A 144,179-nucleotide genomic window follows, 5' to 3' on the forward strand; every position below is an offset into this window, starting at 1 on the left:
GATGTCGGTGACCTTAGTTCTCTGGCGAATGTCCTCATTTCGGATTCTATCTGCCAGAGAAACCCCAAGCATCGCGCGTACACAAATTAGCTAAGATATTTTGTACAAAGTAAATTAATACACAGTTACAATTTTTTTTATCCTTAAAAATATTTCTGATACGTAGCTTAAACAAAAATGTGAAACAGTATCATTTTTAATACTCTTTTTTTACATTAACCCTGTAATTACAGTAACCTTAATGTACTAAGTAAATTAAACATTATATTTTGCTCAAAATTTAATAACAATTTTTTTTAAATTATAATTTCTTAGCCTACAATTGACCGCTCAACAATCAAATTAAGTACTCGACTGAACATCCTATAAGTATGATGCAGATCTTTGATTCAACATAAATCGACATAAAATGCTAACATTTAAAAAATATAATTACACGAACTAAATAAACAATTTTTATATTTATACTTAAATAGATTCGCGATTTTTATGTAATACAGGTAATATATACTGCACAATATGAAGGACGTAACACTTTTCAACCAGTCAACACTAAAGCCTAATCACTATGGGATGTAATAAACACTCTTAGAGGTATAAACTCCATTCGGTTGTGGAATTAAAAGTATTATTATCAAAATATATATACATATATATATTATTTTATTCAGCTGTAACCAATCCGGATTAAAATAATCTTCTTGCGGTTAATAGCCCATTTATTGAGAAAAAAGAAGAATAAGGAGACTATATAACATTCCGCTATAACTTACGGGGTATGCATCAAGCATTTATGATTAATTTAAGATGGCAAGTGATATTAATATATATTTCTAGGTATATCCTCATCATATCTATATCATAGTGAAAAATGGCTTTAAGCCTAATAACTCATAGGAGTCATAAAAGCAAACCAAATAAGACCCAACTGCCAGAGCTTACTATTAAAGGCTCCATTTCACCAGCCAGCTAAGTCATTATCTGCTTCATGCTACCGTATAATTTTGTCATCAGCTTGCAAAGTCATATATTTGCAAAGTTTCAAATTGATGCAACAGATATAAATCAAAATCAACTTTGTAGATTTGTTGACAAACTGACTTTATTGGGTTCAAGCAAATGAAGCTACTGTGAAGCGTGTGAAAATAAATGATATACAATAACAATTCCTGCTTAAATTCTTTCTTACCGTATTTATTATCGAATAGAAGTTATCATGAATAGAAAATGTACATATTTATTCTAAACAAATCATAAATTTCATTTTATATTTCTTACATAATAATATACATAACTAAACGTCGTTAACACGAAAATATACATATTTTTTTCATAATTTTGGTACGATAATCTGTATTTGCGACGTATTATTCCTATATGCAGGATTCCCGCACTCGCCTCAAGGCAGTAACGACCTCGTGCCTGGAGGCGGTGATGTCAACACCCCTCGCTGTCACGCCTCGGTTCACGAATGATATGTGCTGAAGTAATAATAGGGATTATTAATCTTTTATTTATTTTTTAAAGCACCTTACTTTATACACAGTGACACTCTTAGTATTTTTATTATTATAGTTTTAACAAATCAGTTTACACGACTTATATGTCAATAACAACTAAAACCCAACAAGCTTTAAGGTGGTAGCACAAACAATGTAATTACAGGCACAAGGAACATAATATCTTAGTTCCCAACGTTGGTGGCGCATTGGCGATGTAAGCGAGGGTTAACATTTCTTACAATGCCAATGTCTATGGGCGCTGGTGACCACTTACCATCAGGTGGCCCATATGCTCGTCCACCAACCTATTCTATAAAAAAAATACCATGAGTCTTTTTGATGTAAATTAAAACAATAATATAAAATACACAAAAGTTTTTTTTACAAACTTTCCCTACAAACCTAAAAACTCCATTAATTATTATTTTGATAAATTAAAATATTTAAGAAACTTCACGTTTACACATACATAACTATTGAAATGTATCGAACACTTCTAAACAATGCAGTATTCCTTTATATGATAATGCGTGGCACAGAGGAGACCGCAAATCATCACGGTTCCATCTATTAATCTGATGATAGGCCTTTGTGCGGACCCATCTGTCACCAATCTCAGAGAACATCTGTACTCTATATTCCTGTTATTAGGATAAACCAGTGCAATAATCAAGAGGTCTTCTTAGATTCCATTGATTATTGACAATACAAGGAGTAGTTCATATTTCTTTTTTTTTAATTTATAAATAAAAAGTTTTTATTATTGTACCAAGATGCAAAATTAAAAAAATCAATCATCGCTAATTGCTCGGAGTGCCATCTATGACATACTCTATATATATATATATAGAGTATATATATATAGAAATATCCTGCCATTACAACATATTACCTATTATTGCCGTCAGAAATATAACTATATAATTGAATTTAATAAAACTTCAAAACCATTTATCCATGACTTCCTTTTCTCTTATTTTATGTAAAATAGAAAGAGACAGAAATAAACAAAAAGAAAAGAGTAGGCATAACGCTTTTTCGTTATGTGACAATTTCTCTCATTGCACTATATTGTAAGCCGCGTTAAAGCATTTCGTCCAAAAAATATCGCAATGTCCTCACGGTAGATATTATGTTGACATTATTTACTCACCCCATTATTTGCGACGGCAATCGGTTGGTTAACTGTTTTGATATCCTCCGTTACCAGTTTTGATTTACAATATTCATCTATTGGTTTTTTATCTACAAGAAAAATAAGAATAAATTAAAAGATTAATGATTTGCATGTTTTATAACCAATATTTGTTTTCTAAGGTCGCACTACTATACCAATACCTAAAACATAAATATGAATAAATGTGTACTATATTTGGACAATTGCTATATAATCCATAAGTGATCTAGGAAATTTTGACTATCTCGTATCAATCGTAGTTGATAGCCCATATGGCATTTATAGAGCTTTTTTATAATAAATTAAAATATATTTTTTCATTAACTAATTCATCGTCATTCTTCAGATATAAATTTTTTATATACAAATCCCTTTATAAGTTTCAATAAAATAATCATAAAACAATTTTGTCGTTGTAACAGAAGTAAGTATTCGATTTATATTTCATACCCCTGTCCTAATCACATTAAATAGTTGCTTCGCGATACATTCATACAATTTAAAATATTAAGTCTCATATCTGTAATAAAAACTCCCAAGATTACAAACCGAAACACCCCTATAAAAATATTATTTGTTTTGTATCACGAGACTTACCAAATTGAACGGGTATTATGTCTGGATCATCATCCATTTCTGCGTCCATCTGCAGCTCGTATTGGCTGCTGTAATCGACTTTCGGGGAAGCGGTGTATGTTGGCAGATTATCTTTCTTTGGGAACGACTCCACACTATCGTCGGAGTATAAAGCATTCCTGTTTAAATAATGTTTATAATGTAATTATGACAGATTGCGAAGATGTATAAATTTTTGTTCAGATTATTTATTTCAATCATTTATGAGGTTAAGTTTTGTATAGTTACGTAAAATGTTTGTAATTTAGTGTAAAGACAATATAGGGCTAACATGTATGCATTTTCAAATACTGATTCTCTGAATCTGATTCAATGTATATAAAATAAGCCGCGTACATATTCATCGTGTCTAAAGTATGTATAAATAATCAATGAATAGGTTTGGGTATCACATTGTTCAGACTTACGTGGATGGAGGTTGCTTCACGTGTCGCCTGATAAACTGTCTACGATACAATGCTATGATAATAGCGCATGCCACAGCGCTGAGAAGCGCTAACATTGCTACAAGTGACGTGATCAACGGAGAAAAGTTAAACGGGTTGCTGGCTCCTGGGGAAGAAAATAAAATTTTAGACTTTTTACAGCCACTAAAGGATTTACTACTTGGAGTTAAAGTTTGGTGTCGTCGTAAGGCTCGCCAATATTTCTTTAACCTCAATGTAATTCTATTTTTATTTATAATTATTTTTTCCTATTTCATGTGTGTATTGTGCCTATCATACATATTATATTTTATTCCATTATATAAATTACCTGTATATTTATCTGGTGACTGGACTGCTATTGTATACAGGGCTACCACTTCGCTCCTACCCTTCGCATTCGCCGCATACAAATTGAGGGCATAACTCATGCCTTTGTCCAACCCTAACAGCTCGAAGCTGGGAGTGTTGTTTGAAGTTATGTTCGCATGAACCTACGGAATACATTTTTTCTAATAAAACATAAGATACCTAATTTACCAACGAAGACCTACCTAGTCTTCGTTAGTAAAATAAAAAGCCCAAGAAATTTTATTGTAGTTATGTTATCAAAACATGCTTATTAAAGATCAAATCCTTCACTTATATTCAATTCAATCAGTTATATTCAATTCAAAATATTTATGTTTAAAAAATTAGACTTTAATAAGCCTGTTACAAACTTACAAAAACTTAAAATTACCCAATTTCATAGTAATTGAGATGAACTTACAACCTGAGCACAAACCAAAAATTTTCATCAAAATCGGTTCATAAATTAAAAACTGAAAACCTCCTCATTTTTTAAGTCGGTTAAAATTCTAAAACTCCATCGTATTGCCTCATTTGGTTCGTTATTCACCCAGATAATCAGAATTACGATTGACCGCAGATATGTTAGAAACATACTTGCCATTACGCGCGTTCATGATTTGTAGAGTAAACACGCTAAACTAATTATTAACCACCATTTTCTGAAACGCTGATCAAAGTGAGATTAATTAATTTGACTTAAATCTGAATCATTGGTTGATAGTTAATGATCCAATAAACATTCAGACTGTTCAATGACTGTCAGATTAGTGAATCTGACGACAAATGTGTCGTGTTATTAAACTTAGTTATAACAGCCGAGATGCCTCAGTGGCGAGAACACATAAATATAGTAGATTGCAGGTTCAAATCCGGACAAGCACTACGGAGTTTTCATGTGCTTTATTTGTGTGTATAATTCATCTCGTGCTTGACGGTGAAAAAAACCATCGTGAGGAAACATGCGTGTCTAATTTCAGTGAAATTCTGCCACATATTCCACCAACCCGCATTAGAGCAGCATGGTGGAATAAGCTCCAAGCCTTCTCCTCAAATAAGGAGAGGCCTTAGTTCAGCAGTGGGACATACATATGCTGTTACTGTTCTGTTCTTTATGTATATAATGTACTAAACATTCTGCTAGTTTCTAAAAGAGATGATGGTGTTGATAAGCAACGGTCTTCGCATATATTCACATATACTCGTACATATGTATATAACATTATACATAATATCGGTTAAGATTAATTCATTCTAACCACTGGGCCATTTCGGCTTCATATTATACATATTATTAGAAAATATTTTTGTAACTTTAGTCATTTGAATAGAAATAAAAGTATATAATGAAAATTATGAAAATATTCTAACTTGAATCTCAATGCAGTGAAATGAAAAAAATTTGAATTTCATAGCATCAAATGGACGTTAAAGCAGTTTTTGAAATTCAACGCTTGTTCTTATTAAATTAAGAGAAAAGTTTTGCTTTTAAAGTATAAAGTAAGTTTATCACTTGCATTTTATAATAAGTTCAAGGAATAAGATAAGCAATATTGTCTTTACTTCGTTTGCAAAAACAATAATTTAAAATTGGGCTAAGACCTCATCTTTATTTTAAGGAGAAATTTTGGAGCTAACTCCAGCACGCTGCTTTAATGCACCACATGCAGTTTTCCTCACGGGGCTTACCTTCACCGCGGAACACGAGATGAATTATATACACAAATTAATCACATGAAAAATTAGTAGTGCTCGTTCGGGTTTGTACTTGGAATCACCGGTTAAGATTCTCGTCATCTAAACACTGAACCATGACGGTATAATATGGGAATATGTTTGAAATATAACAACATCACTAAAATACTCTTAGCATCGACATATATACACCAATTTCCTTAATTAATTCATAAAAAAAAAACTTAACGATCATTTTAATTTCAATTAATTACTTATTATTGCATTCTTTTTTGTTGGGTAAAGTATATAATGCAATGTGTAGTCTGATTTGTCCTTCCTATTTCAATGTTTAAGTTAAATGTCATTTACACTTTTTATGATATTCGTTTATATATTTATACTATGTAAATTACAGCTTAAAATATATATTTGTCGTCGATTACGAATAATTAGTAACTCATTTGATTTTATTGTATCGATAGGGTGTGAACGCCGTGACGTAATGAGTCACGTGATCGGAATCGTTTGGAGGGGCAACTGTCACATTTTAATGGTTAGAGAGCGATGAGTCGGAAGCTCAATTCATTACAGAGAGCGATACAGTTCGGACCTTCCAAACGGGACCGTTGGTTCACGCAACTCCGATAGTTATAATATACCTACTTTGTAATTTGTGATTGCTGATTACCTACATAAAATACAAGAATTATCATACTGTATCTTTGTGGTTAATTGCCTGAGACCCACGCCATGGACCCTGTACCAGAAGCACCTAGCAATGACGGGTGTGCCATTGATCTATCGCAGTCGCCGTCATATTTAATATTGTAAGTGATTTTAAATAAATGAGCTTAATGTAGAGGTTCTTGAAACGCAATTGAAAGGTCGGTGTGTCAATTTCCCCATCGCTATAGGAAAATCAAATTATAAACGTCTTCGTCACAACCTAACCTGATAGAAGTTCATTAAAATTCTCATTGTATTATTTAATGTGTAAAACTTTTAATTACATTTTTAATTTTATAATCTATGCATTTATTTTATATTAATTTGCTTGAGTACTTACTGTGGCACTGCTATTAATAAACAGGTGTATTTAAAAAAAAACGTTTTTATATGTGTGCTAGACACCACTGGTTCTTTGTGTATATAAGACACAGCAGTGCTATTCAAACAATATGATTTCGTACGTGTAAAATTCATACAACCTCTCGTTTCCCCCCTAGAAGTTGAAATTTCCAAAAATCATTTCTTTGTGAGCGTCTACGTCACAAACGTAGTAACTATGCTAATTATTAAGTCAACCGGGCCTGTTGTTTCGGAGAGCTAGTAATTAGCCACAAAATATTATAATGTGAAAGTAACTCTGTGTGTCTGTAACGCTTTCACTACTAAGCCACTGAACCGATTTTGATGAAACTCGATAAGAAGAAAGCTTTAACCCTGAGGAAGGACATAAGCTACATTTTATTCCTAACGCCAGCTCCTCCCACTTAACCCACGGGAAAAACTACGGACAAACTCTAGTATATATATATATATATATATATGTCCGTTGTTATATATATATATCAAGTTTTGTATTTGTTATATATATATATATATATAATGGAAACTAAACGTATAGTATTTAAATATCCATAAACATTTATCTATTTGTATGCAAAGTGTTACTTACAATTTTGGACGGTAGTTCAAGTACTTCAAGAATGAACACTTGTGGAAGTCCTCCGTCGAAGCCTTCTAAGCAATCCACTTGTAAACTATCTTCACTTTGATTTAACACACTACAATTCTGTAATGACGTAGGTCGACCTATGATACGAAATATTTATGAAATTTAAAGCAAAGTTTAATATTAATTAAATATATTTGCTTAAAATTCACGCATAAAAAAAATGTTTGTTATTAAAGTTACGTCTCTTTGTCTTATGTATGTAATAGTCCGATACAAATAAATAGAAAATAGATTATGACAAACAGACATGAAAGTGAATTAATTTTCCATTGGACATAAATAAAATATACTTTACCGGCAGCAACGAGGTTGTAAATACATGGTATCTCCTGCCTTCCTACAGAATTGGTGGCCACGCAGGATATCGTACCGAAATCTCTGTCTTCAACTGGAGTATAATTCAGCACAGATGTTTTACCTTTTATCCTATACAAGCTACGAAAAAAAAAGGATTTTATAGAATATATAGGTGAGCAAATGGACCCCCTGATGGTAAGTGGTTGCCACTGACCATGAACATTGGCCTTGGGAAATAAGATGTTATTTCCCTTGTGCCTATTTATACTGGCTCACTTGCCCTTCAACCCGTAACACAACAGTACTAAGTACCGCTTTTTAATTGTAAAATATCTGATAAGTGGATGGCTTACCCAGACGAGCTTGCACAAAGCCCTACTACCAAGTAAAATAGACATAATTATTAATTACTACAGTTAAATCAAAAATATCCAGTAAAAAAGAAATTCTGAAAATATTTTCTGTCTAATTTTGCTCTCGCATCACGCAGAAGACATTCGTTGCAAACACAGGCATGTGAAATCTATATTAACGCCTTATTATTGCCGCTTCTGTAAATTATTGCTGTTGAATTTTGTCTATATTGGAGTAAACACAAAATATATTGAAACATCAAATCTTCATATCCTATTTATATATTATACAGCAATTAGCATTAAAGAGCAAAGATGGGTTTCTTTACATGATGTCTTTACCTTCAAGCGGTAAATAAATTATAAATTTAGTCTTTATAATAGTAACTTTTTTTATAGAATTGGAAGGCGAACTAGCATTTGGGCCACCTGATGGTATGTGGTTACCAACGCCCATAGACATTGGCATTATAAGAAATGTTAACAATCGCTTACATCACCAGTGCGCCACCAACCTTGGGAACTAAGATGTTATGTCTCTTGCGCCTGTAATTACACTGGCTCACTCACCCTTCAAACCGAATAACACAACAATACCAAGTACTGCTGTTTTGCGGTAGAATATCTGATGAGTGGGTGGTACCTACCCAGACGAGCTTGTACAAGGCTCTACCACCAGACGTCCTTGCCCTGATTTGAATCGAAGATCTTAATTTAAAATCCATGTGTTCTATCTATTGGAATTTATTCCACATATATTTATTTACTTTCCCAATATTTTTTAATAATAATGGTAAATTATTAGCACTAATGTAAACTGTTGAATTTAAAAATGTAAGATTAAAAAAACTCACCTTGGAGGTATATCACTTTGGTCACCAGCTCTGCTGATAGTCCACTCAAAGTTAGAAGGTTCCGGGTTGGAGTCCACAATACAATATAACTGTATTAATTCAGTTTTTAGTGCTCCTAATACTTGACCGACTTCTGGTAATTTGCATGTAGGAACATCTGTGATACAAATTAAAGTAAATAAATTGATATCAAAAATATGTTGACAATCTAATACTCTAGACCTAGATATTAAAAATAGTTAAAATCACGAAAAGTAAAACCAATACTACAAATATGAAAATGACATTTCCATAGTTTCCATATAAATATGAAAAATAATAAGAACTATTTGCCTTTCCTAACTCTCAATAGGATGATATAAATAACCCTATTTATATTAGCTTATTTAGGAAAAGGATTAATATTTTAAGGATAAAACCATGTTATAGTTACTGTAATCCTAATACATAATGTTATCATATAATATACATAACAATAAAATATCTTTTGAAAATTAGGTGGTGCTTGACTGAATTTAAACTTTTTTCGATTAAGATTGATGTTTTTCATTCGCTGGTAAGCTTGCAAAATTTAATATTTGTGTATTAGCGATGTTCCTTTTACACTTAAAATTATCAAATCAAATCCATTATTATTAATTAAGATTTTTCCTTCGTTTTTGATACTTAGTTGTATCATACTCATAAAATTCCCATTATAAGTAAGTTTTGCAATCAGAATTCAGAGTTCAACGATCATTCGAAATCAATCAAACAACTTCAAACTCACATCTAACTTGTAAAGAGAAGGGGTTACTCGAAGCACTGCCTTCACTATTGTGTGCGAGACAGCTGTAATCGCCTGAAGCTGTTCTGTTCACGCTTTGCAGGACAAGGCTTTGATCGCTAAGAATGATTCCTGAACTGGCATTGTGTTGGATTTCTTGTGACTGGACAAATAACAACATCATTATTAAAAATAAATAGTAAATGCGATTTAAAAGAATCGTTCTGAATGTTTTGCGAGTCTCAAAAACATTAATGCCTATTTATTTTTAAAACTATCTTTGCTATTAAATGACGATAACATTTTTGGACGACTTTCTGATAAGTTTGTACAGACAATTAAAGTTGTTTTTTTACAGAATTACTAGTGAAAATTATCAATTTTAAAATAGTTATCATACTTATTACGACTGCCTGGATAGTCTAGTAGCTAGTTCAAAAGGTTGCAGAACTCAAAGCCAGGGATTAAACTCCTGGTTAGGTCAAAGTTATTGGATTTTCCAATTTAGTTCTAATTGTCAGTAACAGACCAGAATTTGGAAATCGGCAGATTTTAAAGTCCCATTTCTCGAAAAGCACGTAAAGGAATTAGTTGTATGCCTGGACTTGCCGTCGTACCAGATTACATGAGAGAAGGATTAGAAAGTGCACCTGTACTAACAGTATTGTCACTATAATATATATCTCTGAATGACCATCGTAATTAATTCGCTTGAGGATATAACAGCGGATAAAATAACATTTCGATAAATTCAACTAATAAAGATAAAAATATTTATAGTTATTTATTCCTTCGTCAGTAGTTTCATATTTTAAATGGGTTTTGGAAAGCACTTACGTCTTTATACCAAGCTAGTCTGTTCACTTTGGGGTTGGACTGCACGTTGCATTCAAAATAGACATCGTCTCCCTCCTTTATGTGATTAGGGTTTAAATTCGAACCCATTTTGAGCGTTGCTATTGGTACATCTGTAAATTTGATATCCTTTAACCAAAAAGATATTAAGCTTTTTTTAACTACAAATAAATGCCTAACTTTAATATTGAAATAATTCTATAAATTTACTTAAGCTTTACAAAAGAAGTCTGTAATAAATTTGATTTCTAATACTAAAATAATAGTATCTCTTATACAATAGAGAACTAAAGTAAATTTTAAGTAAAAAAATAAATTAGAGAATGGCTTTGAAGATATAAATGGGTAACAGTCTACAAATTTCATTACGGGGAAAGCCTTTTCACTCGTTCAGTAGACGAAGCCTTAAGCATGGTGCTCTACAAATCAACACATATAATTATGTCAAGATTTCTTATAAATACGCAGATTTTCTAAAGAAGTTTTCTTCTATTCCAACCACGAGATGAAACACAAACAAAACTCATTCATCTTCATTATAAATGCGTTCTAATAGATGATTAAAACTGCCTTTTAAATGAGAAAAAAAATACAATTAACCATTATATGAAACCTGACCCGGTACTGATAAGATAGAAGTGAGTGCCAAATTACTTTACCATTAATTCGAACCAGATAACGTCCCCTGTCATTATATTAATTAATAGAGATTAGTTGCGAGTGAATTGGAATAATAGAACCCTTGGAATGTTTCCTTTGATTACTTGCAGTGCTATTATTATCTTTGGATCGATTGAGAACTGAACGATTTAGCTGGGACAAAGACACCTTCGATTGACAACATTGTGTTCGAAAAATGTAACCGTTCTTAGAGACTGCAATTTGAAAATGCGACGTTGAGTACTTATAGATTAAGAAATAATATTTTTATCATAATTCAGGTATCAATTGAATGAGGCTCTTGGGTATGATAATAAAAATATGTATAAAATAAATTAAAGAAGAATAAAAGCCTGTAAATCTAACACTACTGGACTAAGCCACTTCTCTTTTTAAGTAGGTTTAAAGCACGTATGGTAGATTTTTATCAACGAGCACGAGATTAATTATACGCGTACAAAAATATGTACAAAATAGTTCCTTTAAAATCTTCGTAAACGAACTTGAGTATAACCTATTTAATAATAATTTTGCTTTCAAATCAATTTTCCTATAAAATAGCTTAAATACTTACAGTGTATATTTAATCGCCAACTATCTTCTATAATAGAATTGGCAACACGAGGGTTCTCAGCTCGGCAGATCAATTGATTGTCGTGATCTTCAGCTTCAGGCACAAATGTCAGAACGCTCGTTGTTGAATTAGTGTCAGAAAACTAAATGGAAAAAAACCAAAATCAATATTAGTTATCTGTTTGATGGCCTTTCAGTTGTGCTAATAAAATAACAAATACAACTATATACATATATTAGTATTATATCATCATCATCATCATATCAGTCCTTGGGGGAGGCTTTTGTCCACTGCTGGACAAAGACCTCCCCCAAGGATTTCCATATTGGCCGGTCTGACGCTGCCCGCATCCAACGGCTTACCGCGACTCTTTCTATGTCGTCGGTCCACCTTGTTGTGGGCCTACCCACACTGCGTCTTCCGGTTCGTGGTAGCCACTCGAGAACCTTTTCGCCCCAGCGGTCGTCAGTTCTGCGTGATATGCCCCGCCCACTGCCACTTCAATTTAGCAATTCTTTGAGCTATGTCCGTTACTTTGGTAATACATAAGAATAATTTTCTTTTAAGAAAGCATATGAGTGCATGTGATTATCATAGTTAGTACTGTAAGAAATGCCCTTTCCAACCATCAGTGTGCTGTCAGCAATGCGATAACGTTTTGTATATGCATGTAAAAATAGCCTACACGTCCTAGAAACCGGAATACAGATACAAGTATTGCTTCTTTTATAAAATATCAGATTGTAACTAATCGCACCGCCCATAAAAATTGACGCAGTCAGAAATAATAACCATTCCTCATATAGCGCGCACAGGCTATATGAGGAATGGTTATTATTTCATCAACCTTATACCTGTTGTTACACTGGCTCTAACACTCTTCAAACTGGAAATCAAAAATACTAATTATCGCGGTTTGATAGAATATCTGCTGAGTGGGTGGTACCTACCCAGACGGGCATGATCAAAATACTACCACCAAGGCCTGTTTGATGGTAAAAAGCAATAATACAGTCCTATTACAGGAAAAAAATAATAATAAAAAACAGCGCAATTCGATGATTTATAGATTACATACAGGAATATGTTGTGCTATTTTCTTTCCCTATTTTTTTTAATACAAAGTGAGTAATTCCAAAAATACGATAGGAATTGTAGGTCGAACATAAAAATTAACTTGACGTTTCAACGCTATTCTAACATTTGATTTATGATTTAAATTATCACATATAGTATAACAGTCTTATTGTAAAAGCAATAAAGGTGATAGTACCTTGAGATAATATTGTTAGTATGAGAATGTGCTCATTGTACAAACGCGGTTGGCAAGTTTGCAGCCTAGTTCTGCAAGTAATATTGCCAGCGTATCTAGTTTGCATACCATGTATGTAGGGATAAGGCATTGATTACACAGCGTGTTTAGGCACGGCATGCAGTATAAAGCTATCACGTCTAACTAACTAACTAAGCAACTGAATTTACTGCCCGTAGTTCATACTTTAATGTTGGAATAATTTATTTTTGTCGCAATAACCTCGATAAATTTACGGTTGTATTAATAAATGTTGTATAGCTGATGAATATTTAAACGCTAATCTCTCTCTTTCTGACGTCAGTAAATTTACGTTTAAAAGAAAACAAGGCATGATGATTATTTTTTTTTTATTTATAGAATAGGAAGGCGGACGAGCATATGGGCCACCTGATGGTAAGTGGTCACCAAACGCCCTTAGGCATTGGCATGTTGGATGTCAACCATCGTTTACATAGCCAATGCGCCACCAACCTTGGGAACTATGATTTTATGTCCCTTGTGCCTATAACCTAATTATGAATTAATTATGAAATGTACCTTTTTTTTTTTTTTTTTTTTTTTTTTTTTTTTTTTTTTTTTTTTTTTTTTTTTTTTTTTTGAGCATATGGGCCACCTGATGGTAAGTGGTCACCAACGCTCTTAGACATTAGCATTGTAAGAAATGTCAACCATCGCTTACATATCCAATGCGCCACCAACCTTGGGAACTAAGATTTTATGTCCCTTGTGCCTGTAATTACACTGGCTCACTCACCCTTCAAACCGGAACACAACAATACCAAGTATTGCTGTTTTGCGGTAGAATATCTGATGAGTGGGTGGTACCTACCCAGACGAGCTTGCACAAAGCCCTACCACCAGTAAAAAAAAACCTAATTATGAATTAGGTACATTTCTATTGATAAAAAAGCAATACGTTACGTTGCATCATATTTACGTCAGAACTTTTATATGATTATATTATTATATTTGACTTAAAATATAATAAGTAAAAAATGCCAAAATTGAATACTACTTTTATTTAGGCTGTATCCATGTTTTATATTTTTTTCTCTCTTTGTGGTATACAATAAAGTATAAAGTAAAGTAATATATATTTTTAAATAAAATATATTTTGATTGGTAAGCAACTTTATTCAAATATACAATTTGAATTATCGTTTTAAGTCAAATTAAATTATTCTTTATTCAAGTATACTTATATGTGTACTTTTGAATCGTCATACAGTATATCGTTACAGTATATAATTAAATGATATCAAGAACCAGCAAGAAACTCAGTAGTTTCTTTTTTTCATATTTTAATTACAGGCGCAATGAGATACAAATACATTTATAATATATAACCTGCTTGAAAATCAATACAATATACTAACTGCGCTTTTTTATCCTTTATATATATCTTGTGTTGTATTTTTTTTTTTTTTTTTATATCGCCGGGAGGGCAAATGACTCTACTCCACCTGATGGTAAGTGGTAGTAGAGTCCAAACGCGACGACGGCCAGTACAGACGGGAAAAACGTTCTGCACTAGCCGCCTTCGCCTTGCCGGCCCGCAAGATGCCTCTTCACGCCTCGTTTGAAGGAACCCGGGTTGTAAGAGGAGGGGAATACGTGAGCTGGTAAGGAATTCCATTTTTTGGAAGTGCGACAAAGAAAGGAGTTGCCAAATTTCTTTGTTCGCGATGGAATTATGGCGTATGCCTTATTTATTAAAGTTTTTTTGGCCTGAAATTTAAATTTATTGATAGGCAATGTTAGTATTTCAAATCATCACAATTTTGAGATGAACAATAAAAATTTAGAATTTTTAATAATAAAATTATTATTATTTTACTTATTTTACATAATAAAATTTCTTAGTTAACCTGCCTCTCGTCCTTAATTAACATGCGGACGAAACCGCGAGCGGAGACTAGTCCGAAATATATTTATAAAACATTCGAACTTTTCGGTAGTAATATAGAAAAATTAAATAAACAAAACACGGTTATTCTAAATGCAGCTGCAGTCACTGGGTATGTAATGAATAATAAAAGCTTGTTAAACACGTCAAGTTTGAAGGATTAATTAAACAAACAGGCCAGACATACAATATTTATAGAATGATTTTTTTTATATTTCATTCCCGTTTATTTACCTAATAAATGTATTGCTTGTGAGTGCTTAAATCAAATCAAAGATTTTGATGTCAATTTTTTTAATTTAGAAGTCAACCATCTGTAAACAGTAAACGTAATGTATAGGATTAAACACTTACATTCTTAGCCCTCTTCCTCATAGGTTTAAACCCTTTCCACCAAGTGACTTGGGCTTCTGGCCTTGATCCAGATGTTTTGCATTCTACTTCATAGCTTCTGTCTGCTGATAGTTGCCTATTCTTGTTCAATATTTGGACGGTGAGTGGCCTAACTGTAAAAAACTGGCTTTTATTATAAATTTGGAAATAGAACTTCTTTTTTTATGTTATATTTATTTCAATTTGTTTTTTTGAAAATTTCGAAATTTGAAAATCGTTTTGAGTATTCAATTTTATTAAATCTCGAGGATTCTAATTATGTTTTTTTTAACTATTAAGATTTTTATTCGGATCTCAGAGAAATTAAGTATTTTCCAGAACATGGAATTACAGAGAATTGCCTTTTAACTAAATAAATGTTTCGATCAAATATATAATGGAGCGTCATTCGAAGTGGATTATAAAAAACCTATATGTATATGTAAGCTGTATGTATATGTAAGAATTTCATAGCCTAAACAATATTAATAATCTTGACACTGGCGATTACTCACGATTTATATCCAATATTAGAAGTTTGGCTTGCGGCGGCGCTAGGTTAGTGTTCGATGCCTGACAGATGAGCCGCGCGTTGAGATGCTGCCGACCAATGCTCGGGAACGTTAGATTATTTACCGTAACGCCGTCATTTCGTTGTTCATACGAGTCATCAATTACTGTGTTCTCTAAGTACCATATCAAACTTGGCCGAGGATCACCTGTTGAATTAAGTAAATGTATTGCTTAAACAATTATTTTATAGGATGATAAATGCTATATGCCTATTTTATTATCTATTTTATTTAAAATGGACAGATCGATAAATGGCCACCTGGCGATATAGTGCTCACTCGTTATTTATGAAAAACTTATGAGATTTACACCAGCTGAGTGTCCTCACACACACACCATATGTAAATTTACCGCTAAAAAGCAATACACAAATTAAATTTTCTGATCTAAAGGGTTAGTGAGTCAGGTTATAATATTGTTAGGAGTCGAGAAGACTGGTAACACGCGGGCACCAGGGTATAAAAGAACCCCTCTCGCCATGATGGGCCTCCTTTTGCTCCTGAAGATCGGAACTCTAATAGTGGTAATAGTGGTATATTTCTTTATTAATGTTAAACAATCATTTTCCGTTACTAATTTAATTCCTTTGTTTTTTTTATTTAACTTGTTATTTACGTCATTTTTTAAAAATCCACTTCTGGTTCCTAAAAATATTATAACCAATAACCAGTGTCTATGGGTGAAAGTCACTTAGCATCAGGTTGCCAAGTTGCTCGTCTGTCTCACTAAAATAAATAAATGCGACTTTATTAAATGGATATATAATTCTATATATTTATAGTAATATATTTAGACAGGTTCTCGGGTATATATTTATCAAATAATTCTTTTCGGAGAATTTGACTTAAAAAAGGTGATTCTGTTTCTGTAATTCTAATTAATGTCTTTAATATAAATAATACCCGGCCTAAATGTGTTTCAGAGAAATGAAATAAACCTATGTATTTATAACGCCGACTAATAATCAGCAACGGATATAAATACTATTTTGATGATTTTAAATGTTAAATATAATTGAATTACTAATCGAATACGTAAATTTAAAAGGAGTAACCGCTGAGTTTCTTGCCGGTTCGGAACGTAAAACCGACAATAGCTTTACATCTTAGTCTCATAAAATGACGACTCAAAAGTGCTTAGCTTCTTGGGAATCTATTGGAATAAGTATATTTTGATTAAATAATTCCGTCATGAGCGTGTTTGTGTGGGGGTGTTAGGTGTGAATATTTATGATTGATTATTATTCTTTGTACGATCTTTTATTTATTTGCTGAGCCAGATATTGATTACGGAATTTTAAGACAGTTGTACTGATTAAAAAGAAATATCGCACACATTTTGAAATTAGTATATAACAAATGTAATTCGTCTTAGTTAAAATGTTATCCTAATAATTTAAATTTATTCGATTTTATACTAGAACCCTTTGATGATGGAAACAGTTGATAATAATAAAATATGTTTTAACTCAAGTAAATCGAAAATACAAAAGAGATGTAACAAAAAGTATTATAGCAGAAATTTACATTAAAATATATTTTAAAATTACATAAAGCAATAATTATATTTTCCACTGCAGTTAAAGATATTAATGCATTTTCAATACTTTCCATATTATTCCGGGAACGGCTGACAATATAGCGAGTAATAACGGTTCATCTTGTTAAAGAAATTAATGCTTTAATATAGTGGTGGCTGTTTACATTAACTCGGACCGTCACGTTTGTTGACAATGTACATTACAGTATTTTACGTGTCTTCATATTGTTATTTAATTGCAGCATCAAAATAAAAAAAAATGTATTGAGATTTTTTTTATCTTAGTGGTTCAGAATTCTTATAAGTTCATAATCTCCTTTGGTAATTACCCATTTATTAATTCCTGCCGTGTTCACCAGTCCCTACCGTGTCGTCAATGCCGTCGGTTTAGTATACGAAATACTTCGTGTGACTTATTGCGACTCATTATTTTTACACTTATTAGGATCTAGTTTAATGAATAATTTGAGTTCACATAGTAATTGTTAATTAGAACTAAGTATGCACGAAAATAATATAACTTTTGAAGGAGTACAATTTTATAACAAATTACTACCCACTATAAAAATGTCAGCTCAATTAACGAGTTCAAATATCGGCTCCCACGTTACATTTTGGAAAATTAATACTGATGACATAAGAAACTTACTTTATATCTCGTTAGCTGAGTACCTACCTATATGGCGACTTTATTATATTTAAATTCATGTCATGTTGTTCGTAAGTGACGTTCGTCTTTTTTGAGAATAAACTAAATTGTGGTACAGTAACAGCCTGTTAATGTCCCACTGCTGGGCTAAGGCCTCCTCTCCCTTTTGAGGAGAAGGTTTGGAGCTAATTCCACCACGCTGCTCCAATGCCGGTTGGTAGAATACACATGAGACATAATTTCAATGAAATTAGAAACATGCAGGTTTCCTCACGATGTTTTCCTTCACCGTGAAGCACGAGATGAATTATAAACACAAATTAAATTAAGCACATGAAAATTCAATGGTGCTTGCCCGAGTTTGAACCCACGATCATCGGTTAAGATTCACGCGTTCTAACCAGTAAGCCATCTTAGCTTGTCGTAGGGGTCTTGGTCTCCTCGGTAAGTCGTAAATACGTGTCAAAACGTAGATACGACATGAGATGGATTTCACTTTGACCAAGTCATGAAAAAAATAATTGTGGTACGTCATCAATAATCGTGTATAGGTACGACATATTACAGTATAAATAGTCAAGACCCGACAGTCGGCCAGCCATGAGAGTAAGTTCAGTCAGACTTAATGTAAACCGGCTCTCGTTAAATCGCGTTAAATTATTTCACGATACGACTTTGTTCGTATGTTCCGATATGGAAAAGTTTTCAAATACATTAACGTGACATTGATGGACTGTTCAACATTATCCCATAACGTTTGATGGGTGTTATTGTTGATGTTTTACGTATTATATAGTGAATCAATGACAGTATTTTTGTTTTAATGATCGCTTGTTTTATTTGTCAATAATTATTTACTTTATTGAGATAATTAGAATATTAGGAAAGAATATAATTACGCACACTTTCACGTATATATAAACAGACAATTGCAAACACGTTCGATCGATGTATACACAATCACGATGATGTCATCATCATTTACGTCACGAGATTAATTATAAACTCAAATTAATTACATTAAAATACAGTAATGCCCGTCCGAAGATTGTGGTTTCAAACCCACAATCTTCGATTAAGACTGACGTGTTTTAACGTGTCAATACATAAATAGGTTAATTCATAAAAATTAAGTGTTAGTATATATCTGATTGTATAAAATTATCTTATTATCAAAAGAAAAAAGTCTATCCAGCATCGTCACGTCACGTATTAAACATTTGTGTTTAAGTTTCTTATCCTAGTATTAACATACAATCATAACACTCCCTTACATCTGAAATTAGTTGCTAGAGAAATTCAACATAAATTTCTCTAAATAATTTTTCCTCACCTCCGTGAACTTCGCAGAGCAGCTCCAAGGTCTCACCTTCATCGTAAGGCTCTAGCAGCCTCGTGTGGTCTCTGCTCTTTCCATCTATTATGACTGGTCGGTTTGGTGGCGCTGTAAGCAAATAACTTGTAGTAACAGTCCGTGAAAATCCCACTGCTGGTCTAAGGCCTACTTACCTAGGCCACAGATAGAAATACTAGGAAATAAAATTAGTAGTCTATCATAATGACAAGCTTACATTCATAATCATGATTTACGTCAAAATAAATACTCATATATATATCTTGACGCAATTGTGATATTTTTTGATTGCGACTTACACTACCTGGTACCGCCAGGCACTATTACCGTCCTTGAAAAAATAATATGTTCATCCTTGTATGTTGTATATGTGTAATACACATTGAAGAACTAAGTAATTTTTGTAAACAGTGTATGAACCTATATTAAATTTATATATAATTTATTCGAAAGATTATCCTTAGATGGCGTGTTTTTGCTTTAAATTTGTAATGTGTATTTTGTTCTTTTTATTTAAATTTTTTATTTAAAAAAATGTCTGTACAAATTTTTATAAGATAAAATTGATAAATATGATTTGATTTGACTTTTGTATCAATTACAATAATTTGGAGACTAATATTACGTGAATGACTAATTACGTGAATGTAACTTTGTCTGTCTGTTTCACGACTAAATCACTAAAGCAATTTTGATGAAATTTGGTATTAAGCAAGCAAGAAGCAAGCTTGGACCTCAAGAAAGGAGATCAACAAATTAAGCACATTAAAATTAAGTAATGTCTGGGTTTGAAATCACGATTATCAGTTCATATTTACGCGTTCTAACTACTTGGTCATCTCAGCTCAGGAAGTTAAAACGCGCATGATGGCAGTCAAAGTTTTCCTCTAATCCTCCGACGAACAAACTTATACTGAGAACTTACACAGTTCCAGGTCTTAATACTAACATGGCTATTGAAAATTTGTGGTTACTAATACTAACTGGATTATATTCTCGGTTTTAAGAAAAAAAAAATAGTAAAATAATTTCACGATTATAAAAAAAAACGCGATTATACATAAAAACCAACAAAATGTTAATAGGACTGAAACACTCGATGCAAACACGCCTACAGCAAAAAAGTGTGATTACATTTTAAATTCAATTAATACGTTTACAGAATCCGAATTCTTAAGAATTCGGTCTAATAGACATTTCAGTAAATTGAAAAACACTGTCCTCTTGAATGTTCCTACACATAACGGATATAAATAAAATAACGAAATAAAAAAGTACAATCGTGCTGTTGTTAACTTTACATACATAACATTTTGTAACCTAATAATAATATTTACAAAAAGGACTTTAATCGCAACATAAAAGTGGTTTGTTCCAACTTTCATTTTACTCTTTCACATGACACGTCTGAACAAAAATATGAAATAAAATCGACAAATAAATGAATTAGGAAATGATCTAACAATGTATCTTACGTTAGATCAAGTTGGCATTCAGTAACTTAAAATATGTGGCAAGTTACTATTCCGCTCAGAAAATATAAAAACATATTTTAGTAAAAAAATATTGGGTACAAGAAATGAAAATACATAAAGGAAACAAAAAAAAAGAAAATCTTTCATTTCGGTGTGCGTGTGTTAGTTTGTTTATGTATTTTTTTAATTAAGTTTTTAGTATGAATATTCACTCGAAGGACGGTTCTTCAGAGTGAAATTATCTGACATCACGTTTACCATAAAAATTGTCACTCCATCTCAACTTCTAATCTATTCTAGAAACGTTTTAAGAATTCGGTACAATTTTAACAACGAAAACTTTTCCACAAACACAAATACGCGTAAAACCATTTCATTACAAAATTTGAAATGTCTGTATTTTAACGTTTATGAAATCGTGCTTATGCGTTGGAAAAGTTGCGTCACAATACGAATGATAATATCATCATCATCAATATTTACAGTAATGAGAAAATGTTAACATTGACGTTGGATTACTTGAAAATTAACCAAGAGCGAGCGACTACACTGTTTTTCCAAATTGTCAGTTTTGTGTGCAAACGGCACGAATATGTAAAAAGAAAAGTAACAGCCTATAAAAGTTCTACTGCAGGTCTCCTCTTCCTTTGGGGAGAAGGTTTGGAGCTTCCTCCACCACGCTGCTCCAATGCTCGATCGATCGATACACATGTGATAGAATTTCAGTGAAATTAAACACATGCAGGTTCTCCAGGAAGATTTCCTTCACAGCCGAGTACACACATTAAGCACATAAAAATCAACCCTGTTATTTGAAGGTCTTTTTTTTATACTTTTGATTATATATGGATAGGCTAGCGCGTTGTGACAGCGCCGTTATGAGAAAGTATATGTCTCCTAGTTATAGGATGTATTTTTTTCATTTAATTTATATATTACCCTCAAAGTACAACGTGACTGAATAATTAACAATTGATTTACCACTGACATGCAGATTGCACTGCAGCACACAAACTTATATACCTTCAACTACTAGTCAGGATGTATACGTAATATTAAACACAGGCAGGACAATATCTGTCCGATATTTTCGTATAGTACTATATATAGACGCATAAAATGTCGGATTAGACACGTGGAATTTTTCGCACGTCGATAAATCCATTGATTTTCTAACGAGTACAATAGCTTTGATCCATTAATAATTCGTCATTTTTATATACCACCAATTTAAAGGTCAGAAAATTCCCAAAAGGACACGCGAGGATCTTACATTAATTTAGGATGAAAAACAGCGCATACCTAGAACAAGAACGGATTGGCAGTATGGGAAGTTAAGTTACCCATTTCTAGAAATTCTTTAACAACTGTATATCGTTTTAATATTTATAGCTTCCTTAAAAGTCATTATTATTATATCGAAAATAATTCCGTTACAGAATTTAATTGATAAATGACTATAAGAAAATAAAATATCACGTTTACAAATGTTTATTTTAGCTAAATTTATTTTATTGTTATTGTATTTTATTTAAAGTAAATAATAAAATAGATTTTATTTAAATATTTTTGATAGAGAGCTTTATTATATTAATATTTTTATTAGCAGTTTTTATATTTTGTAAAAGTAGTAGTAGTAGCTCGCATTTGTAGTGATTTTGAATATTGTATAACGAGAAAAGATTTAGGTTTCTTTTTATAATTTATATCGTCGCTAACCATAACTGCTGTAAGCTCTTTATTCTTGCTTCAAAGCGACAAGTCCTTAGTTTAAAGTCAGTTTGCCTCATAATATTGATAACGTAGATATTTAAATTTATTATTTTGACTGTACCGAGAACATCCATGACATCAAAATTTATTTAAGAAATTTTAATAATCACAGGACAATATGAAAGAGACAATTTTGAATAAAACGATCGAAGCCAAAAAAATACAACCAGAATTTTAACTTTACGAGTCCCAAATTTAAATCGCTTCAAAAGAATCATAAAACCGAACGGTTGTAAATAACTAAATCGACTCTTTGGTAGATTCATGATATTTTAATATTTTCATAGATATAAACCTTTTATATAAAGAATAATTATTAAACATTGTACAAAGACTTTCAAAAACGAGTTTTTGGAGCTTAGTTATTATTTTTTCATTAGACTTAGGTGTTGTCTTTTAATAAAAAAATTATGTATTGATCAGCAAATGATAAGAGTCCAATCCACGACTGAGTAATAAATGAAAAATCCTTCAAGACGTAATTTCCGTAAATAAATATAGAATAGACAAAAGAAAGGCACAATCCTCACTTTTTCAATATCCAGAATGCGAAATCACAAGGGAGTTGAAAATACTCGTCTCGTAGTCTCGTACTCACAAAAGTTATGGATGCCAAAGATGAAATGAGCTAAAGAAATTCTATTTGAAATTAATTTAGATATTAAAGCTCATCCTAGTATATATAAATAGCGGAAAGTAATAGGCTAAGTAAAGTCATTAGATCAAAATTTTGGTTCTTCAAAGGCATTATATAAGCTGAGATAGCCCAGTGGTAAGAACGCGTTAATCTTAACCGATGACCGTGGGTTCAAACCCGGCGGCAAGCACCACTGAATTTTCATGTGCTTAATTTGTGGTTATAATTCATCTCGTCCTTGACGGTGAAGGAAAACATCGTGAGGAAACCTGCATGTGTCTAATTTCACTAAAATTCCGCCACATGTGTATTCCACCAACCCGCATTGGAGCAGCGTGGTGGAATAAGCTCCAAACCTTTCACAGGCTCTTACTGTCCTGTACTATAAAGTAATTATATACTTTTTTTTTTCATAGATTTTTGTGTCCGTGGCATTTTTCAAGTGATTTTTTATCCTGTTTTGCTCCATTAATTGCTAATTCCAAATACATACATGTTATATAATTACATCTAATTTTATTATAATTCCTACATAGTATACTATATTTATTTTGTGTTCGTGTATTCAAAAGCCGTAATTCCCGTCGGATTAACATTGTTAAGTAAAATAAATATTTTTGAAAGATTTACTTACTAATAACTGTGAAGTTGACCCTTAAATTCCTGGTTGGTGAGTTTCTAAAGTCAACTCTGCAGCGATAGATTCCAGTGTCGGCGGTACTGACGTTATCTAGGAGCAGGATCGCTGGTACGGCAGTCGCGCGAAAATAAGCCCGAGATCCGAAGCCACTTGGAGAAGACCACAGCTTGGGCTGACTCGGTGTACGACCCCTGATGTCATAGCTGAGAGAAGTGAGAATTGATACTATAATATAAAACAAAACTTTTATTCTAAATTCAATTTGAGTATACTAAATCGTGAATTTAAACAACAATTTAATATCATATCTAAAAAAGAAAATATAAAATAAAATTTACAAGAGGCAACTATTGCTAAGCTTCTCCTCAAAAAAGGAGAGGAGGCCCTAGCCCAGCAATGGGACATTCACAGGCTGTTACATATTACAAATTACAGAAATATCGGTGTGGCTTAACATAGTTGCTCCGACGTTTCTATTTGAACTTTCAGTTGATATTCTAAAGCCGTATAAAAACCGTATTATTGCTATCTAGACGTGTATTTATTTTCATTAGAGAAGGAAGCTTTAGGAAGAACTAAAATTTTCTTCACAAATTTCAACTGTATTTTTTCAAGATTAAATAACAGAATCATAATTTTGTGATAACCATCGTACCTGTATAATGGTTCCCAATCCGCTTCCTTAAACCATAACACCATTGCAGCACCATCATCAGTTGATAGTGGTTGCGTGTCGCATGGCAGTGCTGCCTTCTTCCCCACCACACCAGCCACATGAGCCGTTGGAACTGTGGACAAGAAAAATATTTTGGATGTCAAGACAATAGATGTGCCTACATAAATAACAGTTTATTAATAAAATTATTTATTCAAACACCAACTTAAAATTGATACGTGGATTGCAAACTCGTAAGCTTATTTACTAAAGCATAGCTATATAAGTAGCATTAAATATATTTTACGAGGCTTTTTCGTAGTCCACAAACGCTAGGCATAGAGGCTGATTATATTCCTCGGTCTTCTGTATTATTTGCCTTAGTGTGTGTATGTGGTCTACGGTACTGAAGCCTTTTCGAAACCCAGCCTGTTCCACGGGTTGGAAGTCATCGAATTTTCGGGCAAGACGATTCGTGATTACCCTCGAAAACAATTTGTAAACATGGCTTAAAAGTGAAATGGGGCGGTAGTTTTTCAGAAGAGCTTTATCGCCCTTCTTGAAAAACAGCACCACCACACTTCTGCTCCATGTCTTCGGTGTTATACCATTGTGGAGGACGGAATTAAAGATGTTAGCCAGCTCTCTCAGAATTGGTGTGCCTCCTGCTTTGAGAAGCTCTGAGGTAATTCCGTCATCTCCTGGAGCCTTTTTGTTTCCAAGTTGCCCGAGAGCAATCCTAATCTCGCCCAAATCGATGTCGGGAAGATCGTCTGATAGATGGCGTGTTAGTCTGGCTCGTGGGTCATCCGCACTGTGGGACTCAGGTGGAGGTACTCGTGATGAGTATAAATCGCCATAGTACTTTTCGACTTCAGCTAGAATCTCTGGTTTTGAGGTGACGGTTGTGCCTTGTATGGTTCTGAGTTTTGTCAGGTGACAACAGGAGGTATGTGACTTTGCAAGAACCTTTGAGCCCCTATTGAGTGCTATAGCATCTTCAATATTTCGGGTATTCGCTCGTCTTGTGTCACGCCTTATTAGTTTTTTAACCTTCCTGTTAAGTGCCTGATACTCAGATGGCGTCATGTTCTGCTGTTCTCGTCTCCTCGTCATCTCGTTCAGAGTTTCGCCTGAGAGCTTCGACTTACGTCCATTGCTCTTTTGTCGAAAGTAATTCTGGCCTACCTCGCGGATGACACGCACCAGACCATTGGTGGCGTCGTCAATGCCCTGCCTGATTTCCAACATGGCAAATCGGTTCTGTAGTTCCAGCTGGAAGCTTTCGCAACCAGCTTCAACCTGAGGCAGAGTTGGTCTAAGAGTCGACTTCATTAACCGCGATCGTTCTATTTTAGTGTTAATATTCAGGGTGCCTCTTACCAGGCGGTGATCACTTCCAGTGTTTACCCTGTTGATCACGGAGACATCCCTAAATATTTGGCGCTTATTGGATAAAATGAAGTCGATCTCATGCATCGCTATGTTATCGGGGCTTCGCCAGGTCCACTTCCTTTGGGGCTTTTTCTGGAAAAATGAATTCATCACAAATAATCGCTGAGCCTCGAGGAAGTTTACCAGCATTTGTCCCCGATGATTTCTGCGCCCATAGCCGAATTTTCCTACCCTCGATTCACCATCTTCTTGTACTCCCACTTTGGCATTGAAGTCACCCATAACAATTGTGTAGAAGGTATTGGTACGAGACATAGCTTTCACTATGTCTTCGTACATGGCTTCGACCTCTTCGTCAGTGTATGTAGACGTTGGGGCATACACTTGTATAACCTTCAAGGCATACCTCTCGGTTATCTTTAAGACAAGGTATGCCAGCCTCGCCGACACACTGCCAACCTCCACGACATTGCATCTGAGTGACTTGTGGATCAAAAAGCCGACGCCACCTTGGGATGGTTGGTGTCCTTCTCGGAAGTAGAGTAAGTGACCGGCATCTAGTGTCATCGTGTCCTCGCCCTGTCTTCGGACTTCTGATAGACCTACTATATCCCAGTTAATACGACTTAACTCTACTTCCAATTCTGTCAGATGTTCGTCCAGCCGCAGAGAGCGTCCATTATACGTGGCCAGAAACAGTCGCCGTTTGTGGTACCCTGCCGTAGCCCGGGGATTCTTAGCACCCCCCATCGCACCGTTACCATGGCCGGTACCGTGGCCAGGAATAGTGTGATTACCGGGAATTGGGGGCCGTGAATTTTTGTCGTCGCTCATAGGGGGGTTTTTGCCTTAGTCACCACGCTTGGCAGGTGGGTTGGTGACCGCAGTGGCTGGAAATCTTTCACAAATAGCGCTGCTGCCCGCTATCAGGATTTGCATTTTCGGATTCCAGCATTTGTGTGGTTATACCGCCACGATTTCGGTCGCCAGAGCCTCGTTCGTTGATTAGCAGGATGTACCACGAGCAGGTGAGGTTGACGGTAGAGAGCCTAGGTTGTTATCGGCTCCCCTTAAATCCCATATTGACATTAAAATTGTTGTAAAACCGGTAAAACAAAGCGCAGCTATTTATATTTTATTTTATTTTATTTATTTTGGGAAACATACAGCATAATACAACCATAAACATTTGATAACAAAATAAGTCTCACATAAGGCAACAAAGTTTCCACTTGAAGTTGAAACATGAAGTGAACCTAACAAGAACAAGTTATTAAAGTATTAACGAGTGATTTAAAAAAAAGTACAATAAAAACGATAAGAATATTAATGACAAATACAGTTCTTAAGGCTTCTAAGAACTTAACTAAATTTATGTTAAAGATAATCAATCTATATTAGTGTAACATTTATTATAATTGTCAGTTGCTCTTACCAAAAAGCGATTTTTAGCATAGTTCGTTCTACACATAGGAACATGAAAGGTATATTTTGAACGGGAAATGGAATGTGGACACTTGAAATTAATATTGTTGACTTAGTACATTAAAATCAACAAAATTATTTAGAATGTTGTAAACAAAAACCTGATCTTTGCATTCCTGCGTTACTCAAGCGACATAATATTAAGCTTATTAATAGAATTAGACCCAAATTTACGCGTTAATCTTCTAATAAATTTATTCTGTACATTTTTGATAGCCATAATATACTTTGAGTAATGTGGATTCCAAACCGTTAAAGCGAATTCCAAATTAGATCATACATAGGAGTTATACAATACATTATATGTATTGATATTTTTAAAGTCTCTTCCCTGGCGAAATATGAAACCCAACATACTGTAAATTTTTGCGATAATTTTATTCACATACCTGTCAAATATTAAATTAGAATCTAGAAGCACTCCTAGGTCCCTAACCTAAATCATTGGAAATTGTGTAATCAAATAAAATTGAATTTTTTTTTCTAGAAAATGTTATTACATAACATTTATTAAAAAATGTAGTCCGTTAGATGAACAATATTGCACTAAACTATTTAAATAATTTTGCAAATTTGAGCAGTCATAACTTTTTTTATGATTTTAAATAGTTTTATATCATCGGCATATAGAAGTGTTAGGATTTTGAAAATTTTTCAGTATATCATTAATATACTAATATATATAATAGTTTAATAATAATAATAGTTTAACATATATAAATATATAATAGTTTTATATATTTTTGGTATTATATAGTTTTATATAATTTTCAATGCTATTTAAGGCGTTCGTTTGTTGTACTTCCAAATTGTGTTTAATTTATTTTTATTTTATTTTTCTTGTCTTTCATTATTATTTTAAATGCTTAGTGTCATTTTTGCAAGTCGTGGTTACCTATAATAAGTATGGCAACTTTTACCCTTAGACATATTATATGTAAACTTTTAATTTGTAATTATTACTGTATGTCATGTTGGTGATCCTAAATAAATTAATAAATCGATAAAATAAATAAAAACCTACTAAAATATATCAATATACATAAAACTTATATCTGGTATAAGTTTTATGTATATTGGTTAAAATAGTTTTCCAGTTAGGCTTATTCATAAAAAAAATCTCTTTTATTATTAAAGATTTTGATATCGCTCACTCAACCTATTATATTATTTATATCAGAAAAAAAAACCCAATATTTTTCAAGTATGAAAAAGCTGATCAGTATAATATATATTTGCTTCGGACATTCGATATCAAATGTACTTCACACATGAAGACATCCGGTAGGTGAACGGCCGTCATCGGTGAAGCATGACAAGCAGCCTTCACACGATATCTGACAACAGACACTGTTGCCATGGGAAGCAATGATAGGATATCATATAACATGTAACAAGCAACACGATTTATTTACCGATAAATTTTATCCACGTCTTCGGTACCATGATATTTTTCAAAAACTAAATCGGCTAGCGTTTTCCCTAAGCAAAAACGCTTCGATACGTTCTGAATCGGTATTTGGGCTTTAATTTACAAGACTGCGTTTAACAAGGTCTGTAGGTTAAGCCCTGAGTAAGGAAAAAGTTATAGAGTTTTTTTATCGTAAAATTCACAATATTCTGGTATCTATTACAATAGCAATACATTTTGCTAGTATTAATATTTACGCTTCTTATTATGAATAAAGCTTGCACTAAGATTGGATATGACAATAGCCCAAGTACACTCAAGCCCAAGTACATTGTTCAAAATTGTATTCGTTTTTAATTTGACTAATTATTACCATTCGTTAAATGCAAATCAATTAATACGTTAATCGCCATACCACCAACATCGATTCCACTTAACAATGAAATGAACTTGATCCTTTAACAACAAATAAAATCAAATTTACGACGCCCTTTCTTCAATTCCGGTTATTCAGACGATAAGTTTTATGGTTTATCTGAAAATCAACCTTAAACTTGTCAATCAGTTGGTCTATTTCAAGCCATTTCTCATTAAGCAGCTGCGTAACATCAAGTAATACTTTAAGGGGTTCGTATAACAAATAAATTACTGATCGCCTGCAACTGGGTTTGTACGAAATGCATAAAAATCTGTTTACATACATGTCGATTGGTGTTTGGTCCAAGTAGAGAAGGTTAGGAGCTAATTTTTTTTTTTATATAGTATAAGAAGGCAGACGAGCATATGGGCCACCTGATGGTAAATGGTCACCAACACCTATAGACATAGGCATGTAAGAAATGATAACCATCGCTTACATCACCAATACGCCACCAACTTGAAAAACTAAGATGTTATGTCCCTTGTGCCTGTAATTACACTGGCTCACTCACCCTTAAAACCAGAACACAACAATACCAAGTATTTCTGTTTTGCTGTAGAATATCTGATGAGTGGGTGGTACCAACCCAGACGAGCTTGCACAAAGCTCTACTACCAGTAAATTTCAAAATGCTGATCCCATGTGGATCGGTAAATACACACGTGGCAGATGTTTACTCGACGCATGCAGGTTTTACGAGTACGAGATGAATTATAAACAAAAAGAGCACAAGATAATCCAGTGTTGCTTGCCCAGACTTGAAGCTAAAATTTTTATTATTCGGACGTTCTAACCACTGAATCATCTCGGCATTTTTATCCATTTTTGTAAAGTAATAGTGGAGTGGAGACATATGCTTTCCCGGTTTATAAATACGAGCACTCTGCAGTATAAGACAAATGTATTTTAACAATCTTTGAATAAATGACATACATCTCAGGTGATCTATAATTTTTGATTTTTCCATATTCGATTTGAACCTTGCAGTTGTTCGTTAGCATTGTACGAAGTTTTAGCTATATATATTTGAATACATATATTGTTATTTTTTGTCGTCGCTCATAGGGGGGTTTTTGCCTTAGTCACCACGCTTGGCAGGCGGGTTGGTAACCGCAGTGGCTGGAAATCTTTCACTAATAGCGCTGCTGCCCGCTTTTACGATTTGCATTTTCGGATTCTAGCATTTGTGTGGTTATACCGCCACGATTTCGGTCACGATTTTTTTTTTTTGACGATTTAAAAAAGGTGGCAGGTTCGGGATGGATGCGGACTGCCCAAGATCGGGATGGTTGGCGTTCTATGGGGGAGGCTTTCGTCCAGCAGTGGACGGCAAAAGGCTGAAAAAAAAATTGTTATTTTAAACAGAGAATTTTTAAACAGCTTTTTATTTGTCTGATCTGCCTTTTACGATAGCCACTATAGCGAAGAGGCAAATAGTTTTACTGTACAAGCGTAAATAAATATTAATAATTTTTCACGGCATTTAAAACAAAAATCATATTTCAATATCGTATATAAAGAAGTAATACTAAATACCGTTAACGCTTATCATTTGTAACTACAAAGCATTGTTTACATTTGCGACCCGACACGGTGCATGAATACATTACAATACTCGAATGCCTTGAATGTTTATACCTATTTTTACATATTTTAAAACTTACTCCAGGAACTTACATTATGTTACGTATGGTTGTGAATATCATCGAACGCGAAATAGAAATATTTCAACTCTTTTCAAAAACTTACGAATCTTATATCTTACGTCTCGTTCTTAACGTTACATGGATAAAATTGACCAGCGATCACACCCTTTTTTATATTATTTAGCCCGATGCAACGCTTTACGGAAGTAGGAGTTCCACGTTGTTGAGATATTAAATATAAAAACATCGTCACGATTAAAATGTTTATACTTCGTAGTTGCAATCGCTTCGCTGTTAAGCGGCTTTAGAATATAATATAATCCAATTTATTTCGGTTTCAGTCAGCGCTTAATAGTGGCTGTAAGACCTTTGGCTTAATCGAATATGTTTGCCTAAAAATTAAATATACTTTAATAAAAAAGCATGGGGTAAGCTGCGACAGGTTTCCAGCTGCGGTAGAATATGTAAAAAGACTTGTGCGTGCTAGAGAGTGTCTAATAAGCACTAGTGCTTGTACTTTTCTTGTACATTTTGATATTGATACAATTAATACATACACATAAGGAACAATAATTTAGATATTTCAAACATAATCTTACGCTAGTTTACTTAAGTAGGTTCTTAAATTTTTTATTGCTTAATTACATGCGTCCTAACAATGGCGGCAAAGTTCGCGGTATTTTCTTGAAAAAATGCCCTCTAGACAGCTCGACAAGGCTGCACTCGCTGATTTTAAATCTCTCTTGAACCATAATCGGTCATAAACATCACTTGTATCTAAATTCGCTCACAATAAACAAGGACTTGAAACGAATTATAACAAATTATAGCTCTTACGGTAATCAGGTGCACACACAATCAGCTTTAACTGCTGAACTATCTAAGCTCTGGCACGCCAGTTTTGTTTGTTTTGCACGTGTTGGCGATATAGCAGTCGTTAAATATTTGTAAAAACCACTTTTATGAACTTTATAATTTCTAATGGACACCAGAGTTTTATGCATCATATCTATAATATCCTCGCGATCTGTCAAAAGCGATTAGCCCTACTGGAGTCGGTGATGGTACTGCTGAATAATACTACACAAACACAGCGCGCGAAATTTCTTTCCGAATTAGATCCGATTGGTAATAAAATGCTGGTAGATGTTCTCACTCTAATGAAATGAGCGTTTTATTGTGATAACATATTTCGTTACGTTTGGTTTTTCCAAGTGATTCCCTACTGACCGAAATGAAAGAAATTTTACGTCAAATAACGGCAATCATGATATCAGATCATATTTTTTATTTTTATTTCCTTGTTTTTTAAAAAAAAAAAAACATTTGTATTTACTTTTCCATACGTATGTAAATCGATTTTTATTTTTTCCTGTTAATAATTTCGCTAAAAACTAGATGAGAATAAAATCCATCACAAATAATATTCAGTATAAGCCTAAACAGGCAGATACCACATACAAAATGTCATTCTACCGTCAAACAGTATTGTGTGAGCCACTACAATTACAGGCTTAAACGGCATAATAAATTCAATTCTAATGTTTGACTTTACAATACTAAAAGCTTACGTCCACAATGCATTTGAAGTCAAAATCAAAATTTATATTAAATACATTAAGGTTCTACACTTGCTTATTGATTTCCAAAAATGTACCACCAGTACGGAGATAATTATCTGAGATCTGAAAAGAAACGGCGAAAGAAACTCAGCGGGATTTCTTCCAACTATTATCGTTGATAATAATAAATAAAATACAAATGATATATTTTTTTTTTTGTAATCGTGAAGGCGATCGTTTCCTTGTGTGTGTTATGTAAAACTCAAATCTTATTACCTGATGGAAAAACTCATAAAACATGCCTTCATTACATATGCTATTTAGCATCTTAAAAAAAATGTTAATTATATATGTAATTTGTTAATATGTAAATTGTTAATTATATATATAATGGCTTTGTGCAACCTCGTCCGGGTAGGTACAACCCACTCATCAGATATTCTACCGAAAAACAGCAGTACTTGATATTGTTGCGTTCCGGTTTGAAGGGTGAGTGAGCCAGCGTAATTACAGGCACAGAGGACATAATATCTTAGTTCCCAAGGTTGGTGGCGCATTGGTCATGTAAGCGATGGTTAACATTTTATTACAATGCCAATGTCTAAGGGCGTTGGTGAACACTTACCATCTGTGGTATATATATATAGGTGGCCCCTATTCTCGTCCGCCTTCCTATTCTATAAAATAAAAATAAATCGTGAACGGATCGCCTAGAAGTAAAAGTCTTACAATCTATCGTGATCTCTTGAAGTATTTTCATCTCCACTCCTAATACAAGCTTTACGCCTAATTTGATTCAATACGTGAATATCGTTAAATACCAGCTAAGCCCTGTGTTACTCGTGTTAAACCTGTTCTATAACACGGATAAAATATAATCCTTGAACTCAATCATTACAAAAAAGAGTAAAACAACACTTTTTGTCATTTTGGGAGGAATTTCGAAATATATGAATGGTTTTTGATGATTTGCATTTATCTATTTATATGCGGTAAACATACAATATGTTCTTAAATGAGTTATTATAACTTTTGATAAACTTAACTAATTTCGATGAAATAAAGACTAAACGGTACCTTGGAATACTATAATTGAATTAATTATATTTCTAATTAGTATCCGAGAATCCCGGAGAACAGACAAACAGACAGACTATTTCACATCAAAAAGGCCATTATCTTGAAATCACTGATAGTAAATTATTATTTATTTGTATAAATAGAAGTATACATAGATATTCTTTTTAAAATATACAAATATATTTGGAAGACGAGTTTAATATTCTTTCAAATAATTCAAACATAACTTTCAAGTATTCTTATGTATAATTATACACACGACGATGTTGTTAATAAAACTTTATAATGGTGTACCAAGTATTGTATATTCCGAGACTAAACTTTTCAAAACGTTGTTCTAAGCTCACTAACTTCCGACAAAGTTGCGAACTAAATTTTCAAGTATATTTACAATATATAAATAACATATTATACAATTCATGTATTTTCATTAAACCTTATATCATATGCTTAACATATATGTATAATGAATAGAAATTGCCATCACATTCAATTATATATCGGTATTAAATAGTATGTCGCATTTTTAAATATTTATTTATTGAAAATAGCTAAGCTGTCAAATGGACCATCTGATTATAAATATTACTAACCATCTCTGACATCACCAATGGGCCAACTTTTTTGCTATTATATTGACATCTCTCTCTGCAGTCGTTCCTTGATTCCTGAAGATCGTGATGCAGGAATTTACTTACATTTACATCCTAGCGAAATAAATCACTTCACGGTCTAATCAATTTCAATGTTGACTTAACAAGTTATAACTATATGCGACATCTGCTTATATAGATATAAGTTGAAATTATAATGTAAAATTGTATTAAAGTGCCATAGCAATCGAATTAGTTTGCGTTAATCTGAAAACAGGTGAAAGGCTCTTTAAAAAAGAAGTATAATTATATATTCAATAGCGTTGATAAGTATTCGTTGATTTTTATACAGGATATTAAAAAAAAAACTTAAGTACAAATTCTTTCTTAATTCATATGAAAGAGTTACATTCTGAGATTTACACCTTGCTTAAATTTAAATTTTAAACCGGTGGTTTTCATATTTAAATAATCTTGTATAATTACAATACAAGTGTGCTTGAAGATTCTTCTTTAATTGAGTTTATATTTTTGCTTTCATTATTTATATTTAAGAAAGGTTTTTTATCATATAAACATATTAGGTGTATTAATTTCCTTTTGAGATAAAAAAAATCATACAATGGCCTAACGGCCATTATAACGGCCATATATATAGTTATCCTAACTAATCTTGATTTTCCGTTAATAAAATAAAATTATTGTAACGATTAATTTCAAATGTCGTTAGTTTCTTAATAGTTATTTAAATGTAAATACATTCGAACCTGATTAGTTTCTAAACCTTATTGTTATCTAAGACCTTCTAAAACTCGTATCGTATGAATATTTTACAAATTTTGCAATAAATGACTTTTCGTATACACGTTTAACATTAATAGACTTCGACACAATGAAAGTTAGTATGTAAATATATGTATTTTCTCATAAAGATGTTTTTTATAATATCCAACTTGTTGTAACTTTCCGCTAGATGTCCATTTAACCGACAGCCATATATTCACAGGCATGACAACGTGTACCGGGTTTTGCTGTTGAAATATATTATTTATCTTTCTATATTTATTGTTACTCTTTGTTCTAAAAGCTCATTAGTATTTTATACTCTATATTACGATCTCCCGACGCGACGGCACTTTTATTAAAATATCACTCAGTCATTATAATGAAGGTAAAGGGCCAACAAATACGTTTGTTTTTCTGTGTTGGGTCTTATTTAATTTAAGTCATTAAAATATACCGCCGTTGACGAAATTCAGTCAAGAGTAAATTATTATTATCATCTTCGCGCGTAACAATTATGCACAACCAAATATATTATACTGATGAAACATATATACATTACCCAAACATGACAACGTACCAAAATAAGTCGTCGGTCCACATAAAGGGAATAATTACCTCAAACGAACGGACGGCCGTATAATTTATTTTTGTCACACAAATAGGCCGATCGTCCAAGCACGTTGCACGGAGTATCGTGGTCACTTTCAGTTCATTTGTTGTCTATTTTCCCCGAAAATATACAACTGATACTTTTTTTATTATTTTCCATATTATACAGTTTAAATAATTTACAAAGATCGTTTTAAGAGCTAATTTAAAAGTTCATAATAATAATATTATTATTTACTTTAGAAAGGTAGACGAGTAAATTTTGTGATATAATGGAAAGTGGTCACCCTCATCCATGTCATAGACTACTAATATTAAACAACTGATGTGGAGACCTTAAACCACCTACTCAACATCCACGGGATCTAAGATATATATATTTTTTTAAATATTTGTTTTTTTTTACTGAAAATAAGTTGGCGGTCTGGCAAATGGGCAACCTGATGGCAAGTTCTCGCCATTTCCTAGACATAAGCAATATTAACCATACATTACAACGCCAATATGCGACCTACCTTTGGAACTAAAATGCTATGTCCCTTGTGCCTGTAGTTACACCGGCTCACTCACCATTCAAACTGAAACACGACAATACTAAATATTGATGTTCGGTGTATAATATAATATCTGATGAGTTAGTGATACCTACCCAAACAATGACAACTGCACGCGCAATGGTCAAAAGTGGACGCAACAACTTACCACAGACCATTTCAATTGTCCATCCATTTCAAAAAACTATGCTAACTTTTCTGCACAACCCACAATGGGACCTTGGGCTTCGAACTGATATGTCCAATGCTGACTGAACAACACCTGATTATAAAAGTCATGAAAATTTCATATTCTGCGTAACGCTGCATAGCTCTTATTTAGTGGACGGCCAGCATAAGTCATGGCCAACATTAGTCAAGCATGTTTTGTTAAGCGAATAGTGTTTAGGAATCGACCAACGTACACAGCTTGGACTTTACATCTTGTGCGGAATCGAGTTCATTTTAGAATATCTGGTTTATTCACTTTGGTCTAATATTTAGTTTACTATTAGAGTTTTGTGCATTTTTTTATTAAAAAATTGGTAAGCAGACTGACAAATGCACCATCTGATGGCAAGCCTTAGACATTGTCACTATCAGAAATATTACCCATCCATTACATCGTCAATACGAAAACAACCTTAAAAAATAAAGTTTTTTTGTCCCATATGCTTTTTACCGGTGGTAGGGCTTTGAGTCTAGGTACCACCCACTAATCAGATATTCTAGCGCAAAAAAGAAGTACTTGGTATTGTTGTGTTCCGGTTTGAAGGTTAAATAAGCCGATGTATTTACAGGCACTAGGGACAGGATCACTCATCCTTCAAGCGGGATAATATTTTAAGTGTTTTTAAATGATTATTTTTATTAATATTTTATTTTATAATATACACTAATATACATATATATAATAATATCCACTATACATATTATCAAAAAAAATTTTTTTTTCACAAATTTATTTATCAATTTAACAACAACCTATTTTGATGTTCCACGTGCCGGACGTCCCGTAAACGTCACATTTTTGTTTATAGCGTTTGTTCATTAATGATTTCCATGCAGTATATATAAATATTATATATAATTGATGGTGTAACTTGAAAAATAGTTACTATATTACAATGTCAAGCATATATACTATATATGCTTGACATTTTTGTACATTGCTATGATAACTGATAGCTTTACACTTAATTCTATCTTGTAATATAACACTTTATAATAGCTTGTTAGAGTAAAGTATTTTATATAGTTTATATGGCAGCACTTATGCATAACAGTAGTTATTACGTATAAAAATCTATTCCAGTAGTCATCGTAACTGCTGGTTTTTATTCGCCTCTCATAAACCACTACAATTTAAATCCAACATTAAGCCATTCTTGCATTTTTAAATTTGTCTGCCTGTGTGAGTATTTTATACAATTTCTCGCGTGAATTTTTTGTTTTAATATTTTTCTTTATATATTCATACCATACCAATTACGCTGTAAAATAAACCAGACTACACCTACCCTTAATTAAGCAGATCTATGCATAAAAGCAAAGCGACCGAGCAAGTGTGTCTCGTGCTACGAGGGTTCTGTATGACTTTAAAACGTAAACACTGTTTATTTTCAAATGTAAAAATAACTTGTTGTAAATTTTAAATTAATATGAATTGTTATAATACACATAATTCAATAATATAACATCACTGTATTATTAAGTAACTTATATTACTATCTGTACAATATTCTAACAAGCAATAAAGGTCAAAATCGAATATCATCGGCTAGCATAAACCATTAATAATTCATTAAATATAACTCTTAAAGGATACACTCATTAATATAGTAACCTATTACCCTAAGTCAGTTCTGAAAATTTGACGAGTGAGTTATGAAGTGTGATCTCACAGCATAGAACTGCAAATAATAAATATTAAACTGAAGTGAGGATAGCGAGACGAGAGTGAGAGAGATGGCAAAAGCATTACTATAATTACTTACACCTTTATAATTGACCGTCACCGGCATCGTGTCGTTAATATCGTATTCGACGTGAATCCTTATTTCACTGAATTTTCATGTATTAATTTTGGCCCAGTGGTAAGAAGGCGTGAATCTTAACCGATGAACGTGGGTTCAAACCCGGGCGAGCACCTCTGAATTTACATGTGCTTAATTTCTGTTTATAATTCATCTCGTGCTTTTCGGTGAAGGAAAACATCGTGAGGAAACCTGCATGTGTCTAATTTAATCGAAATTCTGCCACATGTGTATTCTACCAACCCGCACTGGAGCAGCGTGGTAGAATAAGCTCCAAACCTTCTCCTCAAAAAAGGGAGAGGAGGCCTTAGCCCAGCAGTGGGACATTTACAGGCTGTTACTGTAATTTTTTGTGTTTATAATTCATCTCGTGCTCTACGATAAAGGACAACATCGTGAGGAAGCCTGCATGTGGGGGGTGCTAGCTTACATTTAATTCAATACAATGTGTATATATTGATTTCGACCAATGCACAATTAACAAGGGATTTACTTTGTTACCGTCCCTTGTGTATATGACAACACTAGCTCAGAGATCGTTTCAACCAGAACACGGCAATAAAAACTGTACATATTGATAATTGTTTGTAGGAAGAACATTTGATAACAGACAAGTCTACCTTTTTAATATTTAGTTTAGTAAAAAATTCAAACAATTTGGCTAATGAATAAAAACATATAGGAAAATCAATCTTCATAATATTTTCATTAGCTGTGAAATTGCACTCCGAATAGCAGGAGTGTTAAATAGCCACTGCAAGTGCTGTAAACGATCTTTAACGCTAAGCGGCATTTTACACTTTTCGATTAAGCTACGTATAAAAATGGGCACAACATATTTAAAATGTTCTATAGAATTCAAGTAAAATTAAATTATTCAACGGCCTTACTTAAAAAAAGTTCTATAGCGACTGGTTAGTTATTTTATCCCTTTCTGTCGTTATTATTTTGACAATCAAAAGAAGAAGACACGGCATTGTTTAAATGACCCGCTGAATAACGTTTATAAGGCTGAAAATGTCTTGTTTCATGTGTAGTGGAATAAAATCCAAGCCATCTTAAAAGGAGAGGTGTCCTTAGCCCAGCAATGTTAAATTTACAGACTGTTAATTTTTTCTTTCATTTACTTTAAAGTAAAAACATAATGCGTTATTGGAACATAAAACCTCACGTAATGTCATTGGCGTGACCAACGTGTCAACATAAAAAATATCCCGGAACGCACGATATATTATGTTACGAAAACGAAACGTTTGAGCATAATTATATGTATGATAAATTGATATTATACAATCATATAAGCTTGACGACGTTTTTGCGTTTATAATAGTAATAAATATGATTCCTAGTATTTTAATTTTAAAAATCAAAAAGTTATCCTCAGGTAACTAATATTTAACCAGCCAAATATGATGAAAACTAAAACTTACTTTTATGCATAAAATACTGAGTTACATAAAATTCCGATGTATAGGCGAATGAATTGGTCGAAAACGCTTAAATAGCTCGAACTATAATCCAGCTACATTAATTTTACTATAATTCTATTCAGCTCGCTCTATTCCTGTACGTTGCAACCACTCCCATTTTGTAATCGACGAGCGATGCATCTCTTGAAATGTATCTGTTTGAATGAAACAAAAACGCAACGCCTTTTTTATGTTTAGACTTATACGGAAAAAAACATTGAATAGTATTTGTTTAAATTTTCAATAGCGAATTGTTTGGTAGGAAAGTTCAAAGAATACATTGTTGTCAGTTTTAGTGGCGATGCATAGTGAAGTAACTATCCGTAAATGTACCACTGCTGGGCAGAGCCATCTCCTAAAATAGAAGATTTTGAATCTAGCTCTACAACGTTATCATGTAGATTACAAACACGTGGCAAAAAATCATCAAACACATACAGTTACTTTTCAACGTTATCCCTGAAGTTATTATATGATTCGATAAACAAGCAAAATTATATCACATATGCAAAACTAAGTAAGTATTCGTGAAGCAACGACTACCGTAACTTATTGGATTATACAGCAAACGGTCATGATCCGATTGGCTATTGTAGCTCAATAGGCAATGCCAACAATAGTAAGTCTACTTGTTTAGAATTAGGTGGAAATGCAAAGATGCGGAATGGAGGAGGTAGGACATATTACAATAATTTTCATCAGTAAGGTTAACAAAATGTAACTTTAAGAAAGTTCATAGATAAACAACTTGAAAATAAAATCGCGTAATGTAAGGTAAACAAATTTTCAGTTTGAATATGAATATGGCGATTAAAATTCGCTATTCAAATGAGACTGCCGTTTACTGACAAAGACGACGAATTCTGTTGCTTCATTTTTTTTTATTTTAAATATAGTCGGACCCAACCAATGAATGAAAAATCAACCCTAATCGGCGAATATTTATTTTAAATTAAAATTTTTACCTTTGAGGTACAACGAAAAATAATCCTTAAAATCAGTTCACAAAAGACGAAGATACCGAAGGATGAAGCCAAATTAAAAAAAATCTTGTCCTTTAATGTCGGTTAAAAAACATATTTATCTTATGTCACTGTATCATAAGAATTTCTAGAATTAATGTATTTTAGGACCCACTACAGCCTACAACATGGAAACTTAGCACTAGTAAAAAAAGCAAATGGTAAGTCTAAAAAAGGTGGAGAACAAGATAAACGTAGAAGATAACTTAAAATTATTAATGTACCAAATACGGGTGCAGGTTATTGTTTAGCTGTGTAAGAATAATACATAATATTTATATGAATAAGTATATGTTTGTACTTTATCTCTCTAGTGAGATACATATATGAGTATGAAGTCCTAAGATTTATTGCATAGCCCAACATTGCAGTGGGAGTATTTTGTAAATACGCCTAGATAAGCGTATTATTTAGTATTATATTATATTTTGGTCTTTTTGGTTTATTTAAATCAAACTCTATTTATAATAATATACGTTATCTGTCCTTAATAACTGCCTGCGAAGAGAGACCCGGGACAATTGTTGAGAAAACTATAGATCCCTGGAGTGACCTGTAGGATTTACAACCGATTCAAAATTAACCTTAGCACTTTTTATAAGGTTTTTTAACAAATTAATAAAACAACATTACATGGAAGCTATTTTATTTGTTTGTAATTATTTAAGTACATAGTAAATTGATTTTTTTATAGTATAGGTAGGTGGACGAGCATATGGGCCACCTAATGTTAAGTGATCACCAACGCCCATAGACATCGGCATTGTAAGAAATGTTAACCATTGCTTACATCGCCAATGCGCCAACAACCTTGGGAACTGAGATGTTATGTCCCTTGTGCCTGTAATTACACCGGCTCACTCACCCTTCAAACCGGAACACAACAATACCAAGTCGTGCTGTTTTGCGGTAGAATATCTAATGAGTGGGTGGTATCTACCCAAAACAGCTTGCACAAAGCCCTACAACCAGTAATGTATGTACCACCAGTGATATATATAGGACGATAATGTTATGATGATTTAGTTTGAGATACGATAATACTACCTTCATATATTCTTCTTTGTTTAAACTTTTATCAGTTTCTTCTTAGATAATATTTAATTCAATAATAAGTATATCTACGGGACAGTGACAATAATAGTCTAATAAGGCACGCATTCTCTCCAGCCTTTCCTAGTTAGTCTAGATTTAATTCTACCATCTAAATTAACAGTGGCTGTTACCAAATATCTCTTCTAGAGGTAACATTTGCTCATCCCTTAAAAGTCGTTAAAATCCACAATATCGCATAAAAGTTAAAACGTCACGTTTGAATTGAATACAAACGTGTAACATGAAAGCAAAAATAATGACAAGAGCTCTCAATTCAATTGTCATATCAACAAAATCTCTATGGCATCGTTTCGTTACCGCACAACGACGAAATATTTTTTTCTTTTGACTCCCATATCCTTGACCTCAATATTTTTTTATATAAACGGCCTATAAACTTATAATAATAATTTATATAAACCTGTATATGAACGATGCTTCGTTAATTTTTAATAAGGTGGGTCCATTTTCGGCTTCCTTTAAAAGAGGTTAAATTTTCATGTTATTTGCTTTATAATTTAGTTAGGTTAACGAATGTTTTCTTACTAAATCGACAGAAACATTTTATATTTTTATACATATAATATTCCAAAATTTCCTAGAACTTTTACAGGCAACATTTAATGCTATTTCATTTACACGTGTAACTTGAAACTCTGAAATGCACAAGCTGTTTCATATAAGCAAGTTTATTGTTTAAAATTTTCGAGAATTTAATATATTTTGCTTAAAACTGGCTACACGCTCCAGTACTTTGAGCTTATTTGTTTAGACCAATTTATAAACGCTGAAGTGAAGATAGCTTAATAAAGATTTAGCCAACATATATATCGATTGTACTCGACTGGATGAAATGAAAAGCTGATTCAGTTCATTTTTTTTTTATCTACAGTATGTAATTTGAGTCAAATAGTCTTAATTGATTAATTAATTTTTAGTTCCGATGCTTTTAGCTAATCTAACTGCACTAGAAATCTTAGTAAGTTAAGTGAAAACCACATTTAATTATTTAATTTGAAATCCAAAGCGAATGAGCCTGAAATTTTAATTTTTAGACTTTACATGCAATTCTTTGAAACGACAGCTGTTTTGTCAACTTTTTGTGAGTAAAAGTAATCCAGGTTATCCGTTTTACCAACAGACTTATTTTTTGTGATTAGTGCTTTTTCAAATTAGCACTTGAAACTTATATACTTTGCTATTAAATCTTAGACATCGATTAAGCACATAATAATTCCAAGATATGTGTTCATAATTCCCACTACAATTAGTAATATATAATTTAAGCTAAACGAAACCTTAGTAATATGATAATAATATTCAATCTAGATTGACAATAATGATCATCTCGAGACAAGAATTACATGTTTGTGAGGAACAGCCTCCGGAACGGAGATACGGAGATAATTTCCCGAGAGACGACGTTGAAGACTACTCAGCCTTCACAGCCCTTATCTATTATCTAGTACACACGAGCTTTAAGACCTAACAACGGGAACAATAATAAACTGAGAATTCATTGGAAAAAAATCGACAATTTTATTTTGGCGGTGGGATAGGAACGAAGATCTTATGTCTCTCACATTTGTAGTTACACTGGCTCACTCATTCTTCAAGCTATAACGCGACAATACTAAGTATAGCTGTTTAGCGGTAGAATATCTGATGAGTTTATGGTACCTACCCAGAAGGGGAAAGAAAGCCGACCCACCAAACCAAAATGTTCAAATCAAACACAGGGTGTGTTCTAATTATATATTCATCAAAAAAAAAAAAAAAAAGAAAAAAAAAAAAAAAAGCCGAGATGGCCTAGTGGTAAGAATGCGTGAATCTTAACCGATGATCGTGGGTTCAAACCCGGGCAAGCACCACTGAATTTTCATGTGCTTAATTTGTGTTTATAATTCATCTTGTGCTTTAACGGTGAAGGAAAACATCGTGAGGAAACCTGCATGTGTCTAATTTCATTGAAATTCTGCCACATGTGTATTCTACCAACCCGCATTGGAGCAGCGTGGTGGAATAAGCTCCAAACCTTCTCATCAAAAAGGGAGAGGAGGCCTTAGCCCAGCAGTGGGACATTAACAGGCTGTTACTGTTACATATGTCTACCATAATTTTTTTAACCGTTTTAAATATCTCCTATTAATATATCAAATCTTGTAACTAAATTATCAGCCGGATCCACAAAAACGATTGAGCTGAGGTTTCCCACACAGTTATGGTGCTAGGCACTTATGGTGTTATGGTCTACTTGGTGATATGGTAGGTGGTGCATTGGCGATACATGTATAGAATGGTTAATATTTCATACAACGCCAATGTTTAACAGCATTGGTGAATTGTCCTGCTACACATTTATAAAAAGAACAATTTTAAATAAATGCTTGTTTCTAAAATTTTTATTCATCATTTATTATATTACACATTTATTATAACAATTCGACTTTACTGTTATAATTAACAAGCGCTTTCGAACCGCTTTATATTCAAATTTCTATATTAAAATATTAGAATGAGTCACGCATAATTATAATGAATCTCAATTAAAAACTAGCACTTACGTATTTTACTTTATAAAATTCTAATTAAAACCAAGGTTCTTTAAGTTACAGGTCACGTAGATCTGTCTTGACCTCATAATCTATAAATATAATAAAACTATATCGAGGTCGAGCCTCTGTGCGACATAATTTTGAAAAAAACCCGTAGATTAATGTAATATAATAAAACCTTAATTTACATATTATATTATTTTGCTGTTTTGTTATTATATTAGGTAGGCAGACTGACGTGTATGCTCTGGTGGTAACCACCGCCAAAAGACATTGGTATTGTAAGAAATATTAACCATCCTTTACACCACCAAAGCCCCACCGACCTCGGGAAGTACGAAGTTCTGTCCCTAATGCCTGTAATTATAAAAATGTCAACATCTACCTGAAAAATATTATGAAGAAATCATTAAATTTTATCATAAGTAACTCTTTGACAAATATGTTCAACAAAACCTTTTAATTTCTAACCTTTCAGGTAAAAACAGCTTTCTAGCGTTTAGTCAAATATATTATATATTGCAACGCACAAAAACTAAACGTGGTATGCAATAAAGATATTCCTGAGTTATTTATTAATATTTTAGATGAAGCGAGTTTCAACGAAGTCTTATATTATGTATATAAGTATATACACTTTTCGAGTGCCTCTTTGGTCTACTGGCTAACTAAGTTAAGGGCTCCAGCTCCCGAGTTCCTGACTTCAAATCCCTTGTTAACACAACCTTTAGTCAGAAAAACGTTGTTATTTTTTTCCGTCTAGAAATTCTGAAAATCAGCTTCTTATTAAGATGTAGTAACGCACCTCAAAAATATTTTAAGCCTTTGGTACTTCGTCTTACACCAGTCTTTGGTTTCTAACTACCGTCCCAGTAGAATATGAGTGAGTGAATTAGAAAGTCTCATTCTGTTTGCACACACACTATAGTATAGTATACTGGTGGTAGGGCTTTACTGGTGGTAGGTGTTTTTGCAAGCTCGCCTGGGTAGGTACCACCCACTCATCAGATATTCTACCGCAAAACAGCAATACTTGATATTGTTGTGTTCCGGTTTGAAGGGTGAGCGAGCCAGTGTAATTACAGGCACAAGGGACACAAAATCTTAGTTCCCAAGGTTGGTGGCGCATTGGCTATGTAAGCGATGGTTGACATTTCTTACAATGCCAATGTCTAAGGGCGTTTGGTGACCACTTACCATCAGGTGGCCCATATGCTCGTCCGCCTTTTTTTGTTAACGCTTGAAAAACGCATTACCCACCCGTTTCCCCCACGGGAACAGTGGGGGGGTATGTGGGACTCGCCGGTGCCCAAGGCGCCGAGTGCGCCCCGAACATCGGGATACCCACTAAAAAACCAGCGGTACCCTTTCCGTCTTAACGAGGAGCGCCACGGGATCGCTTTCGCATGCTACCGTGGCGCTCTGACGGCTGGCCCGCCTATGTGGGCCTCCATTCTCTAGGGAGGATCCCCAGGGTACTGTGAACCCCCCTAGTCCCAGCGGCGCCTATTGTGGCGGGGGGAGAAGGTGCGCATAGCGCCTTTTTCTTCTCCCCGGTCTCTTGCGGCGGATCGGGTCTGCAGCGGCATCTTCTTCCCGCGCCCGCTCCGCAGCCTCCTTCTGTGACATCACGCTATCGTAGAAGGAGACCATCTCCGACCAGCACCCCTCGCTTCCGAGCATCACGTCGATGATGCTCGGCAAGGAGAGATCTCCTCCAACAACCAACGCCAGGGAATGCCTTTGGGGCCCCCACGCGGCACACTCCGTCAGGGTGTGATGCACCGTGTCGAATGGCGCACCACACTCGTGGCAGAAGGGTGATACCTCCCGCCGCGCTATCTCGTGCAGATACTTACCGAAACAGCCATGTCCGGTAAGCACCTGCGTCAGCCTGAACGAGACGGTGCCTCGTTTCCTTTTGACCCAGCGACTCAAGTGGGGACGTACCGCCTCCACTGTCGCCAGGCCCGCCGTGGGGGACCCCAGGTCCTCCTCCCATCGGGTGATCAGGGCCTGCTGGGCTAGAGCCCTGATCCGCCCGACCTCCGCCGACCCTGGACGGTCGCCGCGTTCCCTCGCCTCGGCCCGGAAGCGGTACACCTCTGCGAGCACCTCCGCCTGGAGTTCCCAGGGCGGGTCGCCCGCGAGGAGGGTCGCCGCTGTCCAGGACACCGTACGTTATCCCCTGATCGCCCTCACCACTATGACCTTCTGCGGCTTCCGCAGGAGGGCCCAGTTTTGTGCGGTGAGTGCGTCCACCCTTATCGGGGCACCGTACAGTGCCATCGACCTCACTACACCGGCATAGAGGCGCCGGCATAGCGATCCCAGTCCTCCCACGTTGGGTAGGAGGCGGATGCTCGTCCGCCTTCCTATTCTATAAAAAAAAAGTATCCTCGGTAAATATGACATTATATAAATGTATATATTGACAGACTAATGAATAACAAATATGAATTGTATATAAGTATGTATTTACAAAAGAAAAGTAGTATATGTATTATAACAGTTGTCTGGTTTCCATAGTACAAGCTCTGCTTAGTTTCGGATCATATGGCCGTGTGTGAATAATGCCTTATAATATTATTAATTATTATAAAAAATTACCATCGTTACCAGTGCTACGATTTTTGAATGACATAAACTTTACGAGAAAACCTTTTACACGAAATAAATTTTGAAACAAATAAATATATTTGTTATCCCACTTATATTACGTAGTACTTTGATATTCACATTTTTAAAGTAATGATTTTGACAAATTTGATATTTCACAATGTTATCGTTAATTCATCAAATTGTTAACAAAAATATTTTGTTTCAAATTTGTATTTATATAAAATCTCATTATAATAATGTCTATAGATAAACAGTCATTATTGACTTGACAATTGAAACAAAATACCTAGCCTTTTTTAAATAATTATTCGCTAAATAACGTTTGTAAGTAAGGCCGTGAGTTGTTAGATATTTTAATTATTAACATAATTTAATTCAAACCACCTCGAACCTTAACTAGTTTGATTTGAAATTGGAACAACGGTCGACAAAGTTAGAGGAGCTCGACCCAACTGGAATTATCCCGACTGTAATCAAGTATTATTGGAACAAAGATAAGGGCATCGGATGCTGGCTTTTGTCAGCAGCTTCTGAAAACGGATATCGTTTGATCTCATATTACTTTTCTGTTTTATGAATTGCAACATAACCTAGCTTTATGGAACTAGATTATTTTACACTTAGTTTTTAATATATTTTCAGCAGAAAGGTAGACGATCAAACCATCGATCTGACCATCGGAGGCTACGTGGTCATATATATTTCGATGGGAAATATTGTTATGTTGAAATGTTAATTTGATGTTCCGAGTCGAAGGACCAATGAATATCATAGTTATAAAGTTACTTTTTTGATTATTTTTTACATAATCATTTATTTAATGAAAAATGTAAGCTAAATCTTAAAATAATTTTTAAAACTTCGAAATTATAAGTTCACTACAGTCAAATAAATCTAAGAAGAACGTAGTCTAATAAAAAATATCGAATACATTTAAAAAAAAAACACATTATAGTCCTAAAATTTTCTAATGAATAAAATTATTATATTACAATGTAATTTTGTTAAGGTAGTATAATAAATATAGCACAGACATTACCTTGATAACAAAAACTTTGAAATAAAATCTAAGAACATTTCACTTTTACGACTATTATAGTAGCTTGCAAAACAATTACAAAGCGATGTTCCTTTAAGTTTCTATTTTGATAATCTGCGAAATTCAGTTCGAGTTTATCTTCGCTAAAATTTTAAATTTCAATTTCGTTCACTCTTTATAAATTATTAAACCACTTTCAAATTATTACACTTGTAGGACTTCAGTACACTTTTCATCGGTGCTTAAATTCCCTAGTACTTTTAAACATTCCGAAAACTATAATAATTTGATTCAAATGAAAATTAAATATTATATTTTGAAAACAATAGCTTTTTAGAAATTATAATTAAGTTCAACCCAAATCACATATTATTTACAACAGATGCGATATTTCCTACGAACCATTTAAATATTTCCTTTATACCTTTTTCTATCTAGATGTAAAAAGGACAATATAATTCAAATAAGAATCTAAGTTACCATATAGTAGCCTAAAATTATTCAATAATACCATATTACCATTTTGTACATAAGGTTTTTGTATTTGTTACCACTACTCATTACTGATGACGATATACCATTCATTACAGCATCAACGTAACGTAATTCTAAAAATTTTAATTTTCCAATGTTTTAATTTTTAATAAAATATTGTATTTATTTTACCTAATCTAACCGGTTTATAAAATAAATTGTTTCGACATTTATTATCTATGCTGTTTGAGAGATGGCAGCACTACGTTATTCGCCGTCCGGGTTGTCCTTTGGATCGTTGAGCAGGCGCCGGTCGCTTACCGACGCCTGTCAGTTTTAAACGATTAAATATATTCCTTTTTGTAAATTTATTCGTTGAATATAGTGGATCGTTGGCATTGAATATATTGTTTGTACATTTCGTATATTGGTTTTTATATTCGTTTCAGATTATATAGAAAATTATACTAACGGAGGGTTACTTACGTCATCCACATTGTAAAACTTATTTGAGAGGTTCGGGTTACCAAACCGTAATTAAAACACATTTTATTCGTTTAGTCGAGGCATATTATTTGTTGTTTGAGTAGCGTTTGATCAATTTTTCGTTTAATTCCAGTCTTTGTATCAAAACCGTGCCACGTGCAATATAAGTCATATATTATCTTATTTTTATATATTTAAACACTCCTGAGGTGAGTTGATGCATAAATTACATTATATAATCAACATACCACGGGGTTCAATATTTATTTTTATCAATTTCTTCGTAGTTTATTCAAAAACTGAACATAGACTTTGTCGATGTACTAGGTGACCTGGGTCGAATCCTAATGTGATTCGAATTGCTTAAAAGCTTTGTTTCGTTAAATTAAATATAGTTCTAGCTTTCTAATATTATTTTATTGCTAATTATGCAATAATTTTCCATGTTTTGACACTTTAAAAGTTAACTTTAATAACCTCAATTGTCTAGGTTATTACTTGGTCTTATTAACTTATTTTTGTTTATACCTGTGTCTAGGGCATTCTTAGGACCTTCTTAGTATTTATGCAAGATAGGTAATAAATTGTTTTGTTCACAGGGAGTGTTTATTTTTATATAATTTTATATATACTTTGTATATTGCATTACAAAGTAATATAATATTGTTCGGTGGAGTCAACCGAGGAATTGTTGCTGATTTGGAGCTGTCAGAGGCTCTGCTGTTTTATGGAGGAGAGGCTGCTTGTCTGGTGACCTGCTGTTGCTGCTGGTGCTATTTGCTGCTTCACGGTGCTTTTATTTGTTTGCTCACTCATTGTGACACTGCGTTCAGGGTTTGCACTATTCTGCTTATTTATTTATTTAAGTCTTTCACTTAACTTTAACCGATGCCAACTCACCTACAACTAACTTATAATATTTTATTATATTAATGTTAACTTAATTGACCAGATACTGTTAACGGCCCACCCCCTGATATTTTATGTTGTAAATTTTATAATTAAAATTTTATAATGTTTATGATGAGTTTTATTAACGTAAAGGTAACTTGGTAGAACGAACCCCATACACACGAGAACACCGTGACAACCACCAATATCGAAAACTAAGATGTTATATCCCTTGCGATTGGATCAGATACTCTGGCTCAATTATCCTTCAAACCCGAGTACAACAATGCGAAGTATTGCTGTTTGGTGTAAGAATATGCAATGTGTAGGTGGTGCCGACTCAGCCAATTGCAAAAAACCCTGCCATCATAAACCATCGCTAAAACATGGATACCTAAGTTTTACACAGTTCCATGTATATTATGAAAAATTAACGCAAGTTGTGTAAAAAATTGCTCGTTCTTACGTGTATAAGGCGAAACGGTCTAAATGCTATAACACGCCTTTCTTAATCAAAGATAACGTTCAACGCGAGCAAACAACTGAATGGTGAATGAAACTTGTGTTCTCAATTATTCATCTCGTGTTGGTGGTAAAGAAAAAAATCGCTAGGAAACCGGCATGGGTTTGATGACAATTTTCCACGTGGAATAAGCAAAAAGGAGCGATATTCCTATTATAACATCGCATATTTTTATTATAACATTCTTATGAATGCAATACTTCAATTTAAATTCTAAACAAAATTCCTCTTACAGCTTAAGTTTTAAGGCACTGATTAACATTAAAATTTGTCGCCAGCATCTTCGAATCACATTCTGATGAGATGGTGCTCATGGTACACGAGAAGATCAAAGAATGTCTCTCCCATGAAATAAAATTATTCATTATGATAATATTATTCATGTATATTTTAATATTTAGTCGATGATGTTTGTCACAAAATGGCACGTCATACTAAAGTTATGGAATCGTTAAGCGGCACACTTTGGTCTACTAAGTTCATCTAAGTTTAAATGGAGATTATCTTACAATTAACCAAAACACACTTTCCACACACCAAAAGTTATAATATTGTAATGCACAATAAAATTAACTCTAAATAAAATTTAAGTTGTTAACATGGTGATATACGATTTTGATGCGCGTATTCTTAACATGACTGCCTCGTTGGTCTAGTGGCTAGATATAAAGCCTCCGACCCGGAGGTCCTGGGTTCCATTCCTAGGTCGGGCCAATTAAAAGTTATTGAGTTTTTCTGACAGATAATTCTCAGTAGCATCCCGGGGTCTGGTAGTTCGAAGTGTGTACACTCTCGTGCCTCGGAAAGCACGTGAAGCCGTTGGTGTCGGATTGCCGTCTCATCGGATTTTATATATATATTTTTTTATAAGCGCCGGGATGGCAAATGACTACTCCACCTGATGGTAAGTGGAGGTAGAGTCCAAACGCGACGATGGCCAGTATAGTCGGGAAGAATGTTCTGTACTAGCCGTCCCCGCCTTGCCGGCCCGCAAGATGCCTATTCACGCCAAAATCGGTCTGGAGGACCTTATATATTAGGATTTTATTAATATCGTATGTCATTTTCGGACACATTTCATAACGATTTCTGTAGTAACATTCGAGTTTTTTCTTATATAACAATCCTACGGAAGTCGACAATTACATATTGAAATTCGTAAAATATATTTCGTCATCAAACAAAAACACACTAATAATTTTACATTCAATATCTGTAAATTCAACACTCATTTGAATAGTATACATTTTTATAATATGTAAGTATATTTGCAAAATGAAGATGCTTCAGCTATTTGTTAAGTAATTTACATATTATCTGTATAAGAATGTACTTACACCGGACGGAACATTAATCATCGCTCGCTTTCAAGGATAAAAAGGAACGAAAAAGCCTTACAAATGAATAGTATCGTTATTTCATAAACATTTTATTCAGTTACTAAGAAGAATTGAGTTTTTACGTTTACGTCGATAAGGAAAAAGGATCAAAAATATTGATTATATATCCTTTAATAATCACAACTACACGTTATGTATGTGATAACATAAAGGTGATATTAAACACATAGATATAATAATAATAGTGATAACTGACTGGTAACACTTTGAGGTACCACACACTCATCAGATATTCTACTGCAAAACAGCAGTACGAGTCAAGCAGTACGTATGAGGGACACAACAGCTTATTTCCCAGGGTTGGTGGTGCATTGACGATGTAAGGGATGGTTAATATTTGTACAAAAACGATGAACGACGACGACGATACCAATGGCTGGTGGTGACCATTTACCATCAGGTCGCTTATTTGCCATTCCGCCTACGTATTCTATAAAAAAAACCAATACATCCATTCTGTAGGACGTTCACTCAAAAGAAGTGAGATTTATTTAATTTTTTTGTTTAAACATTTAGTTTTTGACTGAAAGGATCATTTATTACCAGTTAAGCTTACTTGTTAACTTCTAGGGCTTAGCGTTTAAATTTCGGGTGGGGTTTTCATGTCCGGCATCAAATTCAATGAGATTTACTATAGAGCAATTCGAAAAGCACAATTTTGGAATTTTCACAGTGTAACACTTCCTTTGACCTTTCATAAGAACGGAAATCATTTTTGACACGTCTGTGTGTTTACGTATCTTGGTATTGTGATTTATTTGGCCCGTGTTGGAATGCTGTCCCTTCGAAATATGGAAGTAAATTAAAAGATGCATTCCAGAAATCTGTCAAAATTATAAATCGTTACCAATTTACTCAAGGTGGCCTAGTGGTAAGAACGCGTGAATCTTAACCGATGATCGTGGTTTCAAATCCGGGCAAGCACCACTGAATTTTCATGAGCTTAATTTGTGATTATAATTCATATCGTGCTTGACAGTGAAGGAAAACATCGGGGGAAACCAGCATGTGTCTAATTTCACTGAAATTCTGCCACGTGTATTCCATCAACTCGCATTGGAGCAGCGTGGTGGAATAAGCTCCAAACCTTCTGCTCAAAAAAGGGAGAGGATGCCTTAGTCCAGCAGTGGGATATTCAGATAGGTAGATTTATTTTACATAATCACAATAATTAAAAATACTTTATTATATTAACCAGCTCTCCTGTTTTATACGAAAGGCATGTTAACTCCCTTAGAAATGTTTGCACTATTATTTCAAAGTCAAGCATTTTATCTTTAATTGGATTAACGGTGCGATTTTAAATTAAAGTAAAATATTTGTTTTGCTTGCCCGATGGCAACTTGAACTAACGGGGCTAATGTTTTAACGTGATCTGCCCGTGCCCGTTCTTGTTGTTCACCGGCTGTTCTATTCTATTATAAATGCATTGTACATTAATGCGCTCGTCTTTCAGTTCGTCAGCGATACGAAAATTGTATTGGTAGGCACTAGCGATAATAATGTCTACATAAAATTGTAGAATTGTTGTTGTAACATAAAATTGTTGTGAGGGCTCGACGATATTTGAATGATTATAATATTAAAGATGTTAATAGAAATTCAGAAAAAAACGCCGATAACGTATCTTAGTATTCTAATTTAAAAAAAAATTTTGAAGTGTACATTTCATATATAATTGGTCACAAATTTGTACAATACAAATACGAAATTCAATCATAATTCATTACTAATAATACACAACATAACATTTCATTTTTGATAAAATACTAAATCCGAATATATATTGAAGATCCACAACAAAGCTTGTATGACTTTTTAATTTTTTATAAGTAAATAATACGAAAAATATTATAAGCGAGGCTTAGCAAAACAAAACCTTGACATTATTACATAAAAAAAAAATACAATATAAAAAAACGTGTTATTGTTTAGACTGACATGTGTGCTGTCATTGGCAGTATGTACATAAACTATGAATGTTTTATTTTATTGAATATAATGTACATATTATAGCATTCTGCATTCCTTTTCCATATATACTTTAACTAACAAATCCGATCCGAATGCCGAATCTAACAATTCTTCGTGCACGCAATATTAAGAACGAAAGAGTACAAAGTTTCACGTATTAATATAAAGTATGAAATGGCTAAAGGATTTTATCCTTTGACTATTAAATAAAAGGGTTATCTTACATCCTTAAAATGATTAATTACCAAGTTAATAAGTAATCAATTAGCAAATAAATATTAACTATAGTTATATTGCATAATTTCTCTTATATCATCAAAAAATACTTCCAAATCTGAAACCTTTTCTAAGAATAATATACGCTCTACTGTTTATTGAAGTACTAAAATTATAAGTTAATCATTTTTTTAAATTGTTAGCAATATATAATAATAATATTCGCTGATAATTAATTTCAAATTATCTAAGCAAATTTCTGAATATATTTCCGGGTTACTTAACATTTATATTGTAGCGATTAAATGATTATTAAAATATTTTATATACAAATTTAAGATGACTACATAAGTCAATATCATGACAGCCTATATAAATATGGCGACATGAATATCTTCATTCATGTCGCCATATTTCTCAATTGACATCACATATAAAGTGGAGTTATTTCTCTCTTCAACAGCTAAATTTATCTTTTCTTAAAGGACTTGTCATATCTCAGAATTTTGAGAAAACTGTTTAATTTCTGATTGTCTGATATGTGAGCTTTTAAGAGCATCAAAAATAGCCATTTTCTTGAAACTAATGCATTTTCAAAATGACCTTTCCATTTGAAAAGAATCACCGACGGTATTGTATGGTAAAAACTGTTTGTATATTCATAAATAAATAATTAAAATATTGTCTAAAGGCTGTAATTTTATATAAATTATGTTTTACTTGAATAGTTTCTTCGTAATTGCATGACTTGCTAACGCGTAGCCGTGCTTTTTTTAAATATTTTCTTTGTAAGATAACCTAAGTGCCTTCCTAATTAAAAAAAAGGATTAAAGAATAAGATGTTTCCGCAGTAAGCATTATAGCTTTTTTAAAGACTTAGAGTCAAGGGTGAAGACTAGTTTTGTTGCTAAATACGAATTTATGCACCAATTTCAAATAGTTTGGCCTTGCTTATAGTTAGGGAATCCATAAAAACTATTGCACTAAAGTATTCCAGCTTATATTACACACTTGCACTGGCGATTGGAAAAACGTGTAGGACGCATCAACGTAGATTGAACTACCTATTTTACTTACCGTTTTACACCGTTCTCGTCTTAGTCTTTTACTTCCTTTGTATGTTTTTTTTTTAATAATATACATAATAGTAATCAAACTTATTTTCTTAATTTTTACTATCTAATACCTTTTTCTTAAACTTAAAGTCGTTACTTTAACTTATATATAAAATTAAATACTATTAAAGTATTTTTAAAGAAAATTAGAGTTAGAATTTAGAATGGTAAGATCAAAACTTTCCTTTCACAAAGTTTTGCTACCAGTTGCTAGTTTTGCAACGTTCGGATAAGCGTTCGGACCTTTATACCTAGTTCTTGGTCCGGTTCGATATGTAGAAAATTCTCAATAAATATGCTTGTTGGATTACTTGGAGCATCGAGAAGATATGTCTCCTCGTCTTTTCGATTTTACAATGGGAGAATGAATCTGAATATATACATTTCAAATCTACTACTAAACGCTACTACCTAAACGCCCGCTCCTCTTTAATTTCTAGTAATTCCAGGACTTTTCTGTCACGTACCTGAAAATTATGGAACCAGCTTCCATCAACTGTGTTATTTCAAAACCACAATATGTTATTGCCATTCGATATCATGCTATTCAAAGTAGTAATAAACGAATTCCTCAACGCCATTGACCTTTCCTCTGGTGCTGCAATTTTATAATCATAAGTTGTTTTATCATATTATATTTAAAAAACATAATAATATAAAACACTTGGAAATATATTAATTTATTTAAACTATATAATACATATATGTATAAGACTTGGAGCTTATAACAAATTATATTATATTACTCAAGTACAAATTGGAACATGTGGTAGAATTTCATTCGCGTGCTCATGATCTGACGTTGTTTCCCTTCACTACCGAGCAGCAAGAGATGAATTATAACCATAAAATAAGCTCATGAACCATCAAGTTGCTCGTGGCCGTTTGATTTTGCCCACTTTAATCAGATAATTAAAAAATATCATCTACCATATCAACTTTCAATGCAAAACTTTAAAAGAATCCATCTAGTCATATCATCACGAATGAAGGAAAAATCTTCAAAGAAACAAACTTTCACATTTGTAATATTTAGTGAGACTTCTACGACATAACCTGTATGCATCGTTACAAATGCTGCAACTTTCCAAAGTTTGCGAGAGGATAACCGAAAACTTTATCTGCAATTTTAAAGTGCACACGAACCACTAGCCACACCAGTTTATTTTATAATAACGAAAAACTTATGTATATAAAATGAAAATTGATTGTGGTTTATATTTTTAATTAATATTAAAATACTCCTGAAATATTCAAACTAGAATTATTATCTCAAGGAAGTTTTAAGATTTATTGAGAATGGTTTATTTATAGAAGCGTTTCAAACTTAAAATCTCGCTCACTAAGTGTACTTGTGCATGTTAAGAACAAATGTTAACTAGGTTTTCTTACCGGTTGTTTCTCGAAATAAGAAATGATTATTCTTATTATTCAGGTCTAAAAACTATATATTTCACGATACTTAAAATTATACATAAATCGTGTCATGGTTATGGCATTGTAACAAAATATATTTCGTTTCAAATGTATTCTTTAAAAAAACTTATTCTATTATTACAAATACAACAACTAGAGATTAACTCCTCAAGCTTAAAAGGCTTTCCTCATAAGTGAAGCATATGAGACAAGCACAGCAGGCATCCTAACGTGTGGTCAGGATGTGTGCACAACGCACAAGGATTGATTTATAAGACAGTGATAATTTAAAAAAAAAAACTGGATACACCGCCACGTGGTTGTGACTGTATTGCGACACGTAAATAGATGACGACGCCGCCGCTCTGTTCATCTAAACATCGGAGTCAGCCACAATAAGTGAGATAATTATACCATCAAATTGCAAAGTGGCAAAAACATCCGGAAAAAGGTGCTGCATCCATATGAGCAATTCTAAGTACAGTTTTAATTAGTGGATACAATGTAATCTTAATCTATTTTTGTTGGTAGAAGCAATAAATAAGTAAACGTAAAATTTAGCAATAATTTTAAACAAGAACGACAAGTAATTTAAATAAAAATATTTGATATTTACTATATTTATTTAAAAAAAATACTACTCATTATTGCACCAGTATCAATATAAAGACATACACATTTTTTCATTACACGTACTCCGTACTTGTCAAAGGAGTGAAACTCTTAAGCTTTTTGCATGAGAAATATTATATAAAGAAACTATATTGAAATTTCAATCTCATCACGAAGAGGAGTTGCTCTACAAAACTGGTAATACAGTATTACTAAGTGGGTGTGTGTAAGAACCCAATTTATGTGATCTCAATTTTTCTATTGATATTCGGAAATATAATACAGCCAGTATATCACGTGACCTTTCCACCCATACGCAACCATCCCACGCAGTGTTAGCATACAATATGTTATCCTACATATGACTTCCACCTCGTTACTTAAAGAATATTTCAGTAGCTCTTTATATATTTAATGAACAAAGAATTTAAAAGAAGTAATAAACTAAAGCAAAAATGCTTTACGAATTATTTGAAAATGTAACTAATTTACCAAAAAACAACCCTTAATATCTAATAATACCTATTTTACTGGCTCTGTAAACAACCTTTATAACAGTTTGTTATGATAGAATCATGATACTAATGTTTACATTTAAAAACTAACGCTAATATCAACTGTACAAAGTTTCAACTCAATGTATAGTATAAAAACGGACGCTGGGCAAACAAAGGAATATTAATTTGTGTATTATATAACCAACGGACTAGTCTCCCTTGAGAACAGCGTCGTTGCGCGGGACATATTATTACAGTTTCCAGTGACAGGTGCAGTTTCGTAATCAAATCGAATAGAAAATTCGTAACGATCAAAGATATAAGGGGTATAGAGCGTAATCTTCTCCAGATTCCCGGCTAAGATAATTGGCTAATGAGAAAATATAGATAAAAAACTAAATAACTTTTTATCCTGACTCGGGTATCCAGGACTTCAGGATCTGCAGCGTATTAAACTAGCCAATAGATCAACGAGAAAGTCTATTGTAGAAATAAAGCCCAGTCAGAAATTATGTTAATTCATACCGCTTCTTATCATAGGTTTCTTCAAATCGCACAGAAAGTAATTTTAGTAAGTCTAAGAAAACAAACAAAACCTTTAAACAAATTCCGTGTCTGCATTTCGAGCAACTTCCACAACCAATTGAGCTAAAACTTTGCACTCACTGGCAATCAATGCACTAACAATCTGGTTGGTATATTATGTACTAAATTTTATTCCTTTTATTGCATGAAAAAAAATTAGTAATATTTCTTTTTATGTTTTTCATTTGTTAGCTTGGTAAATGAGATACCTGCTGGCCACTGGTCATCACCGCCTATAGACACTGAAAAAAATATTAATCAAACATTATATCGTTTTTTGTCTCCTTTGCCTTTAGTTACACTGGCTCACTCATTCATTAAACTAAGTGGTTCTGTTTACCAGTAATTAAGTGACGAGAGGGTCCTATCAACCAAGCGGGCTTGCACGAATACTTACGCCCAAGTAAAACTAATTTTAATATTAGTATAATGATAAATAGGCACAAGTGGTCAAAATAATTTACCTCATTAAAAACGATATATGGTTTCATATAATAAACATTTAATTTACGAAGTATGACTTGATTTTTAATTAAAATCAAGTCATACTTCGAGTCATACTATATCGAGTCATACGCAGGATAAATGAGTGTTATATTATAAAACAAAATTGCAGCCTAAACGAACTTTATGTCGCTGTTTAGCTTTAGCTTTCAAGGCCTTCGCCAGAATAATAATACTGGCTATTTCAATACAGTCAGTGCATAAAACACGAGTTACCAAAGCTTGATTTTTTTTAAGAACTATATCTGTGTTTACAATTCATCTCGTGCTCAGCGTTTAAGCAAATTGTAGTGAGGAAACTTGCATACGTTGAAATAAATTACAGGATATATTGCAATGTTATCATGCAAGGCCGTGTGACTGGATATTTGACAGAATATCTTCATCACTTGTGTGTAGATGTTGCAAGTTGTTTACGATGATGTTTTATGTGAACATTTATATGATTATTTAGTTGCAAAATGGAAAATCACGTCAATGCAATTACGGAAAATCTGATTTGTCTATATCGGCTTGGAAATTTATTTATATACATGTTAAACAAATTCATCAAGTGTACAAGTTCAAATGGTCACTATTTTCAACACACTAAGACAAATAAAATGACTAAATACTTTAGGAGTACGAAATACGTAAATATGTTTTTGTTCCACAGTGGGCGTAGTCGTGACGGCTTACTCTAGTTTTCTTCTTAATTAATAAAAATGAATGTTTGTATGTTTGTCCTCTATGCCTTCCTAAACCATTAATTCATTGTAATGAAACTTTAATGAGTTGTTAGATAAACGAACGCAAAGATTCCTAGCCCAAAAAAGACAATAACTTTTCTTTATATATTTGTCCTTCAATATCATTTTTTATGGTGAGTCTAATTCTACCCGTGCGAAGCCGGAGCGAGTCGCTAGTTGTATATAAAAATAAAAATAAAAAACAATCCACTCAACGCTGAACGCTCGAGTTCCGTATCTAATGAAATGTAAACAAAGAAGAGCTTTACAAGTTTACACTCATGAGAATAGTCTCTGTTTGTTTCAGCTGTTAGGAATACTGAAAGGTAAGTGAGATACGTGAACTTACCTTAGGTAACTCGTAATTATCCAAGCACTTATTTAATTTAATAGATATCGTTTATACGTTTATTGTATAAAAAAAATATATTTAAATAATAAATGATGGCCAATATTCATTCCGGTCAGCACAAATATGTTCGTTTTAGCCTCGTGGTCGAAATTCAATTATTATTGAAAAATTTTGAAAGATCTAAATATAGATATGCATTTTTTAACGCGTATTTCCAATTTAAATTGATAAAATTAAAGCTCGTCAAAATCTAAAACCATTTCATTAGATTATATATATATATATATATATATATATATATATATATATATATATATATATATATATATATATATATATAGACCACCTGCTTGGTCTAGTGTCTAGATGTAAAGCCTTTACCGAAGAAGCATAGGTTACCGACTTAGCAACTTAACATTAATACACTAACGTGGCAGTGGACTGATCATATACTGAGTTTATGAATGTTCAGTAGTATAGCACGAGGTAGATAGATTGGGATAATATCTAGATTATTTTAAAATTGAAACGTTACGGGCACAAATTATCCTACAAAGTCCCGTTTAATTTGTTCAAACATTTCAGCCAAGAGCACCGTTATCTGTTCATGGTGTCAAGAATAAATCACGAAGTTCACATCGATCTATACTACGCAATCCCTTTGGGTCCATATCATAACGCCCTTATCTTTATCTTAATTCGGCGCCACATACGAGAATCTAAGTTTTATATACATTCAAACATGGCAGATAAAGAAAGTCATATTTCGCTATTTATTTTTTTATCACCCAAACAATTGTTTCATATATGTATAAATAACTTAAAATTATATTTATTGGGATAGCGTTCTAGAATCGACTACTACAATACTTTTAACACCAATAAAGTAAAGTAAAAACCCATTGCTACGAGAATACAAACACAGTACATACATATAACATGACGAGCCGGTTGGCGTGGTTGATGGATGCTTGCCTTTCACGCTGAAGGTTGTGGGTTCGATTCCCACCCAGAATAAATATTTGTGTGCATGAACATGTCTGTTTGTCCTGAGTCTGGGTGTAATTATCTATATATGTATGTATTTGCAAAAGAAAAATAGTATATGTAGTATATCAGTTGTCTGGTTTCCCTAGTACAGGCTCTGTACAAGCTTAATCAATAAATACAGGGAAACAAATAAAGGGATCAGATGGCCGTGTGTGAAAAACGTCCCAGGATATTATTATATTATTATAATTATATAAATATTCAATGGTACTGGGATTTGAATCGGCTATCTTCTATTGCAATGTGGTCTAACCACTGGGCCATCTAGGCTCATTAAATTAAAGCAATAAAATTGATATTGTTATTTAATTGCAATATTTTTTATATAGAATATATAGGTGGACGAGCATATGGGCCAACTGACGGTAAATGGTTACCAACGCCCATAGACATTGACATTGTGAGAAATGTTAACCATGGCTTACATCGCCATTGCGCCACCAACGTTGGGAACTACGATGTTATGTCCCTTGTCAATACTAAACAATATCAAGTACTGCTCTTTTACCGTAGTATATCTGATGAGTGGGTGGTACCTACCCAGACGAGCTTGCACAAAGCACACGGAGTAATCTGAAACCTCTATCCTTATGCCATCGTCAAAACTAAGGATCCGAAGACACAGTTCATCAGTTACGATCCATCAAAAAAGACAACAATAAAACACATACAAAACACTTCACAAGTTGGACTATTAATTTCTGGTATATTACACAATGTTTCAAAAAAACGTTAAAATAGTTGAAGCGTCCGATAAGACCGAATCGTTCGTTCATTGATTTAAAATATAATAATACTTCATATATGACGGCGCGTTGATAATTTCAGTGGGATATTAAATAGTAAATCATAGTTTGCTCATTTTTAATGGTCTGATAATTATTGTGTTTTTGTTATAACAAATCGTTTATGACAGTTAGTTATTTGTAATAGAATAATTATTTTAAGAGCGGGTAATCCCGAATAGGGTAGTGTGTCGTAAAACGTGCTGACAGCTGATCATTCAATTTTCACTGTCATACGAGGCAGACACTTTCTAACCTATTGGCTCTCAATCCAAGATCTCAATCCAATCTTACCGTATTTTATTTTGTGTAATTGTACTGGGAAATTAAATAACAGTGTACTGAATAAATAAAACGTATCTTTATTTCGGATATTCCGCCATTATCATGCCCACCATGGAGGATAACAGCCAAAATCATTTTAAAGTCCCTTCTGATTCCGACATATATATACATATAAGACAACTGCCTCGTTGGTCTATAGGCTCGATGTAACGCCGCAGACCCAGAGGTCCTGGGTTCAATTCCCAGATCAGGCCAATAAAAAGTTATTGGATTTTTCTGTCAAAAAATTCTCAGTAGCAGCCCGGAGTCTCCAAGTTGGAAGTGTGTACACTCCCGTGCCTCGGAAAGCACGTAAAGCCGTTGGTCCTGCGCCTGAACTCGAGCGTCGTGTCGGATTGCCGTACCCATCGAATTATGAGGGTAAGGGAATAGAGAGTGCGCCTGTACTTGCGCACACACTTGTGCACTATAATATCTCCTACGCAGTTGGATAATCTCTCTTGAGATTGGCCGTCGTGGCCAAAATCGGTCTGGAGGACCTAATACATATAAGTAAATATTAGAAAACAAAAGTGATTATAATATATAAGCCAGTTTAGGAGCAAGACAGTGAAATTACCAGTTCACTCATGATCAGTGCGCAGCGTTTGTAATCAGCTATATTTCCTATAAGAAAATTGCAGCGTCAAATTCCTCTTAATCTGGTGAGCAGCATCGAAGAAGCAGTGGAAGAGTAGTTAGCCAATTATAATTTATATAAGTTTATTATTTATTCATCCATAATAACAATTAGGTATTTGTGTGTAAAATGGTGACCTAATTCGATTGTTAAAAGAAAAAAATGCATCTAAATAATGATTCTAAAAAAAAACTGTTATAATCAGTATTTTCAAGTAGAACGACAAAAAAAAATTAAAATAATATAATTAAAAAATGATATCGAAATAAGCAAATAATGGATATAATAATTAATTTCCTTAATATTATAAGTTTTAACGTAAAACAATTTCTACAAAATAAATATAAAACACACAAGCACATTCATATAAAATATAAAACATTCAGCTATTATCTTATCTCCAACCTTAAATACTCACTCGGCAAGTCCAGGTCACTCATGAACTCCTCGGTCTCCACGAGCCCTCGGACCATGGTTGACAAGGCAACCAATATCACTAAGCACGGCATACACACGCCCGACTTGCCCCACGCAACACCTATCGGCTCCATTTAACACAACACAACTTTAAAGCATCTTCAATCGAACGTCACATTTCAACATTGTTTCGCTACACAGACGGCTATTAACACGTGACTGTAAACATATAAATTTCGTCTCGTTAAGTTGCGTGCGTGCGTTACAGCGGCGCGCGGCGAACTGATCAAAACAAGCGATATAATATTAAAGCTGAAAGCGTTCCTTTATAAACAAGTTCATTTTAAATCGTTATTAATTCACACTCAGTACGATCGGTTCACAAATCGTTTGCTCGTTATGTTTGTTATATAATGTTCTCATGATAGTTTCATACGTGTGCTTATCGCAAATTATCAACTAATAATTTTATATCTAATCGATGTAATAGAACATGTGGAGCTTTACTGAAGTTTTTCTTATATATATATGACGTGTGTAGGCAGACGGGCAAATAGGCCACCTGGTGGTAAGTGGTCATCACCGTCCATTGACATTGGCGCCGCAAGAAATATTAACCATTATTTACATTGCCATTGCGCTACATGCCTTGAGAACTAAGATGTTATGTGCATTGTATTAAACTAGCTCCTTCTTCCACCTGGAACACAACAATTCAAAGGATTTTAGCGTTACCTATATAAACGAGAACGAACAATTATTTTCGAGTAGTAGAACATCTTATAAACAACGAGTTAATAGTTTATTTTTTACATGGTTATAGTTTTCGAAAAAAAACACATATTAACCAGGTCGCAATGATAGTTATTTAATATAAATATATATATATATATATATTTATATTAAGCGAGAAACATTATAAATACATCTACTTGAGATTAGTCAATACAACATTACAATATTTTTCAGGCAGTTATATAAATTTAGATGTAGTTTATTAATATACATATGTTAATATTGAATGGTAACGAATAGAAAAATCTATATTTCAAACCGTTGGTAGCTTTGTTTCTAATAAGTTGTAGCGATTTAAAAGTATTAATCGGTCTTTTTTTAATAAATATATAACTAAAAAGCGATAAACCATAAGTATAAAGTCATTGTGAAACACGTCATGCGTTAATCGTTTGCACTGACCTAGTAAGTATTAATTGCTCTGCCTCATTGGTTCAATTCCCAGTTCGGGCCAATAAAAAGTTATTAAGTTTTTCTGACAGAAAATTCTCAGTAGCATCCCGGAGTCTAGAATTTGGAAGTGTATACACTCGCGTGCCTCGGAAAGCACGTAAGCCGTTGGTCCTGCGCCTGAACTCTTTCCGGTCGTGTCAAATTGCCGTCCCATCGGATTATTAGAGTTAGGGAATAAAGAGTGCACCTGTGTTTGCGCACACACTTGTGCACTATAATATCTCCTGTGTGGCCGAAATCGGTCTGGAGGACATTATTATTATTAAGTATTATTTATTTATTTAATATAATAGCCAATAACCATTGTCAATATTATAAATGTCCGTAAGTAATGTTACCGATGTCAACTCACTAGACTGATAATTTTAGTATTATGTAATGATGTAACAAAAATGTTTCTAAAAGGCTTATTATTATTACGTTATTTTCAGAGAGTGATTTTCTTAAAAGTGTGACGATAGCCTAATCTGAATGGCATGGAATAAGAATAGGAAAAAATATTCAAACAACCTTTCAGCTGTTGATAATAATAATTGAATCAATAGAATTCAATAATTATATTTTATCCAAGATCGAAGCGCACACTTGAAGGGATAATTGGAAATTTTGAATTCGGACTTACATACGTACTTACATACGTATTTTTTATTATTTATTTATAAAATTCCGTTTATATTTTAAGTATAAACCAAAATAAAATATAAAAAATCCACAATAGTTCGAGTGAGTCCTAAAAGTTTCATTTAGTTGCGATTTTTTTTTTTTTTTTATTTGTGTTATGAAACATCTATCGGCGCGCCGCGGTAAGACCGACTCGTATACCGTGACGGCAAACGAATGACGTAATCGTATACCATCATGCCCCGTGCCGCTCTCTACTCCCTTATATCAACGTGACGTATAAACAATATACTTCGTTTTATAATAATAATAATATAATAAATATCCTGGGACATTACTCACACATGGCCATCTGATCCCAAATTCAGCAGAGCTTGTACTATGAAAACCAGACAACTGATATACTACATATACTACTTTTCTTTTGTAAACATATACTTTTATAGATAATTACACCCAGACTCAGGACAAACAGACATGTTCATGCAAACAAATGTCTGTCCTTGGTGGGAATTTAACACATAACCATCGACGTGAAAGGCGAGTATCTACCAACACGCCAACCGGCTCGTAAAATTTCTTTAATTAGGTTTTCTTAAATCGTAAGTTCTTTCAATAATCATTAGTTTCGATGTCACAAACAGTATTTTTTTTATTTCAACATGTGCCACTCTTGTTTTTTGACTGCTAGTTGTGTTTAGTTTTATGGCTTATTAAGTAAGCCTGACTTTTCTCGTGTTAACGATTTATTGTCACATAATATTATGCGACCCTTTCTCAGGAAAAGGTAGTACATACATTTACATATAAAATTAACCCTGTCTGTTTGACTGCACACATTTTAATGTCTACCAGTAATATTTAAATTGCGTCGCATCATTACTTTGGCACATTTGTTTTCCCTTTATTATGAGATATTAAATATTACATTCTTTTATTACTCTAATATAATGTTATTATGTATATAATTTATTGAATCTATACATATAAAGCAATACAATACTCGTGTTACGTAATTAGAAAGATATTTAAGAAAAAAAAAGTGACCTGCTTGAAGATAATATTTTTTTTTTTCTTTTAGTAAGTGCTATCATATACCAACAACGAGTGTGAAATATGAGAAATATGATGTGTAGTTTACTATTAAAATTTTCTTTTGTTAACGTCACTGATAGACTGCCTTAATTCAAACATCCGTGAAAACAAATAGAAATAAAGAATCTAAAATAAATAACGACTATCTAAGAATTATAAATTAATTAGAACTCAGGGCTTGAGAATCTCATTAGGGTCGTTAAACAAATTTATCCACGACTAAAGCTTGCTTAGTGTGGATGCCACCGGTATTACAATTATGATATCGTTTCAGCGAACAACCCAGCTATTGTATGAACTATTTTTGATTTTAAACAAAGATACAGTTATTAGCATTACAGTATATTCACAATAATATTTGTATATCCGCAGTATTATTGATTTTGCTTTCATAGAAACGGTTATAAACGTAGCATTAACTTGAAAGAAGTTTCCGTCTCTGAAATATTATTAATATTAGTTCATCTACTCAGCTATTATAATAGAATTCTATGTATACCTTTAGCGTTGTCAGTTAATAAATTTAAAGAGACTTCCCGCTCTTAACTTGTTTTTTTTTAACGGGTACCTGATTGTACAATATGACGAGAAATATCGGGCGAGGAGAGGGTATTCCAATAAAACATTAACACTTTTCAATTATTATGCTATAATAATCAACATTAATATTATAACAAATACAAAATTACAAAAGATTGATGAAATAATTCCCGATTTAACTAAGACGTCCGTCAAACGCGTGGAGCTAAGCCGTCTCGCTAGCCGCCTCTCCGGCGTTTGACCTTACGTCTGAGTAAGAACCCTGCTATCTTCAAAAATTATAAATTATATAAATTGATTAAGACGTATTTTTTTCAAGACGAATTCCGCTGCGCCGTCAAATTTAACATTCATGTTACAAAAAACATTGACATATAAGGAGTAAATAACAATATTAAAAATTCTTTGAGATGCTGATGTTAAAAATTTAAATGTACTTAACTAACCTATATTATTTAATCATTAGAGTAACGACTGAATTCTTGGCGGTTCTCGGTAAAATCTACGTTTCGAATGGTGGTAACTTAAAATTTCATTTTACAAACGAATGAATGAATTAATAATTATATGGATGATCAATTGTAACATGACTCATAAACTCATAAAACTTACTGTCACACTTACCATGAGTATTCATGAACATTTGATTAACGAGTCGCTGAAACAGCGCGAAACCGGCTGGTGATAGAGCACCTTTGTTTGAGCCGAGATGGCCCAGTGGTTAGAACGCGTGAATCTTAACCGATGATTGCGGATTCAAACCTAAGAAATACCATTGAATTTTCATATGTTTAATTTTTTTTTTATAAAAAATATTTTGATTTCAGCGGTGAAGGAAAACATTGCGAGGTGACCGCATGTATCTAACTGAAAATCTACCAAATCTGTATCCACCGACGCTTTGGAGGGAGAAGAAATGAGCCCCAAACCTTCTACTCAAAAGGGAGTGGAGGCCTTAGAACAGCTGTGGAACATTTATAGGTTATTACTTTTTTGCTCAGACACTTGTACAATAATATTATGTAATATTTTGTGTCTTCGTCTATAATTGCCGCAACGGTCAATTTTATTAAATAGACTTATCTTTTTCCTTACAAATCTATTGACAAATAAGCCGATACTTAATTATTTAGGACTTCAATTTTGTAAAGGAAGAGATCATCGTTGTTCTTTACTGACTCACTACTCACTTTTAAACTATTGTTGTATAATAAAAATAATTGAAATGTCTAACACATATTCCTTTGAATACTTTTCAGCCACGGCTTATTAAGAGAGGAAGCAGGTTTTAGGTATAAAAATGTAGCCTTAGGCCTTTCTTAAGGCTTAAGCTTGCTTTATAATAATTTTTTACAAAATCGATTCAGTGATTTAACCGTGAAAGCGTAACAATCAGACAGAGTTACTTTCATATTTATAATATTAGAACATATAGTAAAATAGTACAGCCTTAAATAAGCGACTGTTGTACAAAAGCCTATTCTCCTGAAGAAGATGTAATGGGAGTCACCGTCGCGATGAGTCATAAAAAATTAATAATTAATTTTCATGCTTAATTATTCATTTTTTTATGAAAATTCATATTATGGTTACCCGGTTTTGAACATACGATCTTCACATAATAATTATAAATACATTATAAACACATTCTATCCACTGGCAGAACTCGACTCAAATAGGCTTAAAATCATTATATGGTATGTATATCAATATATATTTAAAACATAATTTTGTCCTTATAACTTTATAGAACTTAAACGACGTCGAGAGCATTCGCTTATTGTTCAATATTACTTATTCCGTCACAATCTGCAATATCTAACCTTTATTAAAAACCTTTAGTACAGTAAAATCAATAAATCAAAATTTAACTACATTGTTATTCGCTGGCGACATCTGATCCATTTCTGAGAATAGAGGTCAACCATCTTCATTGTGCATCTACTTCCAAGATATAAACGGAGATGTATAGTTCGCACTTATCGAATTACCAAATTAACATGAAACGGCGTTTGTTATTTGCATTCTAAAGGACTTTTAAAAAAATGGAGTATTCTATTATTTGTATAATAAAATATGACATTCGTTACGTTTCCAATAAATGAAAAAATCTCTTAAAAATATATCTCTTCTTGGGTTAGATCTAAGAAAACTTAGATTGGAGATACTTTTTATGAAAATAATTTATCAATGTCAGTAACCTTTGGTCAATTTCACGATGAAAATAAGCTATAGCGAGAATCTTAATATATTATCTTTGTAATAAAAGGGAAGTCTGAAGTAACAATGACGTTTTGTTGAAACATTTTTTTATTACTAGGATCCTATTACCTAAAAGGAATTTAATGATAGTCGATTGGACAATGTTTGTGATGATGGCAGCCTTTATCAAGAAAGATTAGCCGACTACGCAGCATATAATATAGTACACAATGGTAAGCGCAAACACAAGTCAATAATCTGATGGGACGGCAAATCCGACACGATCAGAAGTGAGAGATAGAGATGTAGGACTAACTATAGACTACAACCGGCGCTTGATCTGCCTACTGCTATTGGTCCAAACAGGAGTTAAACTCAGAACCTCAAGGTCTGCGGCCTTATAAGGTAACCGCTAGACCAACGAAGTAGTTACCAGACATTTATAGCATTGTTGTGACAATTTATTAAGGGAACGAAGATTGAAGATTCATACATTAGGCAGAATAACTGCCAAGTCGGCCCAACAGAGAGGGAAAATCTATACACGATTTAAAAACGCTGAAAAATTGTTTGTATAAACAATGAAACGAAACACAAACGGCCATCGCATAAAACAATATATTTTTAAAATGAATAACCTGTATTAACTTTTTATAAATGCCTTTACAGTTTAAAAACTTTAAAATGATTATAAATGACGCCTATAAAAATATAACACGGCTGAGCTCAACTCCTGATAAACTTGAGTTAATAGTTTCTATTTTGAACCGTATTTTCTACGTAATAGAGGTTTTTTGTGAGTTATGGAGTGTCAACAGCACGCAGGTCGTAAAGTCGGCTACAGGTCATTTGATTTGTCAGCTATACGTCCATATTCGGAAATATTTTGGATAAAATCAGTGCAAATTGAATGGGATTAATTCGTCCGATTTAATTAATTAAATTAACAGATTTTCAACGATATTGGTATGCGTGATGTATTTAATGTGTATTGTAGATAAAACTGGTCGATAGTTAATATTTCAAATTCGAGTAAGAGAATTGTTGTTGTCTTTAGTAAGTGTACTCTCAATTTATCTTATGTGGTGAAGAAAATATGATACAGAAATGGGAATCTTAATACATATTCTAAGACAAAACATTGTTTTTTTTTTATGTTTTAGGTAGGCGGACGGGCAAATCGACCACCTGATGTTAAGTAGGAAGTATTAACCATTCCTTACATCGCCAATAGCCACCAACCCTGGGAACGAAGATATTATGTCTCTTGCGCCTGTTGTTACACTGGCTTACTCATCCTTTAAGCCGGAATACAACGAATGAGTAGGTGGTACGTACCCAGATAGGCTTGCACAAAGCCCTAGTACCTAGTAAACATATACTGCTCTTTTTTCATGAGGCTGCTTCCACTGATCCCGCTTTGAAACACTCGCCAGGAGATAAACTATTGCACAATGACTAGGGATAGTTTTTCGCAAATCGTATCGTAAAGTAACAAAAAAAAGTAGCTGTACTATCTACACGCATATCCACCAACCAGCATTGAAGAAGCATCGGATTGTGGGATTACCGTGGAATAAGCTACAAGCTTTTAGTGCAATAAGCTACGAGCCCTTTAAGAAGAGCACAGACCAATGCCCGACTGTGGAATTTACTGACTGGTTTTTTTTTATGATAACAAACACAACGAAAAGTAGATAGAGATATTTCATATATACATGTATTAGATTTAAATAATTAGTTTTACATGGAATAGTCCATATGAAGGCGGATAGACTGTTCTATGTTATAAATTCACGCTATAAATCTGAAAAGGACAGCAATAACCTTTAACTTTATTGAAGAAATTAATCAAACATTTATTATTAAAATAAATATTAAAGTAAAAACAATTTGAAAGCTCAAATAACTAAATCCACGTATTTCATTTTGCATTCTACATAACTATGCACTAAAATTAAATTTGTATAATAAACGTTGAAAAAAATGGATGTGTAAAGTTGACATGACGCTGAAAGTTGAAAGTAAGAGGGAGAGAGGAGATATGTTTATCCTGCTAGTTTAAATGCTCGTTACGCCTCTAAACTTCTTTAAATATTTTATCAAATATGATTGATTGGCGATTGAAATGGAACTTCAATATTTGACTTCTATTGAAAAACTGAATCTTTATAATAATTTATAAGGGACGCATGTCTGCTAAAAATAATCTAAATTTCGTTAGTTTTTATTTAATTAATCATTATTGATTTTATATATTCTATATTTACAAAACGAATTTACAAAACGATTCAAGGAGTTAGGGTGACATCCAACACTGTTTTTGAGAGTTATCAACCCTCATAGTTGAAACTCATAGTGAGAGCTCATAGAAAAAACAATAAGAAAAATAACAAAAATATGAATTTTATCACAACACAAAAGAATAAATTCAAATTAACTATTTATGTGATAAAAATGATTAACACATCACAAGATAGTTATATTAACACGAGAAATATATATAAACATAGAACACCAAGATTCTGGCTGGTTATCAATAAAGCTTTCCTGAGATAAGAGTTTCGTTATAGTAATATTTCGCAGGTTTTTTAATCATTGCCAACTAATTAAAATTTTTAAATCTTACGCTCCAAATAAAGGCATATAAACATGATAAAAAGTAGGGGAAGCTATTTAGTTGATGGAAAAAGTAAGTATTGATTCTCTTGCCGGTTTTTCTCAGTGAAAATATTTCAAATCGGTGGTGACTTTAAATACTCATAATCTTCTTAAATGACGATTAATGTCACTTGAATTTATATTTTGATTTTGAATAATTAATTGAAAATAAGTCGGAACAGCTCGTCAATGTACCTACTAAAATAATATACCTGCCATATTTTAATAGGAACAACAGTTAAGAAAAGCACATTTTATCAGAGGGTATTAAGCCACTCGTTCGACTCATCAGAGCCGTTCGACGACGTGACCTCAATTCCTCCGCTGGAATATTTAAAAACAATTTTTATACAAAATTGTATTTCTTTATCCATCGCCGTAATATCACTTTTAAATTTTAATGACCCCAAAAATATTGAAGTTAATTCATATAATTTATTATGATTAATTCCATTTAATTGTATTGTAAAACTTATTGCGATTGCTGGTTGAAATTATTTAACAAATAATGAGCGTAACACGATCGCCTCCTACAACCACAGGTGGTGGATCACAACCTGATCTATCAAAATTACACGTGGATATTCCTGGATCGCAAATAACATTTCGCTCTAAACGGAAACAACCAGCTGATCGAGAATGTGAGTGCTCGGAAGAAATTAAACTCATACGCAGTGAATTAACCCGCATTACTACACTGCTGGAATCATATGCTGCGACTAACTCGCAAATGATGGTACAAATGAATGACTCTATTGGATCAATAAAAACAGAAATTAGTAATCTAAAGCTTTCTCATACCGAAATAAAAAAATCATTTGATAACAACGTAGCTAAAATCAGCGCTGAAATACATGATATAAAATCGTTAACTTCCAGAATCTCATTAGAACACAACAATGTAAAATCTCAGTTATCCCAATTAGAAACAAAATTAAATACTGATAAGAAAAAAATAGAACCACTAGAAACTAATATGCAGGAATTAAAAGTAAGTCTGATCCCCATGACCAAGAATAATGACATATACACAAACGAAAAGTTGATTCGCGAAGTACAAGAACGCAAGAAGAGAGAAAATAATATAATTATTATGGGAGTTGCTGAAAGTTACTCCAACATCACGATAGAGAGGAATTTACTGGATGAGGCTGAAGTACTCAAAATACTGGAGCAAATAGCCACAGACATGCCAAAACCGAGAAATATTTTCCGTATTGGTAGGTATAACCCAGGAAAAAATCGTAAAATTAAAGTCTGCTTTGAAAAGCCAGAAACAGCATTGTCAGTGCTTAAGAGCCGTAATAAACTGCCTAACAATTTAAAAATATTCTCTGACCAAACTCCCACCCAACATAAATTCTACACACTTTTAAAAACTGAGCTAAACGAACGTATATCCAAGGGCGAAACCGATATAACAATTAAATACGTCAACGGAACACCAACTATCGTCAAAACTTCTACAAAAAACTCCAATCAACAATAATAAATGACACTATAAGTTACCAAATAGCAAATGACTATCGAGAATTACGCACTGAAAAGTCACGTTTATCCTTCTTGTACCTAAATGCCCGCAGTATTAAAAAAAAAGGAAAACTAGACGAATTAAAATGCATTTTAAAATCCATACCATCGACCATTCATATCATCCTTCTCTCTGAAACTTGGATAGCATCCGAAGATCAAGCGAAACAAATACAGATAGAAAACTATACACATTACTATAATTTCAGAACAGACGTTAGGGGAGGTGGAGTGTCGGCTTACGTACATAATGATCTACAGCATAGATTAATAGATTCAATTTACCAGGGTGGAAACAACTACCTATGGGTACACATTGAACAATGCGCGGTAGATATTGGGTTAGTTTACAGGCCTGGTGATACAAATTTTGAACAATTTCTTAAAGACTATGATAGCCAATTACAACTACGTAGAAGATCGATAGTATTTGGTGATTTTAATATCAATTTATTGGAAAAAGACAAACGAATAACCAAATATAAACAAATAATACAAGAATCGGGGCATAGGCTGCTGAACAAAATTAATGAATTACACTGCACAAGAGACTCAACTACAAAAAAATCAATTATAGACCACGTAAGTACAAATTTAAGCACGAATAATTTCACTGTTGCTATTATTAACTCATCATTATCAGATCACAAAAACATATATGTTCAATTGAATAAATTCAAAGCTCCAAAAAGAATACGAACCACTTATGAAGCTATAGATTACACAAAGTTGTACAGTTCCCTAGAGTCCTCGCAATTGATTAACTCAATTGAGAACTATACAGAGCTTGAAAATATAATAAAACAATATGTTATGGACTGTAAAGAAAGAAAAACCAAAATTTTAAACCACATAAGAGATGATTGGATAAGCAAAGATATCGTCGATGGAATAAGTCAGAGGAATTTTTTATGGACGCAATATAAAAACAATCCCGACAATGAGTATGTAAAAAATCAATTTTATTCAAAGAGAAATGATATAGGTACGTTAATACAAAATACAAAAGATACATACTATTACAAACTATTTACAAACAACGCAAAGAATCCTAATAAAATTTGGACCTTAGTTAATAAATTATGTAGTAATAAAATAAGTCAAAGTTGTGCTCCCTCTAAAATAATAGTAGAATCAAAAATAATTTCTGATACAAACGATATTTGTAACGTATTTAACAAATATTTCGCAACAATAGGTTTCCTCTTAGCAAAAAGAATACCAACACGACACCACAGCATCCTACACACAATTAATACAATCAATGAACATGAACTTGTAACATTTAAACCGTGTAGCTTTTGTGAGATTGAAAGACTGATAGGGGATCTTGATTCGAATGCAAGTAGTGGTATAGATAAGATTAGCACAAAAGTATTGAAATGTTTATGTAATTTAATATCAAAATGTCTGGCACGCTGTTTTAACAAGCTTATGTCCGAGGGACTATTCCCAGACTCACTAAAGGTCGCAAAAATAACACCTATACACAAATCTGGATCTTTAACAAACCCAGAAAATTATCGTCCAATATCTGTGCTACCTGTTCTCTCAAAAATCTTAGAAAAATTAATTCACAACCGCTTAATAACGTATTTGGACTCTTTTGATTTCATTACTAAACGACAATACGGCTTTAGAGCTAGAAGTAACACCACTGCTGCAACTGTAGATCTAATAACAAAAATAAGACAGAACCTAGATAGAAAGAACATAGCTCTGAGCGTATTTATCGACTTAAAAAAAGCCTTTGATACCGTAAGTCATAAAATCTTATTACATAAACTTCAAAACATAGGTATCAAAGGTACTGTACTAGAAATGTTAAAATCGTACCTAACAAACAGATTGCAAATCGTCAAAATTGGTGATATACAAAGTAGTGCTTTGCCTGTCACGTGTGGTTTTTTTTTTTTTTTATAGTATAGGAAGGTGGACGAGCATATGGGCCACCTGATGGTAAGTGGTCACCAAACGCCCTTAGACATTGGCATTGTAAGAAATGTCAACCATCGCTTATAGCCAATGCGCCACCAACCTTGGGAACTAAGATTTTATGTCCCTTGTGCCTGTAATTACACTGGCTCACTCACCCTTCAAACCGGAACACAACAATATCAAGTATTGCTGTTTTGCGGTAGAATATCTGATGAGTGGGTGGTACCTACCCAGACGAGCTTGCACAAAGCCCTACCACCAGGTGTTCCACAGGGCTCAATTTTGGGACCACTTCTCTTTTTAATTTATGTAAACGATATTGCAACTTTGAAACTAAATGGTCACCTGACTTTGTATGCAGATGACACCTGTTTATTCTATTTTGGTAATAACATAAATGATATAATTTCTGAAGCTCAACGTGATTTAGATGTTTTGCATAAATGGTTCAATCAAAATCTTTTAACTATTAACGTTTCCAAAACTTGTTACATTGTATTCAAAACTAAAAATAAAAGGATTGCACCACATGTTCCATTAACTATTGACAATTTTCCAATTGAGCAGAAAAACTGTGAAAAATATTTAGGGTTACGAATAGACAATCACTTAACTTTCAAATATCAAGTAGATTACATTAATAAAAAACTTTCCTCTTTAATTGGGTCATTAACAAATATTTCAAAATGCTTACCTAAAAAAATAAAGTATAACATCTACAATTCGCTAGTAAAATCGCATTTATTGTATTTAATAGAAATATGGGGTAATACTGGAAAAACAAAACTGCAAGAACTACAAAGAAAACAAAATAAAATTATTAAAATACTTTTTAGATATCCACCTTTGACATCAACAACTAAACTTTACAAAGAAACAAATATTATGAACTTACGACAACTTTATGTATATAATTCTTGTATTCTCATTAGAAAAATTATTAATAAATCGATACATTCAGAATTGTCATTTATAAAACAAAGCAATAAACGTAGCACCCGTAGACCAAGCTTATTAGTACTCCCAAAAATTTGCAAAAAAAAAAATATAACTTTCGATGGAGCACAACTATATAACAAATTACCATCTTATATAAAAAATGTTAGCTCAGTTAACGGGTTCAAGTCTCAACTCTCAAAATATATTTTAGAGAATACCCACTTTTGTACCGATTAAAATACACACATCTATTTTACTATATTACATTCCGTTAACTAAGTATCTATAAGGCGAATATATTTTTTGTCATCTTTACATTTATCATACTGTTCTCATGTAAGTGAATCTGTCTTTTTGAGAATAAATTCTTAAACCTCAATGTCAATGTCAATCTTTATGTCAAATCAAAATCGTTTCACAATTATTAAAAAGAGGTCAGCCGAATTTGTCACGTCAATTTTTGTTTAAATCACCTAAAATGACTTACAACTAAATAACAACAAAAGTAATTTTGCAAACAGCCATCATTTAAAAATGTTCGTGCAGCATAATAAGCTACTAATTTAAAAAAGTATGCTTAACTTTTTACAAGTCTAATTACCCTTGAGACATTGAATACAGAATATTTATGATCGCCCCAGCTGATATAAGGGGTATATTATTACATACGCTTATAACACAAAAGTCCAAAAGTCAACAGTCCAGAACAGTTTTTGTCAAATAGTGACAATATAAATAGCATTATAATCGTTGACTTTATAGTGCTTACTAAAACAACAAATAAACAGATCTATGAAATTTTTTTAAGAATGAAAATACAAATATTAAGTGTGAACCCAGACGGTTTTAAACCTTTGTATATTTTCGATGAAATCTCTCTGCAAAACTATCTCAAGTCCTTTCTTTAAACTTAATATGACTACACAATGGGCGCTTCTTCTTTGAGTAATATGAAATTGATAAAATTTACTTCTGTTATTCCAAAGAGTTATTTTTAAGTTGCAGATGTACTAATATATTTTATTTAGTATTATTTGGTTGAATTAATACAAGTAAGTGTGTTAAGACATGAACAAGCTAATCACCGAGGAAAATAATAAGTCCTACATGACTTAGGAATGATATTATGCACTCACTGAATCTTTATTTTTTATGGCTGAGACCGAGCGAAACTTATGTTAATAGCAAGTATAAATACATTCCCAATTAGGAAATTTGTTAGACGGTTGGCTGGGGAAATGTGCCCTGACCTTTTTGCAATAATTTATTACTTCACATCGCATAAAAACTCAGGGGAACCATTACAATATAACCGACGAAGTCCTTCGCCATGTATATTTAATTCAACCATATACACCCTAAATATTTCATACAGAGCTCAACGTGACAAATTATTATGTAAAATCTGTAAAACATTATTATTGTAGTTTTTGTCTTTTTATTATTTATTACTTTGTATTTATGATCCCTGTTTTGTCGAAATAAATGATTTTATTATTATTGTTAATAGCATTTTATTGTTATTAATCGAATTAAAAAAATAGTTTCAGTGTTGTAATTGAAAAATAAACGTATCGTACGTAAAGAATTTGAAACTATTTTATTCATTTACTTACAATCATTATTTGTAAGTATTTTACTTGGTAGGTGATAGGTAGGGCTTCGCAAGCCCGTCCGAGTATCAGATCAGGTCCCACTCATCAGATATTCTACAGCCAAACATCAGTTCTTAGTTTTATTGTGTTCCGGTTAAAAGGGCGATTGAGCCATTATAGTACAGGCACACGGGATATGACATCTAAACTCCTGAAGTTGGTGGCTCATTTGCGATGATGATATGAATAAATAATTTTTTAATATTTCTTACAACGCCAATTTCTATGGGCAGTGGTGACCACTTATCGTCAGATTGCCCATTATCCAGTCCAACTACCATTTTTTTTATAAATCGCATGTAATATGTAAAACTAAAATTTATTTACATCTCATACGAGTGGAATAAGTTATATAATCTATATAGCTCTATGTAAAAATAACAGCGATATGTGCTTATTAATAATCTGAATCAATAAAACGGCCCAACATTTTGATAATTAATTCAACAGCTTCGTGCAAACAAAAAAACTTCTGTCGCTCCGTTCCTGCATTTTATCACTAAATTTTAAACAACTCGAAAGCCTTTTACGTGCCTGGAATAAATTTCCACCAAAAATACCGCTACTTAAAATCAAGGTATATTTACACTAATTATATTTTTTAATAGCACGACCGATCTTTATTAATGGCCTTTACTCATTCGGGATTAAGATAATAATTAATAGAATAATAAAGAGACAACTTAGGTTAGCTAGTTATTATGACATTGAAATATATTTATATTAAACAAGTGTTTTGTTGTTAAATTGTTGTGGATTTTCTATATTATGTTTGACATTCTTGACTATAAATTTACACTATTTTTTCCCCTTAAATTATATCTTAATATTGTTCAAATTAAAATTTAATTAATTTCAATTAAAATTATTACCAATACTAAGTACAATAAATTTCAAATTTATTTCAATTTAATTATCATACATTATTTATATTAACTAAGCATACTCTAATTACCTATATATAAAAGTGTAATTAATCTTGTTTAGCCTACATTATATATTGTTTGTTGTATTATTGTAACATTTATTGGTAGTTCGATATTAAATAAATAAATAAATGCGCTTTTATGAGCCTAGAGGAATGAATTGTAATAAAATATTGTATCCTGAATACTTAAGCTGCAAAAAACAGACTGATATCTTGTATAAGTTTGTCGAGTTTTCACTAATTTTGAACTATTAACCCATACCTATCCATGCAGTCGTTTTCCCCTCAATGAAATATGAAAACACAGAACTGATGATTACAAATTACTATCACCCTATAAAACCATATATGTGAAAATTATTAAATTTCAATTCAACTCGTATCTCACTCGTGAAATGTCTAAGATCAAATTACGTTAAATATTATAATTATTACAGTCAAAGTTTCATTTCAATTTCTATCGTATCACAAAAGTGTTCTGCGCTGAGTTTCGAATGTTAAGAACACATTCGAAACAGAATAGCTCAACAGATTCATGTACCACATCACGTGATTTCTGTGCTAAGTGAATTTGCCTCGATTATTATAACATGCTTATATATATATATATATTAGTTGTTTCGTAGCTGTTTAATAGGGTCTATAGGTGATCAATAGTGCATTTCAGTGCATGTCACACGTTGCATAATCAAGACCGTACACGATATGTGATGACACGACGAATTATTGAGAACTGATGAACATGTAATAGTGATGTAAGAATATCGATAATGATTATTTAAATGTTGTAATACTTTAATTATATTTTTGTCTTAGATCCTCTAGATCTTCCCTTGTGCCAGTGACACGGGCTCACTCACCCTTCGAACTGGAATACAACAATACTGAATATTGATGTTTCGCGGTAAAATATACGTAGATTGGATGGTAACTAGACGGGTTTACACAGAGGTCCTCATCTTGTCGACGGATCATAAAATTTTCAATATTTTTGAATGAAAATAAACATATAAACACTTTTGAATCGTTATTAAACTTAAAGCTGCCACTTGTTGGGAATGTAGATTTAACTTAAAACGAAAAACAAAAGTTCTGTAATTTTTTTATATATTTTTTATCATTATTAATAAAAGTAACATCAAGCTTATATATGATTTATTTATAATATCGGCATCAGCTTTAAATAATCCCAGGATATTTATTATTTATGATTATTATATTATTATAGAATCGAATACCCGGTCCCAATAATTTCAGATTAATTTATACTAAAGTGTAAATCCACATAGTTTCCTCTTGTAAACAAAATATGTATTAAATTTTCCGTCGACACTAGAACGTTACTTCGCCGACAATGATTGCCGGTTCCCTTGTCTCTCATCAACTGTCGCTCTGGTTCAGTGCGAGTTGTCACGATTGACGGCATCGACCGCGGAACGTATAATGAATCAATAAGATATACTTAATGAACGTTCCGGTTCGACGCAATTAAAAATAATTATTAAATACATTTATTACTCCATCTTAATAATTATAAAGACCTATAATTGCGTAGACATGGACAAGGATGTAAACATCTTTACCAACTTTATATAATATACTTAAATCTAGAAGGTCCATAATGCCATTAATAAGCAATACTTAATTATCCGTATTAGTTTTCATTATTGTTTTTATTTTAGTTTATTAATTTTTTATTCACTGTTTGTTTTTTGGTTTGGAACTTGAAATTTTGATTTGTCTTTTATTTGTTTTTTTTTTTTGTGCTATAATGTATATGTTGCCTCATTGTTCATGCAGTTATCACCTGTAATTGAGGTACCACTTCTTTTATTTTTTATTTTATGAACTGTGTGCTATCATAGATGTGTACTTTGTTGGTGATCTAATAAATAAATAATTAAAACTTACATGAATTATAACTATATTCTTATTTTAAATACTATATATGATTTTACGAATGATGTGATGACCTATAATTAGTAGAACATTTGTCAAAAAACTTTTCAACCCCTATTTAACTGTATATCTACTGTTGGTTGTTCAAAATAAATAAAATAAATACACAAATTACGAGCCGTGATGGTCCAGTGGCTTTTACACGACAATTGTTACCAAGATTTGCAGTCTTATATTTAATAAATCGGTGAGAACTCATTTGATGTTGCGCTAATACATTATATGAAATTGAAAAAACATTTATTTTATTTAGGTAATATTACTGTTCCAACTCCGAGCCAAAAAAGTTATTAAGTTTTTCTGATGAAGACTCTCGAGTTAGAAGTACAAATGCGTCAAAAAGCACGTAAGATCGTTAGTCCTGCGTGTGAATTCTTTCCGGTCGTGTCGTGGTCGCATTGCCGTCCCATCGGATTATGAGAGTAAGGAAATAGAGCGTGCATCTGTGCACTTTAACATGTCTTGCGCAGTTGCCACCGTAGCCGAAATCGTTTAGGAAGACCTCATCAAGAAATTATGAGGTAGACTATACTCAAACTATACTAGAAGGCGTAATTAGATGATCACCTCCTTCCAGTTCAACCACAAAAATAAGAGTCTCTTTACTCTTCTACGGTTTGTTCTAAATTTTTGTTTTTTTTTAAAACTGATACTAGATTTATTTGTTGATTTATGATAATAATAAGGTTTTAATATTTAATAACAAGTTGGTGCTCGCGACTTCTTCCGCGTGATAGTGATGATGTTCAGTGTTATCGTCCAAACTAATTTTTTTATAAATACATTCAATGAACAGACACACGGTTTCTACTGCTGTATTGTATGTATAGGAATATTAATTTAATTTAATATAAGATACGTGTACGTCAGAAATAAGAAAGTCGCAGGTCACGTAGAATTAAAATCAATGCCCGTGTCGAGGGAACAAACATTTACTCGAAAGGAACGAGTTTATCGGCAGGCTTGTTTGCTTGACTAAGTGTCTGCAGGCAGACGGCCGTTTAGCAGCGAACTAGTTACAGCATGCTCTGTTTTACTATCTGTGTATAAACGACTTGTAATTATTTTAAAGAGGTAATAATTTTCCCGTAATTACAATACTTTATATGAATCTCAACGCAGTTAGTGCAATGAGACATGAAAATACAACGGTTTTGTTTTGTTCACTGAACTCCATTTGATAATTGAAGTTATAAAGGCATTGTTCCCATTCTGTGTCTTTCATCCAACTAAGCAATTTATTAATATATTCCTTTGATGTATATTATATGATGACTTTACATAGCGGTAGAATAAGAGTCTAAATAAAACTTTTATATTGAACAAACATACAAATAAAAATCTTACTTTTTTGCGTTTTAGTGATTTCGCTGGCGTAGGCAAAAAACCTTTTCAAAGCTTTATCTCAATTGCGTTAATATTTTAGAAACATATAGAGAACAAACAGTTATTTTATTTATTAAGAGGTTAACCAAAAGTGTTTTTTATTTGTCGAATGCATTCGTATTCATTCATTCGTAATAATTTGTACGGTTATTGTTTAAAGTTTTGTAGCATAGTACTTTATTTATATACATCAGGGGGTGTGCAAGTATTATTTTTTTACAACATAAGTAAAAAACGGGATTCGGGAACACTGAATTTTCATATGCTTAATGTTGTTACCATTACCACCAATGGAATAAGCTCCATACCTTCTCCTCAAAAAGTGAGAGAAGACCTTAGCCCAGTAGAGGGATAGGCTGTTACTGTAATATTGTTAATAATTCATCTCTTGCTCAGCTGTGGAGGAAAATATCGTGAAAAAACCTGCATGTGTCATTTCACTGAAATTTTGCCACATGTGTATCCAACAAAGTACATACACATGCATGTGCAGCGTAGTGGAATAAGTTCCAAAGTTTTTCAAAGGAAGAGGCTATAGCCTAGCAGTGGGAAATTCACAGGCTGTTATTTTTTTCTAAGCTATTTACTTTTATCGTTTCAACGATCACCATTTAAAGTAATACAATAAAAACTAAATGTTTTTATCTTTCCATTTCATCTAATGAGATGGCCTCAATAAGAACGTATTAATTATAGACGAGCTATTCGGCTAACTTAATTAACCATTACCTTCTAATTTCGAATTCGGAGACAAAATTGGTACATTAATATGGCAAAACTCAATTTTCAATTGGCTCAACAAAGCGATAACACGATATCTGAAATACTTTAGGTACGTCAACGAAATTGAACGGCCTGAGGTATACATACATATAATAGGCATAATTGCACTGCTTTCAACAAATATTTGTTAGGCTTACTACAAAGGTACTTTTATATTGTATAATTATAAAAAACGCCTGAAGCCGTTTATAGAACAAACACACGAAGCGAATATGCGAGTAAAATAGAAAGTATCTATTTTGATACGAGTAAAACTGAATTTAATACTGATTAAGCTTTAAAAACATTATATTTCTAAATCTAACTCGGGCATTGTGGCGATGCTACTTACTACCAATAACAATTATAGCTAAGGACCTCTTCTATTGCGTAGGATGTGAAACTTAATCAACCACATCGCTTAACTGATTGGTCTACATGATGTCAAAATTCGTTCCATTTTTTTCAAAATTCATGACGATGTCATATCATGATAGCCGATATACCAGATTTAAACATGGAACAAGTTTCGAACGTGTTCTACCTAGAGATCCACATCCGCAGTTACTGTTAGTATCATCAGTCGTACAGTTTGTAATCAGCCTAATTGTTAGGATAATTAATTTGAATGAGATTGCAGTACATAAAACAATGATTATATTTCATTCCAACGAATATTAAAGCCCAATATCGTTGGATTCCATTAGGTATGAATGGTCATGGTATTTTCATTTACGTTTCACAATCGATTTTGAAATTCTCAACGGTTTACGAACATTATCATGAACAAATTTTAATGGGAAAAGGTGAATGACTTCCAAGCAGATATGGGCTTGAAAATTATATCGTATGCTAATATAAATATTAGTCAGGACTGTAGCCTATTGTAATCATAGGAGGAATAAAGACACATTTTCATTTTCACATTCTACTGACGTGATATCAAGATCTTGGGCGAAGTCGAAATTAAATTTTAGGAAATTGAAATTGATACTATTAATAGTAAAGTGGAATAGTTTTGTATAATATAGGCTTATTTAATCTTTATAGTTTTGATTGGAAAAGACTATATAGCTTAACAACATTTGTGGGTAGGATACACCACCCTTTTTTTAGGATTCAAGTTTGCCAGATTAAAATAATCTTATTTATCTAATTGACTCAAACCCCATTCCCATTAAATAAAGGTAAATAGTATTCCTAAATTCTAAAATTACTAAGTCGATTTAATTAAACTAAGTTACCTTATTTACATATTTGGGAAAACAGAATTTTCAAGTCTATTAAAATATTTGCCAAATAAAGTTTCATAAAGGAGTTTATTGTAATAGTAAATCGTTTTTATTTCTTTATATTTTTACATTTACTACGAATGAAATTTTGTAAATTAGCTGCATTAAGCCGTGATAATGAGCTTTAGAAAGAAAGGAATAAAATAGTAGTCATTAAAAATTTTAAAAACTTTACTCTGGTCACAGAAGAGGTTTTTTTAGTCTTCTATAAATTTTTTTTCTTGGAAATATTGAGAAATACCTTTGTTGGTCATATTCACATAAATAGGTCCCATTTTAAATTAGCAAAAAATATTTGTTCTTTTATAAATTAAATGCATTTACAATTACGTAGTACGCTACCATGGTTTTTCCTTTTCACAATAATTGCCACAAACATATATTATTTCTGGTCCGAAAAATGAATAATTTCACAGAAACGTGAAGTATAGATTTTAAAATTAAAAAAAATTATATACACTTTATTCAAGCTGGCTCTTATAAGCACTTATAAATCAGCGTCACGAGATAAATAAATGCTTAGGATACCCCTAGTTAGGATTTTAAATCTCCTACAAAGTTTTTTGAATCGTCATCGTACAAGATTATTTTTAATTTAAAGCTAAGAGCAGATTGTGAATTTTGCCGAGAATAATAGGAAGGAAATAATTCATGTCTAAGAACATGAGCCTGATATCTTATCTCTTTGTGATGTTAATGAAATCTCTATTCAGGTAATAAGCATATATTTTTTTAGACTTACAATACTCGTTCTTAAGGTGTTTATAATTACTCCTCCAATTAAGCGTACAGTTTGTGTTAGATCAGCTAGCAACGAACCTTTTTTTTTTATAGAATAGGAAGGCGGACGAGCATATGGACCACCTACCATTGTAAGTGGTCACCAAACGCCCTTAGACATTGGCATTGTAAGAAATGTCAACCATCGCTTACATAGCCAATGCGCCACCAACCTTGGGAACTAAGATTTTATGTCCCTTGTGCCTGTAATTACACTGGCTTACTCACCCTTCAAACCGGAACACATCAATATCAAGTATTGCTGTTTTGCGGTAGAATATCTGATGAGTAGGTGGTACCTACCCAGACGGGCTTGCACAAAGTCCTGCCACCAGTACAGAACCTGCGACTTTTCCTAGACCGCCCGTAAATCATTAAATCACTGTGCTATTCATTATAAGCTTCAGATTTATCGATTTGCTTAGCAGCATAAGACTAGATTTCCCGGTACACCCTCAAGACAATTCCCATGTTTCACCTTATCTAAATATATGTTACAGCAGTATGTTTGCCGGAGGCCGTAACAATGCGGGCGTGTTGTTGCCAAGACCGCATACCTCCCTGAACCAAAACCTGCGAGCTTAATACTACACGTACCGTTACGTCTTCGTGTACCATCGATATAAATAACCTCTATTATATGAACATTAATAAAGTTAAAGTAACCGCTACACATGTCCTTTCTCGTAAAGAATATCGTTAAGTTTATTCTGCCTCGCTGTTCTAATGTACCACTGAGGATCGTAAGCTTTGATTCCACGCCCAATTGCACAAGTGGCAGGTGACTCATTTAGTTCGATAAATTTATATTTTTATTCATAAATCCCAACAAATGTTATTGTTTATAATCAATTGTTGTGCAATAAAGTTGACATGCTGCAGCGCCGTCTATTAGATAAAGTTACTCGACAAAGTTAATAGTACCTTATAATTAATAAAACTTTTTTTCGTAATAGTTTAAACTTTCGTTATAGATAAACTACAAAAAGTAGGAAATTAAACATTAACTTACAGACAGTAAAGTGTTCCCATAAAATAGGTCTAAAACCTTGCACTGGCCGCTTTGATATTACCGGTTATTACGGCAGCGTACCGTTTCTACAAAGTGTCCTATGTTTAGTCTCAGTAACAGCGTTATAGACATAATGTAATTATAATAATGTCCTCCAGATCGATTTCGGCCACAGCGGCCAATCTCAAGAGAGATTAGCCAGCTGCACAGGACATATTATAGTGCACAAGTGTGTGCGCAAACACAGGTGCACTTTCTATTGCCTAGCTCTCATAATCCGATAGGACGGCAATCGACACGACCGGAAAGAGTTCAGGCGCAGGACCAACATCTTAACGTGCTTTATCTATAATTTTATCTATAATTATACCATAATGATCAATTAAATTACAATAATATTATAGTAAAAAGCAAAGGCCAACTCTTATCTTAGTTATATTGAAAATACGGTCGGGGTGTGACATAATCCGTCACAGAGTGAAAGCAGTTACAGGTCTTTTCCCAGCAGTTGGACATTACTATACTATTTACAATATTAACCAAAGATTATAATGGTTTAAAAGTCTAGCCAAATAAATAAATGCGTGTGTTAACAGTTATATATATTTGAGTATAACATCGTCTACGTTTCCAAGGGAAAAATGGATATTTTCTGCTAGTTTTAATTGCGCGTCTAGAATCTAAATCTGAATATGAAAACTCCATATTATATTGAAAAACCTTTAATTCCATCGATTGTCTGTTTATTTTAATAATTCAATTAATTCTTATTATTGCATCTGTGATCTAGTGGGTGATTTAATTTGCCGAGTAACGCGTTACTATTAAGAAATGATGGTTATTATGTAGCTCGACGCTTTGGCATCAATCGGAACTATAAGAGGAGATTAGTGTCTTCAGTGACTATACTAACTATTTTTATTTTTTTTTTATAAAATAGGACGAGCTTATGGGCTACGTGATGTTAACTGGTTCTTACAATATCAATGCCCATAGACATTGGTACTGTAAGAAATGTAAACCATCACTTACATCGCCAATGCACCACCAACCTTGGGAACTAAGATGTTATGTCCCTTGTGCCTGTAATTACACTGGCTCACTCACCTTTCAAATCTGAACACAATAATACCAAGTACTGCTGTTTTGCGGTAGAATATCTGATGAGTTAGTGGTACCCACCCAGACGTGCTTGCACAAAGCCTTACCACCAGAACTAGAACTATAACTATTAATAACCACAATAAATAATTATTATGACCGACCGCAGTCCAAGAATTATCATGAAATTGGCAATATTTTGAAACACAAGCCGGTGATAGCTTTACATTTAGTTCAATACTATAATACAAATATTTTATTTACCCCCCCCCCCAATTTCATGTACAGCTCGTGTTAGGTTTAAGGGGCTAGGTTCAAATCTGCAACATTTACATAGTGTTGCGTTATTGTCGCAAAAACGCTTCAATTTAAATAAAGAATATTTAAATTTTGACCAATAAGACGTATTTTTGACGAGCCGGTTGGCGTGGTTGGTAGATACTTGCCTTTCACGCTGAAGGTTGTGGGTTCGATTGGGAATCGTACACACCCAGGACAGGCATTTGTTTGCATGAACATGTCTGTTTGTCCTGAGTCTGGGTGTTATTATCTATATAAGTATGTATTTACAAAAGAAAAGTAGCATATGTAGTATATCAGTTGTCTGGTTTCCATAGTACAAGCTCTGCTTAATTTGGGATCAGATGGCGGTGTGTGAATAATGTCCCAGGATATTATGATTATTATTATTCAATCGCCTACAATTCCACCATACAGCTATCATAGCGAGGGGTAATTAAAATAGAAATACGACATCGAGTACACTCTGAAGGTTCAAACAATAATTGAAGCCGCTTTTGAGCTTAACTGAATCGCTTTCTGCTTCGACCATTTGATTTGGAATATTATAAATGTTTTGCTAATGAAAATCAAATACAATACTTTCGCAGACAAGTTTTTTCTTTACAATATGAATAACTTATTGTTATATGTTCTATGTCTAGTCTGAAAGGGGATATTTTTTACTTTTATGATATTTTTTTTGTACTTTTAACACTTTCTCCCATGTGTTTTACTGAGCAAGCAGCCGTGTGCAATCACTCGAAACCTTATTCATGTAATACTAAGTTTTATACAAAGTCATATTAATATTATAAATATAACAACAAATTAAATTGAAAATTAAAAAATGAAACAGTCGAATAGAATTTCTTCAATCATAGCTAAGAATATTCTCGATCGTCACCTTTTTAATAAAAAAAAAAACAAAATCATATGAAAAATTTTGTGCCTTCCGGAATCGAAATTATATATCTGTGTATATTAATAGCTATCTCTATACTAAAGCAAACTTTTGAACATACTATTTTTTTCTCACTAGCTGAAATAGAATAACTAACTAAAATACCAAAAACTTATGTCTAAGGATATTTTGATATTACATGAATTTTGCGACGAAACCTATTCAAGTAACGTTAGGATGGAGTAAAGCCACAAAGGGTCCCGATATGAAATATGAATGCTTTTCAATACTCAAAAACAGCCAGTGTCACATCAGCTACATGTCACAGCTTAGAAACAGCAATAACAAGACGGTAAAGTAAAACAACCTGTACGAGTTTAAATCTGAAGCTCATTGTGACATATGTTCTAATGAGGATAATTGTGACATACATGTGAAAAAATTGACACACTCATGCAGTTTTCCTCGTGGTGTATCCTGTCAAAATTAATAATAAACACTAATTTAACCACAATCGTTGTTAAGATTCACATGTTCTCACCACCGCGCTATCTTGGCTCAACAGGCCAGTGTAAATATTAAAAAAAATCAATTACTATTTATATTCTTTTATATATAACCAAGTTGCTGTAATATGTCCAGCTCGTGTTGATATTGAAGATGAAGATTTACCGGTGATGGGATAGACCCATCTGAGTCAAACAGTAATGCATTGATTTAAGGGTGAGTAAGCTATAGTAGTAGGCAAAGTTGATGTAACAACTTAGATCTCGTAGTTGCAGGCTTATATATTGTGCAAAGATTAACAAATTAAAAATATTTAATAAGAAAAATATCCTTTAATTAATAGTCGATAGAAGTGGAGAAGCTGGTTATTTGTACAAGCAGTGATCGTTTTATCCAGAAATCTTTTATAGATTCATTTGATATTCATAAATGATAGTCACAAGTGTATGCCGTACTAGCGCACCCTTCACACTTTTCTGATCGTTACGCAATCTTACAATTTTATTTCAAGATATTCTTGATATTCGAATCCAATTATTTATTCTAATTAAGCTATTTAACTAATTTTTAAGCGAACAGTACTAATGCTTTATTCCTTATGTATTAAAGCTTATCGAAAGACAAGACCAAAAATGAGTAAAATTAACCCTTGGTTGTTTGAAAAATCGAGATTCTTTCGGAGAAAACAATCGAGAAGCAAAAAATATAATCACTCTGATTGAAAAGTTGGACTCATTTCTCTCATGCTTCGAGACATTTTTTTATACAGACTATCGAGTCAAAGTTGTAAAATGGCGACATTACGAGACAGCTGCGTTCCAAACCACCAGTTTTTATACTCTGATAGTGAAATGAGCAGAATATATCGCGAATAATAAAGATATACTTTGCATTATTATGATTCGACTTAGGGGACGCACGCAAGCCTTAAATACCATTTTATTTCAGTGAAGATAACATTCGACATGGAAATATAAAAAACTTAAGTGATTGTTGATTCTGACTCTTTCTCGTTTTCTTTTTGGTTTGATTAATCTAGAGGTTTAAGTTAAGCTTAGACGTTATATACGACTTTATGTGGAGTGAACTGAAATAAATGCGTAAGGACAACACAGCTCAACTCAAACATCAACGAATATATATTGCAATTTAACTAATTTTTTTTTTAGTTTTTTACTGTAATATCTTAAAGTACGTCAATACGTGTGCACTTAAAAATTATATAACTGTAAGGTACTTGAAAAAAGCTGAGATGGCCCAGTGGTAAGAACGCGTGAATCTTAACCGATGATCGTTGGTTCAAACCCGGGCAAGCACCACTGAATTTTCATGTGCTTAATTTGTGATTATAATTCATCTCGTGCTTTACGGTGAAGGAAAACATCGTGAGGAAACCTGCATGTGTCTAATTTCACTGAAGTTCTGCCACATGTGAATTCTACCAACCCGCATTGGAGCAGCGTGGTGGAATAAGCTCCAAACCTTCTCCTCAAAAAGAGGAGAGGAGGCCTTTAGCCCAGCAGTGGGACATTCACAGGCTGTTACGGAAGGTACTTGAGTAATCGTGTTTGAACGTACGCAAATATTTTAAATTCAAATGCGGTGCAATGTTACTGAGCGAACCGAGTGAAGTCATTTAACAATTTTCGCCTTATTTGATTGCACTGTTGTTTAACTAAAGCCAACCGACGCTATTCACTGTTTGCCTTTTATTTCATATTTACTTATCTTCAACACACTTTTAACAATTAACACAAATTCGGAAAAAGCGCCGTAATATTTATCTACTAAATTCAAATGATTTGTTATGAAGGCTCAAAATCTTATTATTCATAGCAAAGGAGTAACTGCAAGCTAACGTGGTCGTACTCTTTTCTTTTGAGTCGATACCTTACACTGTTAATATCTATATTTTAATTTTCGTTAAATGTTTATTCATATTTCGTTTATGCTACATATTTGTAGCTCCTACGCTGTTTCTCAGTTATTTTTCGTTTTGAATCGCTTTGCGCATTAGCGTTTTACATATGTAAAGAGGCCCTCAGTTTCAGACGATTCCGTTTATTACGCATCATTACCTACAAAGCCAGGATTTATGTTTGAATAAAGACTTCAAGTGTCATACGCAATTGTATGTTCTTATCTTTCTGCTTTTGAGATCGGATTTTTTTTTTGTTTATTTTAATAAGAATTTACATTAATTTGAGTACTCTTACATTCAAATTTCTTTATACAATATTCAACAATATTTCTTTATTACACTTCGCTGCTGCTTAGAAATAAGCCGGCTGTGAGAAATGATTCTGCAAAATTATGTAACCAACTAAGACATTGATCTGATTTTGTCGTATATACGATCATCCTTTTTTACCAGTTTCAGGCACTTGGGACATTTGACTAGCGCATGTTCCTTTATCCAACTTACGTTCATAGAAAGGTAAAAATATGCCCGAGTATTAGGCACTCATATCTCAGCATAGCAGTGTTATTGATAATTTGATTGATTAATATATATTGTTCATTTTATTCAATCATAAATATTCTAACACCCACCGTTTCATGTACAGACTACTACGTTTTACTGGTGTTAGGGCTTTGTGCAGGCTCGTCTGGATGCATACCAGCCACTCATCAGATATTCTACCGCAAAATAGCAGTATTTGGTATTATTATGTTCCGGTTTGAATGGTGAGTGAGCCAGTGTAATTACATGCACAATGGACATAACATCTTAGTTCCCAAGGTTGGTGGCTCATTAGCGATGTAAGCGATGGTTAACATTTCTAACAATGCCAATGTCTATGGGCGTTGGTAATCACACCATCAGGTGGCCCATATGCTCGTCCGTCTACCTATACTAGAAAAAATAAAAAAAATCATTATCATCCTCAACATGTCTTAGTCAAAAGTCCTCACAAGTACCTCCGAATATTTTTAACCATCTCATCAGGCACTTTCAGTTCTCATTATGTGGATCCACGAGACATTCTTCAAGCATAGCTTAATGGCGACAAGGAAAAAAAATAAGAATATATTATGTTGAAAAACCACGCAGTCGCAACTCATGTAGAAATAATGACGCTAGCTAATTACACCGCAATAACGCCAGCTATTTTTTATATTACAAAGGTTCCTGATTCCCATTTGCGAAGAGACATTAATTATTCTGACCATCTATAAGAATTTATTAGGAACATTCTGTAATAGAAGATTTCTTAATAACGTCGTATGATAAGATGAAAGTTCTTACATTTTGTAACCATAGTTACCAGTGGATAGAAAATATATCAAGGCCTGGTCGTAATTAAGTTATAAGTATTTCTACAAGATCATTATTGTACTCTTATTGTAATGCCATTAATTTAAGATCGACGCAGCTTGTAACGAAACTAAACGTCTGCAGAAGTTTATTAACAAAAATGTTGCATGTTTTGTTTTTTAATTCTAATTTTATATGAATATGGTTTAAATAATATCGTTTTAAATATTTAGACAATGATAACATTATACTGTATTGAATTTTGAATAATATTTTAATTAACATCAGCTATCATCGTTAAGCTGAGTCTAATGAATGCTCGATTTCTATTGTGAACTTTAAAAATGAACTTTAATAACCATGATAAGACTTCTAGAAACTTTGGAATTGATTATCATCATTATCAATAGTAAATTTTAAACTACAGTTGCCTTTCGCTAGGTTTCCAGCATTTAGCTAGATCTTCAGATCTTCAAAAGGACGTTCTTAAAGTCTGGAATCCAATTTATTGATATATGAAATATTTTAACTGATGCGCTAAAAATATATACTAGAAAATACGTCATTATTTTTATTTTTACTCCTTTTCACTAATAAACAAAATTTATTAATCCTTTAAGCGCTTTAAATCTTAATACAAAGAAATTGTTAGCTCTTGTTACTAAGTCAGCAGTACTAGTAAAAAAATATAAAATAAAACCATATATTAGTAACTACCTATAAACATAACAAGTACTTTCTAGCTCACAAAGCGCTTCAATTTATTGCTAAAGCCGTTTTCTCGACCACAATATCGGATTATTTAATCCCTTTGTCCTATTTATTTGTGGTTTTGTAATAAATATATTATTTAAAGTTTTTTTATTAGAAAAGAAAATCTACTTTAACTTAACCAATCTCTTTCGATAAAATGTTATTAAAAATATCATCAAAATTGTTACCACTAAGAGGCAAACAGTCGTGAATATTTTATTAATATAACTAAAAAAATAACACTTAACTTCTTGATAAACTCTGCCACGAGTGCCGGATGAAAACAATAAGAGAACAAAACTTCCTAATAGACCACCGAGGTGCCTTCCGGGAATTGACTTTAATTGAAACAGGGTCCTTCACTTGGATTTAATTTTAAATAAAAACACTTCGCAAACCAAATTAATAGTTAAGAGGAAACAAATATCCGTCAAAACAGACTAGGTGAAAATCAGTTGTTATGATTTAGCGTCATTTGGATTGTCGGTAGTGGAAGTACCGATGGTGCAGGGCCGTATGGATTGAAAAGCCATATTTACATATATTTTTTATTAGTTACTGACGACAATTGCTTTGTCTAAATTAGTCTATTTATCTGCTGCTATAAAATTGATAAAGAATGAAGTGTACTGGATGCGAATATTGCGTGCGCTTACATATAAATTAAATATATAACTAACGAAATTACAAAATTTTCCGTAACAAGTATAACAAAAACAATACATAATAATTGTAACTAAAAATCCTTATTTACTACATATTTATATGATTATATATTTTTATAGGCAAAATGAATGAACACTGCGAACAAGTTTACAAAAAGTCCACAACAATAAACGACTACCTTTAATTGCCTTGTTCCTCTATTAACTAACCTAAAACGTCCTGGGTTCAAACTCCAGAGTTTTCTTTCATAAAGATCTGAATGGCAGCCCGAAGTTCGGAAGTCGACAGTGTTATCTTGCCTTGGAAGCTCATAGAGCCATTAGTCCTGCTCTTGAACTCTCTTCGGTTATGTCTAATTTTTTTATAGAATACGGAGGCGGATGAGCATATGGACCACCTGACGGTAAGTGGTCACCAACACCCTTAGACATTGGCATTGTAAGAAATGTCAACCATCGCTTACATATCCAATGCGTCACCAACCTTGGGAACTAAGATTTTATGTCCTTTGTGCCTGTAATTACACTGGTTCACTCACCCTTCAAACCGGAACACAACAATACCAAGTACTGCCGTTTTGCGGTAGAATATCTGATGAGTGGGTGGTACCTACCCAGACGAGCTTGCACAAAGCCCTACCACCAGTAAAATTATGATTACGAGAGTGAGGAAATACAATGGAGAAAACTCCTTTACACTAGTGCAGCCGCTTGTGCACTATACTAGCCTCTACGTAGTTGCTTAGTCATCATTGAAAATAACCATTGTCAAATTGATCTGAAGAACATCTTCATAATTAGACGAGATCTTCAATTATTACATTTAAAAATTATTTTATCGATTGCACGAGATGAATTATATCGTGTGCGTATAACACGAGATGAATCGTGTTACACGCACACGCAAACTTGTTCGCAGTGTTCATTCATTTTGCCTATAAAAATATATAATCATGTAAAGGTATGTATGTAGTATATATAGTAATATGTAGTAAATAAGGATTTTTAGTTACAATTATTATGTATTGTTTTTGTTATACTTGTTACGGAAAATTTTGTAATTTCACGAGATGAATTATATCGTGTGCGTATAACACGATATAATTCATCTCGTGCTTGACGGTGAAGGAAAACATCGTGAGGAAACCTGCATGTGTCTAATTTCATTGAAATTCTGCCACATGTGTATTCTACCAACGGTTGGATTAAGCTTCAAACCTTCTTCTCAAAAAGGAAAGGAAGCCTTAGTCCAGCAGTGGGACATTAACAGGCTGTTACTACTATGACTGCACACGATATATTTACCGATAAGTGGAACCTGTTTCTTAAAATGTTTTATTATACAAATACAAACTGTTAATTAAATACTCACTACAAGGAAAACTGTAGAACGGTTTTATAAAATAAACAATGTCCACGGATGTAAAAGTCACAATACAGTTCAAAGTTTATTTTTTCAGTATTTCTGTTTTACAAAAGTGCAGTACGAGCAAGTCGAGAGAGTATTAGGGCTGTCCCATAATGTTGGGAAGACGATCCATTTTCAAAAGAATAATTAATACTTTCGGTAGCATATGCAATCAACAGTACACAAGTACGTCAGAATATGTACAATTAACATCGCAGCTGGAAATTTATTGAACACAATGATCCTAATTTTTAAAACACGTATTTGAGATATATAATATCCAATCAGACTCTTCGCACCTATCCTCGTTATTTTTACCCAAAATAGAGGAAATACCCAAAAACTACGGTTGACAACCCTACCTTACCCATAACAGTCGAAGTTGGATCGGTCTATCGAAGCTGTGCCGGTTGAATTCATTGTTTTAGACGTAGGAATTGTTCCAGTGGCTTACTAGGTATCAACTTTTTACCTAGTTTACAAAAAGAGTTTAACGAATACAAATAGAAGTTCATGTTTTGAACGCACACAATGAAACAAACAAATGAAAAATACGAATGTTTGAAAATAAAGATATATTTATGTTAGTACATATATATCTTTATATGTCATCAAATCAAATCAAAATTCATTACCCATCAACGAAGCATACCACCGAAAACTACAACAGCGGGTTACTTGTTCTTTTTTTTATCATGAATCTTTTGCAGAATAAGGGTTAATACATACCATATTAAGAATACATAAATAAGTGTTCGATCAAATTACGATGTGAGTAGAAGCCTGCGAATGTCCCACTGCTGAGTAAAGGTTTTTTTTGAGGAGAAGGTTTGGAGCTTATTCCACCACGCTGCTCCAATGCGGGTTGGTAGAATTCACATGTGGCAGAACTTCAGTGAAATTAGACACATGCAGGTTTCCTCACGATGTTTTCCTTCACCGTAAAGCACGAGATGAATTATAATCACAAATTAAGCACATGAAAATTCAGTGGTGCTTGCCCGGGTTTGAACCCACGATCATCGGTTAAGATTCACGCGTTCTTACCACAGGGCCATCTAGGCTTTTTAGGCCATCTAGGCTTTTTTTTTCTAAATTATGATAATGATAAAGATATTCTCCTTGACGATTTAGTCTTGGCAACCAATCTCAACGGAGACCAGCCAGCGCAGACGATTATTGCGCACAACTTTGTGCACAAATAAACGAGGACAGGTTATTTTATCTTATAATGCGACTGGATGTCAATACAACATGCCAGGAGAATTAATTAATTTAAATTTATAATGTGTATTTTGTTCTTTTTATTTTAATTTTGTATTTTATAAAAATGTCTGTACAAATAAACAAATTTATTTATATTAAGCATCATGTGAGTGGTTACGTTCGCTTCGTCGTTTACTTTTATAAAGTATCGATATTTGATTGTAATAGAATTAGGAACACAATATAAAACCCAATAGAGGAGAGAAGACTACGTAATAAAGAAATCGAACTCGCCACAACGGTCTCCGGAACACGATCCGCCCGGCTTACGTCGGATAACCGCCTTTCTGCAAAATAAACAAACATTACATTCTAAATGCGAATTGTTTTGTTTTTTATTTTAAAGGTTTTTTTTAAATATCTAGTTATATAGAATTACCAATTATATATTGAAAAACCGGTATCCATAGGATGACAATTTATTTAAATGTATGTTTCAAAACTGTATTAATTTTCATTCGTTGTATGAAAATACCAAGCGTATTTGGTTCGTCATTTTGAATTGATTAAATTTAAATCTACCTACAGTTCTGAATCAATTATTTTCAACTAATTAATTTACATTCTAGGCATGTTAAATAAGTACAATTAAATATAACATATCATCTATAAAAATCAACGATTAGTCACGTTTTTTATCCTCTATATAATATCAAATATTAATAGTAATATTTTATAATATTATTTGTCAATAACAATATTAACATATTGTTATTGACAAATAATAATAAAAATATCCTGGGACATTTTTCACACACGGCCGTCTGATCCCAAATTAAGCTTTTACAAAGATTGTGCTATGGAAACCTATACTACACATACTACTTTTCTTTTGTAAAAACATACTTATATAGATAATTACACCCAGACTCAGGACAAACGGATATGTTCATGCGCACAAATGTCTGTCCTGGGTGGGAATCGAACCCACAACCTTCGGAAAGGCAAGTATCTACCAACCACGCCAACCGGCTCGTCATAAAGATAAAGGTAAGCTAACAGTATAGTGCGAATTAAGGCGGGGTCGTTAGTCTTTAGGCTTTCCAAACTAGATTTAACGTAATACAAAGTCGAAATGAACTAATTACGCAACATCACACAACGACGAATGCAGGCAGTCTCTCGACACAAGCCTTAGGGAGTACGAAGCCAATAATTGCAATAGACTCTGGACTAATTACTTTTTAAGTAATTAGAATAACACTCCTAAAGCCATTGAACTTACACTGACTATTAAAACTTACTGTTTGATTTGTCTTTTATTAATTCTTCTGTAGATAACTTCGGACTAAAAAGATAATTGAATGTTGAGGAGAAGGAGACATCGATGTCAGATTGGTTGATTTCATGCTTGCATAAGTCGTTATACATTTTCTCTATTTTTAGCCGACATAATAAAACTTTTTTTTATGTATGTAAAATATGTAATTTTATTTATTTACCTATTTATTAAGAACGTACAGCATAATAAAATACATAAACATTTAACAAAAAAAGTAAATTTCACACAAGCCGACAACGATTCCAGTTTTGTATAAAAACTTAGAATGATCTTGATAACAATAGCCATTTAAAGGAAAAAAAAAGAATAAGAAAATTAATTTGATAAGTTTTTCAAGATTCCTGAAAACTTAAAAAGATTTTCGTTAAAAATATATATGTTACTAAAGTTTATTATGATTATCACATGCTCTTATCAGAAAACTATTTTTAGCATTAGTTTATTATGAACTAACTAAAAAAAACTACATTTCATTTACAGAGACCCTAATAAACGAATTTTTTTTAGAGTTAGACTAATAAATGTACACACTACATATTTCTATGTCTACTGACTAATATAGTCGTTGTTTTTATATAGACTATTAATTTATTATTCTTAAAATTCAATATTCAAGATAAATAAAGTCCAAAATCCTCCCCACGCGGCTACGTCTAGACAGACTAAAATATAAAACTCTCACCAACCTCGCTAGAACGGCTTATATCGGATAAAATAATGCGACATTATTTTAAACAAACAAAGCGCTTCACATTTTTAAACGTTTTTGCACCAGCGGTGCTAATTTTTTAGAAATTACTTCATATTCTATTAGTATAATTATAGAAAAAAAGAATATTTCTTTTAATATTTACTCTTCAATAGAAAAGTTTTATGCAGTCCCTTATTTCATACGAAGCCAGGACGAGTGACTAGTATTGTATAAAAATATTTATCTTTTTGTTCTACAGCACATGAAAATAAGACAGAAAAATTCTTAGAACTATTTATTGTGGTACAAAATAAACAAAAGTGGATAATTTGTCAAGACTACCCGTCTTGACAAATTATCCATTACAGACAACCCAATTAATAGAGAGACCTAAAATAGAGTCTGAGTAGGCAATACAATAAAAGATTTACTTATACGAAATTCTTATATAAAATAAATAAACTCTATATTAATATTTATTTACTTTTAAGTCTTAGATATAAGCCAATTAAACTATCAAAATTAAAAATGATTATAATACGCGTCAAGTCCTCGAGTCGTCTATACCGCAATGTTTGAAGACGAAAGTCTTCAACCAATGCGTCTTACCTGCCATGACATGCCGAAACGTGGACACTAACTGCGGGACTAGTCCACAAATTCAAAGTCGCTCAGCGTGCTATGGAGCGAGCTATGCTCGGAGTATCTTTGAAGAATAAGATCAGAAATGAGATTATCCGGAAAAGAACCGGAGTCACCGACATAGCTTGCAAAATTAGCAGGCTGAAGTGGCAGTGGGCTGGTCACGTATGTCGTAGGTCCGATGGCCGTTGGAGCAGACGAGTCCTAGAGTGGAGACCGCGAATCGGCAAGCGCAGCGTAGGGCGCCCTCCAGCCAGGTGGACCGACGACCTTAAGAAGGTGGCGGGCACCAACTGGATGTGGAAGGCGGAGGACAGGGAACTTTGGCGCACCTTGGGAAAAGCCTATGTTCAGCAGTGGACAACGATTGGCTGTTGATTGATTGATTGATAATACGCGTCACGCCCATAAAGGTGAATGGTGGTGAAAACGCTGGCAACATTAATTTAAATCGTAATTTCGAATCTCAGCGCGTAAAACTTGAAACAATTTAATTTATTAGACAATTTTTTGCACTCCAATTACTTCAAGTTTCAAAGACAAAGATATCATTTGGATTAAGAGACAAATATTTGCGCCACTTGCTCGCTTTAGCATTTTCCACCGCGGCTTCCGCCTTAAGCGCCGTTTATTTAATTAATAATTAATTACGTTAAGAAAAATATGATTTAAATCACACCATTTAATAATAATAAATAGCTTTATTGCACACTTACAAGGAAAAAATTAAAAGTCTAACTGTATAATCATACTATAGACTATAAAATGATAGCAAGAAAATGGCGGTCTTATCACTGAAGCAATGATCTCTTCCAGACAGCAGAATGCAGGTTGCATATTGTTGTTATTGTTATATATACATATATATATACACACTAGTTACATAATACACATACAAGTTCAGACATATGTCTGTAAGTATTATATTATAACTTATAAACATCTATGCTTTGAAATAAAAGTGGAACTTTCCAGTATGGCGACAAATAATACAGATAAATAAAAATAAACAAATGAGCAAATTTACAAACAATACACAAACAAATATATTATATCAAAAGTGAACAAACATTTGTTATCAAAGAGAAAGAAAGCAAAACCTAATGGACTTAACTCATGAGGAAAGCTGAAAGGAATAAATAGTACACAAAGAGACTCTTGCGAAGGTTTTTGCGTGAAAAAAAGACTTTTTACGTTGTAATGAAATTAATTTATGATGATAACTTTTCTTGCGTTTAGTTCGAAGTTAGCATTAACTATTTTATATTCCTTTTGTATTTAATGTATGTGTTTAATCACACTCGATAAATATTATGAAATGATTACCAAATGAAGAATAAACTTTTTTTTCATTAGTATTTTCATGCTGAGTATTCATTCATATAATAAAAGGTTGTATTTATTGCCTCGTTGGTCTAGCGATCAAACCCCAGGTTAGGCCAATAAAAATTTATGGCGTTTTTGAGCCGAAGAATTTCAGTAGCAGCGTGTCTGAAATGTGAATCTTAACCGATGATCGTGGGTTCAAACCCGGGCAAGCACCACTGAATTTTCATTTGCTTAATTTGTGTTCATAATTCATCTCGTGCTTGACGGTGAAGGAAAACATCGTGAGGAAACCTGCATGTGTCTAATTTCATTGAAATTCTGCCACATGTGTATTCTACCAACCCGCATTGGAGCAGCGTGGTGGAATAAGCTCCAAATCTTTCCTCAAAAAGGGAGAGGAGACCTTAGCCCAGCAGTGGGACATTAACAGGCTGTTACTGTATATAGTAAATATAACTTTATATATATTTAAACAATACACTAATCAAAATAGTAAATCACTGTAACTTAATTACTAAATTGAATTAGAAAATGAGTTTTTCAAGGAACAGCTCTGCAGAAAGAGGAACTTCAGAATTATCAGTTTAATGTTGAAGAGCGATAATAAATAGAATGACTTAGCAAATGAATGTCTAACAGCTACGTTTTTACTATATATTGTCCTAACGAAAATTGAGTCTTATTATCAATGCCATATATCTTACATTCCTATGGAGCGTAGTCGGTGCCTAATTAATTTATTTCCTGCACATTATATTTGAGCAAAAACACTATTCTTACTAATTGCCTTTTAATGATAGAGTTTCGGATATATTATAATATGTTTTATTATTTATGATACTCATCATTCAAAATCTAACAATTGAAACGATCTGTCGACCATTACTGTAACTGAATCGCGGCCGATTTGTTACCTGAAAAAAACATTTATATTCCAACATCTATTTATATTTTATTATTCGTCAAAAATATGTCATATTTGTTTATCCATACAGCCTAAAATTGCCTAAAGCAAAATACGAAGGTGATTTTAGGATGGTAGTATATGATATTTATAGCGCTATATTTTAACATCATTGATATACTTAAATTAATTTATATATCTAACCTTTCATATAGATTTTCGTTGAGTACTTCAAGAAATCTGAATTATTTTTAATATTGTAGTTATTAAAAAATTAATTCTTGTTACTTGGTAAATTTGCATTTTAATATCGACAATTAGCACACGTTCGCGGGGGACATTGCAAGCAATAATGTCATATTTAGATGTTACACGATGTTACAATACTTTATTAATTTCCCTCGAAATTATTTCTTATCTGGTTGAGCATTGATAATAAGACTCAATTTTCGTTAGGACAATAAATAGCAGAAACGTAGCCGTTATACATTCATTTGCTAAGTCATTCTATTTTTTATCGCTCTTCAACATTAAAATGATAATTCAGAAGTTTCTCTTTCTGCAGAGCTGTTCTGTAAAAACTCATTTTTTAATTCAATTTTGTAATCGAGTTACAGTGATACACTATTTTGATTAGTTTATTTTTTAAATATTATTTTTATTTTATAATTATAGTTATTACATATAATATTCTGTTATTCCGCAGTTATACTACAGTGTTTTCATGACCCAGTGGTAAAAAAAATAAACATTAATGGCCACAAGATCGTATTAAACTTGCAGATTAATATTTGCGAAAGCATGCGATATAAAAAAATCACTTCATGCTCAATACTGAGCCAGACTTACAGTTGAAGAAACATTCCGATTTTGATTTATTGTCGATACAAACGGCGCAGAATTCGCTTATTGCGATGAAAATGTAAGATGAAGAATGTTGGGCCGCTTGCGAAATTTATGCTAACGCTCCTTGTTGATTGTTTCTGCGCTCTTTCGTTATGGTTTTATGTACGTTCGAGGCGCGGCTGTGAGAAAATACGATGATATTAGGATTTTATTATTTGGCTGCCTATTTATAGTTTGTGAGCAATTGAATTCATTGTTTTATTTTATTGGCAGGGGAAAGGCAGGCGAAAACGGAGCACCTGGTGATAACTCAACTCAGTGCAAATCATTTCAATGTGAGTAAAGTGACAAATAAACCAAAATATTATAATGATGTACTTACTTATGACTGTCTCGTTGATTTATTGCTAAATTGTAAGACTAGAGATTTAGAGGTCCTGGATTCAAGCCTCGGGTAGGTCATATTGGGTTGGTATTGTAGTTTTCAATTCGGTATTACCCAATACATAATAATATAGAGGGTAAGACAGCGTGATGTAACTATTTATTGCTTTTGATACAGGTCGGTATATAAATTTACGATATTTAATTTAATTAATAATATACAATATATTTAATTTGACTGGAGTAACTTCTGAGCTTCATACTTTCTTCTCGGTAGAATCACTATGCCCAACCATTTGTAGCCTTATATTAAAATATAAACATTTAATATAATGACTAAAAGCAAAAGTGCTTATGAGGGCTTGCTTGCATAGAGTATATTTTGGTTATGATTGATTAATAATAATTTAGACTCTGCTGTATCTACTCCTAAAACTCATTGCTAGACCAAACTAATATGCTTGACTGGTAATACTCAAACACAATTCAAATGTACTTTATTCCAGTAAGTTCCTACCCGCCATTTTAAATCTTGATTTTACTCAAATCGGTGCTTTCGATTTAATATATTAAATGTGACAAAAAACGTTTTGTAGTTCGCTACGTATTTGTATACGTTATTTACTTTGGCTTATAATTTGAATATTTAAAAGAATAGGCTTTTCTACTCATCTTTTTATGGTAAGCTTACAGTTGTTTGCTTTTGATATCTGTTATTTTTGCTTTTTTTTTAAATAGACAGGCGGGGAAATGGACCACCGGATAGTAAGTGGTCATAACCGCCCATATATGTACATTGGCGCTGTAAGAAATAAAAACCATTCCTTACCAATGTGCCACTAACTTTGGGAACCGAGATGTTACGTTTCTTGTGCCTGGCGAACTGGCTCAATGACCCTTCAAACCGGAACACAGCAATAGTAAGTATTGCCAGACGGACTTGCACAGAGGTCTACCACCAAGATAATACCTGCTTGGTAATCTCAGAATATCTCTATAAGCTAATAAATTGTTTGAATCGAACCCTCAACCCTTAGAAAGGAACCACATAATCCATTTTGTGGAACATTTCGTCTTAATGTAGTTGTAAACGAATTCCACGGCTCAGCTGCGCGATGAAATTTCATTTCAACAATTTCTTTGTTTAAACTCTTTTACAGCGTTCCTCGACTTGTTTGAAGTTGCATAACGAGTTTTTGTTCATTTCAAACTCTTTGACAATTACCCGTTTGTATTCCGATCTATACGAACAACAAAACTTTAAGCCAACACGTCTATTCATTACAGATGTTTATTTATTTCCTGTTTTGAAGTTATTGTTATAATTGAATATAAATATTTTCTTATGTTATTTATTTTGTATTTACGTAAATCACAATTACAATTATGTTTCATACATCAATTCTATGTGGTCTAAAACTCGCAGGAGTTGTATGAAAATGATGTGCAGTATGAAAATACTGCATACTTGGACATTTATCTAATATATTAAATACGAATTAAATACTAAAGCTAAATAACTTCAAGATTTCTTTTAAATTAGGATGTATTTTGGCAAATCGAATTCTTAAATGTTGACATAAATTTCTTTATTTCCAAATTTAGATCAACATTGTCTATGATAGGTTAAACGATGCTTTTATTGATTTAATATTTGAAGTCGTGTTGTCTCAGTGGATAATAATAGAACCACTTTGTGAATAAATGAATTATTCTTATGAAGCGCCTCAAAAGTTGGGAAACAGTAATATTATCCTTAGGTACGGCGGCAAAGTAAGTGTCCTTACTTACTATTAAAAAATAAAGCTCTGATTGACCTTGAAATCCGACGGCATATTGTAATGTAAGCGTACTGTATTGCGTACTGTATGTAGCTGATCTTTTATTAGTCCTTCCGAAAGACTTTAGTATTGTTTTTAATACAGTTTTTCACAATTATTTATCTCAAGCTGAACGAAGTCTCGGCTTCGCACGAGTTTTTTTTTTTTTTTATATTCGCCGGGAGGGCAAATGACTCTACTCCACCTGATGGTAAGTGGTAGTACAGTCCAAACGCGACGACGGCCAGTACAGACGGGAACAACGTTCTGCACTAGCCGCCTTCGCCTTGCCGGCCCGCAAGATGCCTCTTTACGCCTCGTTTGAAGGAACCCGGGTTGTAAGAGGAGGGGAATACGTGAGCTGGTAAGGAATTCCATTTTTTGGAAGTGCGACAAAGAAAGGAGTTGCCAAATTTCTTTGTTCGCGATGGAATTGATGTCACAGTTAGGCGGTGACATCGAGAACCAGCTCGCGTGGACTTAAGAAGGAAGGGGGAAGCAGGAATTAGACAGAATAATTCCTCAGAGCACTCGCCGTGATACAGTCGATAGAAAGCGCTCAGTGCTGCTATCTCACGACGCAATTGTAAAGGTTCAAGGGTGTTTGTGACCTTTACGTCGCCAATAATGCGTACGGCACGTCGCTGCAACCGGTCCAAGGCCTCAAGTAGGTACTTAGCGGAGCCATCCCAAAGGTGCGAGCAATATTCCACGCAAGACCGTACCTGTGTTTTGTACAGCAGGCACAGTTGTTGTGGCGTGAAAAAGCGCCGCACCTTGTTCAGAACTCCGAGTTTCCGTGAAGCTGTTTTTATAACAGCCTCGATGTAATCCCTTGGACTAAGGTCGCAGCGAACGTCAATCCCCAGCATGGCGATTTTGCTTTGCATCACCAGCGGAGTACCACAGAGGGAGGGAAGCAGGTACGAGGCGGGCGCTGTGAGCCCGTAAATAATTACGCAGGCTACGTATTAGCTCCTAGTGCCGTAAGGAAACAAGCCCAATAAGTAGCACCCCGAATATAATTACAGTAAAAAATAAATAACAAAATATAAGTATTATTATAGTACTAACTGTACTATAATAAACATAATAAAATGAGTGGTAAAACTTCTTTTAATTTGATAATAGTTTAGTATTTGCAAGAGATGATCATGAGTATAGAGATATAGCCACAAATGTTCGGTTTAAAGATATTTATTTACCATAAAGAACATAGTAACAGTTCACTTGTAATGAGAAAACAACATCCAGGCTTCGAAGGCTGGCAGGATCACTCCAACGATGCGTTTGCGTGCGTACCGTTCTTCATAGAGACGGTAGCGCCACATCGCAAGAGCCCTCCGTTGTTCCTGCCGCTTCAATGCCTCGAGCGCACTCGAAGAGGGCGCGCTTTCACTGTTCTGGCGAAGGATGTCTGTTAGTAGACCCTCGCGTCTATATCCGCCAGAATATCCAAGGGTGGAAAGCGCGCTAGGACGGTTGCCGCCTCGTAGGATATCGTGTGATATCCCCGCACTATGACGGATGGTCACTCTCCGCTGCGAACTTTGGATCTTAGTCCTGCAGCGGTGGACGCCCGATAGCCTGTGAGACCAAACAGATGCCCCGTAGAGGACCATCGATCGCACGACATCGGCAAAGAGACGGCGAACTACTTCCCTCGGTCCCCCGAGATTAGGCAGCAGTCTGTGCATGGCACCCGCTATCTTTTCGATCCGGGGGGCTATGCACTCGAAGTGCTCCTAGAAGCCCCCGCGACCATCCAGGGTGAGGCCCAAGTATTTCATGTACCTGGCCACCAACTGAGTCACCAACGCGGACGTGCGAGTCGGGCGGTTCCCTGTTCCTCGGCAGTTTATGGAACCATAGCGCCTCCGTCTTATGGAACGCGATCCCGAAGGCCCAACTCACAGATCTTTTCGACGACAATGTTCACCCCGAGCTTGGCGAGCTCTTTCTTTGGTTCTCTCAAAATTCTCCCCCGTTGCCAGCACCAACGTGTCGTCTGCATAGTAGACGATGCTGACACCTTCAGGGAGAGTAACGTACAGGACTGCGTCTTACGCGAGATTCCACAACAGAGGCCCCAAAACTGACTACTATGGGACACCACAACAAACCTTTCACCAGGTCTTCGTACCGTCTTGCTCCAAATATGAAACGTATCTGTCGCGCAAGTAGCCACCGATGATCACCTGCAGGTAAAGAGGCACACGATGGTGTAAGAGTGCCCCCCTAATAGCGTCCCAGGGCAACATGTTGAATGCGTTGACGATATCAAGACTTATCGCCAACGCCACGCCACCCCGGGCAATCGGCTGCTCCGACAGAGACCGGACGCGCAAGATTGCATCAATTGTCGAGCGGCCCTGTTAGAAGCCGAACTGACACTCAGTCAGGTCAGAGCCGACACGCGACAGATGCCCACACAGACGAGAAGCGACAATTTTGCTAGCCTCATCGAGCAGGCATGTGGGACGGTACGCAGAGAGAGATTCTGCAGCCCTGCCATCCTTCTTCAAGATAATCAAATTCGACTTCTTCCAGACCTTGGAGAACGTGGCAGTATGGGAGTAGCTATCAAACAGCCGCCTCAACCGACACCGCAATGAAGCCAGCGCCCGCCCGGGACCGGTTTCCGCGTCGGGGCCGGGTGAAACTGTCATCCACTGGTGCATCGTGACGTATATATGTAACATACTACATAGTTAGATGTCACTATAATATTGCTACATAGCCTTAACTATAAAATGCTTGACAATAATTGATTCGTCATAAAACACATTACAAAGCTATACATTCATATTTTCAAATAAATAGATTCGTAAATAAACCCAGACGGCTTGAATGATAAATAATCTACAAATGTACAGTGTGTATCGACGACTCCACATAAATTCACGTTATGGGGTCGCATTTGTCACCGGTAATGTGGTGCGCGCAATATTCATGGCCGTTTCCGTATAGCCAAGAATTGCTCCCACGGAATATTCCAGTTTGAACGCTTATTTTAAAAGGGATTTGTTTTTAAACTTCAATTGTTGTTTTTTTTTATTTATGCCACAACTCACACTGACTTCGAAAATAAGAGTTTATTCCAGGGATATTTTCAGAGATTTCAATGAATAAGTTATTTTAGTAAGTACGTGCCTTCAAGAGACTTCGAGAGTCCGACGAGTAAGTGTAAGATTTCAGGTGACGTCAGGGTAAGATTTGTTAATTACACATCAATTCTAGTGAGTACTTCTAGCTCCGAATGAAATCCATCCTGAGGTCTCCTATAAAGTCGATTAATTAAGTTATGTGCATACTTTAATCGATTTTAAAAATTGGAGGTTATGTGTTAAAAACCAAGCATTCATAAATAATATAAATAAAATATCGCCTTCAGGATGAAATACTGTTATCTCATCGGCATTGTACCTACCATCATTCCTCCACTTTCAAAAAGTTAAATAGATTTCTAGTAACAGTATCTAATTTCACTGAAACTATACCACATATGTATTCCACCAACCCGCATTGGAGGAGCGTGGTGGAATAAGTTCGTAATCATCTCCTCAAAAAGAGAGAAGGCTTTAGCCAAGCTGTGGGACATTCTCAGGGTGTTACTTATAAATAGATTTCGATATTTTGATTAATTATGATTGCGTACGATAGGAGAGACAGATAATCGTGTTGACTGTGGTAAGTGATCTTACATTTCATTGCCAATGCGATTTAAGCGACACATAACTTACTTGGCCAGTACGCCCCGTTGGCAGTGACCCTGCCTTCTGTTCTGGGGTTGCAGGTTCGCCTTGGTCTGTGTGTATTATGTATAAAAGTATTTATATATTTATACATTTATTTAAAATATAATTTTATATATTAATATGTATATTAATCGGCTATTACCTATATCACAGGCATAAAGTTACCTACCTTAAGAATAGGCTACTTGTGTAAAAAATAATTTATTATATTATTTTTTTATTTATTATTTAATTTTAATAAAAACTTAATTTGAAACAAATAAAATAATTTTTTAAAACCTTCAAAATGATTTTAACAACTTGTATGTTTAGTTTATGAATCAACCTTTATTTTACTAAAAACAAAAGAACTGACGATATTTTTCATGCAGCTTGGCAACAAATTGGCAACATCTGAAGCAAGAACAGTAGTTCTTCGCTGACGAATGTAAAAGAATGTTAAAGAACATTCACGTTTTCTTATTCTTAAATAGAACCTCTGTGGCTATAAATATTCTTTGTAAGGCTCATTACTTCCACTCAATCCGGAAGTCGTGTATAATCCGGGATTAGAGTCCTGCTGAAATGAAGCGCCATCTTTGCAATCATTTCCGTCCGTGAAAGCTTGTTAAGTCGTTTTTTTTCTATTATAAATATAAATTTTATGTTGTCTGTTTATTTGTTTTGGAGAAAATATGGTAAATTAATTATTTATAATTTTAAAATAATCTTTTTGGCATAAAGACAACAGCATTAAATGCAGCGTTTTTTATAAACTCGGTACCCAGTGGGGCAACACCCGACATATGCAGGTTTCCTACCGAAGTTTTCATTCACCACCGATAATGAGATGAAAACACAAACTTGAATATTCAGTGGTTCTATAAGATTCGCTGCCTCGTTAGTCTAGTGGCTTGATATAAGGCCGCAGACCCGGAGGTCCTGGATTAGATTCCCAGGTCGGGCCAATAAAAAGTTATTGGGTTTTTCTGTCAGAAAATTCTCAGTGGTAGCCCGGAGTCTGGAAGTTGGAAGTGTGTACATCCCTTACCTCAGAAAGCACGTAAATCTGTTGGTCCTGCGCCTGAACTCTTTCCGGTCGTGTCGGATTGCCGTCCCATCGGATTGTGAGAGTTAGGGAATAGAGAGTGCAACTGTGTTTGCACACACACTTGTGCACTATAATATTTTCTACGTAGTTGGCTAATCTCTCTTAAGATTGGCCGCCGTGGCCGAAATCGGTCTGGAGAACATTATTAAGATTCACGTGCTCTATTACATATAACTTTATATATTACGTATAACTTATTATTAACAGAACGAACTATTGTTAATAATTTTAACATTACTGTGTTAATTTATAGACAAATACGCGTCAATGGTCTAATAAAATGGTTAAAACGGTAAAGTGCATCTACTTGGATAATAATATTATATAATAAACTTTCTCGGAAACGCGCTGATCTCTGGTTTTCATTACAAAATAATCGTTTCCTCATTTATTAGTTTTTATAGATTTATCTGTAAATTCTATATTCAGTTTTAATTTTCAATTACAGTAACAGCCTATTAATGTCCCACTGCTGGGCTAAGGCCTCCTCTCCCTTTTTAGGATATGGTATGGAGCTTATTCCACCACGCTGCTCCAATGCGGGTTGGTATAATACACATGTGACAGAATTTCGACGAAATTAGACACGTGCAGGTTTCTTCACGATGTTTTCCTCGCCATCAAGCAAGAGATGAATTATAAACACAAATTAAGCATATGAAAATTCAGTGGTTCTTGCGAACCCACGATCATCGGTTAAGATTCACGTGTTCTAACCACTAGGCCATCTCGGCTTACAATTTTCAATTAATTAAAATAAATAACTTTACTGTGATGAAAATGATAATTCATTAAAACTTGCCCAGGTTTGAACCTGCAATGGAATCTTCGGTTAAGATGTGTTCTAACCACTTAGTGAACACGACCCTCCAATAAGTTTTTGTTTGTAATATTTGTTATTGATACTTGTAATTAACTTCGATACGTAATCGCATTAGTATAATTGTTTGATTCATGAAATCGGTTGCTGGCTCATGGTATTTATGATTTAATCTAAATATAATAATTGGTAATGAGTACTGTTGAGTATGACATTAATTGTGACGACAGGCAACGGTCACGAATCCTAACAATTACATTGTGTTACCGTCACGTGGGGCCACCTTATGGTAAATGATCACCACCGCTCATTGACGTTGACACTTTAAAAAGTATTAAAATAAAAATGTCAGTTTCTCTCTGGTGAGTCGTGTTTAGGTTTCTGGATATAAATAATAATAACAGTTGTTTCAGCTTTTATAGAAAATTCATCCGCTAAATGGGGTCACCAGAGGGGAACTTTATATGAAAAATCATTTATTTCAAGCCCGAAATGTGAAATTTAATGTTTAAGCTTCTGTTTTATAAATTATATGTGAAGGAAATTAACCTTGTTATTAGGGAAGAAAATACGATAAGCGTCCTTGGTATTAGACGTCAAGGAGATACGGAAGCAATCCCGTTTCCATAGTTCCCTTAATTGTATCTATTTTGTGATAATATAAAACATTTTTGTGCTTCATATGCGAAAATAGAAACTTTTGTAAGGGATCCGACAAGTCTGGTTTGCAAACCTAGCTGATAAGTATGCCAAAAAACACCTCGTTACCAAATCCTTACGTATGCAGTTTCATTGCAGGGTGATGTGATTGTTTGTGCCAATCTCACATCGAAGTGCTTTCACTAAAAGATTCACTAAGATGTAAATTTAAATAAATTAAAATAATAAATGACGCTTCTTAATATATATTTGATAATGTTATGTATGTACGCAAAAACATAACAGGTTTTCCCAGAAATTGTGACGTACATACTGATAACACCAGGTACTAGTATAAATTTACAACCACTATTACCAGATGACATAGGGTTAGTAAGTCTTTTATGGGACAATGTATACGCTTTTTCAACGGGATCCCAGAAAACGTTCAAAAATATTCAATTGTGAAATTTAAAGGAATCGTTAAGGAACGCTTGTGTGCTAAAGGATATTACACAACCAATGACTTAAATGATTGCACACCTTGGGAATGAAACGATCGCCTCCAGGTTATTTCAAATTAAATATATTGTATATTACTTATAATTGTAAAGGATGAGATATAAAAAAAATCCCGCTGAGTTTCTTTTGCCGGTTCTTCTCAGATCTGAGGTGTTTATTTCCGAACCGGTAGTAGATTTATGACAATCAATAAGCAAGTGTAACGCTTCTATATTGAATAAAGATTTTTGACTTTCACTTTACAGTCACATGTTTTACAGTTTATAAATGAAAAAAACAGACATGAAAAGATTTTCACTCCTACTTAAGACCCTGTTTTAATCAACTATACACGGTCCAAACAATGTGTGCTGAGTATTGCCAGTCTCATCATAATAAAAACAGCAAATAAGCAAGAATAAAATATTCTTAATGTCTGATTTAAATTGTTATATATTTTCACATCAATTTAACATCAGGGAATTGGATATTAAAAAAAAGGTAAGCAGTTTAAATCGTCAAAGCTTACGTAATTATGTGTTTTTTTAATTGCTTACGTAATTGTCGTGGGACGTTACTCTGTCTAAAAAAAACTGCTTGTGGAAATCACGGCAGTGTTTATTTGAGTAAAAATTTTAAGTAATTTGCAATATTATATAAAATCGATTAGTCCTGAGCTCGTTTAGCAACTGTAGCGTCTCTATCTAGATTAACTCCACGCAGCAGCCAACCCCTGCCTGGCTGGCCGCGTTCCCCGCCAATGGGCTTGTCGTGGGCATCTGCCAGTTGTGCAAGGAACATGCGTCTTGGCCGTGTAGAGTTATTTGGCGTACTTCCGTGGATCAGGAAATAGGAGAAGATGATAACATCTCCGGCTTCCGCGATGACGGGAGTCGCACGTTCTATTGGAAACTTTTTCTGAAATTATGAACGAAGTTTAATAGGTGCTACGTAGTATGTAATAAAGTGACGCCAAGTAACCGCCACTTAATGCATAAGTAAATGAGCAATGAGCTTCTATCGCTCATCTTATGGAGAAGGGTTTCTCCGATGTGGATTTCTAAAGGTTTCCGAGCGATGGTTTACGTCACTGCCGTATACCAGATCAACACAAATCAAACATACCAGAAATGAATCATGAAAAATAAATTCACGTCTTCTATCCCCTGAGCCATTTCAGATCTACATATGTACTATTATATCTTTATCTCTGATATAGTTTTAGTTATTTCTTTGCGAATATATACATAACAATATCATTGCTTTGTCACGGCCCGTCACATGTACAGGGTACCATAAAATCATTGTTAGATTTTCAAACATAACAGGTTGAACGATGCACATAATGGAACTTAGCACATTTACATAAGTACAAGTATTCGTATATATATATTTACTGATGGTATTGTATGGTATTCTTTACTGGTAGTAAGGCTTTGTGTCAGATATTCTACCGCAAAACAGCATTACTTGATATTGTTGTGTTCTAGTTTGAAGGGTGAGTGAGCCAGTGTAATTACAGTCACAAGGGTCATAACATCTTAGTTCCCAAGGTTGATGGTGCATTGGCTATGTAAGCGATGGTTAACATTTCTTACAATGCCTATGGGCGTTGGTGACCACTTACCATCACGTGGCCCATAAGGTCGTCCGCCTACCTATACTATAAAAAAATAAATTAAAATAATATAAATATTTGTCTGTATTATGTATTTTTTGTACATTTATTGTTATGATGTTTTTGTATCTGTAAGAATACAAAAAAGGAGAACGTAGGTATATTATTTCGTCCTAAATAAACTTGATATTATCCTTATATGCGTCCATGAAAGTGAATTACGAGTATATAACGGGTATTGTAAAAAACGTTAACACAACAATTTTAAAACACAAACCTGATCAACATAATGGAAGCTACTCCCTTCCTTAGGTCCAAAGTCTTCCAAAGGACCGAACTTGTGTGAGCCGGGGTAAACAAACAGCCCTCCATTTTCCGGATTGGAATCGTCCAAACTTATAAATGCCGCCACCATTGAATTTTTTTCATATGGAAAATAGGGATAGTCCTAAAAATATATAAAAGTAACAGCCTGTAAATGTCCCACTGCTGGGCTAAGGCCTCCTCTCCCTATTTGAGGAAAAGGTTTGGAGCTTATTCCACCACGCTGCTCCAATGCGGTTTGGTGGAATACACATGTGGCAGAATTTCGATGAAATTAGACACATGCAGGTTTCCTCACGATGTTTTCCTTTACTGAAAAGCACGAGATGAATTATAAACAGAAATTAAGCACATGAAAATTCAGAGGTGCTGGCCCGGGTTTGAACCCACGTTCATCGGTTAAGATTCACGCGTTCTTACCACTGGGCCATCTCGATTTCGATTCCTAAAAATATATATATACAAAACATAAGATTATTGTGTCATTCGTTATATGGAATCAACAATACTTCGTGACCATTACGTTTGCCACAAATCTAACTTAAGAAGTATTCATAAATGAGATAAACGGTCTGTGCAAAAGTTGACGTTCCACGAGAGACAATTTTAGCGCAGAAAACCATTATGTGTTGTTTTTTCGTTATTAAATTTGAAAGAAAATATCAATAAAACTTTAATTTACTGTTATACAAGAGTTCTTTGTGTAACTGATATTAGAGTTTTTAAGGAATTACTATAGATTCGAAGCTGACGTTGGAATTCCATTTGTCTTCTGTTAAATGTAGCTACGCAGAATACGAAGCTAGGAAAGTTAGACAGATTTCTGATATTGATACGGCTCGGAAGCATTTATATACTTAACTATATATATTAAGCGATTCGAAATTTCTGGCTTTCAATTAAATTGAAGCACCTATTCAGTAAAAGAACAAAATATTTTTAATTTGTTTTCAAATTATTTTACTCAAACTTCAATCAATCAATGTTGGTTACCTAAAATCGAACCATATAAATTTCTCTTTACCTGGTGCATTGGATAAGAAGCTCCCTTCTCTGGGGGCTTGTAGTGCGCCTTGGTGTGATGCAGCACGATATTCTTGGTACCCATTACATCTTCCAACGCATCTAAAAGGTCATCGTTGTATAACAACTTGCCGAAGACAGCATGATGCATTTGCAAGTTGTGAATGCCTTTCACCTGGAAAATAAAGGTTAATTTAAAATAAAATATTCTAAGAATCACACCACCAGCCCGCACTGGAGCAGCGTGGGGGAATAAGCTCCAAACCAAAAGGGAGAGGAGGCCTTAGCCCAGCAGTGGGACATTTACAGGCTGTTACTGTATTCTAAGAATAATATTGTAAGACCACCTGGTTATTATATTCATGAAATGTTTTAGTAGTTTAGTTTCTCTCATGAATGGACAGAATATCTGTATAATCATACGTACTAGGGTTGGCTAAACCATCAGTCTCAGGAACACCCAGTGCAGCAATTGTTTCAAACAGAGAAATAAAAGATCAATTAAGTATTAAATACCTCTTACATCACACTAAATATATGCACACAAACATAATGAGTTTTATTTTCGGGTTTTTATTTAAATTGCGCTCTGACTGTTATTTATATATTACAATACATGACTTACTGATTTACTGACTAACTTACTTACTGACTTACGAAAACGTCGTAATCGACGTAAGACGTGAAAAAATTATTATTATTTATTCTTTATTTCATATATTAATTATATTTCTTGTTGCAAAATTACATATCGATAGCAATACTGTTAGAATTCGGATTTTACAGAAATACGTCCTCGTTGAGAATTTCTTGATAGAAAAAAACCAATCACTTTTTACAAACCCGTAATGGGTTTGAACAGAGGACCTCGGGAGCTGTGGTCTTATGAGTTAACTAAAACACCATGATCTGCAACTACGTCACCATTACTACAATGTCACACAACATACGCTTACCGTGTAAGGGCTGTCACTTTCCCTGAAGGTGTCATCGCTGCCGACCCACGCGCTCTCCGTTTTCGACTGATTTTTCCTCCTGAACAAGTCATCGTACTCCTTCGACACCCTCTCGAGCTCCTCCCCATTGATTAACTTCTTCAAATGTATGTACCCATTGTCTTTGTAGAATTGTATCTGTTTTTCCGTTAACCGAACCATTGTAGAGGGAGTTTGAATGAGAAATAAGCATATTTGCAATGTCACGGTGTTTATATTTTACTGTAAAATCGTACCGGGCAAAGTTCCTGACCCCGTTTGACGTTAATTGTGCGAAATATAATTTTTTTATCAATACTATTTATGGTGTTGGAATAATTCGTGTTTTATTTATGGCAATCTCAAGAAATGTGAAGGAGCACACAATGAAATAATAATAAGCTTAACATTATGGCATTAATAGACTATTATCTATAGTAATAATATAATTAGACAATGATTAGTTTGTATGATTACTTGTATGATTATTTATGTCAACTTAATAAACATCAAAAATAACACTAATAGTATAAAGAAGTTCGTTTTGTTTGTTTATGTATATATAATTTTAATTATTCATAAGCTACAGATCCGATTGATGATGGTTTGATTTTTCATATATTTTTTGTTTATAGTTTTATATTAGTAATATGTTGTAATTTTATAAGGTATCGTTAAATATGACGAAGTAGACGGAGATAAATTTGCCTGTCTGGGCACTTTTGAAGCGAACGCTGTTAAAACTATACAGAAAAACTTTTTTGAGGTTATGTAGGTCTCCAAAATTTGTATATAAATGTCAGTAACATTTACCTTCTATAGAAAACTCACAGTATTATTTTTATATCTGAAAACATGGGAAAACACATAACAAATTTAGTTTTATCTCATCGTCACAGATGAGATAAAACTAAATTTGTTATGTGTTTTCCCATGTTTTAATCCTTAACTAAATAAATTTTATATTCACTATGTAATATGTAAATAAATATTACTTTAGATGGGTAGCAATAAAATATATTCTCGTTTCTAATTATGTGATTGTAGTGTGTGTTTGTGTGTGTGAATGTAGTCGGAACCCATAGTAGCATCAACGTATTATAATAACTGTAAATATTTGACACACGAATGGTATTGGATTATAAAAAATATTAGAAGTCATTGCAAAACAAACCGGGCACTAGCTAGATGTTTATGTTATAAAACTATCAATAGGTTATCTATATTTGTGGTAAGCGAACAAAATAAGATAAGTATTGCGATATAAACAAAATGACATGTCGAAATTGTTGTCCGCGATAGCGTTCCCACGCAGCCGATGCAATTTGAGTATCTGGGGAATATAGGGGGAAACGCATTTACTGTAACTGAAAAATGCAACTACTATTCGCCTGGAAGGCGAAAAGTGTTTAAAGTTGCGCTATAAGAGATTATGACTTAAAACTTGCCTGAAAAACTCCAGAGCAACAATGTGTTCGTACTTCATCTTCCATAACGCTGCCACAGTTAGCAATGTTTAATTTTGCATCACAAAGACTATTATTATGATAATCATATACTCAAATAATTACAATCTACCTGAGCCATACAAAACGTATCTTATTACAGCTTAACTTATTATTATTATTATTTCATTTATTTATTTTTAGTATAGGTAAGCCGGTAGCGGCTTGCTTGGTGTTAGGGACACCAGTAAAAAAAAACACCAGTTGTAGATACCGATCTCTTAACATTTAAACTCCAGGTCGGACAAATAAAACTTGTAACTTCTCTGTTAAAAAGTAACAACCCAATACAATAGAGAAGTAAGTTCCTTGGAAACTACGTAAATCTGTTTATGTCTCTCCGAACTTATCAGTTTTTTCGTTCACACAAATGTACATCTTTCTATGAGATTGAAGGTATAGTTAGTGCACCTTTGTTTGTTCTTACACTTGAGCACTAGGATATATCTGGAATAGTTGACTATATCCGTTAAGAATGGCCGCCGTGGCTAAAATCTGGTGGTAGGGCTTTGTGCAAGCTCGTCTGGGTAGGTATCACCCACTCATCAGATATTCTACCGCAAAACAAAACAAAAACAGCATTACTTGGTATTGTTGTATTCCGGTTTGAAGGGTGAGTGAGCCAGTGTAATTAAAGGCACAAGGGACATAACATCTTAGTTCCCAAAGTTGGTGACGCATTGGTGATGTAAGCGATGGTTAACATTTCTTACAATGCCAATGTCTATGGGCGTTGGTGACCACTTACCATCAGGTGGTCTATATGCTCGTCCGCCTTCCTGTCATATAGTTGTATACGTATAGTAGTAAAAAATGATTTTAGGGACACAGATATATATATATATATATATATATAGGCACACAGATATATATATATATATCTGTGTGCCTTTTGTACGTGAAGTACAAATTAAAAACTATCCCTAAAATCATTTTTTACTATACGTATACAACTATATGACTTATTTATCGTTTTTATTTAACAAATCAGTTTCAGATGTAATAAAACATTAATACATTGATAATATATAAACGTGTATTTATATAATAATTATTTACTTGGATTAAGCATATATATTATACAAACCGAACATAGATACTGTTTCATACATTATCGTGTGGAACGGTGATAATTATACGTCAATTTTTCAGAATTATTTTATAATTACTAATCTTTATAAAATAAAACAGTAGCAGCCTGTGATTATTTTTGAAAAGGTTTAAAGCTTATTCCGCCGAACACAAATTAATTTTCCCGGGTTCGAACCCGCAATCTTCGTTTAAGATGATTTTTTATGGTATATGTAGGTTGAAGAGCATATATGCTACCTGATGGTAAGTGGTCACCAACGCCTATAGACATTGATTGACATGGGTGGGTGGTATTTACCCAGGCGAACTTGCACAAAGCCCTACCAATAAGATTCAAGTGCTCTAGCTACTGGGTCATCTCGGCTCTGTGATGTAATCTTCATGTGGTCCGTAAATTATTAACAATTATTATACTAATATTTATACTAAAAAATACTTTGACGAAGCGTGTTAATAATGCCGAAATATGAAAGTTATTTTAAATAAACAAATGTATAAAATCATCCTTTTAGATGTGAACAAACACACGAGTGTATAGAAATTCTCTGATGTCTAAACATGCACGATTAAGCAGGCGAAACTTCGTGTAACAAACTAACTCCAAACAATTTCTTATCAACATGCGAAGTGAATTTTAAACGTAAAATATCTGTATATATTTATGTATTATTATTATACAATTTCCTTAATATAATTTATTAACACACTTTTAATTCATTTGGCATTCTGTCTGCTTGCTACCGCTGACCTGACGCTGACCGCTGTGGTTGACATACTTACGTACTCCATTTAACTTTAAATGAGTCGATGTGAACCACAGGATAGAACACGTGGATACAGGCGTGGACTCAAATCGGCGCAAGCATCACTCATACGTGACAGAATTATTTTCGACATCAGCAGGCTGCCTCACGATATTTTTCATTATAAAGCACTGCACGAGATGAAATTTAAACATAAATTAAGCACTGATTTGAACCTGTTATCTTTGATTATGTAAATCAATATTGACATATTATCGAATCGCTACGTCATAAATGTGTTTACATCATTTTTTTGAGTCCTTTGTTGTTCTTGTGGTTTGATGTAAGGCCGCATGAGGTCTTGGGTTCGATTCCCAGGCCGAGCCAATAAAAAGTTAATCAGTTTTTCTGTCAGAAAATTCTCAGTAGCAGCCCGGAGGCTGGAAGTTGGAAGTGTATACACCTCCGTACGCACGTAAAGCCCGTTGGTCCTGCGCCTAAACTCTTTCCGGTTGTGTTGGATTGCCGTCCCCTCGGATTATGAGAGTTAGGGAATAGAGAGTGCACCTGTGTTTGCGCACACACTTGTGCACTATAATATCTCCTGTGTAGTCGGCTAATCTATCTTGAGATTTGCCGCCGTGGCAGAAATCAATCTGGAGGACATTATTATTATATTTTATTTTGGTGAATACAACCCGCTATATATATTTATGCTTTTTCAAATTATTGCCGAACAAACTATAATATTTCATTTTCAACTTAATCCATCATTGCGCAACTGTTTTTGTTAAAATTTTTTGTGATTAAAAGTTTCCAGCGACTCCAGACACATATACCTGTTCTATATGTATTTCCTTTATTCATATGTCACTATATAAATATATTTTATTATTAATTAGGAAGGCGGGTTGACAATTGGGCCCCATGATGGTAAATAGTCACCATCACCCGTAAACATAAACGCTGTAAGAAATATGAACCATTCCTTGCATCGTTAATACACCACCAACCTTGGGAACTAAGATGTAATGTCCCTGGTGTTGTATTTACCCAATTACCAAGTATTGCTGTTTGGTAAACCACCACCAAGAAAATAAAATAGTAATAGAGCAATAAAATGTATAATTATAATATACAACAAAATTATTAGTTTTGTAGAAACAACGACAAACATTGTACAAAGACAAACTTGTAACATAAAGTTTTCGACTTTGCAAATTCAATACTTTCTGCTATAAAAATTCACAGGTTATTTTACATTACCAATGAATAAATTTTAAGTAAATCTAATCAAAATATTATGTTATAAGGCATATTATTCTGCGCAAGATTTTGTCTATATGATAATATAATAAAAACGAAGGATTTGCTTGTTCGTTATCAAAAAACTTTGATACTACTGAACCGATTTTAATAAATATTTCACCATTACATAGCTACGTTATCGTTCGATATACGTTATATTCTATTACAGTAATAATAAGATTTCAGCATCCATTAATGGTATTTGTAAAGCCAGAAGACAAAGCGCTACCAAGCTGCTTTATCCACGTGCGCGTATTGCGAGGAAGTCAGTCAGTTGATTATACTTTTATAGTCAACTGACTGACTTCCTCGTGAAAGTAGCCGCGATCACAGCCAGTGGACGATAAAAGAGATTGGAGTGAATACTCGTTTACATTCAAAAGGGAGTCATAAATTTAATTGTATATGATTATATCATGTATGTACAAGTATATGATTAATGAAAAATATATGAACTAGCGAGTTACTGGCCAGTTCGTGCCGGTGAAATCTACATATTCCATTAATAATTTACCATAACCCATAAATGTAGTTTATCTTGTATTCGAATTAAAATGTTATATTTTTGATGTGTAAACATCTAAGCGCTCGGTATAGAGGCCCTCCCCTACTTAGCTAAAATGTCAACTAACTGACAATTAGAGCGTCAGATGACGTCAGCGTAAGATTTGTAAAGGCGTTAATGTGTGCGTGAATATCGTTACATGTGTTCAATCAACGCACATCAATTCTCGTGAGTACCTTGGTACTCACACCATTTTTATTCCTTATTTAGATTTCATGACATTGTTTAGGTACATACTGTCATATTTCATTACGATCGGCTCAATAATAAGCAATAATAAAAAAAAAATCACATTAGTGTTCACACATTAAATTAGAATAGATAAGACATAACTTATGCAATAATTAAAGTTAAGCAAGACATTTTATGAAGGAAGCAACAAACAGATAAAATAAATTACTTTATTTAATTCAACTTTCCTATTTATAATGTTATAAGTCTGATAGATTTATTAATATAATTTATTATCAGAATATTTATTATATTCATTTGTAGCCGCAAGGGATAAGCCGTCCTGGATTTCCCTTTTGTGCAAAGCGATGCATTTCACGGCGTCTGCTTTTAACGCATACATTAAATCGTAAAGAACATCTACACTAATTGCACATTATGTTCTATTACTAAATAATAAGGTTCATATTGCTATGAATATTTGAGTGTGTTATGATATTACGTATTGTGTAATATACTCATATCAAGTATAGCTTCTGTGTAGACTGTTCTGCGAGCTATGTGTCTCAACACGATGGATTACTAGACTATGTATGATTTGTACTGTAAACCGTATCAATTAATAATGTAACTTTTTAAATTATACATTTAATAAAAAGCATGACTTCATCATCATCATATCAAGTGGAAAACGTGCACTACTGGGAAAAGAGCAAGGATATCCACCATGGATTCCGGCATAGCACGAGTTGCAAAGCCGTAATAGCGGTATAACGGCAAGCGATGTGGAAGATGCAAGTTTCAAACAGACAATCGGCTAGTTTTGTAAGGACTCCAAATTACATATTTACGCTTAAATGTAGATGAAAATAGATATATAAATAATAAAAAAAGTATTTGTAGTATTATCATTATTTTTACTTGGTGGTACCGCCCACTCATTAGATATTCTACCGCCAAAAAACAACACTTACTATTGTTACGATCCGGTTTTAAGAGTGAGTGAGCCAGTAGTTAAACTAGCATAAGGGATAACACCTTAGACCCCAAGGTCAGCAATGCAAGGAATGATTAATATTTCTTACGGTGCCAATATCTCGTTAATATAATAGGAGTGGTGGTGATTTTTACCGACAGGTGGTCCATTTGTGCGTTTATCTATCTATTTAATAAAAAAATAGAAAAATAGTCAATGGTCTCTTATCAAATAGATTTTCACGGGGTCCCATCACGTACTAGAATTGTTCGTTAATTTGAGTTACAGCTCCTTATATTTCATGGCACTCGTGTAGCTGAATATACGCAGATAATGACGGTTACTAAAGGCTTCATATTAGAAGAATGCGTGCCGAATTCCAAAAGGCTGATATACTCAATCATGAAAGGTCAGATAAAGAAAATAAATGACATGCGATTACTCCCTTTTTCCAGCCAACAAAAGTCCCCGATTATTTCGAATGTTCATATTAGCCTAACACGCTTTTGTTCTCTGATTGATATAATGCGGATGGAATGTGTGGTTTGGTGATCTCTAAGTACGGTCTTGTGTCGTAATTAAATATAATCCACAATAGGATTAATTCTAACACGTGACTGCAATATTTAATTCATATGAATTTTTGTGGGTTTTCTTGCAAGAAATGGAAGTGGTAAATAATTTTCTTAGCTACAAACTCGAAAAACTTTATGAGTTTTTAACATATACGAGCAATAAATAATATCTTAAGCTATACTAAGCTAATGGTCAAATTCAAATTTCATAGCATTACAATTACTTAATCAAAGTAAAAACTATCAATAGTTCTTAAAGTCAGCTGTTTTTTCTCCGGCAAGTTGTATAATGTGAGAAAATACACTTAAATTTAATAGAAGAAATACCTAGAAACCGGTAAATGACAAATAATATATTCAACAAGTTTATTTTCAAAGAATAATTCAGACAGAAAACAAAATATCTTCTGCATCAAGTGTTTTTAATAAATTTATAGTTTTTTTAAATATCCCACAATGCTATGTTTCAACATGTTTCATTTCGTTAACTGTAATATGTTTCAACAACAAGTCTTTAATAAAATTTACAAAAACAAAGCCATCGATTATCGATTAAGATTCACGCGTTCTTGCCGAAAGCCGAGATGGCCTAGTGGTTAGAACGCGTGAATCTTAACCGATGATCGTGGGTTCAAACCCGGCCAATCATCAGCATCACAGCAACACTGAATTTTTATGTGCTTAATTTGTGTTTATAATACATCTCGTGCTTGCCAGTGAAGAAAAAACATCGTGAGGAAACCTGCATGTGTCTAATTTCATTGAAATTATGCCACATGTGTATTCTTCCAACCCGCATAGGAGCAGCGTGGTGGAATAAGCTCCAAACCTTCTCCTCAAAAGGGAGAGGAGGCCTTAGCCCAGCAGTGGTACATTAACAGTCTGTTACTGAAGCCATCTAGCTCAACCACCGTTGTAATTCACTTACTTTCAGATACAGACCGTGATAAAAAAACATTAGTAGCATTGTAATGGACAAAACTGTAATTGATCTTAAAATAAATAAAAGTTGCATATTATCTGCAGGCAATGTACATTAAATAAATGTAGTTTAACGCATAAAATGTTGTCTAATTTCAAAAACATGAAGATGGTTCGATTGGAAAGATCTGATGTTTGAAGTGTCTGTTTGTTACCTCTTTAATCTGATGGCTAGCTTATGAAGTCACAATTCCCGAGATAATAAATGTACAATAGGTATTCGTATTTAATATTGTCTGTATAACCGATAAGTCTGTAAATATTGATTTAAAAACAGAATATTTATTTCTTCTTTTTATTTAAGTTGATATTTATTTTTAATTACAGAACATTTTATTCTAGTGGATTTGGAAGCGTTCTATTATTGAAAGCTTCTACCAGATTAGTGAAGTATGTTTTTATTCTCTTGAGAGGTTCCTTTCTCTGCAGCAACGGCTTGAATAGAAGATTCTGAGGAACAACACACGGTCCTTCGTGTACAAAGATCCATTCTAAAAAGATTACCAATTTAACTTATTTAGATCCAATGGCAAAAAAATAAGATATCCATTAGATGAAATAACTATTGTATATCTAATGATTATTATTACGTGTTCGTTAATTCAAGTTACACAATGTACATCTTGATTACGTCTTTGTAACCGAATAGGTCCAGTAGTTAGGATACGTTAATGTTACCTGAAGATCGCAGGTTCCAATAAGGGCATGCTCGGTAGTAAGGAAACATAGCCAGGAAACCTGCATGTATTTTAGCGTGATCAAATAAGTTCCTTCTCAAGAAAAGTAAGCCTTGGTCCAACAATGGACATTTATAGCCCGTTTGACTTTACTTTTACCTAAATTGGAACGTTATGATTACGTACTTCCCTTCTCCCAGTCCTATATGAATAGTATTTGCATCTCATAAAGTCAGTTTAAGTCACAAGCCTTTAATTCACAAATTCCTTAAATGTATGAAGACCAAGATAGCACGTTCCGAAAGAAGAGTCTTCATGAGTAAGAGCCCAAATTTCAAACTAACGTTTTCTTTTTACTCACTTTCTACTAAGTTATATCGAGCATAAAAGGTCAATGACCGTTTGCAATACACGATAAACTTAGTTATGACGTAATTAAGAGATACATATAGGTATCTGTAGCTAGTAGCAGACATACACAACGATTGGAATTATACAAATCGTTGAATATTTCTTTCGAAAATAAAATGTATCTTTTACATACTTTTATTAAACGAAGACCGACATTGCGCGTCCAGAAATTTGCAATAAGTGTCAAAGGTTTTATAGCCACTGGTCTGATCGTCAACAGTTTCACCATTGCAACGGTAGGACCACGGGTCGCAGCCATCGACTGAGACGTGGTCGGCTTTACGACCACACACTTTACCTATACTGTAGATGAAAGAATATTAGCAACTTAGCCTACTTTACAGAACTTAAGATTACCTTCGCTCCTACATTTCTGATCAAGCGAAGCAGAGCTAGCGGTTATACGAGCCACCTATGAGTAGGTACCACCCACTCAACAGTTGTATTTCACCATTCTACCATGTGTATATTACTCATGTTGGTTTACTTTGTATTGACTGCATTTCTGTTTGAATGATGAAAAGGGACAAAACATCTCGAGTCTCGTGCTTAGTGCAGGAAATATCTTAGAATCCAAGTTTTTCAGAAAAACGTATTTACAAGAAAAATAATGAGAGAGTCGAACCAAAATTAATAACACTGACTTTATAAAGTGTTCGTTAATTAAGCTTCACAGTTAAATTTTTCATAAATCATGGAAGGCAACTTTCCAATTTTGCAGCATAAAGCTTGTTAAATAAATTAAAACATCACAAGCTTATAACATCATTTGATTTTGTAGTCTTACATTTGGTTATATTAAATTATGTACTTTACAGACATACATACAACTTGAAAGATTTTAAATATTAAATAAACTAAATATTAAATTTAGTTTTGCTGAACGCGAGCATAAATTATTTAAAAAAGTATTTATTGTGATGAATGTTCTACTTTCGTAATTTAAATATGATTTCGACAAACATTGTGTTAGGTTGGTATAAGAAGTGGTTTATTATTTCACAGCCAGTATCAATGGACGACCACGTGGTCACAGACTACTCATATACAACCTAATATATATATATATATATATATATATATATATATATATATATATATATATATATATATATATACATACTTAAAACTGCCTTCCGCGGTAAAAAAAAACTTACCTTGTATACAAATAAAAGCACTCCTCGCCGCAGACTTGGGGTACAGATGTAGTAGAAACGTTACCTTTGGGTAATTTCACTGCGAAAACCCAGTCTCCATCCTCCCAGTAGGGTTCATAGCCGTACATTGGATTGTATTTTTTATGTTGTTTTTTTTGTGGCCTAATAAAAATTAGAAAAATTAAAAAGCAACACAATAGGTACACAATAAGGTATTTATTATAGAAATATATTAATGTAAAAAATCGGGTTAAATCGGTCAAAAGGATATCACAATCATCATAACAAAACAGGTAAAGCATAATACTTAATGCAAGATTATATATCTATTAGTTGATTTTTATGCCTTTTACAAAAGTGTAGTTGTATTAATTTAATTTCATCTGTGAAAAAGTAACTAATGATAATTATAATTAAATTTAAAAGTGCTTATAAGATCCAACTTGAACGTTATATATGACAAAATCATGCGGTCTTTTGTATATAAAATATCAAAAAAGGCATTGATTAGACTTGCCTCCCCAATTTATAGTAATGCACACGTTTATTGACACGTTGCCTTATCATATCGTACATTTATAATAACGTTTCTAATAATATTTATAATAATAAAAGAAAGTTTATATTTGCTTAGATTACTGCGCAAACGCAACAATTCTGTGGGCAGGTATGTCAGTTAATAGCTTGGCTCGTTAGAATTTAGTTGTTATGGAGGGTTTTTCGGAACGGGCCAAGTGTTATACGCCCGAGTGCTTTACCAATACCATGATTCGTCGATTGTTGTGCGGAATAGATTCTGAAGCTTTCGTGACTTAAACAATGCAAGTACTTTGCATGTGCATAGATCATCATTTGGTGTAATGAACATGTTGTACAAATACTTAAAATTATACTTCTATAAAATCCAATTGGTACAAGAATTAAACTGGACGTGAACCGAGCACTTTTCATTATTTAACAACATCTTGTTTTAAGATAAATCTCATTTACATTTAAATGGAAATGTAAATTAGCAGAACTGTTGCTACTGGAGTGCAATGCATTCGCAAGCGCAAGCATAAAAAATCTGGTAGCTTTAGGTGTAGACTGCGATCTCGACGAAAGGAATTTTCGGCCCTTACTTTTTGAAGACGAAAGCGATCGCGCAGTTACAGTCAATTATAATCGGTATGTGGAGTTGTTAGAAAACTTCTTAGTGCCTTAACTTCATAATTTTGCTGGCTTTAATTAAAAAATATAGTTGCAGCAGGAAGCCATGTCACACATGTCCAACACATCTACAAAGAGTTCTTGATTTTTTTCCTCAAATTGTTCTCTAAGAGGGCTGACATGAATAGTCCTCGTTTAACCCTTATACTTTTTTCAATGAGGCTATGTCATATATGTTATAATATATATTTGTACATGAACGAATGTTTGTATATATCTCAGAAAACGCCAACCAAATATTAAAGTTGAAAAATTATAAACAAAATAATACAGCAACAGTCTGTTCCAGAGTTACATTCGTCAGAAAATTTAAATTGAGCTTTATTTGTTCTCGTATCAGATCTCTCCAAAACATTCTCGTGTCATTCTGCAAAAACAAATTCGAAACTCGTCCCTAAATTTGAAAGTGTAATTATGAAACAATCTTCCCTTGTATTTTTTCCATAGGATTTGCCAAATGTGCACAGATTGTTAAGATATATATATAAATTTGATTAGCACAGACGAATGACAGAGCAACTAAAGAGTGGGCACAAGGGAGAGCAGAATCCCTATACTTCTTATATTTGCCAGTCCTCTGAAGTCTAAAACCATGTTTTGTATTTGCATTTTTTTATTTGTCGGGTGCACATGTGTTTCGAAGATTATATTGAAAAAATCTGTACCTGAATAGCACTAGGCTATACAGGTACAGATTGATGAGCATGAGCTGAAAAAAAATAAACGAGGTATGGGTACTTTATATTATATATACTTTATTTTATATATACTTTTTATATTTCAGCTACGCGGACGACATGGTTCTGCTGAGCCCTTCAGTCAGTGGTCTCAAGAAATTGCTAAAGATCTGTGAGGACTATGCCAGGGTGAATGGACTCAGTTACAATGTGAAGAAAAGTGAATTTATGCTTTTCAGGGGTAGGAACAAGCCGATAAATTGTAATCCTGACATAAGACTATATGGCACACCCCTGAAACAGGTAACTGATTTCAGATACCTTGGTCACATAGTTAATGAAAACCTCAGTGATAACAGTGACATTGAACGTGAGCGTAGGGCTCTGTCGGTCCGAGGTAATATGTTGGCTCGCAGATTTGCACGGTGTACGACACCTGTAAAGCTGGCCCTGTTTCGAGCATATTGCCAATCATTTTACACGTGCAGTCTGTGGACGAACTATACGCTGAGGGCCTACAGTGCCCTACGCGTCCAATACAACAATGTGTTGAGGGCGGTGTTGAGGAAACCTCGACACTGTAGTGCGTCGGCAATGTTCGCTGATGCTCGCGTGGACGATTTTTTCTCTATAATACGCAAGCGTGTCGCCTCCATTATGAGCAGAACTTCGAAAAGTACCAACACCCTCCTCAGCACATTGGCTTGTAAATTGGACAGTCACTTCTGGGAACACTGGAATGGTGTACATGTGAAGCGGGTCTAATTCTAGGATTAAGTGCTAACATAGTTTAAGCATTCGTTACTAATCTATTTAATTTTAATTATTTATTTTAATTTATTTGTTATTATTTTTTAATTTTATTTGAATTTAATGTTAATTTTAATTTAATATGGATTGTTTAATCTGAAATAAAGTATTATTATTATTATATAATTATATATATATATATATATATATATATATATATATATATATATATATATATATATATATATATATATTTATTTATTTTATATAATAACAAACATCTGCTGACTTTCCTTGTATGTAGTTTTCAATAACTGCAACGTGGCACTGATTATTATCGATTCATTTATTTGACACTTATTGGTATATAGTAGCGGTTATTGATTTCTTGCTGTTGATGTATTTTTTGTTGGCGGTTTCTGTCTTGTGTTTATTATTCAATTAAACGCCGCCTAATAGACAACAAAAATCTACGACGCCTAATAGAAAACAGTACATTTTTTTTTTTATAGAATAGGAAGGTGGACGAGCATATGGGCCACCTGATGGTAAGTGGTCACCAAACGCCCTTAGACATTGGCATTGTAAGAAATGTCAACCATCGCTTATAGCCAATGCGCCACCAACCTTGGGAACTAAGATGTTATGTCCCTTGTGCCTGTAATTACACTGGTTCACTCACCCTTCAAACCGGAACACAACAATATCAAGTATTGCTGTTTTGCGGTAGAATATCTGATGAGTGGGTGGTACCTACCCAGACGAGCTTGCACAAAGCCCTACCACCAGTAAAATTTGACCCTGTATGTTTTTGTAAGGTATAATATTTACACTAACAGTATAAAAAAAACAAAACCAATTATATTTAATTCATGTAGGTTCTTAAAAGCACTTTTGAATACCATTTTCTATTCAATTTAATGTTACTAACGGTCCGAAATTAAATCTACAAAAAACAGTAAATATAAGGCATAGGTAGCGGGCATCAAATTCAGGTTGCCAAATTCAGGCAAAGACACAAGAACAACATTAGATAATTGGTTTTGTCATGCTGCGTATACTCAATGAGAAGATCGTGAGGAAATCATGAGACGCAAGGAATTTCACCACATGCATATCTGAGTACATTAATCAAAATCAAATGTTTCTACTAAACTTTTGCTTGTATGTAACAAAATAACATTTACGCCTACAGTCGCATTAGCTGTGATCCATGTATTAATAAGAATGTATTATATATTTAAATATATAATAAAAAAATTACAATTTTGGAGTGGAGACTTCAACTCGCCCGTCGGCCAAACACACTGGTACGATGAACACATACTGTACTGAAAAATGCAATTCTATTTTAATAAATACAAAAATATAGTGTTAAAGAAGTTTATCATTAAAAGTGAACAATCATAATATATAATTGAAAACAACTGTGCAGCTGAGTGAAGCGGGAGCGTCCGATAGAATGAACTGTAAAGTCAAAGCCACACCAGTGCAACGAAGCGAACTACAAAGAATATATGTTACAGTTGTTTCGCTTGGATTAACAGGTGTTGCCGAAGCTAAGCGTATGATTTCGCATTACTAAATTATGCTGAAAAGGTGAGTCAATCCCTAAACGATTACTGATGAAAATTAACTCATGTTTTTTTTGGTCTTAACGATAAGTTTTTATTATTTTTTAACAAGTCCGCTTTTGAGAGATGGGGTCATGTGTTAGGTACCTCTTCTGATCCCTAGACATTGTAGCGCAATGTTATGATGATTGGTAAAAATTGAGTAGTTAATACGTTGAAGCACTAAAAACAGTCACTTTCCCATTGATAATATTAGTTTATATGTTATTATTGATTTATTTTGTGTTCACATATATTTAAATTATATTCTATTCCAAAATATTTTAAAATAAAAAACATAACTTACACAAAATCAATATATATTGTAACCGATTTGACATCACAACAAAAAGTAATAAGTAATTTCATCGTCAGCATTTAATTGAAATTGAAATTATCGTCGTACTCGATTAGGCTTTGAGTTTTCTTTAATAATTTTCTTCATAAAATATTTAAGCATTTTTAATTGTAAAGTCAGTATATATTTATATTTGAAATTACATGACCGATATTGTTGTGAACTAGTATTTTTTTAATATAGTACTTAATACGAATATTTCAAAACTTTTCCATACGTTTCCATCCATTTAAATATAAAACAATTATATTTAGATAAAGTTCAATGCAGTTACGATAAACGTGACAAATCAGATATTTTATAACTTCAAATCTACTAAAGTTATTACACGAATTATATTATAAGAACTGATAAAGGTTTTTTTTATAGATATTATTTACAACTGTCTACATTTTTTTTATTGAATATATACGCGGTAAACGCGTTGGATTACTCTTGAAAAAAATATTCAAATATTCTTCAGCTCTGGTCACCAATAAGTTAACTGTTTGTGGATACGTCTTAAGTTCATCTTGGCATTTTCCCCTGTACGCGATTAACCATTCTGTAAACATAGAAAAATAGTTTTTATTTCTTCAAATGACTTTCGAAAATTGATCGAAAGGGATGTTTCTTCGGTTACTTTACAAAACTATTCTTTTACGTTCTTCTATTAAGCTATGTTACACACGACCTCAATCTCTATTTAACTCAGATTGTCATTTCAGCTTGAGATTGAGGGAATAGAGCGAAAAGTCCCGTCCGGGGACTGAATTCAATTAGTTCATTCTTCATACAATGGTAGGTTAGACATAGTGTTAATACATACATATTTTATGAATTCCTACTTACTTTCTTTTCCAAAACAATCCTCATTAAGAAGAGCGCAATAATCCGGGAATGTTTTGTGCTTGTACTTGATATTTCTTCCGCAAATTTCTCCAAAACTACATTTTAGTGGGATATGTAATATATAATGATGTTCATTGATAAGTATATTAAAAAAAATGATATTAGATAATTGCAATGAGCTCATTGAATATTAAATATCCAATTAACCTCAACGGACATCTCTTGATCTTGATTAGACTAATTAATGCAAAGCCTTTCAGACAAATTACAATCTTGATTATTTAAATACCTGATTTTAACATTGCGATTGTAACAATCTTAATTTCACGCAAAATTGCACATCAATTATCGGATTTTCGAGTGGCAAATTATAATGTTTGGTAGGAATATATAATTTTGTTTTCTATAGTATAGGTAGGCGGACGAGCATATGGGACACCTGGTAATAAGTGGTCTCCAACGCCCATAAACATTAGCATTGCAAGAAATGTTAACCACCACTTACATCGCCAATGCGCCACCAACTTAAAAACTTAGATGTTATGTCCTTTGTGCCTGAAATGACACTGCCTCACTCACCCTTCAAACCGGAACAGAACAATATGAAGTACTGCTATTTTGCGATAGAATATCTGATGAGTGGCTGGTACCTACCCAGACGAACTTGCACAAAGCCATACCACCTAATTGTAATTACTCACTGTTTATATAAATCAGGACAGACTTTCCCACACATGGAACCTTCTGGCTTCTCAGTGGTGATATCAAATTTCTCAAAAACCCACTCGCCACCCGGCCAGTACGGTTCGTAGCCCGGTTGAGGGTCGTAAGTTGGACTTTTTTTCGGTCCTACATTAAAAAGTTGGTCGGTCTGTAGTATATTTAAAAATTGCCTAAAAAAATTAAAGGCTATTATTATCCTGTATGTATATACACATGTACAAATTTTCTGAGCGATCGGTCGAACGGTTTACAAGTAGATTTGCTTCAGCGCCATCTAGAGATGATTTACAAAAAAATAGAGTAGAAACGGTCTCCACGAAAAAATAAATATAACTTAAATGGTGATCGATCAAATGGTCAAAAATCTATTCCACTCAAACAGATATACCAAACACCCGCTTGACCTAATTTTCTTAATATAAGGGATAACGCACATTAACCAAAAATGCGTGTGGTTAACCACAAATTATAATAGACCCACAAACAGCTCAATCATGGATATCATTTTTATTTAAATGTTGTTATCAGCAACGATATATAAAAAAATAACTATTTAACTATAATTAAAATGTGTTCGTAAAGAAATAATAATTACCTCCTTGATAATAACTCGTTGACAGGTGCAAATACACAATCCCTTTTAATAGTAAAGGCAACCATCATAGGCAACGGAAGTTGTTCCACTAAAATTGAATATTAACATTAATTAAATACGTATAAATAGTTCAACGGTCTTAGAAGTATGTGCTGCGGTTTTACTTATGTTAAATTTGATTTAAATACATGTAATAAGTATATACATGTCGATGGACGAGATTCAATACTCACTACAAAATGCCCTACTAGGTTGATTGCAAGAAAAATATATCAAAAAGGTAATTCCAATATCACTGACCATACGTTTTCACAGCGATGACCTATTGTAACAATTTTCGTTATGAAATGTATAAGAGTATAATAAAAATAAATTAGTTATAAGAAATAGAGAAAGAACATGATATTCGCACTTATTACTTTTAAGTTAGTCTAATTTTAAAAGCGATGAAACTGCGAAACGCTGCTTGTTATATAATATCAGACACTAACACCTACTCCAAAACATGCAGCGTCTTCGGATAGAAGACGAACCTATTTTTATAAGTTCTTTTTTGTCTCCAAAAAAAAAATGGTTTTCGTTTTTTTATTGGTATTCTGGACTGGATCTTGTTCAACTCGTCCATGACGGGGTCGTCTTTATTATGGATGTATTGTTCTTTCACTTAGGTATTGTAAAAAACGTCATCCCACTTATATGTTTAGCTTAGATGTGTTTTGCGTGAATTAACTGGTTCATTTTAGATATACTATATATATATATATAATATTGATTCAATTCTAAATAAAGGTGATATTAGTTCAAGATTGTATACAATTATATATTTGGCTATTTACACACACAACGCACTACCATAACAAATATGTAATCGTTGTTTATGGAACTCTGTAATAGTGATCTATAGTTAGGAGGCGGCTGTTAACGACAGCAACACAGTTTTTACTTTTACTTTGTCACCGTTTTATTTTTATTTTAATTCCCGAATAAATTGATCATTGATAAAACAACTATCAAATAGCAGACTAGCAATTATAGCTAGTTTTTACTTAGGATCCATATATCAAAAGTCACAATCTAAAAGCATTGTATAAACACTGAACTCGTCCAATGTGCCCGGGCTCGAACGATTAATGGCGTACCATTTGTGGCGCAGTTCACCGGAATGTGGCGTGCTCGAGTCAACAATAAAAACGACAGCCGATTGTCGTTTGTATTAGATGGAATTTAAATGAAATAAGCCATAAGTTTATGTCAAGTCAATAAACTAAATACATAGTTATTCCGCGTAATATTTGGTCTGGTGATGATCTAATTCGTATTATACTTAGAGGATACACAAAGAAGTCTCAAGTCGAACGAATTACAAGGGTTATGTGTATTAATTAAGATATTTTCAGTAGAAGCCCGGATTTATTAAGTTGAATGGGCGTTCACGGTAGTATGCGCAAGCGATCCCGTGGCGTCCCCCGAAAAGACGGTGTGGGTACCGCTGGTTTTTTAGTGGGTATTCCGGCCTTCAGCGTCGGCGAGCCCCACATACCCCCCATTTCATGTAGGGGAAACGCGTAAAAGCGTTTTTCCAGCGGAAAAAAAAAGTTGAATGGGCGTGAGTGATGACACCGAATCTCGGAAAATTGTAGTCGATGCAAGACAAGGAACCGACAAGTAAAGTAGCTAATCCGATATTAATGATTAAGTAAAAATAATTTAAAATATTATATTTTCAACATTTTAATTTAAGAGTACACTGCATGGCACAGGCGATTGGAAGTTATTAATGTTTTTCTAAATTATCATTTAAACAGCGAGTTCCACTCGGCAGTACTACATACAACTACGCTTTAACAGTGTTCTGCTATAAGCAAAGAAACAACGGTATATTCTTATAATACAGGGGCCATTTTACTAACAAATTGCCACCTTATCGCATTCGAATCGAAGTTATCGAAGAAATCGTAATTGTTATTATCTACTATTGACATAATAGTTAACGGTTAAGTATGTTTTTAATAAACATTATATCGGTTCGGTTTCGATCCGAATAAATATAGAACAATCAAAGTTGGATAAGTAGAGAACCATCGTAATCGTATTTGATTTGTAGAATTGAGCTCAAGTAAAGCTATTCTGTACCATAGAAAAAACACAGGTGTTGTATCCACTGTGAGGAAAAATATCTGTTTTTTTTTTCAATAGTTTTGCATTGAAAAGGTGAAATGTCACTCTGATAACAAGCAAATAATATTTATTATTATATAATTTGTCGATTTTGAATGACGTCATAATACTATATCGCCAATCACAGCCCAGAAAAAAGCACATAAACTATATTAATATTATATATAAGAAATAAACAACATCTGTCTGTTACGTGTTCTCGGCTAAACCACTAAACCCAATTGGATGAAATTAAAATTTGTTATGAAGCAAGATTAAGCACCAAGGAAAGACATAGGTTACTGTTTTGTAACTGACACCTATACCCTCGCCCCTCAACACGCGAAGCACACAGAAAGACCAGGAGTATACATATTCTTTCACTCTCGTAGTCTGGTCTGAGGATAGCAATTCAACATGATCGATGAGATCAACGAACTTAAAAGTGCTTTTGCACAGGAATATAACACTGCTACTTAACTTTAAAAAAGCAAACATGATGCAGTGGTTAGAACGGGTGAATCTTACCAGATGACCGTGGGCCGAACACCACTGAATATTCATGTGCTTAATTTGTGCTTATAATCTTATATCTTATATATATAATCATCTCGTGCTATACAGGTGAAGGAAAACATCGTGAGGAAACATGCCTAAAGGAAACGTGTCTAATTTCATTGAAATTCTGCCACATGTGTATTCCATCAACCCGCATTGGAGCAGCGTGGTGGAATAAGCTCCAAAAATCCTTTCCTCAAAAAAAAGAAGGAAAGGAGACCTAAGCCCAGCAGTGGAACATTCACAGACTGTTACTGATCTTACTGACTTGAATTCTACTTAGCATTTCTTGATAAAAAATCCAATATATTTTACTGACCTCAGACCAAACCTACGACCAGGATTAACAATTATCTTATAAACTAGCCACTAAACAAATGAGACAGACAGTTATGTAATGTGCTATTTACATATTATTAATGAAAATATTATATTATAATTAAAATATATAGTAAAGTCAGACTCAAAGTCACATTTAATTAGGTAAAATATAGAATTTAAATATATATTTAATTGTAATTAATTTTAACTTACAAATAATAAACGCTATAATCCAAATGAATCGAAGCATTAATTAATTATGTTCTCCCTCAAATATATTTTCACATAGTTAAATGAGATTTTGGTAAAATACATATGTATACTTGAGTATGTTTAACATCTACGTACATATTTATGAAATCAATTTTAAGCTTTATGGCTTCGAATCATATATTAAAATTGGAAATTAATTATGTTACGTCATATTGTTCGCTACCGTTACTTATTTACTTGACGATAATCTCATTCCTACATACGTTATTTTTAACATTTTTCTTTGTTTTTTAATAAAGAAAACAATACTTTTATTTCAAATTATTGTTTATGTTCTGTGTTTGTCGTCCAGCTTTATTTTTAGCTGCTTAATACGTCGATTTTATTTGGAAGTATCAAATTTGTATGTGTTTGTGCGTATGAAATTCGATTTTATTGTTTTACACGAATTTTCGAATGATATGCGCTTCCATTCTTTTCTTTTAATAATTAATATATAAAACAAATGTACGAACATTTATAATAAAATGCATTAAAAGATGTACAGATAAAATAATTATAGTGATTAATGCAAAATCTACATACAATAAAGCGAACGAGAAATAGCAACTTGAAAATTATCTTTTAAAAATAGCTGTGGGTCTTTACTATATAAATATAAATTGAGTTAATCAAATAATGTCTACCCAGCCTTGTCTACCCAGAAAATAATTCAGTTCTGAAGTTTATTTAATTTAAATAATAAGCAGTTGGCACTGAGTAACTGCTGCGAGATAATTTGATAAAACGACACCTCTTGCTGTGAAATTAATTCGGTCTGTGAACTATTCTGTTAGTACTAACTTGAAACTCACCGCAGAACACGATCGTGAAATGATTAACTATATGATGATTAGGGGCTATGATTTATAATCTACCTGACCAATTTTAGCCATGGCGGCCGTTTCAAAAGGAGTCTAGTCAACTGCGCAGGACATATTAAAGTACATATTTGTATGCACAAACACATGTGCACTCTCATAATCCAATAGGACAGAAAGAGTTCAGGCGCAGGACCAACGAGTTTACATGCATTTCCAACTCTCGATATGTTACACAGAAAGAAAATTCTGAAAATAAAAAAATGATTTATTATTGGCCCGACCCGGTTTGAACCTCAAAATCTACGGCCTTATAATATGCTAACCACTAGACCTCGGTAGTCACCGTAGGTCACTGGATCACGGGTGAGTTCTCACAGAATAGCACGTCCGAGTTTCGTCTCCAACAGACCAATGAAACAATTGTGACAATGACAAATGTTCAATCACTATTATTATTTAAATTTGGAACACTAAAATTGTTACTTTAAATATCCCTATTACAAGCGAAAAACAAGAATATAATATTGTTATTATTACCGGTTTTTTTTTCGTGTAATCATTTTATCAAAATATATTGTGTAATAAGATGACGAATTAAAAATACTCGCAAGAGCCGCTGCCTACTTCAATAAATTGATAAACACTTTCTGTACAAGTCATATTATTATCTACAATATATATAAAATAAATACTAGCGAAACCCGCGGCTTCTCCAGCGTGGAATTCAGTTTGTGATGGAAATCCTTTAAAATCTGCCATTTTAACATACAGTACAGTAACAGCCTGTTAATGTCCCACTGCTGAGCTAAGGCCTCCTCTCCCTTTTGAGGAGAAGGTTTGGAGCTTATTCCACCACGCTGCTCCAATGCGGGTTGGTAGAATACACATGTGGCAGAATTTCAATGAAATTAGACACATGCAGGTTTCCTCACGATGTTTTCCTTCACCGTTAAGCACGAGATGAATTATAAACACAAATTAAGCACATGAAAATTCAGTGGTGCTTGCCCGGGTTTGAACCCACGATCATCGGTTAAGATTCACGCGTTCTTACCACTAGGCCATCTCGGATTTTAACGTACATAATGCGTATTTGAATTATACAAATAGTAGCAGAAACACAAAGATTGCTTTAAAAAGCAACAGATACTTTGAAATCACAGACTGACACTGAACTTTATGTATTTGTATAGGCTAGACATGCTTTGTGGTTTCACCCCTTTTAAATTTTAATTATAGATGCTCGTTATATTGTCATACAGAAGGAAGTCGAAATTAATCAGTAGTTAGAACACCTGGATCTTAACCTAAGGTTGCTGACTCAAAACTGGCTGAACAGCAGTATATTGTTATGTGCTTAATTTGTTTATCTAATTCAACTAATCCTCGGCGACGGGGGATATATCGCGAAGAAACCTTCATGAGTTAGATCCAAACTCAAGACCTTCTCAAAAGTAGAGGCCTAAGCCCAACAGAAAAAATTTTTAGAAGGTTACTTACTTTTTTTATTCATGATAATGATATAACCAATTACAGATAACCATTGGCTGACGTCCATGATTTCTGCCTCGCTAAACTTTATAGCACGATTCTTAACTTTCTAACCTTCATTACTTTGATGCGGGAGCACGCGTAAAATATTTTTTTCAAATTAACTTAGTTCTGGAGTTCTACATATTATATAGATTGACAATTTAATCATTATATTTCATTATGAAATATAATTAAACATTTATTATTCATTTTAATTTAAATTCAGCGAATAATTATAGTAATATGTCTGTGAGTTTATTTTCGTCTTTACACAATTTAAGCTTAATCTGCTTTTTATTAAATATGTTATATTTTTAAAAAAAAACATATAATTTCATGAAAATATAATTCAGTCGTCCAGCATGTTAATTGTATTACGCATCAAATAAATTCGATGTCATTCGTTCTCAAAATATACGAGATGAATGATGAATGAAATGATTCACACATACGCAGTACATAAACACTAATGTATAACGTTCTATCAAACAGAAAATTTAATACGTCTAATTTCGTATGTCGTCGTTTAGATTTTTAAAAATCCAATCAAACTCAACAAAAAAAAAAACACAAAAAAATGTAACATCTACACATTTGACGTTGATTATGTGTGTGTGTGTGGGTGTGTGTATGTATGTAATCCTTACTTCCTTACTAATATTATAAATGCAAAAGTAAGTTTGTTTTTTTTTATAGTAAAGGTAGGCGGACGAGCATATGGGCCACCTGATGGTAAGTGGTCACCAATGCCCATAGACATTGGCACTGTAAGAAATTTTAACCATTGCTTACATTGCCAATGCGTCACCAACATTGGGAACTAAGATGATCTGTCCCTTGTGCCTGTAATTACACTGGCTCACTCACCCTCAAACCGGAATACAACAATACCGAGTACTGCTGTTTTGCGGTAGAATATCTGATGAATGGGTAGTACCTACCCAGAGGAGCTTGCACAAAGCCCTACCACCAGTGTATATTTATTATATATTTTTTGCTCTTTCATGTCCTAACTACTCAACCAGTCATCATAAAATTTTGCATACACGTTGTCAAGGTTACAGAAAAAGACATGGTCACAATACTCCCCTCTAGTGGGCGAAGCTGCTTTATATTAAGAGTATATTATTATCTGTGAGGGCACATCGACACGTCGCATAGAAACCGCGTAATGATTTAAAACGAAACGGTTTATTGAATAAATACACCTGATTATAGAATTGAAATACATTTATAATTGTTTTATTTATTTTGTGTCGTTCGTTTGAAATTTATATATTTTATAATTATTCACTAAAATAGTTTCCGCCTGCGAAGTCATTTGAAGTAAAATTTTGAAAACAGAAAAGAAACGAAGCCCGTTGTTAATTTAAACACAAAACTATGTAAATAAGGTTCCAAAAAACAGCATATGCAAATTCTTTCCCAAAAAGAACATCTAAAAATCCTTTTTAAATTCCCAAGGTAATAAATATGTCTCATGAAATGAGGGTAATATGTATACGATTTTTTTAACCAAATTTATATATTGAGGTTGGTCTCATTACGACGACGTTTGTTTATGTATATAAAGACGCATAATGGCTACTATCAGACTTATTCATTCGTGAGCAGATAATCAAACAAATATTAACATTTACAAAGTATTAATTTAACGAATCAATTACACAAATATATTAAGAAGTTATTAATATCGATTTTATGAATAAAACCATTGAATAAACTACAGAATAATAAAGAAAATGTCGTAAATCAGCAATTTGACGCTGTCCCGCTACCATCAACGTGATACTTTACTAAAACTAAACAAAATGGCGCACAATGCGCTGTCATATATTAAACTATATATATTACCATGTACCTGTGTCTATTTATTATTTCGTATATTTTGTGTTGTAAGTAACATTACTTAGCAAAAGTGTTCATGCCGAAGTAATAACGGATGATCAAATGGTAAATGACAGAAAAAAACAGAAGAGCTATCCCCAGATCGTATGATCTTGAGTTCGATTGTAGTTATACAACTACGTTAACTAACCACCCTATGATAATTCTTCCACGCTATATATCTAGCAGCGAATATCTAGACAGCGCGATTCAGAAATGTGACATATTCAATCAACGCCATCTATTGCTCCCGAGTACGCCACGTACGCTACTATACAAAAAGATTAAAAAAATCTCAAAAAGACAGTGACAGACCGACTTTACCTGAGAACAGTATAATATTGAAACATGTAAATGGTCGCCACATATCTATTAAACATAAAGCATGTTTTTTTGTGCTACTTGCTACTTTGTTTTAAGTTGTACACTTTCTATCTACGTTATTCTCAGTTATTCTCCTCTCAAGAGCTTAAAGGAGGCTGGAAGAGATCTCTGGTTGGGATAAATCCGGCTTTATACACTTTTTTATTCCTTGAATGTTCGTTTGTGTGCAATTTAGTGGATTTGAAACGCGTTGTGGTTATATTCTCGTCATCTTTGCCGATTGTAAACCTTTTTTATTTATTGTTATTATAGATTGTACCTGGATACACTGGTGGTAGAGCTTTGTGCAAGCTCGTCTGGGTAGGTACCACCCACTCATCAGATATTCTACCGCAAAACAGCAGTACTTGGTATTGTTGTGTTCCGGTTTGAAGGGTGAGTGAGCCAGTGTAATTACAGGCACAAGGAACATAACATCTTAGTTCCCAAGTTGTGTTGATGGTTAACATTCCTTACATTGCCAATGTCTAAGGGCGTTTGGTGACCACTTACCATCAGGTGGCCCATATGCTCGTCCGCCTTCCTATACTATACAAAAAAAAAAAAAATATTCTATAAAAAATATATCTAGTAAATAGTGTATAAATAGGGGTTTCGTAAGTGTTCCTAATTAAAATTTTAACATATTGTGAATTAATTTAAATTAATCATATTATTTTATTTTTCCGGTTGTGTCGGAGTGCCGTCCCATCGGATTACGAGAGTTAGGGAAAAGAGAGTGCACCTGTGTTTGCGCACACACTTGTGCACTATAATATCTCCTGCGCAGTTGGCTAATCTCTCTTGAGATTCCCCCTTCCCCCTCGGATTTTATTAAGAGTGATCGTGTGTTGCGTTTATTTACTTTAAAAAATTAAATACATTTGTTAACAAATGATTAACAAAAAATAGGAATGCATAACTATCAGGAAGATAGCGACGGCAACGAGTGCGTATCGCTCAACAGCCAAGCCAGTGAAACAGTGAATTAACATCTTGTTGTCACTGTCTTAAACGCGGTAGCGCCGCCCACTGGTGCCACCCAACTACAGCACTTGCGTGCTTGTAAGCAACCGCTCCGCCACCGCTGGAATCCTAGTACTTTGTGTAAGCTATGCCTATTAACCGGTCTCCACCGCATTGTGCTTCACCAAAGCTGTAGTTCACTGCCTCAGAACCTAATATACTCACGACCATGATAGCGATGCTTCTCAGTCGAAGGTGACATTTAGAAGTAAACGAAAACACAGCCCCAAGCAAGATAGGGAAGCACAAAAAAGGGAAATTAAGACTGCCGTCGAGTTTCTTTCACATAAATACGATGAAGTTTTAACAAGAATTAATTCATTGGAGGAGTAGAGCTTAGAAACTTCAAAACAAATCCGGAGTCTTGAAAACAAAATTGAGGGCCTTGAATGAAATTCTAGAGCGTCATGTATTGAATTTAGAAATATACCTCAACAACAAAACGAAACAAAGCAGTCTTTAAACGAAATTATTGAATCTACTGCCAAGGTATTTAAAGTAAATGTATAACGTTCGGAAATCAAAAATGTTTTAAGAATTAATTCTAAAATGGAATATAAGCCAATACTTTGCGATTTTTCTACTATATTAATTAAAGATCAATTCTTCAAATCCTTTAAAAGATATAACAAAGACAATGTTACCAAACTCAATACAAATAATATTAACATTGAAGGCACTGCAAAACAGATATACATCTCGGAAAATCTTACTGCATCTGCTAGAAGACTCTTTTTTATGGCAAGGGATGCGGATAAAGTAAAGGGATACTTATTTTGCTGGACGTCGTCAAGAAGGATATTTGTACGTAAACGTGAAGGTACACCGCACATTATTATTAATAGTGAAAGCGACATAAAAAATATTATCTGACTAGTTATTTTAGCTTGCATGTTTTTTTTTTCTTCTACTGTATTTTGTAAATGTAAGTTATTTTTATTTCAAATTTATATTAATATAGTTATAATTTTTATCCAAACCAATACACATACTAAGAAATATTGCAAAAACACTTTCAAAAATAGTATTTTCTATGCTAATTACAGACCACATACATACTTGTTTACAAATCAACACAATGCTACGATATCTAAATTTCCATCGTTTAAATTACTTTTATATACATGCTTAATTAATGTAAATGACTATAGACACCTTATTTTTCGAAACACAAATGAAATATTGTTTTATAATATGTTTCACCTTATATATCTGCAACAAATTTACTAAAATATTAATAATTCAATACAATAAAATAGAACTATGTTTATTCTTTTTTCCTACACATTTGATAATTTAATGATGAAAGATGTAGAAGACTCTAGCAATATTTACTGTAAGCGGATAAGTGACCCAGATGAATATTATACAGTGTTACCATCATAGTATTGTAGCCGTAACTCACTATCAGTTATCACTGTAAACATACGAGGCATAAACTCGAATTTTGATCTTTTTCTAACATTTCTCTCATGATTTAATACAAACATAGATGTTCTTGTATTAACCGAGTGCTGGACAAACGAAAAATTTACGCCCCCAAACTTAAATAGCTACAACACGTACAAAACAAAAATTAGTGTAAATAAAAACGATGGTGTCGTTGTTTATGTTCGAAAGGATATTCAGTCATCATCTCATAAACCAAAATGTATAGAACCAAAATGTATTGAGCTTGGTCTCATTACGACGACGTTTGTTTATGTATATAAAGACGCATAATGGCTACTATCAGACTTATTCATTCGTGGGCAGATAATCAAACAAATATTAACATTTACAAAGTATTAATTTAACGAATCAATTACACAAATATATTAAGAAGTTATTAATATCGATTTTATGAATAAAACCATTGAATAAACTACAGAATAATAAAGAAAATGTCGTAAATCAGCAATTTGACGCTGTCCCGCTACCATCAACGTGATACTTTACTAAAACTAAACAAAATGGCGCACAATGCGCTGTAATATATTAAACTATATATATTATCATGTACCTGTGTCTATTTATTATTTCGTATATTTTGTGTTGTAAGTAACATTACTTAGCAAAAGTGTTCACGCCGAAGTAATAACGGATGATCAAATGGTAAATGACAGAAAAAAACAGAAGAGCTATCCACAGATCGTATGATCTTGAGTTCGATTGTAGTTATACAACTACGTTAACTAACCACCCTATGATAATTCTTCCACGCTATATATCTAGCAGCGAATATCTAGACAGCGCGATTCAGAAATGTGACATATTCAATCAACGCCATCTATTGCTCCCGAGTACGCCACGTACGCTACTATACAAAAAGACTAAAAAAATCTCAAAAAGACAGTGATAGACCTACTTTACCTGAGAACAGTATAATATTGAAACATGTAAATGGTCGCCACATATCTATTAAACATAAAGCATGTTTTTTTGTGCTACTTGCTACTTTGTTTTAAGTTGTACACTTTCTATCTACGTTATTCTCAGTTATTCTCCTCTCAAGAGCTTAAAGAAGGCTGGAAGAGATCTCTGGTTGGGATAAATCCGGCTTTATACACTTTTTTATTCCTTGAATGTTCGTGGCAATGTTTGTGGGCAATTTAGTGGATTTGAAACGCGTTGTGGTTATATTCTCGTCATCTTTGCCGATTGTAAACCTTTTTTATTTATTGTCATTGTAGATTGTACCTGGATACACTGGGGGTAGAGCTTTGTGCAAGCTCGTCTGGGTAGGTATCACCCACTGATCAGATATTCTACCGCAAAACAGCAGTACTTGGTATTGTTGTGTTCCGGTTTGAAGGGTGAGTGAGCCAGTGTAATTACAGGCACAAGGGACATAACATCTTAGTTCCCAAGGTTGGTGGCGCATTGGTGATGTAAGCGATGGTTAACATTTCTTACATTGCCAATGTCTAAGGGCGTTTGGTGACCACTTACAGGTTATCAGGTGGCCCATATGCTCGTCCGCCTTCCTATACTATAAAAAAAAAAAAAATTATTCTATAAAAAGTATATCTAGTAAATAGTGTATAAGTAGGGGTTTCGTAAGTGTTCCTAATTAAAATTTTAACATATTGTGAATTAATTTAAATTAATCATATTATTTTATTTTTCCGGTTGTGTCGGAGTGCCGTCCCATCGGATTACGAGAGTTAGGGAAAAGACACTATAATATCTCCTGCGCAGTTGGCTAATCTCTCTTGAGATTCCCCCTTCCCCCTCGGATTTTGTTAAGAGTGATCGTGTGTTGCGTTTATTTACTTTAAAAAATTAAATACATTTGTTAACAAATGATTAACAAAAAATAGGAGTGCATAACTATCAGGAAGATAGCGACGGCAACGAGTGCGTATCGCTCAACAGCCAAGCCAGTGAAACAGTGAATTAACATCTTGTTGTCACTGTCTTAAACGCGGGAGCGCCGCCCACTGGTGCCACCCAACTACAGCACTTGCGTGCTTGTAAGCAACCGCTCCGCCACCGCTGGACTCCTAGTACTTTGTGTAAGCTATGACTATTAACCGGTCTCCACCGTATTGTGCTTCACCAAAGCTGTAGTTCACTGCCTCAGAACCTAATATATCTACTCACGACCATGATAGCGATGCTTCTCAGTCAAATGTGACATTTAGAAGTAAACGGAAACACAGCCCCAAGCAAGATAGGGAAGCACAAAATAGGGAAATTAAGACTGCCGTCGGGTTTCTTTCACATAAATACGATGAAGTTTTAACAAGAATTAATTCATTGGAGGAGTAGAGCTTAGAAACTTCAAAACAAATCCGGAGTCTTGAAAACAAAATTGAGGGCCTTGAATGAAATTCTAGAGCGTCATGTATTGAATTTAGAAATATACCTCAACAACAAAACGAAACAAAGCAGTCTTTAAACGAAATTATTGAATCTACTGC

The 144,179-nt window shown here is 33.5% G+C and overlaps 3 protein-coding genes and 1 long non-coding RNA gene across 6 annotated transcripts; 1 reads left to right on the forward strand and 3 right to left on the reverse strand.

Moving 5' to 3' along the window:
* Nucleotides 1-676: 676 nt before the first annotated feature.
* On the reverse strand, nucleotides 677-63,362 carry LOC126776091 (neural cell adhesion molecule 2-like). Its single transcript, XM_050498375.1, has 17 exons — nucleotides 63,103-63,362; nucleotides 24,754-24,886; nucleotides 24,093-24,301; nucleotides 19,553-19,663; nucleotides 15,974-16,177; nucleotides 15,441-15,592; nucleotides 11,866-12,007; nucleotides 10,614-10,744; nucleotides 9,780-9,939; nucleotides 9,011-9,167; nucleotides 7,802-7,941; nucleotides 7,447-7,583; nucleotides 4,072-4,234; nucleotides 3,723-3,867; nucleotides 3,277-3,434; nucleotides 2,656-2,747; nucleotides 677-1,481 (listed from the first exon to the last, which is right to left on the reverse strand). Exons 1-17 carry the CDS (start codon nucleotides 63,233-63,235, stop codon nucleotides 1,374-1,376), a joined length of 2,475 nt encoding a protein of 824 aa, XP_050354332.1. The 5' UTR covers nucleotides 63,236-63,362; the 3' UTR covers nucleotides 677-1,373.
* A 38,206-nt stretch (nucleotides 63,363-101,568) lies between these two features.
* LOC126776132 (uncharacterized) lies at nucleotides 101,569-107,066 on the forward strand. The gene is made up of 3 exons (XR_007669934.1): nucleotides 101,569-101,647; nucleotides 101,759-101,820; nucleotides 106,240-107,066. It is a non-coding gene; the product is annotated as an uncharacterized LOC126776132 (long non-coding RNA).
* Nucleotides 107,067-110,909: 3,843 nt separating this feature from the next.
* On the reverse strand, nucleotides 110,910-114,811 carry LOC126776114 (phytanoyl-CoA dioxygenase, peroxisomal-like). The gene is made up of 4 exons (XM_050498405.1): nucleotides 114,419-114,811; nucleotides 113,464-113,637; nucleotides 112,393-112,563; nucleotides 110,910-111,415 (listed from the first exon to the last, which is right to left on the reverse strand). The coding sequence occupies exons 1-4, from the start codon at nucleotides 114,617-114,619 to the stop codon at nucleotides 111,164-111,166; spliced, it is 798 nt and encodes a 265-aa protein (XP_050354362.1). The 5' UTR covers nucleotides 114,620-114,811; the 3' UTR covers nucleotides 110,910-111,163.
* Nucleotides 114,812-122,639: 7,828 nt separating this feature from the next.
* Nucleotides 122,640-134,731, reverse strand: LOC126776124 (uncharacterized). Of its 3 annotated transcripts, XM_050498417.1 has the most exons (9): nucleotides 134,603-134,731; nucleotides 131,354-131,441; nucleotides 130,737-130,928; nucleotides 130,036-130,130; nucleotides 129,154-129,748; nucleotides 128,498-128,564; nucleotides 124,598-124,759; nucleotides 123,574-123,743; nucleotides 122,640-122,843 (listed from the first exon to the last, which is right to left on the reverse strand). In XM_050498417.1, exons 5-9 carry the CDS (start codon nucleotides 129,185-129,187, stop codon nucleotides 122,686-122,688), a joined length of 591 nt encoding a protein of 196 aa, XP_050354374.1. In that variant the 5' UTR covers nucleotides 129,188-129,748; nucleotides 130,036-130,130; nucleotides 130,737-130,928; nucleotides 131,354-131,441; nucleotides 134,603-134,731; the 3' UTR covers nucleotides 122,640-122,685. The 3 variants fall into 3 exon arrangements, with proteins under 3 accessions (XP_050354374.1, XP_050354375.1, XP_050354376.1); XM_050498418.1 differs by lacking the exon at nucleotides 130,036-130,130; XM_050498419.1 differs by lacking the exons at nucleotides 122,640-122,843; nucleotides 123,574-123,743; nucleotides 124,598-124,759; nucleotides 128,498-128,564 and having other exon boundaries at nucleotides 129,222-129,748.
* Nucleotides 134,732-144,179: the final 9,448 nt, after the last annotated feature.

The sequence above is a fragment of the Nymphalis io genome, chromosome 19, assembly GCF_905147045.1.
Source record: "Nymphalis io chromosome 19, ilAglIoxx1.1, whole genome shotgun sequence".
NCBI lineage: Eukaryota > Metazoa > Arthropoda > Insecta > Lepidoptera > Nymphalidae > Nymphalis > Nymphalis io.

What these genes read in the sequence shown, in the direction of transcription:
- LOC126776091 (XM_050498375.1), bottom strand. Translation starts at nt 63,235, where the DNA reads ATGGAGCCGATAGGTGTTGCGTGGGGCAAGTCGGGCGTGTGTATGCCG. An exon ending in GGTCAACTTCACAGTTATTA is followed by an intron (nt 19,664 to 24,092) that starts GTAAGTAAATCT and finishes ATTTGCTTACAG; the next exon opens with CGCCACCAAACCGACCAGTC. An exon ending in TTACAACCTCGTTGCTGCCG is followed by an intron (nt 7,584 to 7,801) that starts GTAAAGTATATT and finishes TTCGTATCATAG; the next exon opens with GTCGACCTACGTCATTACAG.
- LOC126776114 (XM_050498405.1), bottom strand. Translation starts at nt 114,619, where the DNA reads ATGGTTCGGTTAACGGAAAAACAGATACAATTCTACAAAGACAATGGG. An exon ending in CTTCTTATCCAATGCACCAG is followed by an intron (nt 112,564 to 113,463) that starts GTAAAGAGAAAT and finishes ATATATTTTTAG; the next exon opens with GACTATCCCTATTTTCCATA. An exon ending in GCTTCCATTATGTTGATCAG is followed by an intron (nt 111,416 to 112,392) that starts GTTTGTGTTTTA and finishes TCATAATTTCAG; the next exon opens with AAAAAGTTTCCAATAGAACG.
- LOC126776124 (XM_050498418.1), bottom strand. Translation starts at nt 129,187, where the DNA reads ATGTCAAATCGGTTACAATATATATTGATTTTGT. An exon ending in ACAATATATATTGATTTTGT is followed by an intron (nt 128,565 to 129,153) that starts GTAAGTTATGTT and finishes TGCATTTTTCAG; the next exon opens with TACAGTATGTGTTCATCGTA. An exon ending in TGCTTTTATTTGTATACAAG is followed by an intron (nt 123,744 to 124,597) that starts GTAAGTTTTTTT and finishes TTTCATCTACAG; the next exon opens with TATAGGTAAAGTGTGTGGTC.